Source organism: Trachypithecus francoisi, unplaced genomic scaffold, assembly GCF_009764315.1.
Source record: "Trachypithecus francoisi isolate TF-2019V2 unplaced genomic scaffold, Tfra_2.0 Contig01579, whole genome shotgun sequence".
NCBI lineage: Eukaryota > Metazoa > Chordata > Mammalia > Primates > Cercopithecidae > Trachypithecus > Trachypithecus francoisi.
Window position 1 is genome coordinate 12,662,391 of NW_022681442.1, and position 144,179 is coordinate 12,806,569.

The 144,179-nt window shown below is 41.6% G+C and overlaps 1 protein-coding gene across 1 annotated transcript; it reads left to right on the forward strand.

Moving 5' to 3' along the window:
• Positions 1-37,967: 37,967 nt before the first annotated feature.
• Positions 37,968-105,691, forward strand: CACUL1 (CDK2 associated cullin domain 1). The gene is made up of 9 exons (XM_033181528.1): positions 37,968-38,822; positions 58,018-58,144; positions 59,035-59,137; positions 80,271-80,366; positions 84,728-84,830; positions 90,121-90,210; positions 94,035-94,173; positions 100,118-100,161; positions 100,587-105,691. Exons 1-9 carry the CDS (start codon positions 38,456-38,458, stop codon positions 100,625-100,627), a joined length of 1,110 nt encoding a protein of 369 aa, XP_033037419.1. The 5' UTR covers positions 37,968-38,455; the 3' UTR covers positions 100,628-105,691.
• Positions 105,692-144,179: the final 38,488 nt, after the last annotated feature.

Consider the following 144,179-nt stretch of genomic DNA (forward strand, 5'->3'; position numbering starts at 1 on the left):
ATAACCTTTGCCTACTTTTTGATGGGGTTTGTTTTTTTCATGAAAATTTGTTTAAGTTATTTGTAGATTCTGGATATTAGCCCTTTGTGAGATGGATAGATTGCAAAAATTTTCTCCCATTCTGTAAGTTGCCTGTTCACTCTGATGATAGTTTATTTTGCTGTGCAGAAGCTCTGTAGTTTAATTAGATCCCATTTGTCAATTTTGCTTTTTGTTGCCATTGCTTTTGGTGTGTTAGTCATGAAGCCTTAGTCAATGCTTATGTCCTGATGGTATTGCCTAGGTTTTCTTCTAGGGTTTTTATGGTTTTAGGTCTAACATTTAAGTCTTTAATCAATCTTGAGTTAATTTTTGTATAAGGTGTAAGGAAGGGGTCCAGTTTCAGTTTTCTGCATATGGCTAGCCAGTTCTCCCAACACCATTTATTAAAAATAGGGAATCCTTTCCTCATTGCTAGTTTTTGTCAGGTTTGCCAAAGATCAGATGGTTGTAGATGTGTGGTGTTATTTCTGAGGCCTGTGTTCTATTCCATTGGTCTATCTCTCTGTTTTTGTACCAGTACCATGCTGTTTTAGTTACTGTAGCCTTGTAGTATAGTTTGAAGTCAGGTAGCATGATGCCTCCACCTTTGTTCTTTTTGCTTAGGATTGTCCTGGCTTTATGGGCTCTTTTTTGGTTCCATATGAAATTTAAAGTAGTTTTTTCTAATTCTGTGAAGAAAGTCAGTGGTAGCTTGATGGGGATAGCATTGAATCTATAAATTACTTTGGGCAGTATGACCATTTTCACAATATTGATTCTTCCTATCCATGAGCATGGAATGTTTTTCCATTTGTTTGTGTGCTCTCTTAATTCCTTGAGCAGTGGTTTGTAGTTCTCCCTGAAGAGGTCCTTCACATCCCTTGTAAGTTGTATTCCTGTGTATTTTATTCTTTTTTTAGCATTGTGAATGGGAGTTCTGAGTGAACATTCTTTAAGCCCATCTTTAAAGAGTTTGTCAGAGGTCCTCACTCAGGGATGAATCACTTGGATAGAAACGTGAGAGAGAAAAGAAAAGCAATACATCTTTCTCTGTAACTTGGATTTTCCTCTTCTGAGGAGGTATCTGAATCATCTAGGAAGAATTGAACTATAAGGAACAAAACCTGCAAAGAAAGGTGGCCTAAACTATGAGGATAGGTACCAAGTAGCCCTGAGTTAGGGCAGCTCCAAGGTTTGCCAATTGGGTGGATTTTCAATGACATTTTGAACTTGGACTCTTCCCAATCTGTCTTCAGCCTGTTAGTTTGTCCTCTTCCTGGCCCCCTCATGGTCCCAAGATGGCAGCAACAGTTCCAAAAGTCTACTGGCATGATGAAAGGAAGAATCATCTCATGGATCTCTTTCAAAGAGGAGGGAAGCCTTTCCAAAAAGCCCCTCAGCTGACTCCTCACATCTCATTGGCTGTGACTGTGTTATATGCTCTCTCTTCAACCAATTGCCAGCAAACTGCAATTGGCTTGGATTAGTTAAGATTTTTTTCCCTATGTTGAAGAGGGCACCTTCCCTGAATGCTTGTCCAGGCTAGGCAGAGGGTGAAATCCTGAAGAAAATCAAGGTTCTACCAGCAGCAAAGAATGGATTTGGGTAGGTAACCAATAAGAGCTGCTATTAACAATCACTTATTAAGGACTGGCGTGGTGGCTCACACCTGTAATCCTAAAACTTGGAGAGGCTGAGGTGGGTGGATTGCCTGAGCTCAAGAGTTCAAGACCAGCCTGGGCAACATGGTGAAACCCTGTCTCTACTAAAAATACGAAAAATTAGCTGGGCGTGGTGGCATGCCTATAGTCCCAGCTACTTGGGAGGCTGAGGCAGGAGAATCTCTTGAACCTGGGAAGCAGAGGTTGCAGTGAGCCAAGATTGCACCACTGCACTCCAGCCTGGGCAACACAGCGAGACTGTCTCAAAAACAAAACAAACAAAAAAACCAATCACGTTAAAAATAACAGAACATTTCTTCAACTTCTGAAATCAAGGGGTGTAATATTCAACTATTTTATGGAAATGCTGCATAACAAACAGCCACAACAATTTCAGAGGCATAAAACAATAATAGCCAATTGAGCTCATATCTCTGTGGGTCAGCTGGAGGTAGTCTAAAGTAGACTAGGCCTGGCTGGACGTGGCTCAGCTCCTCCTGACTCTTACCCTTCTCCTGCGACCGCAGACTGGCTTGGGCATTTTCTTCTCACCAAGACGGTCGAGGTACCAGAGCCCAGGCCCAGAGTGTAGGTCTGTTCCAAGCCTCTTCTTGCATCATGTCTGCCAACATCCCATTGGGCAAAGCAGGTCTCGTGGCCAACCATGGCACTGGTGGGGTGGAAAGCCAATGCCCACCTCATGGAAAGTACCAGAGTCAAATGACCGAAGGTGTAAATACAGGCAAGGGTGACAAACTGGAGTCAATGATGCAATCTCCCACCCAAGAGGAAAGAAAGAAAATATTACATTGAAAATAAAATTGGGCCAGGTATGGTGGCTCATGCCTGTAATCCCAGAACTTTGGGAGGCTGAGGCGGGTGGATCACCTGAGGTCAGGAGTTCAAGACCAGCCTGGCCAACATGGTGAAACCCTATCTCTTCTAAAAATACAAAAAATTGGCTGGGTAGGGTGGTGGGCACCTATAATCCCAGTTACTCGGGAGGCTGAGGCGGGAGAATCACTTGGACCCAGGAGGCGGAGATTGCAGTAAGCAGAGATCACGCCATTGCACACCAGCCTGGGCAACAAGAGGGAAACTCCATCTCCAAATAAATAAATAAATAAAAATAAAAATTAAAAATAAAATAAAATTAAGGGTAACTTTAAAAATCCTTTTTTTTTTAAATACACTTTAAAGATTTAAAATCTTTCTTTAGAGTATAAAAGAATCAGAGGATATTCAGATATATAAACATTAAAAAGTTGTATGTGGGTATGTGTGTATACATAGCAAAGGATCTCAAAAGCAGATTTTTCTAGCTCTGAGTGCCACCACTACCTATTGTTCTATTAGCACTATATATTAGGGTATCAGTTTCACAGAGCTAACTACTCCCATTGCTCCCTCTCCCCCTCTTCAAAAGCAATCTGTACAGTGTATATTGAGGAAATAAACGAAAACCACTGAAATGAGAACATACAAGGTTGTTTGTTTAGAACAGAAACTCAAAGGCAGGCAGGGGAGTAGGGGAAGCTTTATGGTGAAGAGAAAGGAAGATTTCGTGTGTACTTTGACTGGAGGTTGTTGGCACAGGGAAGCTGGAGACAGACTAATTAGAAACAGGGCATTTTATGTGATTGGTCCTGAGGTGGTTGGAAGCAGGGGCAAAAAATAGGGAAGCTCGCAGTTGTTGCCCAAGACCTGACTTTTCTGGCTGATTGCTGCAGAGGCTGTGGTTTGGCTTCTGGTCAAGTTACTGCTAAGTTTGTGGATCAGAGGTCCACAGTCATCTAAGGTCTGGCCACTGTCCATTTGTATATTCAGTCTCTCAAGACACATCAGAGAAAGCTCCAACTCCTCAGCATGGAATCAAGAGCCCTTCACACTTGACTCCAAGCAAGGTGGGGTTTCTGATCCCCTATCCTGACATCAGAACCACCCCATCCACAGACACATCCAGATCCCACCTCACCAAACCAGCCATGGCAGATCTTCCATGTCCCCTGTATAGAGCATCCAAGCAAGGTGGGGTTTCTGATCCTCTCTCCTGAAATCAGAGCCACCCCTATCCACAGACACATCCAGATCCCACCTCACCAAACCAGCCATGGCAGATCTTCCATGTCCCCTGTATAGAGCATCCAAGCAAGGTGGGGTTTCTGATCCTCTCTCCTGAAATCAGAGCCACCCCTATCCACAGACACATCCAGATCCCACCTCACCAAACCAGCCATGGCAGATCTGCCATGTCCCCCATATAGAGCATGTCCTTCTCATGCCATACCTTCGCCTGAACTTGCCTTTGGCCTGAATACCTTTCCATTGCTTTACACCTGTCCATCAAGAATGGGCCAAGAGCCTGCACCCTGCACCTTTTCTCAATTTCTTTTTCTCCGTCTTATCCGGTTCTACCCCAAACAGAATTAATTGCTTCTTTCTCTGTGGTCCCTGAACTATTTATATGTACATTTATTGGAGTAGGGGAACTGCATTGTGCTAAAGGCATTTGCTACTGCTTTTTCCCTTCCCCTATGCTGAGAATACCCTGAAAAGGAACATTATGCTTTATTTGTTTCTAGTATAGGACTCTGCAGACAGCAGTCTCACAGCAAAGGCTTTTTTGAAGAGGAGGAAAAGAAGGAAGCAAAGAAGAGGGAAGGAAAGGAAGGTCATACATAGGGTTGATAGATAAAATATGGGATACCCAGTTAAATTTGAATTTCAGATGAATAACAAATAATTTTTAGTATAAATATGTTCCAAATATTGCATTTGTAAATTTTTTTTTTTTTTTTTTTTGAGACGGAGTCTCGCTTTGTCGCCAGGCTGGAGTGCAGCGGTGCGATCTTGGCTCACTGCCAGCTCCTCCTCCTGGATTCACACCATTCTCCTCCCTCAGCCTCCTGAGTAGCTGGGCCTACAGGCGCCCACCACCATGCCTGGCTAATTTTTTTTTTTTTTTGTATTTTCAGTAGAGACGGGGTTTCACCGTGTTAGCCAGGATGGTCTTGATCTCCTGACCTCGTGATCTGCCCACCCTGGCCTCCCAAAGTGCTGGGAATACAGGCGTGAGCCACCGTGCCCGGCTGCATTTGTAAATTTTTAAATATTCCGTGGGACATACTCATACTAAAATACCACTTGTCCCCTGTACAAAACAAATTCATCTGGGCCTCCTATATTCTTCTTTGCTACATACAGCAACTCTGGTCAAAGGGCAAATACCTAATTAAACGTTATTATTATTATTATTTGGGGGGTTGTTTTCTTTTTTTAAATGTCAGTCATTTTGGGAAACAGGTGGTTTTCTGTTACATGGATAAATAATTTAGTGGTAGTTTCTGTCATACAAGCAATGTACACTGTACCCAATGTGTAGTCTTTTGTCTGTCACCTCCCCCCCCACCCTTCTTCCTGAGTCCCCAAAGTCCATTATATAATTTTTTTTTTTTTTTTTTTTTGAGATGTAGTCTTGCTCTGCTGCCCAGGCTGGAGTGCAGTGGCACAATCTTGACTCATGGCAAGCTCCGCCTCCTGGGTTCACGTGCCTGCCACCATGCCTGGCTAAGTTTTTGTATTTTTAGTAGAGACGGGATTTCACCATGTTATCCAGGATGGTCTTGAGCTCCTGACCTCGTGATCCGCCCGCCTTGGCCTCCCAAAGTGCTGGGATTACAGGTGCAAGCCACCGCACCCAGCCTCCCATTATGTCATTCTTATACCTTTACATCCTCATAGCTTAGCTCCCACTTGTAAGTGAGAACATATGATATTTGGTTTTCCATTCCTGAGTTACTTCACTTAGAATAATAGTCTCCAACTCCATCCAGGTTGCTATGAATGCTATTCACATGAGTAATATTCCATGGTGTACATATAACACATTTTCTTTATCCACTCATTGGTCAATGGGCATTTAGACTGGTTCCATATTTTTGCAATTGTGAATTGTGCTGCCATAAACATGTGTGTGCATGTGTCTTTTTCACATAATGACTTATTTTCCTCTGGGTAGATACCCAGTAGTGGGTTTACTAGATCAAATGGTAGATCTACTTTCAGTTCTTTAAGGAATCTCCATTCTGTTTTCCATAGTGGTTGTACAAGTTTACATTCCCACCAGCAGTGTAGAAGTGTTCTCTTGTCACCAAATCCATACCAACATCTATTATTTTTAAATTTTTGAATTAGGACCTTTCTTAAAGAGTAAGGTGGTATCTCATTGTGGTTTTAATTTGCATTTGCCTGGTAATTAGTGATGTTGAACATTTTTTCATGTTTCTTGGCCATTTGCATATCTTCTTTTGAAGAACTGTCTATCCATGTCCTTTACCCACTTTTTGATGAGGTTATTTGTTTTTTCTTGCTGATTTGTTTCGGTTCCTTATAGACTCTGGATATTAGTCTTTTGTCAGATGCATAGTTTGTGGATATTTCCTCCCATTCTGTGGGTTTTCTGTTTGCTCTGCTGGTTATTTGTTTTGCTCTGCAGAAGCTTTTTAGCTTAATTAGGCCCCATCTGTTTATTTTTGTTTTGTTGCATTTGCTTTTGAGTTATTGGTCATGAACTCTTTGCCTAAGCCAACGTCTAGAAGAGTTTTACCAAAGTTATCTTCTAGAATGTTTATGATTTCAGGTCTTAGATTTAGGTCTTTGATCCACCTTGAGTTGATTTTTGTATAAGGTGAGAGATGAGGATCCAGTTTCATTCTTCTACACGTGGCTTGTCAATTTTCCCAGCACCATTTGTTGAATAGGGTGTCCTTTCCCCACTTTATGTTTTTGTTTGCTTGGTCGAAGATCAGTTGGCTGTAAGTGTTTGGCTTTATTCTGGGTTCTCTATTCTGTTCCATTGGTCTACATGCCTATTTTTATGCCAGTACCATGCTGTTTTGGTGACTATGACCTTATAGTATAGCTTGAAGTCAGGTAATGTGATGCCTCTGGATTTGTTCTTCTTGCTGAGTCTTGCTTTGGCTATGTGGGCTCGTTTTTGGTTCCATATGAATTTTAGGATTGTTTTTTCTAGTTCTTTGAAGAATCATGGAGGTATTTTGATGAGAATTGCATTGAATTTGTAGATTGCTTTTGGCCCTATGGTCATTTTCACAATATTGATTCTATCCATCCATGAGCATGGGATATGTTTCCATTTGTTTGTGTTGTTGTGATTTCTTTCAGCAGTGTTTTGTAATTTTCCTTGTAGAAGTCTTTCACCTCCTTGGTTGAGTATATGTCTAAGTATTTTATTTTATTTTATTTTTTGCAGCTGTTGTAAAATGGATTGGGTTCTTGATTTATTTCTCGGCTTGGTTGCTGTTGGTGTATAGCAGTGCTACTGATTCGTGTACATTGATTTTGTCTCCTGAATTGATTTTGAAACTTGACCCAATTCATTTATCAGATCTAGGAGCTTTTTGGATGAGTCTTTAGGGTTTTGTAGGCATATGATCATATCATCGGCAAACAGCGACAGTTTGACTTCCTCTTTACCGATTTGGATGCCCTTTCTTTCTTTCTCTTGTCTGATTGTTCTGGCTAGGACTTCCAGTCTGTGTTGAATAGAAGTGGTGAAGGTGGGCATTCTTGTCTTGTTCCAGTTCTCAGGGGCAATGCTTTCAACTTTTCCCCGTTCAGTATGATGTTGGCTGAGGGTTTGTCATAGATGGCTTTTATTACCTTGAGGCATATCCCTTCTATGCCAGTTTTGCTGAGGGTTTTAATCATAAAGCGATGCTAGATGTTGCCAAATGCCTTTTCTGCATCTGTTGAGATAATCATATAACTTTTGTTTTTAATTGTTTATGTGAAGTATCACATTTATTGACTTCCATATGATAAACTATCCCTGCATCCCTGCTATGAAACCCACTTGATTATGGTGTGTTATCTTTTTGATATGCTGTTGGATTGAGTAAGCTAGTATTTTGTTGAAGATTTTTGCATCTGTGTTCATCAGGGATATTGGTCTGTAGTTTTCTTTTTTTATTATGTCTTTTCCCGGTTTTAGAATCAGGATGATACTGGCTCCATAGGATGATTTAGGGAGGATTCCCTCTTTATCTTTTGGAAGAGTTTCAATAAAATTGGTACCAATTCTTCTTTGAATGCCTGTGAATCCGTCTGGTCCTGGACTTTATTTTGTTCACAACTTTTTTTTTTTTTTTTTTTTTTTTACTGTTTTAATCTTGTTATTGGTCTATTTAGAGTTTCTATTTCTTCCTGATTTAATCTGGGAGGGTTGTATATTTCCAGGACTTTATCCATATCTAGATTTTCTAGTTTGTGTGCATAAAGGTGTCCACAGTAGCCTTTTGTATTTCAGTGGTATTGGTTGTAGTATCTCCCATTTCATTTTTAATTGAGCTTATTTGGATTTTCTCTCATCTTTTCTTGGTTAATTTCGCTAATGATCTATCAATTTTGTTTATCTTTTCAAAGAACCAACTTTTTGTTTCATTTATCTTTTGTATAGGTTTTGTTAGTTTGGTTGTTTCAATTCATTTAGTCCTGTTCTGGTCTTGATTGTTTCTTTTCTTCTGCTGGGTTTGGGTTTGGTTTGTTCTTGTTTCTCTAGTTCCTTGAAGTGTGACCTCAAGGCTGGGGCACGTTAGCCCTGCCACCACACCCAGCTATTTTTCTGTCTCCTTGTCTGATGTTTTCTCACCCCAAGCCAACACCATTGCCCTGCCAACTGCCAGGGTGTCCTCAGGTTCCAGGAGCACTACCTATTATTTTTTAAAATTATTATTAGTTTTTGAGACTGGGTCTCACTCTGTTGCCCAGACTGGAGTGCAGTGGTGTGATCTTGGCTCACTGCAATCTCTGCCTCCTCAAGCAATCCTCCTGCCTCTGCCTACTAAGTAGTTGGGACTACGGGTACACACCACAATCCCTAGCTCACTTCTGTATTTTTTTGTAGACATGGAGTTTTGCCATGTCGTCCAGGCTGGTCTCGAACTCTTGAACTCAAGCAATCCTTCTGCCTTGGCCTCTCGAAGTGCTTGGATTACAGGCATGAGCCACTACACCCAGCCCCTGATTCGATTTGAAAGTAGTCTGACTCCAAGGCCCAGATAAAGTCTCTCTGGTCCACTTTTCCCTTCCCCATTTGTAAGAACTCTGCCATGGGGCTAGTCAGGCTTTACTGCCATTGGGCTGACATGATAACCCACCAAAAGAGTGGCTCCTTTTCTGGAGATCAGAAACTAGGCTGGTGGTTGCCTGGAGAGTGCTTTGAAGCATCATAGAAGAGAGGAAATGCATGGAATGGTTGTGGGAAGACAGGGAGAAGGAAGCATAGGGCCCCTTTTCTAAGTCTCAGGCATTTCCTTCTCATGGAAGATGTGAGTTAACTGTGGAGTACAAGGAGGAAGCCTTCTGTGATAAAGCATGGTGTTCAGAGGAGTCCTGCATAGTCAGGAAGGAGGAAAAGACAAAGGCTACTCCACACGGTGCCCCACCTCTCATTCTGGACCCCAATTCATCCATTGACATTGCAGGGAGAACATGTGCAGTGGGTTGAATGATGACCCTAAAAACTTGCGAATGTGACCTTATTTGGAAACGGGGTCTTTGCAGACGTAATTCAATATTTTGAGATGAAGTGGTCATCCTGATTATCCAAGTGGTCCTGAAATCCAATGACACATGTCCTGATAAAGGTCACACAGAGGAAAAGACAGACACATAGAGGAAAAGGTAAAGTGAAGACAGAGCAAAGCCACCCAAGCCAAGGAATGCTGATGGCACTAGAAACTGGAAGAGGCAAGAAAGGAGCCTCTCCTGGAACCTTCAGAGGGAGCGTAGCCCTGCCGACACCTTGATTTCGACTTCCAGCCTCCAGAACTGTAAGAGAACAAATTTCTATTGTTTTAAGCCACTGAATTTGTAGTAATTTGTTATGACAGTTGTAGAAAACTAATGGGACATAGGACTAGAGTCCTAAAGCCCAGCCTGTGGTCAGGGAGGTGCAGAGGGAGCTGAGGATGTCCTCCCCAAGGGCCACAAGCTCATGTGAATATAAAGCCTTTTTTGGTTTCTTTTGAGTAAATCACTCACAATCCCATAGATTTCCTTTTTTTTTTTTTTGAGACAGAGTCTTGCTCTGTCACAGGCTGGAGTGTAATGGCCTGATCTCAGCTCTCTGCAACCTCTGCCCCCTGGGTTCAAGCAATTTGGGTTCAAGTGATTCTGATGCCTCAGCCTCCTGAGTAGCTGGGACTACAGGCATACACCACCATGCCTGGCTAATTTTTGTATTTTTAGTAGAGACGGGGTTTCACCATGTTGGCCAGGCTGGTCTTGAACTCCTGGCCACAAGTGACCCACCTGCCTCAACCTCCCAAAGTGTTGGGATTACAGGCATGAGTCACCACACCCAGCCAGATTTACAATTTTATAGAAGACCAAGCCCTACTTACCAGATACTTTTATATAAACTATTCAGTTGCTACTAACATTGGGCATAAGGCATTGTTTTACATTTTAATATCATGTATAAAACCACTTTTTTTTTTGATAAAGCAAATCAGTGGTTTCCAAGTGGGGTGCTCAGTATAATCTGCTGGGTTGTGTGAAAAATATTGGAACTTTGGGGCTAAAAAAAATAAGAAAGCAATTATATTTTCCTAATCTTTTAATATTCAGAAGATGATACTTTCAAGGATCATTTCTATCATTTGTTACTAGAAAAGTTTCTCTGAATGTGTAGAACACCAAAAAGTATTAAAAATTAAAAAAAACACAAAGCATAAAAAGGACTCAGCTTGATAGTCATAGCTTTCCTCAGAGGCTCCTTTGTCACCCATGGCACAGGTGCACCAATTGAAGGCTCTATGATGTCGGGGCCGGTGCTGGTAACCTCACCACCTGCACATCAACACTCAGGGGAATCTGAGATAGTTTGGTCTATTTGCAAGTGGGTAGACGGATTTACAAACTACACAACCTAGATCCTTTTTTGTTTTTGTTTTTAAAGAGACAGGATCTGGCCGTGTCCCCCACACTGGAGTGCAATGGTGTGATCTTAGCTCACTACAGCCTCGAACTCCTGGGCTCAGGTAATCCTCCTGTCTCAGCCTCCTGAGTAACTGAGACTACAGGTGCATGCCACCACACCCAGCCTTTTCTTTTTTTTGTAGAGATGAGGTCTCTCTGTGTTGCCCAGGCTGGTGTCAAACTCCTGGCCTCAAGAGATCCTCCTGCTTCAGCCTCCCAAATTGCTAGGATTTACAGATGTGAGGCACTGCACCCAACCCATGATCTAGTTTTACCTAAATTGGTCTTTACAAAATGAAAATATGGTTTTAACAGATTATTATAGATTGAAGATTAAAGATAATACTAATAGTACAAGTCTCAAAAAACCATAAGAAATTGGCAGAGCTTATGTGGCTAGTATCAGCTCTGTATCAGCACATTATGAGGTAAAATGAAATCTGCCAAGAAGTCAGCCTCTTTGCCCCCCAAACTAAAATGATCAAGAGGGTCCCTTGAAAGATGGATTTACGGCCACTGTCATTCATAATGAGCCTTAGTGTGTATTGTACCTAGGAATATTATTTATTAATAGTAAAATGCCATCAAAGCACCAAAATATTACATCTTTAACTCATCTTTTAAATTTTTAAATTTAATGAAATGTATATGTAATGTATACATAACTAAAATATTACCTCTTTAACTCATCTTTTAAAAATTTAATGAAATTTATATGTAATGTATACATAAATATGCGTGTATTAGAGCTGCAAGTTTTTTAAAAAATAGAGATTTCTATGGACCGAACTGTGTTCCAACAAATACATATGTTGAAGCCCAATGTGACTGTATTTGGACATGGGGCTTTTAGGAGGGAATTAAGGTTAAATGAGGTCATAAGGGTGGGGTCCTAATCAATTGAATTGGTGACCTTGTAAGAGAGGGGTGAGAGAGAGATTGTTCTCTCTCTCCACGTGCATGCACCCAGGAAAGGCCATGTAAGAATATAGCAAGAAGGCGGCCATCTGCAGGCCAGGAAGAGAGACCTCACCACAACCTAACCATGCCGGCACCCTGACCTTGGGTTTCCAGAACTATGAGAAATAAATTTCTGTTGTTTAAGCCATTCTGTCTGTGTTATTTTGTGATGGCAGCCTGAACAAACTAATACAGGGATATATGATCAAAAACATTTGGAGACCACTGAGGAATGGGTCATTGTGGTTGGTGGCAGTAACAGCTCCCACTTGTTCCTGGTTCCCTGGTTCCATGCCCTTGGGTGGTCCCCTCCCATGGACTCTGGCCTTGTGACTTGCTTTGGACAATGGAAAAATAGCTAGAGGAAAGTGCTTGTGAGTTGGAGTTTGCCTTCTTTCTTACTGTGGGACCTTCTGCCACCTATTGAAGAAGCCCATTGTACCCTTCTTGTAGGTTAAGAAACCATGGGGAAGGTGGCTGCAAACATCCCAGCTGAGGCCCAGGCCCCATGTATCAGGCCATCCTGGATGACCCATGTATCAGGCCATCCTGGACCACCCATCTCTGGCTAACCTGGTCCAGAACACAAGCATTGCTTGGATCACCCATAGAGTCATGAGTCTGTTGCTTGAAGCCACTAAGTTTCTGGGTGGTTATGGAGAAAGAGCCAAGTCCTACAGTGGGGTAGGTACATCACAAGCTCTTTTGCCCAGTTTAAATGCCTTGTAGCCTCACAAATGGATGTTCATCAGATGTGTGACATTTCCAGAGCCTCGAATAGGGCCTAGCACATATTAGATGCTCAAAAACATGTATCGAGTGAGTGAATGCAGAAGATAAATCATAGCAAATACACACTGAACAGTTCCTAAATATGTTTACATGGATTTTTGCACTTAATCCTTTGCCCAAAATATGAGGTAGGTACTATGATTTTCATGCCCATTTTAAGATGGGGCAACCAAAGCTTAGGGAAGTTAATTCCCTTGCCTGAGATTAGACCACTGGAAACAACTGGGTAGGGACTGGGTCTCTCCCATCCTGCCTGTCTGCCTGCATAGTAGCCGCTTAGGTGCTGTGCAATACCACCAATTCTAGACTGCCTGTCCCTCTGTATGGAATGAAATTCTGAGAATAAAAGCCAGTACCAGAATTTTCAGAGTCCCTCTGTTGCTTAAGTTGTCCTTAGTTCATTGGACCCCTCCATGCATACAGTGGTGGTTGGGGTCTGATCACTTAGCTCTGAGAACCAGGTTTCTCATCATGGTGGCAGCTGTGTGCCTGGTGGGCCCTGCTTGATTGGGAAGAGGTCACCAATGGAGGCCGTTAGGAGTAAAAGACGCAGACCAGGAACTGGCTGCTTCCAGCGCTAGTACCTAGAAGGAGAGCCAGGCTGTGCTCCAGCTTGGGCTCAATGAGAACTAATTGATGCCAGTTGCAGTCCCTGGGACCCAGGTGGTGCCCATTATGCAAAGGAACAAAGCCAGCTCAGTAGAGAGTCTGCGCTAGGCAGGGCTTCTGCAGCCAATAGCTTTTCTTGGTAGCAGTCTGTGTGCGGCCTTCTGTCTGTCCGTCCTGACCTGCATTCATCTTCAGATGGACAGAAGCAGCACAGATTGGATTGGCCTGGTAGGGTCTACACACAGGGTGCATGCTGGGCCACTTGGGCTTTGTTTACGGCAGGCTCCAGTCTGAAGGGAGCAGGTCTGGCAGCTTCTAGGAGAGGACTCTCATGTAACTGGCTAGTGTGCTCAGAGCTTTACATGAGGTTATTCTTTCAGTCTTTGAAGGGAATGAGCTCCCAGTTCCAAGTGTTCCCATGCTGTTATTCTCCATTACAGTATACTGTTTGCTGTGGTGATTTTGTGTATTTATTTGCTTTCTTTATCATCTCTTCCCCATTGGGCTTCAAGTTCCATGAAGGTCAAAGTCTTACCTGTCTTTTTCTCCATATCTTCAGCATAATATCATGCAAATAGCAGATGTATAATAAAAACTTGTTTTTTTTTTTTTTTTGAGATGGAGTCTCATTCTGTCACCCAGGCTGGAGTGCAGTGGTACAATCTCGGCTTACTATGAACTCCACCTCCCGGTTTCAAGCTATTCTCCCACCTCAGCTTCCAGAGTAGCTGGGATTACAGGCGCATGCCACCAAGCCCAGCTAATTTTTGTATTTTTAGTATAGACGGGGTATCACCATGTTGGCCAGGCTGGACTCGAACTCCTGACCTCAAGTGATCTGCCTGCCTTGGTCTCCCAAAGTGCTGGGATTATAGGCTTGAGCTATCATGCCTGGCCTTGTTTGATAAATTCTTGAAGAAAGACATTTTAATTTTGTATTTAATAAAGCAAAACTGAAGTTTAGGAATGTTGGGTAACTTACTCATAGTTACACAGCTAGTAAATCTTAGAAACTAAATTCTAACTTGGGTTCAACTGACTTTGAAACCTGTGAGGTTTTCTAAAGCGTGAGGTAGGTACCACCTGTGGTAGGAGAGAGAATTGAAGTCATGCACAAGCACATTTAAAAAAATATTAAATTATAATGCAAAAGTCATTTCCTTTCCATTTATCTTTTAGTTCTGATTATTTCAAGAACATAATTTTTCCAAAAAGGAGCAGGCCTCAAGCTCAGAGCCAGGCTAGCAGGATGAGGTTTGGCTGTGAGAGGCAGAAAGCTTAAAGAGTGGCATAACAAGATAAAGTATGTTTCTTTCTCATGTAAATGAGCCAGAGGCAGGCAGCCTAGGATTTTAAAATCTGTCCTATGATTGTCAGCAATGTACTCCATTGTTCTGGCATCCGTATTAGAATCTACTTTATAGCCCAAGATGGTTGCTGCAGCTCCTGCCATCATGTCTACCTTCTAGCCATCAGGAAGAAGGGGAAATTCCTGCCTTGTTCTTTCAGGACCACTTCCTGGAAGTCATATGCAACAATTCAGTTTATAGTCCTTTAGCCACTAGGAGAATTGAAAAAGGAAGGAATAGAGGGAGGAGGAAACAATAATTATGTTCCCATGGCTGTATTAGGAGCCTGACTTTCACAAGGCCCATGGGCTGGTTGCACTTGGCAGAGTCTGTAAGCTAGAAGCTTTGATCAGAAGATCAAGAAGTGCTTGGTTGTTGGACAGTCTGTACACTGGGACTTGCCCTGTGGTTCTGGGTCCAAGACTGATGAGGAGAGGAAGTCATTGTACTGGGCCTTGTGAGGGAGGGGCAAGTTCCTTTTCTCCCCAGGATGTATACGTGGGAGGAGGGGCTGTTCCCCTTATTATGCCTCTAAGCCCAGTGAAGGGGGAAGATTGCTAAAGAATCCCTATAGAGTTCAGGGGTACCCTCAGGGGGCACAGCCTGGTACTCCATCCCAGTCAGATAATGCCCAGGCCCTGGACTTGCTGATCTCTGAATGTGCCGATCTCTGGATGGGCCTCATTGAGCAGGGGAGAAGAGGGCAGACAGTAGGCTGGGGCAGACGCTTGTCCACCCATGTGTGGCCCTGAACACCCATATGTGTGAGTTTCCCAGGCGTCCAAGGTACATGGTGGAAGGTGGCTGCCTCCAGGCAAAAGACCCCCCAGCAGCAAGGGGTTGTGGGTGTAACTGCCAGTGAAGATAGCTCAGGTGTGTTGTGGAGTAGAGCTAGATTGCTCATGTTAGGGAATTAGGCAATGGAAGGCCCCCCTTGGATCTAGGTGAACTCATGTCTGCATCCTGTAAGGCACCAGCCTCTGGAAGCTGCCCCCAGTAAGTGTTAGCCCTGTAAGCAGCACCCACCAACCCCAAGAAGACTGCAATGTGACAGCTACACTAGGAGACTGCTGTCCTTTATCCTGAATTTTTGGCTCCCAGCTCCTACTCCTAAGAAGCTGGAGAAGAGAAGGGGAGGGTTGTCCCAGAGACAGACCAAGCTTCCCTCCACCCCTAGGTCATAGAGGAGGAAGACGGGAAGGCAGATTGCCTGACCTCATGCAAAACCCTGTGGCTGCGAGCCCATCTGTGGTGGGGAGGGGGGTCACCTTGGAGTCAGATAAGAGATTAGAGTTCTAAACCAGAGGGGGCTGAGCTTCAATAAGGAAAGGGATCCGAAAGTTCTGAAATCTGCCCAAGATCTTGTGAAGTGATGGGAAAGGAAGGGTTAACAGAGACTGGTTCATTCTTTGATTTGCCAAATGTACTTGCCACATACTATGTGCTAGGCACTGCCAGGGGCACAGGTCTCTGCCCTCATCGAGCAGCAGGAGAGACAGATGATGACAAACACACACTCCAGGGTCAAGGAGTGAAAAGTGCAATGAGGGAGTAGGAAGGGCATGGAGGGAGACAGCCACCTTCCCAGGAAGGGATACTGAACAAGGACTCGAGTGAGGGGGGAATTCCTGTGACTGCTTGCGGAAAGACCCAACTGAGGTGGACATCAGCACTTTCTCCCTATTTCCCACTGGAGGTGGCCCACCCAGCCTGGTAGAGTCTCCCTGAGTGTGTCAAAACTGGCTGCTAATAAGGATCCCAAACCCAATCCTGTGATTCTGACCCAGTTGCATAGGGGGAAGAGGCAGGGACCTTTCCCCAAACTGCTCATCTGAGTCTGATCATCTGAAAGTCAAAGAACCACTGATTGACTCAATCATCACATCTGCTACTCACTAAGCCCCTGCTAGACTGAGGAGGGAGTTGGAACCATTGGTACTGGGAGCTCTTACTGTGTATCAGGTACTCTATTAAGCACTTTATCTGCATTATCTTTAAAAAAAAAAAATCATTGTGAGAACAATGAGTACTATTCTACCCATTTTATTTTTATTTTTTAAAAACACAATTAGTACATTGATTATTCTATGCATTTTGTAGCTGAGGAAACTGAGGCTCAGAGACATTAAATAACTTGCTTGAGATCACAAGGTGACATGGTGGAGCCAGGTTCTGACCTGGGCATCAAACTGTGGCCCGGAGATGAGACAGATGCACTAAGGAAGGAACCAGCCACACAAGGCAATAAATTTCAGATGACAAATAGGAGTGGAGCATGCACAACTTAAGATTTCAGAGGACAGAAAGAAGCCGGTGAGGTCTGGATGTTCAGATGTGAGGGCTGGGCCATCTCCAGTGGAGTGGAGTGCAGGAAAGGAGAAGCAGGCAAAAGATGATGGTCTAGATCCAGAGTGTGTGGAACAGTTGCAGGAGAGAAGCAGAGACCAGAGACCACGTGGGCCCTGGATGGGGAGGTGGAGATAGTGAAACAACCCAGTGTCCCATGATCTTTTATTTTTTATTTTTATTTTTTAATACATAGAAATGGACCCTTTTGGTCTTAAAGCTTGAAACTTACATTTGTTTTATCTGAGTTCCTTCCTGAGGAAATGACCTTCAGGCCTCTCAAAAAAGGTATCAGGCCAGGCGCGGTGGCTCACACCTGTAATCCCAGCACTTTGGGAGGCCAAGGTAGGTGGATCACTTGAGGTCAGGAGTTCAAGACCAGCCTGGCCAACATGGTGAAACCCTGTCTCTACAAAAAATACAAAAAAATTAGCCAGGCTTGGTGGCGGGCACCTGTAACCCAAGCTACTCGGGAGGCTGAGGCAGGAGACTTGCTTAAATCCAGGAGGTGGAGGTTACAGCAAGCCGAGATTGTGCCACTGCACTCCAGCCTGTGCAAAAAGTTCAAAAAAAAAAAAAAAAAAGAAAGTAATCAAGAACTGAAACTCATCAGATCACCCTATCCAGACAAAAGACTCCAGGCCCTTCATTCATCATGATTGGTTCCTTCCCCACCTACTTCCTGTTTTCTTACACATTGTTACATTTATTCCTGGCTGTATAAACCTCTAGTTTTGGTTGGTCAGGGAGATGGATTTGAGTCTGAGTTCCTATCTCCTTGGCTGCAGCACCCGATTAAAGCCTTATTCTGTCATCCAAATGACTGACTTTCTGTGTGGCAAGCAGCAGGACCTAGACCGAGCCCCTGATGTTTCCGTAACAGTAGTACTTGCTTTGGCTCCCTATGGTAAGAGATAAGGATCCCCGTCCTAGGGTGGAGAGATAAATGGAGGCTGGGGACCAGAATTTTCCTGGAAACTAATAGGAAACACCTAACCAGAGGTTTCATGTTCAACATAGCTAAAGATAGGAACTCAATGCAAAAACCAAAATGGTGAAAGTTCTCTGCCTCTATCTTTGTGGCACCCCCATTGATTGGCACTCAGGGACATGCATCTTCTCTGTCCCCCACCTCCCTTTGCTATGCCTCTGATCATTTGCAGGAGGCTTGGAGGTATTTTGTTTTTCTACCTCCAGCATCCATGAGATCTCGGTAGTCTTATAATAAACCCTGCCTTCTGCTGCAGTTAGTTTAAATGGTTTCTGATCCTTGCAACCGACATATCCCTGTCTAGAATAGAAATAATGGGGAAAAAAAGAATAGAATAGAAATGACAAATATGGTTTCTGATATAGGCAAGTTGAGATGCAGGAATGGACCATATATGTGGAACTCTACCAGGAAGCTGGGGATTGAGCAATGGTTCTTGAGTGATGCATTAGTTAAGATAACACCAGGTGCTGTGGCAGAGAAAGCCTGAAAACCTCAGTGGCTTAACACAAGTTTATTTCTTGTTTGTACCACAGACGTGGCTATTTGTGTTCAGGCAGCCTTCACCCAGGAAGCACATCCTTCCTTTTTGTGGCTCCTCCCTCCTGTATATAACCTTGGAGTCCTCTGCAGTCAACTATGCCTAGGCCAGGCCTGTGGGAAGCATCCTGCCCAAATGTGACAAAGATCCCCTCCACTCACTTGCCATTGGCAAAAACAGGTTTTCAGTCACATGATCCCACCAAAATCCAAGGGAGCTGGTGCTATGGAAAATAATACGGCTATTCCTCAAAAAGTTCAATAGAATTGCCATCTTGACCCAGCAATTCTATTGCTGGAAAATTCTATTTCTAGGTTTCCATCCCCAAGAATTGAAGACAGGTGTTCAAACAAGTACTTGTACACAAGTGTGTGTAACATTATTCACAACAGCTCATAGGTGAAAAGAGCTCGTGTCCATCAGTGATGAATGGATAGACAAATTGTGGTCTACCTATGCAATGGAATATTATTTAGCCATAAAAAGGAATGAAGTGCTGATATATGCTACAACGTGGATAAACCTGGAAAATATATTAAATGAAAGAAATCAGGCACAAAAGACCACATATTGAATGATTCCTTTTATAAGAAATATCCAGAATAGGTCAATCCATACAGATAGCAGTTTGGTGGTTGTTAGGGGCTAGGAGGAAAGAGGAATAGGGAGTAATTACTTGGTAGGTACAGGCTTTTCAAATCTTGGAGTGATGAAAGTGTTTTGGAAGTTGATATAGGGAGTGGCTGCAGAACACTGTGAATATACTAAAAGGCACTGGATGGCTCACTTTAAAATGGCTAATTTCATGTTATGTGAATTTCATCAGAATTTTTTTATTTTTATTTTTATTTTTTATTTTTATTTTTATATTTTTTGAGATGGAGTCTCACTCTGTGCCGGGCAGTGGCACAATCTCAGCTCACTGCAACCTCTGCCTCCCAGGTTCAAGCGATTCTCCTGCCTCAGCCTCCCAGCTGGCCGGGATTACAGGTACCTGCCACCACGCTTGGCTAATTTTTTGTATTTTTTTTTTTCTTTTGAGACAGAGTTTCAATCTTGTTGCCCAGGCTGGAGTGCAACGGCGCAATCTCAGCTCACCACAACCTCCCCCTCCCAGGTTCAGGCGATTCTCCTGCCTCAGCCTCCTGAATAGCTGGTAATACAGGCATGCGCCACCATGCTTGGCTAATTTTGCATTTTTAGTAGAGACAGGGTTTCTCCATGTTGGTCAGGCTGATTTCGCACTCCTGACCTCAGGTGATCTGCCCTCCTTGGCCTCCCAAAGTGCTGGGATTACAGGCGTGAGTCACCATGCCCAGCAATTTTTTGTATTTTTAGTAGAGACGGGGTTTTGCCATGTTGACCAGGCTGGTCTCGAATTCCTGACCTCAGATGATCCACCTGCCTTGGCATCCCAAAATGCTGGGATTACAGGCGTGAGCCACTGCACCCGGCCCATCTGAATTTCTAAAAAGGTAGCAAGGGGGCTGGAAAATGTTGTCCCTGGCTGGACAGCTGCTGCTTCCTAATGATAACCCCACAATCCAGAAGGGGATCACTTATCTTTGGTGACCAGCTAAATATCTGTGTGCACATATCTAACTCACACTGTCCCCAGAATCAAAGGAAATATCTCAAAGACCTCTTAGGTCATATCCAACTCAAAGCTGAGGATGTGCAGTCCTCTGTTGAGTTTGGATGCAGCTTCTCTTGCTTTGGTGACACAAACTAAAAGCACAAGTTATCCAAATGACTCCCCACCGCCCCCACCTCCACACCCAGCATACAGAGGCAGAGTAGAAACAGCATGATGGCCCAGTGCAGTGACTCATGCCTGTAATCCCTGAGCTTTGGGAGGCAGAGGCAGGTGGATCACCTGAGGTCAGGAGTTGGAGACCAGCCTGGCCAACATGATGAAACCCTGTCTCTACTAAAAATTCCAAAAATTAGCTGGGCGTGGTGGTGGGCACCTGTAATCCCAGCTACTCGAGAGGCTGAGGCAGAAGAATTGCTTGAACCTGGGAGTCAGAGGTTGCAGTGAGCCGAAACCATGCCACTGCACTCCAGCCTAGGCAACATGAGCAAAACTCTGTCTCAAAAAAAAAAAAAAAAAAAAGAAGAAGAAGAAGAAGAAAGAAAGGAAGGGAGGAAGGAGAAAGGAACAGCCAGCATGACTACTGGCTGGGCACAGTGGCTCATGCCTGTAATCCCAACACTTTGGGAAGCTGAAGTGGACAGATCACTTGAAGTCAGGAGTTCAAGACCAGCCTGGCCACCATGAAGAAACCCTGTCTCTACTAAAAATACAAAAATTAGCTGGGTGTGGTGGTACACACCTGTAGTCCCAGCTACTCGGGAGGCTGAGGCACGAGAATTGCTTGAAAGGGAGACGGAGGTTGCAGTGAGCCAAGATCGCGTGACTGTACTCCACTCCAACTCCAGCCTAGGGGACAGAGTGAGACTCCATCTCAGAAACAAACAAACAAAAAGGAACAGTGCAACTACACTACACACTTGAATTCAGAAAGGAAAGAATGGCAGACAGCAGCCACTGGCTATGGCAATTGTGAGATCCTGCAAAGGCAGGCACTAGGGAGGTGAGACCACTGATGGAATCCCTCCATTAAACCCCATTCTGATTCCTAGAAGAAGCACCCCGATCCATTGTTCTTGGTGGCCCTGACCCCACCCTTTGGGAGATTCCTCCTTGATCATTATTTCTTGGGCCACATCTAAAGTTAGTACTGGGGAGTTTGCCCCTCTTAGAGAGTGCACAGTGTGTGTAAGTCAACTTCCAGCCTGTGCAATCCATGGGACCCAAGACTTGTTTAATGCTTGAACAGTCAAAACCTTTCCTAGTTTCGGCTTGTCTTTTCTTTGGCAATGAAATGCCCTAAAAAATGTAGTGGGCTTCTTACCACACACAAAATGTACATACTGTATTATTTTAGTTATGTTCAAGAATGAGCAAAATTAATCAATGGTGACATTTTGTGCAATGCCAAGCACTTTCCCAGAAAGAATCCCTTTGATTGGAATCTTATAGATAGAAGAGAGAGGCCAGGCACAGTGGCTCACGCCTGTAATCTCAGCACTTTGGGAGGCTTAGGCAGGTGGATCATGTGAGGTCAGGAGTTGGAGACCAGCCTCACCAAAATGATGAAATCCCATCTCTGCTAAAAATACCAAAAATTAGCCTGGTGTGGTGGTGGGTGCCTGTAATGCCAGCTACTCAGGAGGCTGAGGCAGGAGAATCGCTTGAACCCGGGAGGTGGACATTGCAGTGAGCTGAGGTTGCGCCATTCCACTCCAGCCTGGGCAATAAGAGTGAAACTCTTCCTCGAAAAAAAAAAAAAAAGAGAGAGAGAGAGATTCGGAGGGACTAAGTGACTTGCCTAAAGTCACAAAGCCAGTTTGAGCAGAGGCAGAACTGGAACCCACATCTCTATATTTACAGCCCAGGGAGTTCTTTCACTCTTGGCTGTAGCAGGGAGTGTACAGACACAGCTTTTTCTTTTGGTGCTTTTAATTAGCACATATGAAATACACTGCCAGTCTAATTTAATTATAATTAGGTAACCAGAAGGCTGATTATGTTGTAAATTTAGATTAAAGAGCTGTTGTTTTCAATTAGGCTTGATTGTAAAGTGCTTTGACACTACTCCCGGCCTCAAGGAAAGTTCATAATTTCCCACTTACTCACTTTGATTTTGCCCAGGTCTGGGGTGGTAATAACTGGACTCAAGTTCCCAGGGCGTACCTAGTCTGGTACAGATTTAGACCTGGTACATATCTTGGTGGCAAGGGCCCCCAGATGCTGCTGGGCTGTTTGGTCAGGTGTTCTCAGCTGCCTGTTATGGAGGATCCAACTGAAAATGGCTCAGTCCTCAAGAGGACTTAACATCTAACGTAAGAAGCATGGAGATCAGAGGGTTCCAGGGTTGGTTAATCTGCTTTCAAAATGTCCTTAAGGACCTAGACTCATTCCATCTTCCTGCTCTACCAACTTTGGCATGTTGGCTTCTATCCTCAGTCTAGTCCCTGACTGGTGGTATGATGGTTCTTGCAGCCCCAAACTTTCCCATCCCCCCAAGAAGAGAACATTCCTTCTTGTATCCCTTCAGCTTCTGGTAGACTTCTCATGACTCTGGCCACGATTGCAGCACAGACTTGTTCTTAAGTCAATCACTCTGCCTAAGGAATCACCATGATTGGCTTGCGCAAATCAAGATTCATCTTGTAGAGTCTTTCCTGGCGATCATGGTTGCCTGATGCCTGCTAGCACATCTGTAGAGGCCATAGGGACAGGGAGTGGCTGTTGCTAGGCTGCCAACTGTCTATACCTGGAACTAGTGTGGCCACAACCTCAGCAGGTCTGGGTGAGCCCAGCCCAAGTCTGCAATACAATCAGAGAAATCCAGCTGCAAATAATTGCTTCTTGACTCTGCATCAGGTATCTACCATCTCTGTGTTTCATAGGGCTGTTGGCAGAAAAGTCAAACTCTGTAAAATACTTGAAGAGATTTATTCTGAGCCAGGTGTAAGGACCATGACTCATAACACAGTCTTACAGGTCCTGAGAACATGTGTCCAAAGTAGTTGGGTTATAGCTTGGTTTTATACATTTTAGGGAGACATAAGACATCATCAATCCGTATATCTAAGGTATACATTGGTTCTGCCTGGAAAGGTGGGACAACTCAAAGTTGGGGGCTTACATGTCACAGGTGGATTCAAAGATGTTCTGATTGGCTTGAGAGAGCTATGCTATTATCTAAATACTTAGAATCAATAGAAAGTAGTGTCTGTGTTAAGATAAAGGGTTGTGAGACCAAGGTTCTTATTATGTAGATGAAGTCTCATAGGTGGCAGCCCTTAGACGGAATAAATGACAAGTGTTTTCTATTCAGACCCTTAAAAGGTGCGGGACTCTCAGCCAATCTCTTCAGGATCAGAAGAAGACCTGAAAAGGGAAGGGGATTCTCAATAGAAAGTAAATTTTTCCCACAAGAGAGATATTTGCAGGGCCATATCAGCTTATGTCAAATAAATATATTTTGGGGTAAAATATTTGGAATTTTTTCAGGGCCTGCTATCTGTCATGTGATGCTATAATAGAGTCAGGTTGGGATTCGGTATCTTACTGCTACCAAGAGTCTGTTCTGTCTTCAGAGTGCCAGTTTAATGTTAATGCTGGTCAGTTGTGCCTGATATGCCACGGGGAGGAGAGTATAATGAGGCACGTTCAACTCCCTCTTCCCATCACGGCCTGAACTAGTTTTTCAGGTTTCTTTGAAATCCCCTTGGCTGAGAGGAGGGGTTCATTCAATTTGGTTGTGGGGCTTAGAATTTTATTTTCGGCTTACAGGGCTAAGCTTTAGCATTGCTTTTAGGTAGTGTGGGCAGCATAAGCCATAGAGAGGTGGGGAAAAAGAATGGTAAAAAGAGGAGAAAGAGAGGACCTTCTAAAGATGAAGAAGGAGGTTAGCTGATGGGAAGAAAAGTACAAATGGCTAGGGAGTGGCCAAGCCCTCCCATCCACACCTCCATTGTCTCTGGGGAATATTGAGAGCGGTACCTCTTGGAAAGAGGATATCAGGAAGAAGGAGACAGGCCCTCAGGACCTCAGGGAACCCTCCCAGCAGTTCTCAGAGGTAAGTATTATCTGTCTGACCTAAATGCTATTGTCCTATTGCCCCAGGCTGCCTCCGGAACTGACCATCCTCCTGCTGGCCAGCCATCTGCATTTCTCCAGGGCATGTGTGTCCCTCTGGGCCATCTGTGGACACCTCCAGAATGGGGTGTGGGGGACACCTACTTACATTCCAGCTCCTAACCTCTGACCGTGGGACTTTCCTTATGCTCTCTTAACCTCGGCTTCCTCAGCTGTAAAAACTCTACCTCATAGGGTTCTAGTGAGGATTAAATAAGATAATCCATAGAAAATGCTTAGCACAGTGTCTGGCATGCGGTTGTTAGAAATAAATTTTCGGTGCCACCAAAGAAAGCGCTCGAACATAAATTTAATTTTCTTAGCAAGACAATTTTTACTTCTATAGAAGGGTGTGACTTGTGGATGGAGCAATGGTGAGAGCATGCCTGAACAAGGGAGGGGAAGGGGTTCTTATTCCTGATGCAGGTAGTCCCTGCTGCTGTGTCCTTCCCCTCTTGGCTAGGGTTGGACCACGGAGTCTAAGCTAATTCTGATTGGCTATTTTAAAGAGAGTAGGGGTACAGATCAGAGTGGAGGGGTGAGTAGCTTCGATGGGAAAGATGATTATGGAACAGGTAACTAAAGGTGACTTAGGTCAGAGCAGGTGACCAGGCCCAGCACGGTGGCTCATGCCTGTAATCCCAGCACTTTGGGAGGCTGAGGCAGGCAGATCACGAGGTCAGGAGATCGAGACCATCCTGGCTAACACGGTGAAACACTGTCTCTACTAAAAATACAAAAAATTAGCCGGGCCTAGTGGTGGGCCCCTGTAGTCCCAGCTACTCGGGAGGCTGAGGCAGGAGAATGGCGTGAACCGGGAGGCGGAGCCAAGATCGCACCACTGCGCTCCAGCCTGGGCGATAGAGCGAGACTCCGTCTCAAAAAGCAAACAAACAAAAAAAAACAGGTGACCAGTATGAGTCAGGACAGAGCAGGTGACCAGAAGAACAGATGTGAACTACTGATTAAAACTGGTGGAAAAGATTGTTTACTGAAACTATGAGGAAGTTAAACTTTAAAATGAAGGACAAAGAACAGGGGAGCTGAACATACTGATACATTGGTTCCTTGGAGAGGATCTCGGAACTCATTGTACTTAACAATCTACAGGCTAAAACCTTTGAAGAGGAATTTATTATATCCTACATAGTTAACATGCAGTGAATGTTTGCCATTGTTATTATCATTGTTAGTGGTAGCCTTAATATTACTAATATAGTCATGCACCACATAAAGGATGTTTTGGTCCACAACAGACCACATGCATAACGGGAGTCCCAAAAGATTATAATGGAGCTGAAAAATTCCTGTCACCTACTGATGTCTTAATGATTCTGACCCTGTGTAGGCCCAGCTAATGTGTGTTTCTGTCTTAGTTTTTAACAAAAAAGTTTAAAAAGTAAAAAATAATTTTCAAAATAGAAAAAAGCTTTCTTATAGGATATAAAGAAAATTTTTTTCGTTTTGTTTTGTTTTTTTTTTGTTTTTTTTTGAGACAGAGTCTCACTCTGTCGCCCAGGCTGGAGTGCAGTGGCGCAGTCTCAGCTCACTGCAAGCTCCGCCTCCCGGGATCACACCATTCTCCTGCCTCAGCCTCCCAAGTAGCTGGGACTACAGGCACCTGCCACCGCGCCCGGCTAGTTTTTTGTATTTTTTAGTACACACGGTGTTTCACCATGTTGGTCTCTTAGCCAGGATGGTCTCGATTTCCTGACCTCATGATCCACCCGCCTTGGCCTCCAACAGTGCTGGAATTACAGGCGTGAGCCACTGCACCCAGCTGAAAGAAAATATTTTTGTATAACTGGACAACATGTGTTTTAAGCTAAGTGTTACTACAAAAGAGTCAAAAAGTTAAAAAATTAAAAAGCTTAGAAAGTAGAAAAGTTAAAGTAAGCTAAGGTTAACTTATTGAAGAAAGAAATGTTTGAAAATAAATTTAGTGTAGTGTAAGTGTACTGTATAAAGTCTACAGTAGTGCACAGCAATGTCCTAAGTCTTCACAATCGCTCACCACGCACTCACCGACTCACCCAGAGCAACTTCCAGTCTTGTAAGCTCCATTCACGGTAAGTGCCCTATGCAAGTATACCATTTTTATCTTTGATACCATACTTTTTTGCTGTACCTTTTCAATGTTTAGGTATGTTTAGATTCACAACACGTTCCAATTGCCTACAGTACTCAGTACAGTCACATGCTGTACAGGTTTGTAGCCTGGGAGCAACAGGCTGTGCCACATAGCCTAGGTGTGTAGTAGGCTGTGCCATTGAGGTTTGTATAAATATGCTCTATGATGTTCCCACAACAACAAAATCGCCTAACAACCCCTTTCTCAGAATGCATTATCATCAGTAAGCAACGCATGACTGTATTATTAGGCATGGTGCTCTGGGCCACATGGAAAAGCTGTATAATGCTGTGGCCATCCTCACCCTCAGGCTCCTCAGTGTTGGTTTTAAGGGGAATTCTTGTCTAAAGGAAAGGCAGCCCAGGCTGGATGAAAAAGCCACTGGTATGGGCCAGGCACCCAGTAGCTTTACAGCAGCTATCGGATGCCTTCCCTGACTTAGAATTATACAACCAAGTCAATGACCTTCCCATTTTCAAACTTTAAGGATGATGCTTAAACTCTCACCTTGGAGATATTGTGCCCCAGGAAAGAATTTTCCGTTTTGAATCTCTGATGACTGCACAGGAAGGCCTCTGTTTCCTTACGAAACATGCCTCTCCAAATGTCGGGACAACTGAACAGTTCTCATCAAGCTAGAAATACTATAAAATCCTCAATTACAACTGTCCTTTCCAACAGTCCTTGACAGTACTTTGTTGCCTTTTGAACTTAATTTTGTTCTTTACTTTGCAATGAAACACATGAATGACTGGCTGCAGTCCCATGAATGGACGGATAGAGATTAGAATGCCTGCTTGCCTCCTCCTAATGGTTTCTATCTGTGTCTAGATCGGATTAACTTTATAGATTTTTTTCTTAATCACTGGTATCAGATCATCCAGTTTTCCATTTTCTACTCATTTTTATAAAGTAATGAGGCAAAGCATGCACTTTTTATAAACATATAATATTGACCAGATACATAGAGGGTTGCTGCCAAAACTGACCTGTAGGCTAGCAGGAGGCACCCCCATGCCAAAGCTGATGTTTGGGTTTAGAGTATGAAAAAGTCAATTTGAGGTATGGTGTATGAAAGAGCTGATTGTGTGTGAAACAAGTGAAGTAGAGACTCATTTGTATCTGCTGCCTTTTAAATATGACAAGATAGATACCAACTCCTCCTGGATAATTAGTGTGGCCTTCAAAAGACACATTGGCCTCTACCCAGGGTTAATCCGTTGAGAGTGTTGATGCCAAGATCGAAGAACCAGGTGTCTTGTTGCTCACAGTTGCCAACCTCAGATCTGCCCCTGGCACCTGGCAGTGATGGCTGACAGTGGAGATCCAGTCCTGCATTTCGGTGCCAGGAAGGGCTTCCCTTGCAGGCCACAGCTGAACTGTGTTAGGCCCAGGTACCTTCTTCCTCTAAGACTCCATTGGGATTGGACACCCTGGACCACTCAATGTTGTTTCATCACCCAAAGTACAAGCAATGACTTTTAATAAACTTCTGAGTTTCTTTTTTTTTTTTTCTGAGATGAACTTTCCCTCTTGTCACCCAGGCTGGAGTGCAATGGCGCGATCTCGGCTCACTGCAACCTCTGCCTCCCGGGTTCAAGTGATTCTCCTGCCTCAGCTTCCCAAGTAGCTGGGATTACAGGCATGTGCCACCACACCCGGTGGCTAATTTTTGTATTTTTGATAGAGACAGGGTTTCACCATGTTGGTCAGGCTGGTCTTGAACTCCTGACCTCAGGTGATCCACCTGCCTCGGCCTCCCAAAGTGCTGGAATTACAGGCATGAGCCACTGTGCCTGGCAGCACATTCTTTGATATATTTTTTGCTTGAAATAGTCCCTCCAGGTTCTTGCCTTAACCTGAGCTATTCTCTGAGCACTGCCTCCATTGTGACCTCTGAAGGGCACACTGTTTTCTCATGTCCTATATTCCTCTGATAGGGAGGTGGTGTTGGTGTCTTCCTTGTTCCCACACTGCTTCCATTTCAGTCCTTCCCTTCCTTCTTGTGAGCTCCGCTGAGGCTCTCACCATTTAAGTTTTCCACCTCACCTCCTCATACAAACGATTTCCTGCTCATTATCAAACCCCCCCCCCGCCTTTTTTTATACAGCTTTTCCATGTGGCCCAGAGCACCATGCCTTTTTTTCTTTCCAGATAGAGTCTCACTTGTTTCCTGGGCTAGAGTGCAGTGGTGCGATCTCAGCTCACTGCAACCTCTGCCTACAGAATTCAAGCGATTCTCCTGCCTCAGCCTCACGAGTAGCTGGGATGACAGGCGTGCGCCATCACCCCTAGCTAGTTTTGTATTTTTTGGTAGACACAGGGTTTTGCCATGTTGGCCAGGCTGGTCTTGAACTCCTGACCTCAAGTGATCTGCTCACCTTGGCCTCCCAAAGTGCTGGCATTACGGGTGTGAGCCACCGCGCCCAGCCAACCTCCTCTCTCTTGTTCCTGCGTGGACTTAATCTCTATGCCAACTCCTGCCATCATTCATTCTCTTGAGGGAAATGTCAACATCCCTACGGATGGCCCTTCCAGTCCTCTGGCCTCTTACCTCCCTGGCCTCCTCACCAGGCCTAATTCTAACTTTTGCATCACAAGTGCAAATTGACTTATTTGTATGTCTAAATATTTAAATGTTATACATACAGCTAACAAACTGCTAAGTAACACACTTCCTATCTTCCTTCCTTGACAAACATACCTTCAGATGATATCAAAATAAAAAATGCATGTAAAGTTATGGTAAAATAACAAGGATGACTGAATGGAACTATTATTGTGTATCTCTGGGTGTTCTTTTGATGGACTGGCAACATGTGGATGAGTAATAAAAAAATCATACATAATTCATAAATTATACGTATTTTATGAAAGTTAATTTTCTTGCCATCTTTTAAGTAAATTACCAATTATGTTGCTATAATCAAGACTTTTATGTAATTTGTATTCTATTGAGAGTAATGACAAATTAGGCAACCTTTCTGGGGATATTATGGTTCTTAGGGTGTTTTTAATTAATTTGAAAATGCAGAAACTATGTTCTGCTGAGGTCAGAGCGACTGGAATTATCAATTAAGTTCTTAAAGCCATACTTAGATGGGAAATGAACTATAAATTTAATATATCATGCTCAAACATTTTAATGGGGTTAGGCTGTATATAATCAATTACTGTCACAGAAAATAGTACCAAATATTTTAATTTCATTATATAAATTTCTTTCTTTTCTTTTTTTTTTTTTTGAGATGGACTCTCACTCTGTCCCCCAGGTTGGAGTGCATTGGCATGATCTTGGCTCACTGCAAGCTCCGCCTCCCGGGTTCACGCCATTCTCCTGCCTCAGCCTCCTGAGTAGCTGGGACTACAGGTGCTGACCACCACGCCTGGCTAATTTTTTATATTTTTAGTAAAGACAGAGTTTCACCATATTAGCCAGGATGGTCTCGACTCCTGACCTCGTGATCCACCTGCCTCGGCCTCCCAAAGTGCTGGGATTATAGGTGTGAGCCACCGTTCCTGGCCTTATTATGTAAATTTCTATCACTGATATGAGTTTCACTGTCTCCAAGCAACATCAAGATCAATACAGTACTTTTAAGTATTTTCCTTTCAAATTCTTTAATGCTGGGATGTAATAAGAAAATTGACAACAGCAGCATGTTATTCAATTTATTAAAATCTTTTTCCAGATTGTGTCATGATCTAAAATGGCCAAAAATATTCCCCAAAGAAATTAAAGGAAATTTTTGGAAAATCATACATTAATTTTCTTCATGGTCATACAAACATGTTTATTTCCTTTCAAATTTTCTTTAAAAATTAAAAAAAATTATTCAAGAAGTAAATTCAAGAAGTAAAATAGACAACTCTAGTTTTTTCTTGTAAGTGACAGTTCACACCAACTGTGGTTGTGCAACTGTGGATAGTGCAAATACAAAAGTAATTTCATTTTCCACTAAAGACCACAATTCACTCATATTTGAACATCATTTATTGTTTCACTGAACTCTTCCAGTGTGTCTATCTATCTTGTCTAACTTAAATTGCTTTAATGCAGCGAGTAGCTCCAGGACCCTGCATGAGAACACAAAAATGGTCACTTATGCAACTGAGAAATGAGATCTACTGCATCAATGCCAACTGAAAAGGATTTGAAGAGTTAGTTTTCTCTCTCAGTTAAGTGCTTCTGTTGTTCAGATCCTCTCTGCACTCTGAAGCAGTTTCTTTCATTCATATGACACTATCCAGAAACCTTCATGGCCTCCAGATGTGGTTGCTTTCTGATTTGACGACCAAGAGTGCAGAGAAGCACTTAATGGGAGCTGCGTGGTGTGAGGCATGAGAGTGAATGTGTGGGGTGTAGTTATGCTGCACCAGCTCTGAGCACTGAATACTAATGCTTGTATGCCCTTGGTAAATTTACTGTGTGTAGCATACAAAGGGCACATACAGAGCTCTTTAAAATGTGGGGCCCATGGCAGCGGCCCCTTTTGAGGTGAGGTCTCCTCCCACCCAGGGACTTTTGCTTCCACTCCATCTTGGCCAACCACTCCCATGGTCCCACTATACCTGTCTGTGTTTCTGGTTGCAAACAACAGAAACCAATGCCAGTTAACTAAAGTAGAAGAGGAATTTATTGGAAGGACATTGAGTTTGAGGAAACTGGCCTAGAACACAGACAGAAAGCAAGGAAAGCTGGGCAGTTGAGAATACAGCTGAGGTCATGCCAGAGGGGCAGCTTGGTTAACACATTGCCTCTAGTCCCACCCTTACTGTGAAACCTGAACTCTGCAGATGTCATGAATCATTTCCAGTGATTCCCGTGGTTTTGTATTACTCTCTTCAGACTCAGATACCTTGGCAGAGGGATCTGGTTGGCTGAGCACAGCATGTGTGCCCTTGCTCTTGATGGTAGCGTATGGGGAGAGGGAATGTCTGGCACCCTTTGGCTTCCTGCACCACAGTAGGTGGGGACTTGCCTAAGCAAACAAATGTGAATGTGTACAAATAGGAAGGAAATCAGGCACTTGACAGACAGACAAAAACAAAAGTCAATGTCTGCTATTCGCACAGTAGGTCTTGTCACCAGCAGCAACTGCAATACCTTTGAAATCATGAATTCAGCCTAACTTTGGGTTATGACCCAACCTGCTAGTTTCTTGCTTAAGGATAGATGTCCCTTGCAATAGCTCTTCAACCTCACGGACACCTCTCATCCATGAAAAACTCTACCTTCTCTCTACCCATCTGCTCCATCTATCTTCACTTTCTTATTCAGCTTGGAGTCCATGGCTGATTCATCATTTCCATTGCTCATTGAACTTTCCTTCCCTTGCATGCATCTGATAAATTCCCAGCTATGAATAGAACGTGATGATCTATCCTGGTGTATACTAGAACGAGCCATCCTTGAAACCTTTCCCTGGCCCTCAATGTTGAATCCACCATCAAAAACTGTCCATTCTAATGTCAAAATCTGTAGCCTCCTGGTTCTCTCTATATCCACTGCCATCCTAGTCCAAGCCACCATCATCTCTTGCCTGAAGTATTGCCACAATTCCCCAGTTAGTCTCTGTTTTCACTCTTTCCTTTCCTACAGGCCATTCCCCTCAAGGCAGTTAGATGTCCTTATCAAATGTAGGTCACTTCCTATGCCACTTCTCTAACTCTTTTCCATTCAAACAGAAGCACTAAATCCTCAACAGGCCTTATGAGGACCTGCATGACCCAGCCGTGTCCTTTCTGCCTACGCCATTCCTATCCACTCCCCTTCACGCTACTGCAGTCTCATTGCCTTTCTTTCAGTTCAGAGATGATGTCAAACATCTTCCTTGTGTTCTCCCTTCTGCCTGGAATATTCTCTTCCTAACTAATGGTCTGGCTCTCTTCTACCCATCCTTTCATCTTAGCAGAAATATTCTTTTTCAGAGAGGTTCTCTTTGATCCTCCAAAGTAAAAGAATTCTCTCTGTAATGCCCAGTCATGGCATTCTTTTGTAGTGCTTGTCATGCCTTGGCTCATATGGTTGTTTGGTGCTTGATACCCCCATGGAATGGAAACTCCATGAGGAGAAGAAGTGCTTTTTGTCTGTTTACTTTTTTTTTTTTGAGACAGGTCTCACTCTGTCACCCAGGTTGGAGTGCAGTGGTGTGATCTGGGCTCACTGCAGCCTCCACCTCTGAGCTCGAAGATCCTCCCACCTCAGCCTCCTGAGTAGCTGGGACTATAGGAGCACTCCACCATGCCCAGGTAATTTTTGTATTTTTCATAGAGACAGGGTTTCACCATGTTGCCCAAGCTGGTCTTGAACTCCTGGGCTCAAGTGATCCTTCTGCCTTGGGCTCTCAAAGTGTTGGGTTTACAGGCGTAAGCCATGCACCCAGCACCCAGCAATCCATTTACTCTTAGAGCCCCCACACAGTACCTGAACACAGAAATATTGGTGAATGACTGAGTGAAAGGGATAGGCCTGCAGTGAGGTGTCGACATAACGCCCCATCCCCTGCCTGCTTCTTTTCCCCCGACCTCCTTCAGCCTCAAGTAATTTCCTTCAGTTCCTAAACTCATCAGCTTTATGAGAGAATCTGCATCGTTTTCTCTGTTTCCCTGCTAGGATGGAATTTAGAATTCAGATGTTAAGACGTAAAAGGAAGGAATAAAATTGAACATGGAAAGAAATACTGAATACAGAATACTCCCCCGAGTGGCTACACGTCCTCACTGTAATCTGTAATCTCAGTGTGCAACTGTTGAGGCTTGAGTTATTTACACGGCTCTAATCCTCTTACCTTCTAATCAAGATCATTCCGATAGCTTTGCAGTTAGACTTCCAACTGCATTATGCATTCACAAATTATTTTTTTGTCAATGCTGTATTGGTACAATTCTAATCTCCTAGGGATTAAACACAAGTATTCATTCTTCTTTATCCTAATATAGTTTATCTCCATCAAAGTTGAGTTTTTCAGTTTTCCATGCTAATTCCTTTGTGTAATTAATAGTCAATTTAAAATGAATAGCAATTAAGAGAAATCATCTATATGTCTGTATGTTGTCTACTACAGTCTTTTCTGATTCAGTGAGTTCTTGACTGCTTAGAAGAGGCATGTATAATTTTTGGATTTTTCGCATATATTTTTTCTCCTCTTCTTTCCTCTTATTCACTTCTGAGCAATTTTATCTTTCACTAACAATGCCACAAATGCCAGGTTGGAAGGACAGATGAAAATAAATAAAAATTGCAATAATACTTTCTCTTAGGGACAAATGTATCACATAGTACATGCTGTGCTGTCAGAGTTGACTAAAGGACAGAAGTCTTTTCAGCCAGGCACCATGGGCCACACCTATAATCCCAGCACTTTCAGAGGACAAAGTGAGCCCAGGAGTTTGATACCAGCCTGGGCAACGTGATGAAACTTCATCTCTACAAAAATTAACTGGGCCTGGTGGTGCACACCTGTAGTCTCAGCACTTGAGAGGCTGAGGTGGGAGGACCGCTTGAGCCTGGGGGGTCAAAACTGCAGTGAGCCATGATGATGCAACTGCACTCCAGCCTGGGCAACAGAGCAAGATCTTATCTCAAAAAGAAAAACGTCTTTTGATATAAAATATGATTTCAAGTAGATTTAAGCTAGTCATACACTTATTCATTAAAAAGTATTGAACAATTACAAATAAATATTGTGTGGGAAAGTGACAATGTATTTAAAGTCATACAAAGACTAATCCTGAGTAATCAAGTCTCTGTAGCATCCTACCCCCATGTTTTAACTATTTTAGACAATTGGCCACATATGCATTTCATAATTAAAGAAACATGGATTATGTCTTTCTTTTTTATATTTATTTTTATTTTTTTTAAGATGGAGTCTCACTCTGTCTCCCAGGCTGGAGTGCAGTGGCACGATCTCAGCTCACTGCAACCTCTGTCTCCCAGGTTCAATTGATTCTTCTGCCTCAGCCTCCTGAGTAGCTGGGATTACAGGCATGTGCCACCACGTCCAGCTAATTTTTGTATTTTTAGTAGAGACAGGGTTTCACCATGTTGGCCAGGCTGGTCTTGAACTCCTGATTTCAGGTGATCCACCTGCCTTGGCCTCCCAAAGTGCTGGGATTACAGACATAAGCCACTGTGCCTGGCCGGCTATGTCTTTCTTGATTCTAATCAGTACATACATAATTTTGCATAGATATATTGATTAGGGAGGCATTTATGAAGGGCAGGTAGTGGAGAGGCTGGGGTAAGGTTAGGTAATAGAGTTCTAGGAGATTCCATACTTCAGCCTATAATGGACATTGTAGCCTACCCAGCACTTATTTAAACCTTCCAGATTGACTCCAATATTTGTTGTTCTATCCACTCCTTCCCCACTCAGCCAATATACTTAGGGAGAAGCTGATCCCATGCTGAGTTCCAGGAATGGGCCTTATTTTCCAGGAATGAATCCATACCCTTTCCAGTAAAGGGCTCTGGAATCCAGGTCTAAGTGCCATGTGATTGGTTTAGGAATGGACCAATGACACACTGTGAGGAAGTTTGCTGAGGGCTTCTGGGAATTTGCTCATAATAGAAAGCAACCAGAATTTACAGGCCCTTTTCATCTTGACTTTCTTGTACATGGACATGAGGCCAGGGGCTGTGGCAGGCATTTTGTAGGCAGCCTAAAGGTGAAGCCTGCACAAGAGATAACGGAACAAAGAACACCACAGAGAAGCAGAGCTCAGTAATCGCTGAGCCCTGCCTCACCTCTGCCATTCCTAGACCTTCTCAGTCTCTTAGCCAATGAACAACCTTGATTTTAAAGCAATTTTTATTTGAGTTTTCACTTCTGGAAGCCAAAACAAACATTTTAACCTATGGAATCCCAATTTATACTTCCTTAACGTTTTTATTTAAGTTTCAGAATTATTTTCTGATTATAAAAATAATACATACTTATTGTAGAGAACCAAGAAAACATTGAAAGATACAAAGAAGATTAAGACCATCCATAATCTCATTATCCCTAGATAACTATTGAGTTTTGAGTTAGTTTCCTCTTTATGTATCCAAACTGACACAGAAATTTTACGCATATATTTATCCTGCTTTAATGAAATTCACACCCTAGTAGGAAATAGAAACAAACAAACAAAAAACCAAACGAATAGATGAATATCTGTGACTATGGAAGGTCATAGTGGCTATTAACCTGTGTTCACTGTTTTTGGGTCAATGTTGCCAATAATGTTATACCCCATCTCCACAGCCCAGAACAAATCAAAGATTTTATGTTAATAACTATTAAAGTATAATATGCTCTTAAGTATAACAATGTCTTACAATGCCACAAAATCAACCAGTTACCAATATGTTCATTTGGTTTCCTTTCAGTAGGATTTCTTATAGAAAATTGTCTTGTCAGTGACTGGTTTCGCTCAACTGTCATTAGGTCTTGTCACAGTAGTTTAATTACAGCAAAAATGAGTGTCTTATATTGATCATTTTGACAGCACACATACAAAAGGTTTAGTATTCAGCAGTGTGCTGGGTAAAAACCCTTGGAGCAGGGCCCTCAAGAGGATAGAAGTTATATTGTTATGATAGTACCAAGCCCATCCGTTCTAAATGTTTTCTAATTTCTATTATGATTTTATGACTCATGAGTTAATTGGAATAGTGGAAATATGGGGCTTACCAGTTATCTTTTGGTTATTGATTTTTAACTTACCTATATAGTGACCAGAAAATGTGGTTACTATGATATAAATCCTTAGATATGTAGAGACTTGCTTTATGACACAGTATGTTCAATTTTTGTGAATGTTTAGCATATTCTTGAAAGGAGTGTGTATTCTACAGTCATTAAGGCAATATTCTACACATATATATTAGATTAAGCTTGGTAATTGTGTTATTCAACTCTTCCAGTCCCTTGAAGACTTTTTTGGTCCCCTTGATCTATGTATTAGTTTCCTGTAATCAGCTGCTTAACAAATTATCACAACAAGTGGCTTAAAAAAACCGACATCAATTCTCAGTTCTGGAATCTAGAAGTCTGAAATCAAGGTGTTGGCAGGATGACACGCCCTCCAGAGGCTCAAGAGGAGAATCTGTCTCTTCCAGCTTTGGGTGGCTGCCAGCATTCCTTGACTTGTGAATGCCATCACACCAATCTCTGCTTCTGTAGTTACATTACCTCCTCCTCTTCTCTGCATCTTCTCCTCTTCTACCTCTCTTTTATAAGGACACTGTCGTTGGATTGATGGCCCACTTGGATAATCCAGGATGATCTTCTCATCTCAAGAACTTTGATTACATCTGCAAATGCCGTTTTTCCAAATAAGGTCATACTCACAAGTTCTAGGGATTAGGATATGGATATACCTTGTGGGAGGCTGTATTCAACTCACTGCAATTAGAGAGGGAGTGAAAAATCACCTACTCTGATGGTAGACTTCTCTGTCTTCTTATACTTCTGTTCATTTTTGCTTCATATATTTTGTGGCTATATGGTAGCTATGATATAAATCCTTAGATATGTAAAGACCTGCTTTATGACACAGTATGTTAGAGACACTTTTTTGACTCTATCTTCCCTGTATAGTGGACTTTTTTTTTTAAATGTAAAGACCCTTTATCTCATCGCACGCACCCACCCATCTACCTAGAAAGTGTCTGTTGATGATAAATCATCAGTTGTCTGAAACAGAATTTGCCTTCCTTCTGCCTTTCTTTTGCCACACATGTAATTCTAAGGTTTTATGTTTTCCCCTTCAGCATACCACTTAATTCTCTTTTCCTCCCCCCCCCTTTTTTTTTTGGAGACAGTCTCACTCTGTCACCCAGGCTGGAGTGCAGCGGCGTGATCTCGGCTCACTGCAGCCTCGACCTCCAGGACTCAAGTGATTTACCTCAGCCTCCGGAGTAGCTGGGACCACAGGCACACGCCACCATGCCCTGCTAATATCTTTTTAGAGACGGGGTCTTGTTATGTTGGTCTGGCTGGTCTCGAATTCCTGGGCCCAAGCGGGCCTCCCGTCTAGGTCTCCTAAAGTAGTGGAATTACAGGCCTGACCCACTGCGCCCAGCCCGCATTTTTTTTTTTTTTTTTGAGTGGAGTCTCGCTCTGTCGCCCAGGCTGGAGTGCAGTGGCACGATCTCTGCTCACTGCAACCTCTGCCTCCCGGATTCAAGCAATTCTCTTGCCTTAGCCTCCTGAGTAGCTGGGACTACAGGCACATGCCACCATGCCCGGCTAATTTTTGTATTTTTAGTAGAAACGGGGTTTCACCGTGTTAGCCAGCAGAGTCTCCATCTCCTGACCTCGTGATCCACCCGCCTCAGCATCCCAAAGTGCTGGGATTACAGGCGTGAGCCACCGCGTCCGGCCGGAGCCGGCATTTTTAAAAGTTGGATTGCTGGCCTCAGTGCATACAAGCGTAAAGGAATTTTAAAAACACGCATGAGTAACTCAAACGCATTTATTTTTTGAGCCACCCTGCTATGTGTGATTCGGTTTTTGGTCTCGGTTTTGTGCGTTTGTGTCGCGACAGCTGGGGACCGACCCAAAGAGCAGTCGGACCACAGGCCGCCTAGGCCGGTCTCATCCGCTTATAACCTGCGACCCCGGGGTCTCTTGTGGCACCGTATCTCCGTCCCAAGCAAAAGCCGGGGCTCTGAGACACTCAGAGGTGCGAAGGCCCGGTAGATTTGGAGGACTCGAGAAAAACACTTCAGGTAAGTCTGGCCAATCCACAGCTACCGCCAAGATCGCTCCGCGCGTCCTCTGTAGCCGGCCGGCTCCTCGTGGTCATGGTAACCAGATTGCGACCGCGCGTGCGCAGGACAAACACCTTTGTCACGTGAGGCCGGGCCGGGGGCGGGGCCGGCGATTGCCCGTCCGGACCCGTTGCACCTCCCTTGTCAGTTCCCTGCCAGCCGAGGCGGGGCGAACCTCTGCCCTGTTGCGTGGGAGTGACTCACAGCTCCCGCCCCTTTTGGCTCCGCTTTCTTGCGGCCAGTCCCTCGCACCACGTGCCCTCCTGGCCGCGCCCCCCCGCTGCCCTTTCCAACTGCCTGTTGGAAGCCGCTGTAAAATGTCGTGAGGAGCGCCGCTGCTTTACGGCTGCCTCTCCCAGACTAGAGCCCCGGAGCGCCCACCGCCGTCAGCCGCGTCTCCAAACCAGTCGGCCCGGTGGAGAGCGAGAGACCCTGCGCACCGCAGCCCTCTCCGCTGCGCCCATTCCTGCCCCCGGCGATGTGAGCTCGGGGAGGCAGCGGTGCCCGCTGGCCCAGGGTTGAGACGGCTGGCAGGTGCCTGTGAGGCGGGCGGGTGCCGGGGGCCAGCAGGATGGAGGAAAGCATGGAAGAGGAGGAGGGGGGCAGCTACGAGGCGATGATGGACGACCAGAACCACAACAACTGGGAGGCTGCGGTGGACGGCTTCCGGCAGCCCCTGCCACCCCCACCGCCTCCCTCTTCGATCCCGGCCTCTGCACGAGAGCCTCCAGGGGGGCAGCTGCTGGCGGTGCCCGCGGTCTCCGTGGACAGGAAAGGCCCCAAGGAGGGGCTCCCGATGGGGCCGCCGCCACCGCCTGAGGCTAATGGGGTGATCATGATGTTGAAGAGCTGCGACGCGGCCGCCGCCGTGGCCAAGGCGGCCCCCGCCCCCACCGCCAGCTCCACCATCAACATCAACACCTCCACCTCCAAGTTCTGTGAGTCCAGCCTTTCCCAGCAGCCTTGGCTTTTCTCCACCTCACTCGGACGCCGAATCCACCCCCTCTTGGAGAAAGCCCCGCTTCCTTTGTTTCAGGCCTCGGTCTTTCCTCTTCTCCCGTCCCCCTTCGCCTCCGTGCCTCCCTCCCCCCCACCGTCCCCTCCCCCTCATTTGGTGTCTGCGGCCAGCGCCTGAGCGGCCCTGGCTTCTTGTATTACCTGGTCTAGAGAGGCAGCCTGGTACACACGGAGCCCCAAGTTCTACCAACGCGATCCCTATCACAACGGGCAGTCTCTCAACATTGGGAACCGCTTTTCGCACCCGTCTTCTCTTGAAGTTTCACCCTCAAAGTGAGGGGAAACTAAGGCTGCCTGAGTCTCGTTAGGGAAAGGCCTTCAGTCTTTTGCAGCCAGAGAGAAAAAAGAAATCTGGCAACTTGTGTGCTTGTGCTTTTGGCTAGGCCGTATTAAACAAGTCAGGACTTTGAAAGTTGACCTATATCTACACCTTGTTCCTCCTCTTCTGTGTTACACCTTTGCATCCTGCTAGGGTAATGTGTGAGTTGCTTTCCTACGCAGTGGCAGCTCCGACATTGTTTTGAAGCTAATAATGCATAAAATCACTCTTCAGAGCTTACACTCATAAGAATAAGCCTTTCAGGATGGGTTATGTCTTGTGTCCAAACCCAAGATTGGGTCGCATGTTGAACTTTATGTTAGTGATCTGTCTTAACGCTCAATTGCAAGCAGAAAGATTTAAGACCAAAATCTGTTTTTTGTAATCCGAAACTGCCTCTGACCAGGGTGTATGTATGCTTCCATAGCTAGGAAAAGAATGTGCTTTTACTTTGGGGGTGTGTGTGTGTGTGTGTGTGTGTGTGTGTGGTGGTGGTGGTGGTGGTGATAGGATGTTGAAAATGAGATGTGACCATCACAGCCAGGTTTTTCTCTCCTATTATTAACTGCACGTTTTGAATGGCATCTGGTAAAGCAACTAGAGTTCATTTCTAGCTACTAATTTTATCAAGCTGTACTTGTCCAGTTAGCGGTGCAGAGAAAATATTTGCCTTGATGCAGATAGTCGGACTCTTACACACTGTGTGTGGGAACAGCGTGTAATTTTATTTGCCTCAAGATACTGCCTTAGTCAAAGGCATTGATATGTAGGTTTGGTAAAATTTATATACCTCTGTCTCCTTATTCATGATAATCATGTTTGTATTGTATAGTTTGTGTGTTGAAGGCTGTGTTGTGGAACCAGACCTTCTGTAGAGTGGCAGAATGACTTCACCTGAGTCATGAAGGAAGCTTGCCTTAGTAAAGTTCATTTGAAGAGTTCAAAAAAAAAAAAAAAGCATAAAGTTAGGAACAGAAATCAGTAAAATTGAGAACAAAAGGATTTGTCACACCAAAAGATTATTTTTGTGAAAAGTTTAGTAAGCTAGGCAGACCTCTGATAAAATGAACAAGAAAAAAAGATGCCAATAAATGAAAAATGGAAAATAACTACAAATATCAGATAAAAAAAGAACGTTATGAACTTAGGCTGATAAATTTGAAAGCCTAAATGACAAATAGAATTCTTAGAAAACTATTAAATGTGAAATTGGTATCAGAAGAAATATCTTGAACTAATAAACTGAAATGGTAAAGATCTCCCTTTTTAGAAGCTCTGGATCCAGGATCCAGATACTCTGATGAGTTCCATCAGACTTTAACACTTAATTCTTTTTGCAGGTTGTCCTGGAAAATAGAAAAAATACCAAGTTCATTTTATGAGGCTTGTGAAATCTTGATTCTAAAACAGATAACGACGTGTAAGAAGAGAAAATTATAGGTCTGTTTTACTTAGATAGAAATGAAAATACTGCAAAAAAATACTAGCTCATCAAATCCAACAGTGTGTTAACAGTCATGATCCATAGAGTTAATCCTAGAGATGTAAGCATGGTTTAACGTCTACTTTGTCGCTCTGGAAGTAGAACTATTCCACTGAAATCAGGGAACCCCTTTTAATGGCAATATTGCTCATCTTTAACCCAGAATTACAAGGGACAACCACCACAGCATTTTTTTTCAGTAATTATATTTAATTATTTATATATTTCTCAGTTGGTGAAGGACCTTCTCAGAGCACAGTTTAGGGAGTAAGAGTGGGTTAGAACATGACACATTCATATTCCTTTCTTCATGTGTCTGGACTCATTTCTCTACCTACTAAGGCATTTCTATTCTGACCACCTCTTCCTGACTCTTCTTCCTTTTCCTCTCCTCTTTTTCCTGTGTCCATTTTCTTCCTCCACACCTCTTCTCCTTCTCTTCCGTTCAATAGAGCGTACCCATTTTAGGTGTGCAGTTTGATGCATTTTAACCCGTGTTACCATCTGGCGTGGAGTTTGATTTTACCCTACTAATAGCTAAAAGGTAGCCTATTACAATTAAAGGTTGACTATCCCTCATTCGAAATGCTTGGGACCACAAGTGTTTGGGATTTCAGATTTTTTTTGGATTTTGGAATATTTGCATTATACTAAATGATTGAGCATCCCAAATTCAAAATCCAAAATTTTCCGATGGACATTTCCTTTAAGCGTCATGTTGGTGCTCAAAAAGTTTCAGATTTTGGATTTTTGGATTTAGAATTCTCAACTTGTATTACTGGGTGCTGACATAAGCTGGGGGACTCCTGGCTGAGAGATGAAAGAATTTATTTTTCTTATCATAGCACACAGCATGAGAATTGCTATATTTGCATAGGTTCTCCCTTGCCCCAAGTCCCAAGAGGGTGACATGCTATGGCCAAGATGGATGCTCTCTCAGTGGTTTTGTGTTGCAGCTGAAGAACATCTAACTTGGGGAATCTACTACTTTTATAGAAAGCAGTAGCAAGCCTGCTCTTTGTCTAGGGGGAGATGTTATCTCGTCTTTCAAGGTTACCAGGTACAGAATAGCCCAGGTTCAAGAGTGATTGGTCATGGCCTTGCATTCCTGGCATACTCAGTAAGACATGTGGGAGTGCATGTGGCCCACGGAGGACTGTCCAGCGGTAACCACCACAACCACCAAGATAACAGTTCTGTCACCCTGAAATACTTCCCTATCTCTCTCTCTCTTTTTTTTTCTTCTTTTGAGACAGCATATCACTCTGTCGCCCAGGCTGGAGTGCTGTGGCACAATCTCGGCTCACTGCAATCTCCGGCTCCCGGGTTCAAGTGATTCTCCCACCTCCGCCTCCCAAGCAGCTGAGATTACAGGCACACACCACCACGCCTAGCTAATTTTTGTGTTTTTAGTAGGGATGCAGTTTCACCATGTTGACCAGGCTAGTCTCGAACTCCTGGCCTCAAGTGATCCACCTGACTCGGACTCCCAGAGTGCTGGGATTACAGTTGTAAACTACGATGCTCCGCCTTCGCTGTGTCTCTTTGCAGTCAGTTAACCCTGCCTGCTTCCCCCAGCCCCAAGCATTCCTACTGATCTGCTTTGTGTCACTGTAGGATTTCATATAAATGAAATCATACAGTGTGTATTGTTTTGTGCTTGACTTGTTCCTTCTTATTCTGTTCTTGAGATTCTTCCATGTTCTCACATATGTCAGTAACTTATTCTTTTTTCTGGCTGAGGAGTAGTATTTTATCTTATTTTTGGATATCCCAAAGTAGGTTTTTTTTTTATTTACCAAAAAATTATTAATTTGTTGGTCATTAGTTTGATCATTTAGGTGGTCTCTGGTTTTGGCTGTTATGAACACAGCTGCTGTAAACAACCATGTACAAGGTTTCATACAAGTGGAATTCCTTGCTTATATGTTATTGACATTAACTGTATGAGAAACTGCCAAACAATTCTTTAGGGTGGTAGCACCATTTTACACTCCCATCAGCTGTATATGACAGCTCCAGTTGCTCCACTTAATTGGCACTTATACTGGTTAGGTTCTGCATTCTTGGTATTGTCAGTCTTTTAAAGTTTAGCCTTTCTAGAGCATTGGTCCCCACCAGGGACCAGTTTCGTGGAAGACAAGATTTTTCTGTGGACTGGGGGATGGTTTTGGGATGAAACTGTTCCACCTCGGATCATCATATCTTAGAGTCTCATAAGGAGCATGCAACCTAGATCCCTTGCGTTATAGGGTTGGCGCTCCTTTGAGAATTTAATTCCTGCACTGATCTGACAGGAGGCGGAGCCCAGGTGGTAATGCTCACCAGCCCACAGCTCACCTCCTGCTGTGTGGCCTGGTTCCTCACAGGCCACCAACCGGTTCCCATGCCTTGGGGTTGGGGACCCCTGTTCTAGAGGATAAGTAGTAGTATCTCTTTGTGTGTTTACTTTGCATTTCTCTTTTACATGTGCCATTGGCTTTTTCATGTGATGCATTTGCTTGCCTTATAATTTTGTTTGTGAGCATCAGCTCACATCTTTTGCTCATTTATTTTGTTGTTTGTCTTAATGTGTGTAAAGAATTCACTGTAAGTTTTGCATACACGTTTTGTCAGGCATGTATTATTACTGTTTTCTCTCTCTGGCTTGTCTTTTTTTCCCCTTAATGGTGTCCTCTGAAGAGTAGTTGTTTTTTAATTTTGATGATGTCTAAACTGTCTGTTTTTTCTTTTCTGGCTGTTGCTTTTTGTATCCTAAGAAATATTTGTCTGCCCCAAAGTCAAGATATTTTCTGTATTTTTTCAAGCAGTTTTATGGTTTTAGCTTTTATGTTTAGGTCTGTAATCTGAATTATGAGTTGATATCTTTGTAGTGTGAGGTAAGGATTGAGGCTCCTTTTTTACATATGGATATCTAATTGAGTTGGCACTATTTGTTGAAAAGACTATCCTTTTCTTACTGAGGCAACTTTGTCAGAAATAACTGATCATGTATGTATGGGCGTCAGTTCTGTTTCATTAATCTTACTTAGTCCATCATATTTAGGATTGTTGCATATCTTCTTGATGAATTGACTGTTTATCATGATGGAATGTCTGTCTTTATCCTTGTTAATATTCCTTACCCTAAAGGCTACTTTTACTTGTAGGCATTCTAGGTTTTTTTTTAAAGGATTGTTGTTTGCATAGTGTATTTACCATCATTTTACTTTTATTTGTGTAAAGTACATTTCTTGTAGACAGCATATGGTTGGATCTTGCTTTTTTAAAATCCAGTCTGACAACCTCTGCTACCATTGTGTTTAATGTAGTTACCAATATGGTAGGGTTTAAATCATACTGTCTTGCCCTTTTGTTTACTCTTTGTCCATCTGTTATTTAAAAAAAATCTTCCTCTTTTCCCGTCTTTTTTTTTTTTTTTTTTTTTTTTAGAGATGGAGTCTTGCTCTGTGGCCAGGCTGGAGTGCAGTGGCACGATCTCGGTTCACTGCAACCTGTGCCTCCCTGGTTCAAGCGATTCTCCTGCCTCAGCCTCCCGAGTGGCTGGGATTACAGCCATGTGCCAACACACCCAGCTAATTTTTGTATTTTTAGTAGAGACGAGGTTTTGTCATGTTGGCCAGGCTGGTCTTGAATTCCTGACCTCAGGTGATCTGCCCACTTTGGCCTCCCAAAGTGCTAGGATTACAGGCGTGAGCCACTGTGCCCAGCCCTTTTCCTGTCTTCTTTTTTGTTATTTTTATGATGCAGTTTTGTCTCCAGTTTGGCTTATTAGGATGGTTGTTTTGCTCTTTGGAGGTTACTCTAGGATTTATGATTATGAAAGTTTTACTTATAATAGTCTACCTTTAAATAGTATTAGACTACTTATAATGTAAAAACCTAATAGCAGTATACTTCCATTTATCCACTCTTGTCCTTTATGCTATTGTTGTACATTTTACTTTAATATATGTTGTAATTCCCCAAATACACTGTCATTAATTTTGCTCAAAACAGTCATTTATCTTTTTTTAAAAGTTGGAATGAGCCAGGCGTGGTGGCTCTTGCCTGTAATCTCAGCACTGTGGGAGGCTGAGGTGGGTGAATCACAAGGTCAGGAGTTCAAGACCAGCCTGGCCAACATGGTAAAACCCCGTCTGTATTAAAAATACAAAAATTTGCTGGTTATAGTGGTGCGCGCCTATAATCCCAGCTACTCAGGAGGCTGAGGCAGGAGAATTGCTTGAACACAGGAAGTGATGGTTGCAGTGAGCTGAGATCGCACCATTGCATTCCAGCCTGGGCGACATGACGAGAATTTGTTCCCACCTCGGCCCCCCAAAGAAAGTTGGAATGAAATTTATGTAACACACAATTATTTTAAAGTGAATAATTCAGTGGCATTTAGTACATGCCCAGTGTTGTGCAACTACCTCTGTCTATCTAATTCCAAAACATTTTCATCAACCCGAAATAACATTCCATGCCCGTTAAGCAATTAGTCCCATTTCCTCACTTCTCCCTGCCCCTGGCATCCATCAATTTGCTTTCTGTCTGTATGGGTTTACCTATTCCAAATCATTGTGTCTGTGTGTTTTTGTTTTTGTTTTTGTTTTTGTTTTGAGACGGAATTTCGCTCTTGTTGCCCAGGGTGGAGTGCAGTGGTGTGATCTCGGCTCACCGCAACCTCCACCTCCTGGGCTCAAGTGATTCTCCTGCCCCAGCCTCCCGAGTAGCTGGGACTACAGGCATGCACCACCATGCCCGGCTAACTTTGTATTTTTAGTAGAGACGGGATTTCTGCCATTTTGGCAAGGCTGGTCTCGAACTCCTGACCTCAGGTAATCCGCCCACCTCAGCCTCCCAAAGTGCTAGGATTATAGGCGTGAGCCACCTTGCCCAGCCTCCAGATATTTCATATGAATGGAATCATACTGAGAGTTCTTTGAAATAACAATAAACTGGAATGTAAATCTTTTGTATTTACCCAGATAGTTGCCATTTCTGTCCCTCTTCTTTCCTTTGTGTAGATGGAAGTTTCCACCTCTTATTTTTCTTCCCTCTTTAGAACTTCCTTTAATATTTCTTATAATGTAGTTCTGTTGGCCTTCAATTTATTTAGCTTTTGTTTGCAGAAATCTTTATCTTCATTTTCTAAGGATATTTGCTGGATGTAGAATTCTAGCTATACAGCTTTTTTTTTTTTCTTCTATAAGCACTTTAAAGATGTCAAGATGTCTTTCCATTGTCTTCTGACCTGCATTGTTTCTTTTTTCTTTTCTTTTCTTTCTTTTTTTTTTTATTGAGACGGAGTGTAGCTCTTGTTGCCCAGGCTGGAGTGCAGTGGCGCGATCTCAGCTCCCTGCAACCTCCACCTCCCGGGTTCAAGCGATTCTCCTTCCTCAGCCTCCTGAGTAGCTAGGACTACAGGCGCCCGCCACCACGCCCAGCTAATTTTTTGTATTTTTAGTAGAGATGGGGTTTCACCGTGTTAGCCAGGATGGTCTCTATCTCCTGACCTCGTAATCTGCCCGCCTCAGCCTCCCAAAGTGCTGGGATTATAGGTGTGAGCCACAGTGCCTGGCCACTATCACAGTTTAAAAAAATTTTTTTATTTTGAGACAGAGACTCACTCTATCTCCCATGCTGGAGTGCAGTGGTGTGATCTTGGCTCACTGTAGCCTCTGCCTCCTGGGTTCAAGAAAATCTGGTGCCTCAGCTTCCTGAATAGCTGGGATTACAGTCATGTGCCACCATGCCCGGCTAATGTTTGTAGTTTTAGTAGAGACAGGGTTTCACCATGTTGGCCAGGCTGGTCTCAAACTTCTGATCTCAGGTGAGCCACTGCACCCGGCCTTATTGTTTCTTTAATAAATGTCTGTATAGTCTTATCTTTGTTTCTCTCTATTTATGTCTCTTTTTTCTCTGGATACTTTAAACATTTTTACTTTATCTTAAGTTTTCAGCAATTTTTTATGTTCTTTTTTGGTGTTTAGTTTTTGAATTTGTGGGGTTTTAGAATTTGTCAAATTTGGAAAATTATTCATTATTTTTTGTCAGAACCCCCCTGCCACTAGTTACACATATGTTATATCACTTGTTATTGCACCATGAGTCACTGAGGTTCTTTCTGTTCATTTTCTTAAAGATTTTTTTTTTTTTTTTTTAACTCTCTGTGCTTTAGTTTGGATAAATTTTAATGCTATGTCTTCACACTAACAAATGTTCTCTTTTTCAGTATCTAATCTGCTGTTAATCCTGCTGTTAATCAGTGAGAGTTCCAAGTGTTTTTAATGCAGGCTGACAGCCCAGGTTTCAGTTAACCAAACTGTTGGAACTGTACCCAGCTTCTTGAAGTAGTATAGTGAATAAAGAATCTTTAGTAAGTGCATTCCTTTTAATGACTTGCCTCATCTAAAGTTCTATCTTCATTATTCAGCACCTTCCGAATCCATTCCCACATGTATTCCCAGATTTCTGCTGTATAATGTATTAAAGTCTTATAGTTCTTTTGGAGTGTAAGCTGTCTCCTATTTATTTAGGTTTGGTACTTATTCCCTTAGGAAATCTGATTCTAGTTAGAGATCTAGAGACAGTGAGTTCTGCTTAGAGAGAGAATCTTTTTTGTGAGGTTTCAGGTAATATCATGACAAGGTCTTCAATCAAGTAAAGTTAGTCTCATGTTGGGAAGGAGGGGTGTGTAAGCAGAGTTTCATGAGGTCAGGGTTTTCAGATTGATCATACTCCACCAAACTGGCCCCATTTGTGCTGGGATTACAGGAGTGAGCCACTGTTCCCGGCCAAACTTCAGGATCTTATTGGGGATCTTGTCTTGCTATTTTTTGACCTGCATCATATAAAATGACATTGATGAAACTGTAAGAGAAAGCCATTTTAATGTTTACTTAAGGCCCAGTCCCAAATCTCTAAAGAAATTGAATATTGTTTATTTACTGTAAACTCTGTAAACCGTAGACCATATGTATTCACATTGTAAACTGTTAAGCACTATGTAAAAGTTGATTGTTGATATTCTTTTATGGTATGTCTTGACAGGGCAAACTGGCCTTTCATTTTTCTTCCTGCTTCTGTAGACATTTGGTTATTAACCTCTTTAGATAAAGTTGAATAGATGTGTAATATGTAGTTGCAGGTATGCTGATTCATCATCTGAATGGCATTTTATTAAGTGTTTATTGTATGCTAAAGTAATATTTTAGCCTCTGGTAATGAAGAGACACAGTTTAATGTGGGAGATGACAGAAAGATAATTATGATACATTATGATTAAATGCTATAAAAGAGTTATGTATTTGGTAGCATTCAGGAAAGAGAGTCTTTATAAAAATGAATAGAAGTTGGCCAGGAGGATGGGGGTGGGGATGGGGAAGCTGGACTGGAAGAGACTTCCTTGCAGAGGAGCAGCCTGTGCCAAAGACCCAGAATTGAAATTATTTTTGGAATACAGAGTATGAGGAGAGAGTGGCACAAATTAAACATGGATAGATAGAAAAGGCTAGATAGTGAAGGACAGTGTTAGAGGAAGGATTTTCTTCTGTAGTTATGGGAAGTTTCAAGGGAGAAATTTGTTTTAGTGTGTTAATTTAGAGCGGAGAGAGAATGAAGGCCTAGAAGCTAGTTAGGGGTGTTAGAATTTCTGTAGTCTAGACAAAAGATGAAGACTTGAACGAATAAAATTTTACAAGACGGGGTTTAGGTTTCAATTTGGAGATATTTAGGGACTAGAATCTATAAAATTTGGGGGGTGAGGGAAGGAAGATGAAGATTAAAGATTGCTGGTTTGGATGACGGGTAGCTGTCAGTGCCTTTGACCCAGATGTGAAGGAGTAAAGGTGTGAAGTGAGGGTTTGTGTGTGTGTGTGTGTGTGTGTCTGTCTGTTTTAAGGTGTCTGTGAAACAGTCAGGTAGAGAGGTCCAGAGGCAGTTGGTAAATTCTGAGTTTTCTCATTTCCTTTGCCTTAGAATATTGGAGATACTATGAAACAAAATTTATCCTGAAACAAAAATTTAATTTCAATAGATTTTGCTTTTTCATTTCTGAGGATTTGAGATTCACCAAACCCTTTGTACTTAAAAAACAAAAACAGTACTTTGCTCTTATTAAAATAATACAGGTTTATAATTTTAAAACTCAAATTATGCAAAAAGACACATAATGAAAATCAGTGGTTCCTTTCCCTACCCCTTCCCATTCCTGGACCTGTTACTCAAAGTCAGTCATTTAATTACGATTCATTTAGCTGTTTCTTCTGGTATTAGCCACACATTTCAATGTGGTGATATTGTTACTGCTTAATTTATCATTTTTATATTGTGTATTGACTTCCAGGATTTAATTCTTTTATACCTCTAACATACCTTACCTTTCTAGTCCTTTTACTATCACAGTTTTTTTTGTTTTGTTTTTTGTTTTGTTTTTTGAGATGGAGTCTTGCACTGTCGCCCAGGCTGGAGTGCAGTGGCGTGATCTTGTCTTACTGCAAGCTCTGCCTCCCAGGTTCACCCCATTTTCCTGCCTCAGCCTCCTGAGTAGCTGGGACTACAGGCGCCCACCACTACACCCAGCTAATTTTTTGTATTTTTAGTAGAGATGGAGTGCAGTGGTGTGATCTCGGCTCACTGTAGCCTCTGCCGCCTGGGTTCAAGAAAATCTGGTGCCTCAGCTTCCTGAGTAGCTGGGATTACAGTCATGTGCCACCATGCCCGGCTAGTTTTTGTATTTTTAGTAGAGATGGGGTTTTGCCATGTTGGCTAGGCTGGTCTTGAACTCCTGGTCTCAAGCCATCTGCCTGCGTTGGCTTCCCAAAGTGCTGGAATTACAGATGTGAGCCATTGCACCCGGCCACAATTTGTGGTTTAATCAGTAAGCCATATTTACATTATAGCTATGTAAATATTTACTGAAGGGCCTAAAGTATACTCAGTTTCCATTTTATTTTACATAGAATGTTGTTAGTTGCCTTATTTGTATTGGCATAATTATTGTTGAACTTAATCTTTTTTTTTTTTTTTTTGAGATGGAGTCTTGCTCTGTCGCCCAGGCTGGAGTGCAGTGGTGTGATCTCGGATCACTGCAATCTCCGCCTCCCAGGTTCAAGCGATCCTCCCACCTCAGTCTCCTCAGTAGCTGGGATTACAGGTGCACACCACCACACTCAGCTAATTTTTTTGTATTTTTAGTAAAGACGAGGTTTCACCAGGCTGATCTCGAACTCCTGACCTCAGGTGATCCACCTGCCTCAGCTTCCCAAAGCGCTGGGATTACAGGCATGAGCCACCGCACCCAACCGAACTTATTCTTAAAACTTCTCAATGGCTTCGTTTGATTCACCATGTACCTGGCACTGGTGTTTTTGAAATGCTCGAACAAATCAGCTTTTGTTTTTGTCTGTTTGTGAAGCTTAGTCCTCTTGTTTCTGTTTATTGCTTAGGGCCAGTGTATAGTTGCCACTCAGGGACTTCCCAGATACTTGGAATGATTGCTTCTTCTTCTTCATTTTTATTGATGAATTTCCGAGTATGTGTATAGAGCATATCTTCTAGTCATTTCCTGAGAGTGTGTGGATAAAGTTTCAGGTCTTGGCATATCTAAAAATGCTGTTTTCACACTTGATTGATAGTTTGGGTATAGAATTCTTAACGGAAAATAACTTTTCCTTGGCATTTTAAAAGTATTGCTTCATTAACTTTTAGCACGCATATTACAATGGAGAAGTCAGGTGCCATTCGTTTTTTCCCCTTGAGAAAATGTCTGAGATTTTAAAACATTAATGTGTTAATATTTCTCTCCCTTTACGTTTTCTCTATTTTGTTTTCTCTGGAATTATTGGTAGTCAAATGTTGAATTTCTGTTTTGATCTTCTAAGTCTGTTGACCACATTTTGCTACATCCCCTTTCTCATAAAGCTGTGGGAGATTTCCTTGATGTTGTATTTTTAACACTGACTTTTTCTTTTTTTTTTTTTGAGACGGGGTCTGGCTCTGTTGCCCCGGCTGGAGTGCAGTGGAGCAATCTCGGCTCACTGCAAGCTCCGCCTCCCGGGTTCACGCCGTTCTCCTGCCTCAGCCTCCCGAGGAGCTGGGACTACAGGCGCCTGCCACCGTATCCGGCTAATTTTTTTTTGTATTTTTAGTAGAGATGGGGTTTCACCGAGTTAGCCAGGATGGTCTCCATCTCCTGACCTCGTGATCCACCCGCCTTGGCCTCCCAAAGTGCTGGGATTACAGGCATGAGCCACCGCTCTCGGCCTTTTTTTTTTTTTTTTTTTTTTTTTTTAAGAGCACTTGGGGCCGGGCACGGTGGCTCAGGCCTCTAATCCCAGCACTTTGGGAGGCCGAGGTGGGTGGATCACGAGGTCAGGAGATGGAGACCATCCTGGCTAACTCGGTGAAACCCCGTCTCTACTAAAAATACAAAAAATTAGCCAGGCGTGGTGGCACATGCCTGTAGTCCCAGCTACTCGCGAGGCTGAGGCAGGATAATGGCGTGAACCTGGGAGGCGGAGCTTGCAGTGAGCCGAGATCGCGCCACTGCACTCCAGCTTGGGTGACAGAGCGAGACTCCGTCCCAAAAAAAAAAAAAAGAAAAAGAGCGCTTGGATTGCTTGTTTTTTATGACACGGTTTTTAATTTTTATCTTACCTTTCTGAATGTAGTAATTATAGTTTTTAAACAAGTTCTATTCTCTGGATTATTTTTGTTTTTAGCTTTTCAAATTTTGTTTTGATCTCTTGTCTGAGACTTTCTACAAATCTTTCCTGATTCTTAGTTGTCTATCCATATTTAAAAGTGAAAAAAGATAATTGCTAGCTCTGTGTTTATAATGGGCCTTGTCAGGTTTAAGTGTTGGGCTTCATGTTAGGCTGATTGAATGCAGAGTTGCTATTTTGTTGAGGAACTGCCAAATATTAGTATGTGAATGTCTTTTCTCTGGGACTGTTTAGTTTCTCTAGAGAAGGATCTTCCACTCTGAGAGAATGGCAGAGTGGATAGGTGGAGGGGGAAGTAAAGCATATTTTTCCTGACGCATAGCATTCTGGAATGAAAGGAGTGGGGCTAGATGTTTGAGCATTTCTCATGCTGACTCCTGCTTAATCTGCCAGTTCTGTGCTTCTCCCTCCCTCACAGTCCTGACCCGCATGTTTCTAGGTCTCAGAGTGCTAACCCTTTGTCTCTCAGTTTCTCCACAGAATAATCCTTCTCTTTTCTTTTTACTGTTTAGTTTGCAAACTTTTCTACTGCATCTCCCACCCATTTCCAAAAATGCCTTTTCGTAGTATTCTGTCCTCAAGTCCTGACCTTTTCAGGAGCCTACAGGGCAAGGTTTGTTTATCCACCATTGATACCCACCTCAGCACCTGCCTCAGGCTACTGCTTCAAGATTCAGACTCTACTGGGCTTTTAATGCCAAAGAGAGCTTGGCTTACTTAAATCTTGGAAGACACCATTAAATTTTAAAACTGTGGTAAACCTGCAATTAGCATAGTTTACACCTATGTAATCTCAGTTGGGCAAATACTTTTCTGTTTTGAATTTTGAGTACTTTGAATTTTATGAGATTTTGGATTAGGTGGAGTTGGAGCCAAATTGGATGTCTTGATAGCTCTTGAACTTTTTGTATATGTATGTATGTCGTAACATGTCCATTTTAGGAACTGTGTCACAGGCTCCTGTGTGATGTTGTAATGGTAGAACCAGTGTTGTACAGTAACTATTCTACAGGAACATAGATCTCAATCTGCTGGTAGGCTACAACAGCTAGGCTTTTTTTTTTTTTTTTTAGATAGTAGTGATGAAGGAAGTTTCTAGTATTTTATTACATTTCCTCTAACTGAAAATCGTGTAGATTTCTAAGCAGTAAAACGATAACCGTGTGTTTGCTCTACAAGTTTTACAGTGTTTTGGGGGACGAGGCACTTCATTTGAAGCAAGGCAAAGAAGGTTTTATACAGCTTGTATGTTACAAGGCTTATCTGGACCAAAATGTTGTCTTGTTATGGGGTGGGGAGCACAGAACCCTTAAAGAGTATGTTAATGGGAACTTAGATGAAATGAAAATAAGACATCTTTGTCATCTGGCTGTTTACGTGAATGTAACGATACATTGAGGAATGACTAACTCTTGATCACAGTAGACATTTTAAATTGTCCATAGTGTTTAAACTGAATTATATAAACCATAAACCCTAAAGCTTAGAAACTTCCCAAACAAATACCTAAAGCACACAACTTTTAAAAGGCTTTAACTTACTTTAGAAACAATTGCTGCCCTCTTGTACTGGCAAATCAAAATATACCTGAGTAGATGGTACAGGTTTTTTTTCCTCCCCTAATAAGGAAAAGGATAAAGTACAGTTATGCTTTGCTTAACAACAGGGATACATTCTGAGAATTGTTTTGTTAGACGATTTTGCATACTGTGGGAACATCATGGGGTATACTTACACAAACCTAGGTAGTATAGCCCACTACACCTTTAGGCTATATAGGATATAGCCTATTGCTTTTAGGCTACAAACCTGTATGATATGTACAGCATGCTACTGTACTGAGTACTGTATGCAACTAACATAATGGTATTTGTATATTTAAACATAGAAAAGGTACAGTAAAAGCATGGTATAAAAGATAAAAAAATGGTACACTTGTATATGGCACCTATCATGATTGGAGCTTGCAAGACTGGAAGTTGTGTGGGTGAGTGGCATGAGTGAATGTGAAGCCCTTTCTGTATATTGCTCTAGACTTTTAAAAAGCACTGTACACTTAGGTTTTACCAAATTTATTTAAAAATTGCTCTGGCCAAATGCTATGGCTCACGTCTGTCATCCCAGCACTTTGGGAGGCCGAGGCAGGCAGATCACTTGAGCCTAGGAGTTTGAGACCACCCTGGGGAACATGGCAAAACCTCATCTCTACCAAAAAAAAAAAAAAAAAAAAAAAACCAGAAATTAGCTGGGTGTGGTGGCATTTGCCTGTAGTCTCAGCTACTCTGGAGGTTGAGATGGGAGGATCACTTGAGCCCCAGAGGCAGAGGTTGCAGTGAGCTGAGATTGCACCACTGTACTCCAGCCTGGGCGACAGAGTGAGAGACGCTGTCTCAAAAAAAAAAAAAAAAAGAAATTAAATAATAAATCAACCTTAGCTTCCTGTAACTTTTTTACTTTATAAACCTTTTAAGTTTTAAACTTTTTGGCTCCTCTGTAATAACACTTAGCTTAAAACATAAACAGTACAACTATACAAAAATATTTTCTTATCCTGATAAAGTTTTTTCTGTTTAAAAATATTTCTGTATGATTTTTACTTCTTACACTTTTTATGACCATTCCTCTCCTTTATCTACAAGGGCTTCCCTTCCATTCCTCAGGTTATGTTCTTGGCCTTCAGCTGCTGTGAGTCCAACACTTGGAAGAGTTCAGTCGTCCCTCTGTGCTGGAGGGAGCAGAACATTTTACTGGAACATTCAGCCAGATTTATTGGATTGTTATTGACAGATAAGCATAATCTAGTGACAAAAAGTCATATTTTTCTTTTAGATAGCATACATTAACTAGCTGGAGTTAAATAGGTAACAAAGGGCTCTTTTCTCCTTGTCCGTTCTGATTATCTAGTTGCAGTTAATTATAATTAATCTAAAAAGTCATTCATAATTTAGCCTTTTAAATTTGGCTAATTTATTTTATAATTGCAATTACTACATTCTTAGAGTCTATTCTAAATGAAGGTGACTTTTGATGGGGAGAAAGGATATGGAAGAGAAGAGTTTTAGTGAATCTTTGGTAGGAAGACAGTTCCTAGCTACCTTTTTAACATTTTGTTTGATATATTCACACCTTTATTTGACTCTTCAAGTTTTGAGAACAGACAAACCATATATTAGCAATTGAGGAAAGAGGAACACCTAAGTGAACCCTGGCTGTCCTGAGCTGCTGAAGCATTAGAGTGTTTTTCAGACTTTAACAGGCGTTAAGAATTATCTGGAGGGCTTGTTAAACAACTTCCTGGGTTCCACCCACCCCTAGAATTTCTGATTCAGCAGATCTGTGTTGGGGCCTGACCATCTGCATTTGCAGCAAGTTTCCAGGTGATGCTGCTGCTGCTGCTCTGGATCTCACACTTTGGAAGCACTGATAGAAAGTAATGATCAGTCTCTGCAGTAGACCAAGTATGAATTCATAATACTTACTATAATTTCTGAATTTATTCTTCCCTTATAAAACAAACAAAAAAACCTTAACAGGATTGTATAGTAGGGCTAATCTGGTTTGCTTTAGCCTGTGTGAAATCACATGTGATTTAAGCTTTAATTCCAAAACAGCTAATAAGCAGTATATCTAGCACCGTTTTTCTGTTCGGCATTTATTTTGACTCACTAAGTTAATTAGCTTTACAGATGTTATTGAGTACCTACCAGGTGTCATATCCTGTTTAGAGTTAGGGTTCTAGCAGTGAATTCCTTCTCCATGGGGCTTACGCCTAGTTTGAGGGAGATTGACAATAAATAATATGTCAACTTATTTGGATTAAAAAAGTATAAGAGTTGAACATACTTATTCCTGCCTGGTATGAATTATAGACCTCTAATGGTTTCCTGTTTATCAGCAACCCGATAATATTTCCTGAATGAAGATTCCAGCTGTTCCATGTGTTTTAGACTTTGTTTCATTTTATCTTAGTAAAGGTCAGTTAAACTACTTTCTCAGTGGAATTTAGACTGTGTGAGCTTGTTATCTTATAAATATGTGTTTCTAGGTTTAAGCCTTGTGGCATGATGGTTTTATATTTTTTTAAATAAGTGTTTTAAAATTTCTTGAACTTCATTGCCTCTAGAGGGCAACACACATTCTGCAGTTCAATAGAGCCCTCACCACTTTTGTTACTCTTGCACCAGGCCTGCTTTACTTGTTTATGTTATTAGCATGGCTCTTGTAGGTATTTGTACCTGTAGTGCCTTCTTTAAATAGCTTAAAAAGTAATTCATTATTTTCAAGCTGAAAATCTAACCTAGATGAAATTTAGTAATTTAGTGGTAACTTAAGTTTGTTTAGGTTTCATACTTTTTTTTTTTTTTTTTGAGACGGAGTCTTGCTCTGTCGCGGCCCAGGCTGGAGTGCAGTGGCCGGATCTCAGCTCACTGCAAGCTCCGCCTCCCGGGTTTCCGCCATTCTCCTGCCTCAGCCTCCCGAGTAGCTGGGACTACAGGCGCCCGGCACCTCGCCCGGCTAGCTTTTTGTATTTTTTTTAGTAGAGACAGGGTTTCACCGTGTTAGCCAGGATGGTCTCGATCTCTTGACCTCGTGATCCGCCCGTCTCGGCCTTCCAAAGTGCTGGGATTACAGGCTTGAGCCACCGCGCCCGACCGGTTTCATACTTTCATTTTGGCTCTTACTTGCTGATAATGCTCGTTACATACAGAAAAGGAATTTAGTTAATTATCTAAAAAGTAAAATTCAAGGAATTCTTTAGCTAATTAGATGTCTGTATATACTCTTTAGCCACATATAATATACATTGAAAAGACTGGCACAATACACTGGCACAGCCACAATATACTGGTGGTGAGATTATGAGTGATTTTTTATTTCCTCCTTTTGCTTATGTATTTTCTAATACAGGCTTAATACTGAACTATAGAAATCAAGAAATAAAAAGTTGAAAAGTATTGTCTAAATAGGCAGCCCTGCAGATGTCCTAAGATCTCGTCATGCTGCTCTGATCTTAGCATTCCCATTTTAAAGTAGTAAATCAGCCGTCTTCTACACATAGCATGAATTTTGGCTACTCTTTTGTGTTTTGTTTCATTTTTGAGACAGTCTTGCTTTGTTGCCCAGACTGGAGTACAGGGGTGTGAACATGGCTTGCTGCAACCTTGATCTTTGGGCTTGTTGGTTTTTTAAAAATTTACATGGTCATTTGATATACAGTTCTGTTGGTGTTGACAAATGCATGAAGTGGTGTATCCCCCACCACAGTTCCATGCAAAACAGTTAATTGCCATAAAAATTCCTTCATGCTACTACTTTATAGATAATCCTTCTCCCCACCTTCCAGCCGCTGTCAACCACTGATCTGTTTTCCTCCCTGTGGTTTTGCCTTTATTAGTATCATGTAAGTGGTACTCTTAGAATATGTAGCCCTTTGGGTCTGGCTTCTTTGACTTAGCAAAATGCATTTAAGATTATACCATGTTGTTTTGTGAACATTCCTCAGTAGTTCATTCCTCAGATGTCCTGTGAAATAAAATTAAATAACAGAAGTGAATTGATTTAAAGAAAGTATTGAACAAAAGTGATATAGATGGTACATAGAAAAAAATCTGGAACCTGGATGATGAAGGTGTGGAAATCGATAATGTGATAAAAAGACGCTGGGAAGGCTTTGTTTTACCTGGTATCTCTGACAGTAATGAGTCTTGTGTTCTTGAGTCACTTAACCACTCTGCTTCCTAGTCTGGCAAAATAGTGAAATACCTGGTCTCGTTGTTGTTACTCCTGAGGTAACTGTGGTTCATGACACAGAATATTGGTAGGTTCTTCTGGTAGCTTTTTTTAAAATATTAACATTTCAGTGCCGTGAAGCAACTGTTACCTGGATTTCAAAGCTGTTAGGATCTACTGTACAAACGCTTTGTGAAACCTGTAGTGTGGGAGTAAAAGCCTGTCTGTAGAAATGAAGTAAGCCTCAGTGCAGGGTGCCAGTTCACTGACTTCTTTTCTGTTGGGCTTATCCAGTTTAAGATAGTAGCAGCCTGAGTTGGAGCTGTAGTAATGATGAAGAGGTGCTGGTGGTATCGTAAATCTCAGCAAGTTTTCCAGCAACCTCTTTGTGACTGCAGCATTTGGACCTTAATCCTCATAGTCCTGTCCTTAGGTACATTTCCTCAAGGATGTCTACAAAGATTGATTGTTGGTGTTCACAGTTTCTTTGAATTTTCCTGTGGTTCATTGATAGATCATTTTGTCACATAATTGACTGTGTATTTGAGGGTCAGAGCATGTTTGAGACTGCTCCGCTGATGACAGAGGCTTACAGGAAACTCAGAAGGAAACCAGTGATGATTGCTTGTTGGGTTGTTATTTTTAAAGATGGACAGGTTCATACTAACTCCTCTTAAACTCATGATTAATGGCTGCTTAACATCCTTGACCAGGTTGCCTTTTTTGTTTTTAATTGAAATAGGATAGTCAGATGATAGAGTGTCAGTGTAAAATCAGAAAAGTGAGAGGAATTTGAGAGTGCAAAATGGCTGTGATTTGTGTTTGCTGCACATATGGCACGTAGTAATATTTATTTTACTTTTTACTTTTAGTAATGAATGTTATAACTATTGAAGATTATAAGAGCACATACTGGCCAAAATTGGATGGTGCCATAGATCAACTTTTAACTCAGAGTCCTGGTGACTATATCCCCATATCCTATGAACAGATATACAGGTAAGTCCAGATTCAATTTGCTTGGGTTTGAAAGGGTATACCGAGGTTCAGGGCACTTGAATTATTCTGCACACAAATATATAATGTAGAAAACAAAAGATGAGGCTTTGTAAGTGTTTTATGTTTTCCACACTTACGGATTGGAGGGTTTGGTTTATACTTTTGATTGAAAAGTGGTTTTCAAATTACGACAGAGTAAGTCTGCCACCTCCACCATACATAATGCAGACACTGTGGAAGTCAGCAATAAAAGCAAGAATGACCGAAGTATCTGGCGTAAAAATCGTAGTTTTAGTCTCAGAGGGAGACCTTAGTTTAATCTGTTGGTGTTTATTGACACACGGTTCTAACTCTCTTCGGTTATTTTGTTTCCCAGCTCCTGGTAAATGGAAGCAGCAAATTAGGAAGTGGGGTGGGATATGAGATCAGCACAGTGAAAGGAGGAAGTGGCAAGTATGTTGTTCCACACAGCTGATGTACAAAGAGGTTGTATTGCAAACACTTCCGTGAGTTAGAAACCTCTCTTTACTGATTATCAATCACTCTCTCTTCCTTATTTTGACATTCATTTAAAGAGAGCGAGAACTTGGTTTATAAATAGTTATCATATTCAGACCTTAGATTCTCACCTAATATTAGATTATCTGGTACTGATTAAATGTGTAATACACGACTTAGAAGAGCATATTTACAGCAGATGGTACTATCTTTTTCCATCCGAACACTGATGGGGGAGGATAAATTTTTTATTTAAAAGTTGTGATTGGTTACTTTTTGAAGGTGCAAATTATTGGATCTGTGACTGTATATCAAAAGTGGGGTTTAACCTTGGTCTGAGTTAAGTGCTTTATGATTAACTTGGTTTGTGGGGGTTTTTGTTTGTTTTACAGTTGTGTGTATAAATGTGTATGCCAGCAGCACTCGGAACAGATGTATAGTGATCTGATTAAAAAGATAACTAATCACTTAGAGAGAGTCTCGAAGGAGCTGCAGGTAAAGAACTGATTGTATTGATTTTTGCTTCCTTGGGTTTTCCTGACTGGTTGCAGTTAGCTTGTCTAATACACATTTGGAAGCTTGTTACTTTGATTATGATATAAATTTATAAATGTTTTCTAGATGAATGTTGATCAAATCACATAATTTTTGGAATAGATTATTTGAAAATTTGGTATAAATTGTGGAAATTTTTGGATTAAATATATTTCAGAACTTAACTGATTCCATTGATTACCATGTCAACATTTCTTTTATTTAAAACCTTATTTTTTTCAGTTAATGTCAATATTTGGTGACTTTTATGATACAAAATATGTGTATGTTTTAACTTTTTTTGGAACTCCTACTATCATCTTCGAAGAGTGGTTTGCCTACTAATTTATAATGCCTTTCAATATGAACAACTGAAGTAAACACTTTATTGATAAACCTCCTGTAAATAGGCATCATCTCAGCTCTAAAGTCTGGGGCAGGTTGCAGAAAATCTTCTGTTTAAGGGAGCACTTAGCTTGATCCTCCCCCTCCCCACTTCAGTAAACCTTCAGTGTCAGAAGATCAGGTATTATTAAGTTGGTGCAAAAGTAATTGCGGTTTTTGCCATTGAAAATAATGACAGAAACCTCCGTTACTTTTGCACCAACCAAATAATCTTTATACCAGGGCTTGATCCCACTTTGTTTTTGGTATAGAAGTAGAACAATGTCTAGAAAAATCGCTCAGCAATCCCAGCACTTTGGGAGGCCGAGATGGGCGGATCACAAAGTCAGGAGATGGAGACCATCCTGGCCAACATGGTGAAACCCCATCTCTACTAAAATACAAAAAATTAGCCGGGCATGGTTGCACACTCCTGTAGTCCCAGCTACTCAGGAGGCTGAGGCAGGGGAATCACTTGAACCCAGGAGGCGGAGGTCGCAGTTAGCCGAGATTGCATCACTGCACTCCAGCCTGGTGACAGAGTGAGACTCCGTCTCAAAAAAAAAAAAAAAAAAGGAAAAATCACTCAGCAATAGATTACCAGGGTCTACACCACAATTAGGAAGCACCCCAGCAGTTCTGAAATAACCACAGTTTATAGCATATGCTGGGTTGTGCTTTGGGCTTTGGATATTGTTCTTCACAACTTGTGGTCTGAGATAGTTTAGTCTTTTTTGTCTTTTCTCCCCCAAACAGTTGTTGTACTAAGTAGCATTTTGTTTTCTTTTTCAAATGATAGAGCTGTGTTTTGTCATAGTCAAATGTACACTTTTCTCGTTGTTAGTATAAATTTCTTTCTTCATATTTTTGCCGCCAACTATAAAATCTTTATTCATTTAACACATATATTTAGTGCCTAGGCATTGTGTATAAATTGTTGATGAAACCCTAGATCTATATGCTTTATAGCTTTTGAGTGATTTGCTTTCTAATTCTTCACTCCACCATCTACCTGAATTCCTACCTGAATCCAATTTATGAAATTCTGGTCTCGTTGTGGACTCTGTCCACTTCTGTTCACTTGCCAGTACCCTAGTCAGGTTCATCATCATTTCTCAAGTGTTTTACTGAAGTAAATGTTTATCTCAACTGCCTTACTTTATTGATATACCTTAATTTAACTAGTTTTTGATTGATGAATATTTAGGTTACTTCCAGTCTTTGGCTATTACTAACAGTGCTGAAGTGAATAGTCAGTCTTGTAAGTAATGTCGTTTACTAAGTCTATATTGTGGTTCACAGAAGATGTATCAAGTTGCATTCCCATCAGTTCTGTGTATATCACAGTGTCTATTTTCCCTCACCCTACTAATACAGCCTATTATGAAATCAAATAATTTTTAGTTTTATATTTTAATATAGGGATGATTCTTATTAATGATTAAAACATAAGTCAGGGTGATATTTCTTTTGATGTTAGTGTTTTTTTAGTTTTTTTGAGATGGGGTCTCACTATGTCTCCCGGGCTGGAGTGCAGTGGCACAGTCATGGCTTACTGCAGCTTTGACCTCCCTGGGCTCAGGTGATCAGCTTCCCCCGTAGCTGACAATACAGGTGTGTGCCAGCATGCCTGGCAAATTCTTGGTGTTTCTTGCTTTAGAGATGGGGTTTTGCCATACTGCTCATGCTGGTCTCAAACTCCGGGACCCAAGCGATCTGCCAACCTCGGCCTCCCATAGGATTACAGGTGTGAACCACTGTGCCCAGCCTGATGTTAATGTTTTTAAAAGGGGTAATATATGATGTAAAACCAGGGAATTTAGTTTGTTTTTAGAATCAATACATGTCCCACTTTGAGTTCAGCAATATGGTCTTATGAAAAGTCTAGCTTCAAAATGATTCCTTTTATGAGATTATAAAGTTTGTAACCATTATTAAATAGCAGTGGGGAGTAGTTTAAAACATGGGGATCCGGGGCTCTGTTTTCAGCTCTGTCACTCAGTATTTGTGTGTTTGCCTCTTTATTAAACATGCTAATATATATTTCATCTTATACATTTTCTTGACACTGAAATGAAGTAGATTTACTAAAATAATCTCGTTCCTTCACACTAAGGTGTAAGGTATTTTCTCGACATTAAAAGGAAGTAGATTTACTACAATATCTAGTTCTTTACACTAAGGTGTAAGGTATTTTTTTCTTCTGCTTCCTGCCTGGCAAATGCTGCTTCATTCTTTTCTCAGGCTTAAACTCATTTGTGTCCATCTGTGTAAAGCCTTCCTGGAACTCCTGCACTCCTCTTTAAACAAACAGACTATTGGCAATTCTTCTGTGGATCCATAGCATCTCAGCAATAAGAACTCTATTAGGGCAGTGATTGTGTTATTGTTTCTGCTTCCCTATCTGACTACTTCACAGGCCCTCCCTTGATGGGGAGGGACTCTGTCTTGTTTGTCTTTTTATCCTTAGTGTCTGCCACAATTACAACTCAGCAAATGTGTTTTGGCTGAATGCTGAGTAACTGAATATGAGCTGTGCTAATGGAAAGAGTAGCATAATTAGCTTCAGATGACCGCTACTCCTATGCTCTTTAGATTTGTAGGCATTTTATTTATTTGTTCAGTGTGGTGTGTGTGGACTGATGTAATCTTTATTTTATAGAGACCTTAAGGCAGTTTTCATGGGGGACAGATCAAGAGACTGTGCCAGGCTTTATGAGCCAGAAACATTTTATTTGGATGGAGCGTTTTGTTTGCAACTCTGGTTTTCATAATGAAATATTGTTGTTATGAGCCAAAACAAGTGTGTGGGAGGAGTTGCATTTGACAGATAATCAGAAATTTAGTGCTGGAGTTGATAAATCAATGATTTGGACCTAGAGGGTGCCAGCCTCAGTCAAGGGCATCTTAAAATAGCTGTGGGTTTGTATAGTTTATATGTCAGAGGGATTTATTTATTTTTATCCCAAGGCATATCCTGTTGGGGAGATTGAAGAGTATATAAAATAATGTTCCCATATTCTCCAGTTATTTTTAGTGATGACTTAAAAACTAGAGAACATGGTTTTTAGAGATTTTAGAATAATTTGTTGAATGTAAATTTACGTGACAGCATAATCTAACTTGCCTCTTTTTTTTTTTTTTTAAACACATTTCTTTCATTTTGGAAATAATGACATTTCTACTTCAGGCACTTTAAAAAGTTTTTTTTTGTTGTTGTTGCTGTTAAACTAATAAATAGCTAAGTCCCCTTAGTATTCTCCTTACTATTATATTTCACTGTGTGTATATCTATACATTTTAACTTACTGCTGGATTATTTGAAATTGTGACAGTATATTTTGCCTTAATGTTTTTAAACCATGCTCTTGTCCTTACTAACTCCCCTCTACTTAGTTATTTATTTAATTATGAGACAGTGTCTCAGTCTGTTACCTAGACTGGAGTGCAGTGGTGTGATCCTGACTCACTGCAGCCCCTTGACCTCCTGGGCTCAAATGATCCTCTGGCCTCAGCACTCCCAAGTAGCTGGGACTACAGGCGTACACCTCCATGCCTGGCTAATTTTTGTGTTTCTTGTAGAGGTGGGGTTTTACCATGTTGCCCAGGCTGGTGTTGAACTTCTGGACTCAAGTGATCATCCTGCCTTGGCCTCCCAAAGTGCTGTGATTACAGGCATGGGCCACCACTCCGGCTGTTCTTTCTTTAAATGTGATAACGAAATTTTATTTTTATTTTTATTTTTCTGTATCTCCAGAATGTCAAAATGTAAATTTCCAATTCTGGTATCTTCCTGTATCAATGAATGGAAATAGGTGACTATAGAGAGTAAATTGGTTTACCAATTCAGTAAACAATATTCTGAATAGTTTTGGAAAATTGTATGGAAACGTTTAGAAATTACCATATTTTTGGTGAAAGACCCGGACCAGGACCCTCAGACTAGGACCTACACTTGCCTGTTGGATTTGAATTTCATCTTATAGATACCTCATACTGAGGTCCAAATCTAAATTCCTCTTCATTCAAATTAGTTTCTTTCTGAGACTTGATATTTCATATTCCTCTTAGCTTTTTCTCTCGTATTTCTGGGTGCTTAAGGTGGATGGAATACTATAATATCTCTTGCTCTGTCCTCTTTCATTCCCGTTGTTGTCTTCCTCTTCCACGTCATCATTGGAGTATTCTTTTAATTGATTGTCTTCCTGCAGTCTCTTCTTTTGGCTGAACAATCTAAAAACCCTAATTTGATGGACATACTTTCTTGTTCAAAAATCTAAAATACTATTTACTACTTTCCTTAATTAAGTAAGCACAGCTGATTTTTTGGTCAGTGTAAAAAAGCTGAGTGGTTTTATTGGTTGCAGGGGTTCCTAGTGGTAACCCTAATGTATCATATTTAAGTATGACTTTATTGGGTCCGGTAGTGGACATAAAATTGCTAAGACTAGATAGTGTGGACCGTCCCCCCGCTGAGAGCAATTACAGAAATTAGACCACAGAACTAACAAAAAAAGTGAATTATAGCGCCAGGATCTGAGAGAAGGAAACTCAGAGAGAGGAACCTAACATTTGAGCCATTTATCTACTTTCTTTTAGACTATGATAAGGCAAGGATGCAGTCTGTAGTAAAAAAAAACATAGTTAACAAGACATAGAGGGGAAAAAAATGGAATAATTTTAAAATAAAGAAATCAAGAAAGGATTTTTTAAAAGTACAGAGAACATATGAGATAAATAGAAAAATAGTAGGATAATAAAACTTCAACATGTCTATTATATGAAATGTTAAAGACTAAATGCTGCATTAAAAAGAGGAAGACAGTTTCAGACTGGTACTGTTCCTTGTGGAGCAGGGATACCCCGTGGACAGTGTGTCTAGAGTAGCAGCTCAGAGGCAGTTCTGCACTCATACCCACTTTTAACTATTGCAAAATAAGGGCAGTATGTAGAAATTTCTAAAACGAAGGGGAGGGTGGTAACTTCTGGGTTGGGTTGTTGCCATGGAAAGGGGCGGTAACTTCTGGGTGTTGCCATGGCAGTGTTCAACTGACATGGCACATTGGTGGGCATGTCTTATGGGGAGGTGCTTCTGCCCTGACCTGGTTTTAGCTTGTCCTCCGTTTGGTCCTGATATCCAAGCCCTACCTCTGGAGTAGAGTTCTTCCTCCTATTGTGAAGTTGAGAACTTTCACCTTTTCATTTAAAGAAAGCACTTAACGGCTTCTCTTTGGCATATCTGAATTGCCAACATCATTTTTCTTGCTCTTTGGAGTCATTATTGAGTAAAGTAAGGGTTGTTTGAGCATGTGCTGTGATAATCGTGACAGTTGAACTAATAACTGAGATGGCTAAGGGACTGACAGATGGATAGTGTCAACAGTGTGGATATGCTGGACCAAGTGCTGATAGATATTTCAGGTGGGATAGAGCTGGATGGTGTAAGATTTCATCATGTTACTCAGAAGACCATGCAGTTTAAAACTTAAGAATTGTGGCTAGGTGCAGTGGCTCACACCTGTAATCCCAACACTTTGGGAGGCCAAGGCGGGCAGATTACCTGAGGTCGGGAGATCGAGACCAGCCTGAGGAACATGGAGAAACCCCATCTCTACTAAAAAAAAAATACAAAATTAGCTGGGTGTGGTGGCAGGCGCCTGTAGTCCCAGCTACTTAGGAGGCTGAGACAGGAGAATCGCTTGAAACTGGGAGGCGGAGGTTGCACAGAGTCGAGATCACACCATTGCACTCTAGCCTGGGCGACAAGAGCGAAACTCTGCCTCAAGGAAAAAAAAAAGAATTGTTTGTTTTTGGAGTTTTCTGTTTAATATTTTCAGACTGTGGTTGACTGGGTAACTTAAATCTCAGAAAGGGAAACTGGGTAAGATGGGGGACTACTGTAATGGATAGATGGATATATAATCTTTTAAAACTGTCTTAAATGACACTTCCTCATTTCATTTTTTTCTATGTGTATTTCTGAATCCAGAATCCATTGAAACAATTGTGAGGCATTTTCTCCCCAATTAATGTCGATACATTTATTGTATATGCTAATGTGTTACCATATTTTCACCAAATAAAAATATTCTGACATTTTGATATAGTACTTTTGTAGTCAGTGACCCATTAACAGTTCTTTTGTCAGTGCTTTGGAACTCACACTGTACGTTAGCCCCAGTAAACAGTGTTGACACAGAGATTTGGTTCCTAGGCCAGGATGGTAACATTCAAATGGGAGGATTAGCGCAGATATTACTAACCTGCATTCAGGGTCCTGTTGAGGAGAGACCACAGAGACAAAGGTGCTGGGAAATGTAGTTTTTATCTCAAATAAGGTTGAATTTATAGTAGTTTAAATATTTAACTTTTAATTAAAAGTAAGTTAACTGATTACATTTAAACCATTTTAATGAAATTAGAGTAATATTGATGTTATTATATATATAATATATAAAACTATATATAATATATAATATATATAAAACTATATATAATATATAATATATAAAACTATATCTTGGTTTTAAGCAAAATAAGTTGTCAAATTAATAATGGAAATTAATAGAAACTAAACCGTAATCAGCCAACAGTACTTAACTTTGATTCACTATTTATAGACTCCAATTTGCATACAAAATCTTTACTGCCAGATTGCCAATAAACTGCCAGATTACCAATAAATCCCTTGGTGGTTAAAATGAGAGCAAGGATTGCTTTGCTATTTATTTTTTGTCCAGTGGGTGGCAGCATAACTCAACTAGTTATCTTGTGTATGGTCTTTTGAAATTTTTTATGCATTTTAAAGGTTTTAATTTCTAAATCTCTTGTACTACAAAGTGTATTCTAAGAAAACTTTCCTCCCCCACATACTCTCCTCCCCCACATACTCTATTTGTTCCTTGCTAAAGTAAGTAAGATTTTAGATAATAAGAAAATTGATACCTTTTCTTCATAGGTTTCAAATAAAATAAATATCATTTCAACTGGTAAATAGCCCTTTACACGTGTGTTCTACTGAAAATGTTTCTAAGTTATGTGGAAATTTGTTTTTTTCATCTCTGCTAGAACTTAAAGCAGTTGTTGTGGCAAACCCAAGAATTTGCCAGGGAGACGCCCTAACCCTCGATCATTTGATAGACTCTCATTCGGACCATGATTCTAATAAGTTTACTGTCTTCCTTTAAAAGCAAGGAGTTTGTTTGCATTTTCATGTGCCTTCATAGGACTTAACATAATACCAGGCCCAAAATAGAGATCCAGTAACAAGTACTTGGTATAAGTTGGTTACAAAAACATATGCTGGCTTTACCACTGCCATTACTAGAGGCAGGTATTTGTTCCAGGTGGAACATCATCCAGAACTTGGAAAATGAGCAGGAGAGTAAAATCACATAAATAATAGCTATTTGCATTTGTTTATTATGGTGTACAGAGTACAATTATGAATTGTATTCTTTTTAAAATATACTGTCTTTGAGACTGAACTGTGTAACTTAAGTTAGAAAAGATAAGGAAAAAGGTTTCCTTTCCAAAATAATAGCAAATAGGTGTAAGTAGTGTAAGTAAATTAGTGTTTGCTAAGTGTTACATAGAGATAAAGTGTGTGGGGAAGGGAGAAGTCAGCCTAGCCTTATCTGGCTTCTTTGAATATTTCTCCATTTAGTAATACTTGAACCTTTTATAGCTGCTCAGTGTCACCTAGCTAGTTACTTTAAAAGCTAGGATTAGAATACAGATTGTTTCATGTAGATAAGCTAAATGAACCCAGGATCACAGAAGCCAGATTTAATTCAGTTTATTAAGTCCAAATAGTATTTGGAAAATGAAGGAAGTCTTATTTTAGAAATAAATAATGAAAAAAATTTCATATAATGATAGTAGCAGTTAACTTTGAGAAGTAAAAGATCTAAGTGAAAAGAGAAGTATCTTCTTAGACTCAGTTGACTTTATTGTAGCTTTCAATTGAAAACCATGCTTATAGTTTATATGAGAAGTGTCTGATATGTAATAGCTCTTAAATAGCTCCTGAAGATCATTACCTTCTGTATCACTATTTTTTGGATATTATTCTAATATGGAAATATCTGCACAGCAAGAATGAGAATGGAGTGTCAGATGTATTTGTATATTTGGAAAGAAATTCCTTTTTTTTTTTTTTTGAGACGGAGTTTCGCTCTTGTTGCCCAGGCTGGAGTGCAATGGTGCCGTCTTGGCTCACCGCAACCTCCGCCTCCCAGATTCAAGCGATTCTCCTGCCTCGGCCCCCCAAGTAGCTGGTATTACAGGCATGTGCCACCACTCCCGGCTAATTTTGTAGTTTTGGTAGAGATGGGGTTTCTCTGTGTTGGTCAGGCTGGTCTTGAACTCCTGACCTCAGGTGATCTGTCTGCCTTGGCTTCCCAAATTGCTGGGATTACAGGTGTGAGCCACCGTGCTCGGCCAAGAAATTCAGTTTTTATGAAGCGTCTTTGTCAGCTTCCAGTATGTAACGGCTGTTGCTTCTAGAGCCTTGACACAGCTGTCCGTAGTAGTATATGGTATTGCTCTGGAAAGTCATGGAATAAGCTGGACTGAAAGCATATTACCCATTAGTAGTTTTTGCTATAGTCATCTAAAGGCAGATTTTTAGAAAAATTCCCAATTTGATTGAGAAAATAGTATTAAGGATCCTTGAGATGGCATCCAGGTGCATTTGTATGGGATACAAAACTGCCAAAATTGTACTTATTATAGGAATAAATGTTAAAGGACTTTGAATAAACTATTTGAGAATTTAACATTTCCATTTGACTCTTTTAAAAATAGTTTCCATTTCCCTGCTGAAATTCTCCCATCTTTTTGTGCGTGTTATCTGCCTTTTCTACTAGGTCATTGCATGTATTAATCATAGTTATTTTAAAGTGTCTGTATGATAGCTCCTTCATGTGGGCCATCTCTGTGTCTGTGCATGTTGAATGTTTAGTTCTTGACAGTGGGCTGTGTTTTTGCTCTTTTGGTCTTAGTTTTTTATTGAATGTTGGACATTGTATATAAAAAGAACAGTTTAGCTTAGAACGATTAGAATAAAAAGAACCAGTTTAGCTTAAAGAGAACAGTTTCTGTTTGGAAATGGGTATGCCTTGGCTGGGCGCGGTGGCTCACGCCTGTAATCTCAGCACTTTGGGAGGCCGAGGCGGGCGGATCATGAGGTCAGGAGATTGAGACCATCCTGGCTAACACAGTGAAACCCCGTCTCTACTGAAAAAAAAATAGAAAAAATTAGCCGGGCGTGGTGGCAGGCACCTTAGTCCCAGCTACTCAAGGAGGTTGAGGCAGGAGAATGGCATGAACCTGGGAGGCGGAGCTTGCAGTGAGCAGAGATCGCGCCACTGCACTCTAGGCTGGGTGACAGTGGACAGTGCGAGACTCTGACTCAAAAAAAAACAAACAAATAAACAAAAAAAACGAAATGGGCATGCCTCTCTTCTGTCAGTATGAGGAGTTGAGTTAATCTTGTCAGTAGTTGATAGTTTGAGTTTTCTTGTTGCTTTAGGCTTCATGTTCCTCTAGTGGTGGACTGTGGCTACCCCGTTCTTTATGTGATTCAGGAGTGTTTTCAGTGCTTTGCTCCTGCCCTCGGCTCCTACCAGGCCCTGTCTCACTGGGAGGGGTAGGGGGATGTCTGTCTTTGCTCTGTTGTCCCTCTCCCAGCTTCCCGTAGCTGTTGTTACTTGATATGCGGCTTGGGGTGGGAGTGCAGGGCAGGTTTGCGTGTGTGGGTTTTTGTCTGGGAATTTGTTGTTTTGTTTTCTTGCTCCTGCCTCAGTCATAGGTAGTCCCTGTGCCCCTAAGTCTCGGAGGTGGGGCTTTCTCAGTGTTCCCATACACCTTCTCCCCACCCCAGTTGTGGATAGCCCTTACGTCTTGTCAGGTGAGGGGTTGTCAGCTTGTTCAGTTAAGGGTCAGATAGTAAATATCTTCATGGGCTGTGTGGTCTTTGTCCAGCTCCTGCGTCCAGCTCTGCTGGTGCAAATGAAAGCAGCCACACAGATTACATAATGAAGGGGCATTGCTGTGTTCCAGAACGTACTTAATAAAAACGGGGGGTAGACAAGATTTGGCCCACAGGCTCTAGTTTGTTGATCTCTGGTCTAGTGTGCAGGTGAGTTCCCTCCCCCACTCTCCCCTCCCTTGTCCTGCCTGGCACACACCCTGTGGCAACCAAATTTTACCTTGTGTCTTTGGGGAACCTTGGGAGTAAGCAAGTTACCTGCACTTCCATCAGCAGCAGTGTATTTTTGCTTCGTAATAGTGTGGAAACCTGGGCATGAGTGGATTTTCTACCATCCTGAAAATGGTTGCTGACCTTTGTCAGCAGGGCTGGAGGATCACCTGCCTGTCTTCCAGTGGTAGATAGTTTTTGCCTAAGGTCAAAGAAGGGTCAGCAGGTTGCAGGGTTTCTTACCCCTTCCCTTCAGCAAATGGCTTTTCCTTTGAATCTGGGTAGGTTCTAGGGCGCAGGCAGTTTTTGTTCATGTCTTCCATTGGCAGTTAATCACCATCTTTTTTGTCATGGAGGACTCCATGATGTGTTCATCGACTTCTTTAGGTATTCCTGCTTCATCCTCAAGTCTTGCTAAGCCCGGCACGTCCTGTCATGGAGGATGGCCTCTCTGATTTCTTTCACTGCCCACAGTCCCTCTCTTGATGACCCAGTGGAAACCCATGGAAAAGAGTTGGGGAGGAAGTGCTGACTGCCCTTGTGTTGAAGCTCCCAGGGATTCTGCACTGTTAGTTCACACTTGGCCATTACCGTTTCTGTTGTTTGCTTACATGCTTTTATGACTACCATCACCAACAGAGAAATAGTCCATCTGTCCTTTATTTTCTTTAGAGGAGCTTGTGGCTCTGAAATTCTTCTCACCTAGTTGGACATTGCAAGTGTAAGTTAAAGACACCTTAGGTGTCTGATGAGCTCAAAAATTGTGATTATTTTGGTTAACCAGCTTTTTCTTATCATAAGAATGGGAGTGATGTTCTTTCACAGCTTTCTGCTTTCTAAGCTGAGGTGGAACTTGAGTTATATTTTAATAACTTTATACTCCCTGAATTTGATACTAGTCAAGAAGCCATTAACTTTTAAGAGAAAAATTTACCTATAGTCTAACAATAATGTTAAAATGTTAGTGTATCCTATTTTTACTGATTTTACCTATAGTCTAACAATAATGTTAAAATGTTAGTGTATCCTATTTTTACTGATTTCAGTGCAGTTTGCAGCTAAATTGTCCTGCAGTAAATGCCTGTGTTACATGGGTGATTACTGCGCAGTTTTCTCTTGAATCCTGCAGACTTCCTTCCTGTAGAGTTCCTCTCATTTCTTGGAAGAGGCTTAAGATGTAGAGGTTCCTAAATGCTTAACAGGTGGGCCAGCTGTTTAGACTTCGTTGAAGTTCTCACTAAAAATACACACCTCTGGAAAGTTTCCGCATCAAGACTTTGGAGTGTGGCAAAGGAATCTGCATCATTACCAGTCCCTTCAGGTGATTCGGAGAGAAGCATTCTTTGAGGTCCATTGGCCTATGGAAATGTATCATTGTTCCTGAACCTAGTCTCTCTCTTAAGCAGGGAGTGCAGTGTATCTTATGTTTAAGACTGTGGGCCAGGCGCAGTGGCTCACGCATGTAATCCCAGCACTTTGGGAGGCCGAGGCGGGCGGATCATGAGGTCTGGGGATCGAGACCATCCTGGCCAACATGGTGAAACACCATCTCTACTAAAAATACAAAAAATTAGCCGGGTGTGATGGCGGACACCTGTAGTCCCACCTACCCAGGAGGCTGAGGCAGGAGAATGGTGAGAACCCAGGAGGCGGAGCTTGTGGTGAGCCGAGATCACCCCACTGCACCCCAGCCAAAAAAAAAAAGAATAAGATTGTGTTGTTGCTGATGCTGCTCATACATTTGCACAGCTAGAGTGCTGGTCTGGATTAGAAGTATCCATGCAGACCTGGACAACATAAACAGCAAAGCATTGCCTAAATATCCAGTGACAAGGAACTGATGAAATAGACAATGATGTGTCCAAATAGTTTTTAAAATTAGGTTATAGAAAGAAATTTGACTTGGGAGAGATGGTGATGATCTTTAGCTGGGCGATAAAATCAGGTTACAGGCCGTGTGCAGTGGCTCACGCCTGTAATCCCAGCACTTTGGGAGGCCGAGGCAGGTGGATCACCATCCTGGCTAACACAGTGAAACCCCGTCCCTACTAAAAAAAAAAACACACAAAAAAATTAGCCAGGCGTGGTGGTGGGTGCCTGTAGTCCCAGCTACTTGGGAGGCTGAGGCAGGAGAATGGTGTGAACCTGGGAGACGAAGCTTGCAGTGAGCCGAGATCGTGCCACTGCACTCCAGCCTGGGCGACAGAGCGAGACTCTGTCTCTAAAAAAAATAAAAAAATCAGGTTACAAAATAAGCCATAGTTGTTTAGAAACAGACACATGCACACAGGAAGAAAAAAAAGAACAAAGTTACCAAAATGGTAATAATTTTCTACCGATGTTGGTAGTGGTTATTTTTCTATAGTTGCATTTTAAAATTTTAAAAATTTCAACGAACGTATATTACTTCCACAAAGATACATGTTTTGTCATGTTTATTAGAGTCTTCCTCCCCTTATTCCTGTCTACTTCATTCCAGCATGCAAAAGTCACTTATTTATTTGAAGACAACCAGAATGCTTTTGTGAAGATAAAAGCACATATTCTTAATTTTTTTCATGTTTCATTTTGGTTGGATGGGGACGAGGATGGGAGTAGGCAGAGGAGGAAGGATATAAATATGAAATTGTAGAACTCGTTTGTATTTTACATCTGCATTGTCCAGTTATGTATGACTAGTACAATTAAAATGAAGTAAATATTTGGTTCCTTAGTTTAATTAAACACATTCCAAGGCTCAATAACCACACGTGGCCAGTGGTTACCATATTGAACAGTGCAGATATAGAACATTCCCATCATCAAAGAAAGTTCCTTTGGGCAGTACTGACCCGCATGATAGTATATTTAAGTCTGTTGACTAGTAAAATTGTTTAAACAAATCATCCTCTTCTAAAATTATTAATATACATCAGATTAGGGTGACTGACCAACCAACCTTTCTTGTTTAGCTTTGAAAATTAAAGACGACAAGCTTTCTTTCCCCTTCCCTTCTGTGGAGGTGTGGTATGTATATCAAATCTGTCTTTTCCTTTCTTGCTGTGAGGCATTTTTCACCTTAGGACCATGTATGTATATGTATATATTTTTAGTGGTATTTCACAGTGGTATTTGACTATTTAAACTAGACACTGAAATTATTTTTTATATAATTATGCATAAGACTTATCTATTTCTACCTTTTTTAATTTAAAAGTTGTTTTGAAATTATTGTCTGTAACATCTATATGAAGTTACTCAGTGCAACAATCTGGTAACAAAGGATTAGCACCAAGCTATCAGTATGACATCTGATTAAATAAATAGTACATTCTAGCATCTTACAGAAATAGATATTCTTAGTGTGTGTGTTTTGAGGCCCTCGGAGGGTCCCCAAAAGCCTTTCAGAGGGGTCTATGAATAATGATGGATAGATGCCGGTACCTTAGCATGAATCTTCATTTCCACATGCTTTTGGTGGGGAGGAAGCCGTTTTCATTAAGAATGTCCCAGATGAAACAGAGAAAATTATTAATTTTATTAAATTGTGACTTTATACTTTAAAAAATATTTTATGTAAAGAAATGGGATACTGCATACCAGAGTACAATGGCGGTTTTGAGAAAAAGTGCTTATGTGATTGTATGAATTTTGAACTAACCCTGCCTTTCCCCATAGAACACTATTTTCACTTGAAAAATGGCTGACAGACTATGGCTAGACTTTGGCATTTGACAGACATTTTCTCAGAAATTAGTGAACTAAGATTGTCACTTCAAGGAAAATGACTGACAGCATTTGTTGCCAATAATGAAATTTGAATTTTGAAGTGAAAATTAAAATTTTGGAAAATTTGTATCTACCACGGTGACCTTGATAGCTTCCCAATACTTAAAAAGACTTCTGATGAGATAAGTGTTGATACTGTCTCATCAGAGATGTATTTTTTTGATATTGTCTAATGAAATCAACATTGGGAAGATCTACATAATTCAGAGAATCAGTATTTTCCAAATGATCAATGTGTGATGTTATAAAGTGTATATGGAAAAGATCCATTCAAAGTAGAAGATAGACCAGTGGCTTTTAATGGAATAGAGTAAAACAAATTCATTGATTGTTTCAGAAAATAACACATCACAACTGATTCCATCGCAGAAGCAGATATGAGAATCCAGCTGTCTTCTATTAAGCTAGGCTCTAAAGAGACTTGCACAAATGCAAAAACAGTGACACTCCTCTTACTAAATTTTGTTTTGGTAGATAGTTATTTTTCATAAAAATAAGATGGTGATGAGTTTGTTATTGTCATTTTAGAATGAATTAATATGTATTTTTAGAACCTAGTTTTAATTTTTATTATGGTAAATACTCATAGATACAACCTGCATATAAACAAAAAGCTTTTTGGAATCTTGAGTTGTTTTTAGGAGTGTAAAGGTTTCCAGAGACCAAAATGTTAGCGAGAACTACTGGAATAAAACTGACTACAAGATCCATTGTTAGGGAAAGTACAGATGTGTGTGATTATACCTTAGCATTTGTGTATAAAGAGCTATAAATGGGACATTTATTTTCTAGTATAGGCATAAAGTTCTTCTGGAAGGATATAAAAAGTATTGGTTGGTTCAGGGAGGAAGGAATGAAAGGAAAACTTACTCTAAACCTATTTGAACTCATTTGAATTTTCAACCAGATGAATGCATTACTCATTGTTTTAAAAATATCCTCACACAGCTATATTACAAAACTCAGGGAATCTAGATCTGTTACGAAAAATTGGAGCAAGTTTGGAGTAATAGTGATGGCAGTGGTGGCCCATCTGGAGTGGCTACTGCCATCATGCCACTGTAGTAGGGAGGTGGCACGGGTGGGGCTGCACGCTCCATGGAGCCGGCAGGAGCCAGGGACAAGCAGGAGCCTTGCCTCTTCTAAGTTGGAGGGGAACACACTGGGTGCTGCTGCAGCCACCCAATCCACAGCTGTGGACTCAGACATCCCTGCATTCTTGGGGGCCCAGGAAGGACCCCCTGCCCTCAAACGCTCAGAAGAGTCTGCTCCCACTGCCTGGCTTCTCCCTGCTGTTGGCACCCACTCTGATCTTGGAGCAAAGTTGGGGGTGAGCCCAGGTGCTGTCGCAGCCTGGCCAGGTGTGCACATGCTCAGGGCAGTGTAAACACACTAGCCCCCTGCTACCTCAGTCCCCTTCGGACTTTGGGCACTGACAAGTATAGAAAAGAAGCCGAGGGGTGCCGAGCTCAGCTTGGCGCTGGCCTGCAGGCGCCCCTTGGCACCTACAGCGTGGGCTCCATGAACAGCAGCAGCAGGCAGACAGGTTCCTGGGGTGGAAGAGGGCAGGTCCCCAGTGAGGCCCCCCCTTCAAGCCAAGGAGGGCCTGAAGGCTGGGGCCAGGCTGCCAGTCTTACAGACTGGAGTGGGAACTTGTGGTGCCTTTTCCAGGCCTGCCTGTGGCTGGCCATGGACCAGTGGGCACGTACTTCCTCCCTTCTGAGCCCATAAAAGCCCTGGGCTTACCCAGAGCTGAACAGTTGTTGAGATGACCAGCTGCAGAGAGGAGCCACTCACTTAAGGGCATGTGTTCTGCTGAGAGCTGTGCAGACAGTGAGACGACCAGCTGCAGAGAGGAGCTACCCTTTCTGCTAGGAGCTGAACACTTGTCCAGACACCCAGGCTGTGGAAAGGAGCTGCTCCCTGCAAGTTTTCTCTGAGCTGTTCTGTTGCTCAGTGAAGCTCCTCTTTGTCTTGCTCCTCCACTTGTCTGCGGATCTTTTCTTCTGGTCGCAGGACAGGAACTCGGGGCCCACTGAATGGTGAAGCTAAAGAGCTGTAACACAAACAGGGCTGAGACATGCCCCTTGCTCGCCACATTGTGGGCGAAGAGAAGGAAAGAAGAGTTGTGACCCTTCGGGAAGCCCAGACCTGCGAGCTCCCTGAGCCAGGGCTGTCACTCCCTCTTTGGGGCCGTTTGGTTCTTGGAGTTTTCAAGCTTCCAGGCACCACCATATTTCCCAGTGCCATCTGTGGAAGCTGCTTGTGGTGTGCCTGGTCCGGCCACAGCTTCTCAGAGAGCCAGCACCTGTGCCAGCACCTGGAGCTGCTTGCCCTGCTGCAGCAGCCAGCATGTCTGACTGTGTGCAGTGGCCGGACCCCATGCTCACTCACACACCCCTTGCCATTCCACACCTGACTTGCCTTTGGCAGGCATGGGACCCAGGCCAGTAGCGTGAGCCGAGCGCAGCCTGCTAGGTCGAGTGGGCAAAATGAGCCCAGTGGGTCCCAGCAAAACTCAGGTAAAGACAGGGGTTTCTGGCCAGAAAAATGACACCCCAAAGATCCTGTAACAATGGTTATTATTTTTCTGGCAGTTTTTTCTTGTTTTCTTTGGGGAAAAAGCAAAGCTTGCTTGTTTAGGGGTAAAAACTTGAATGTCCAAGCCAAATACTGTCATGTTGAAATAAGGTAAATCAAATAGGTAACAGTTTCCCCAATGGGGCCTAGAGTGTAGGATAAAGTGATCTTTTGTAAAAAGAGAACATTATTTTGATGCAACAGCTTTTAAGATTTTTTTTCACATAATACTTCTAAAATGTATTTCTTTGCCGAAATAATCATTTTTAGAGTTCTTCGAAGCAGTTTAGAGGAAGATGTTACATATGATTCTGTTCACGAGTTATAGGTAAAAGTTTGCTTATAACATGGATCCATTTTCCCCAGGTTCTTTCGTTAACAAAGAATGCTTTTAAAAATATTATTAGGCCAGGTGCGGTGGCTCATGGCTGTAATCCCAGCACTTTGGGAGGCCGAAGTGGGCGGATCACTTGAGGTCAGGATTTCGAGACCAGCCTGGCCAACATGGTGAAACCCCATCTCTCCTAAAAATACAAAAAAATTAGCTGGGTGTGGTTGCCCACACCTGTAATCCCAGCTACTCAGGAGGCTGAGACAGAGGAATCACTTGAACCTGGGAGACGGAGGTTGCAGTGAGCCGAGATGATGCCATTGCACTCCAGCCTGGGTGACAGAGCAAGACTCCATCTCAAAAACAAAAATGTTGTTGGATTTTTTTTTGAAGCATTAGACAAATGGGTAGTTAATTCAGAAAGGAGTTTACTTCCTAGTTGCATATACATGTGGAATACTTGACATTTTCAAAACACCACTATTTTATTTGATTTTCATCACATCTTGGAAGTACCACAGCTAGTATTTTTCCTATTTTGAATGTATAGATATAGATATTGAGGGCAAAATGAATTTCTTAATGTCATACAGCCTTGTTAAGTAGGAATTTAGATTTAAATAATGCTAAATTAGATTGAGAGTCAAAGTTGAGATTTAAACAAGACACTTTCCTTGGAAAACAATGCATTCTGTATCTACTATGTTCCACGCACTGTGGTCAGCACTGGAGATACACAGATAAGACACAAATATTGCCCTCCAGGGGCTTGAAGGTAGTAACAGAGACTACCCAGTGAGGGAAGTGAATGTAGTGGTGCCCCACGGAAGGGCCATGTAGTCAGATATTTTTGAAGGAATGACTAGGAGAAGTTAGCCAGCTTAGTGGGTGTGGATGGAGATGGTCAGGTAGAAAGAACAGTCAGGGAGGCCTTATGTCTTTTGGGGAGTGCTAGTATTCCCATTGTCAGTCCTGTTCTTTGCTGTGCAACCAGAGGTAGACAGTTGTGCCCTATATTGAGAAGTTTATGAAAAGGTTTCAAGGTGCCGAAAGAGAATTTAAGTAGGTGTAGAAGACCTTGGATTGGTCATGGTTTGACTCGTAGTTCTTGGGTTTATTCACTGTAGAATTATAGGCAGGTGACTATTTCTGAGCCCCAGTCACCTCATCTGTAAAATGGAAATAACATTCAATTTATAGGCAGAAGGACTAAGAAAAAGAAATGGGCTGGGTGTGGTGGCTCACACCTGTAATCCCAGCCCTTTGGGAGGCTGAGGCTTGAACCCAGGAATTTAGGACCAGTCTGGGCGATATAGCAAGACCCCATCTCTACCAAAACAAACAGACAAACAAACAAATTAGGCAGGCCTAGTGCTGCATACCTGTTGTCCCAGCTACTTGGGAGGTGGCTGAGGTGGGAGGATCGATCAGTTGAGCCTGGGAGGTGGAGGCCGCAGTGAGCTGCACTCCAGCCTGGAAGACAGAGCAAGACCTGTCTCAAAATGTACAAGAAAAAAAGAAAATTAAAAAAGGAAATGTAAATAAAAATACCTAGCGTGCACCAAACCTGTAAGTACTCAGTAATGGAAGATGAATTAGGAGAAGTAAAGACAATTCTTTACATGTATATAAGCTTCTAAGTAGAACTGAAATATGAGTTGAATCTTCTTTGAAAATAGTATCAAAACATTTGAACATTTCTGAAACAGCTTAGCTGAAGTGGTCTTATAATTTCATGTTTTAAAATTTAATATTTAGGAATCCTTCCATATGACATTTCTTAATATCCTTATTTGAAAGCAAGACTTTTTGTGTAAGATGTGATTGATAGGCTGTGGGACTGCCACAAGTTAGTTCTTGTGTAGAATCAGTTTTGTTTGCATTCTGTGTTGTACCATGCTCATCCCCTAACACTCTGACCCAGAAATGAATTCTTCATTGGAAGACCCGGATCTATCGTTTGCTGATGGTCTCATCTTAGACAAATTAGTGGCCCTGTAGGTGTTTCTTTAGTGTTAAAATGGGACCTAATTAACTTAGCTTTACAGAATAGAATGACATCATGCATGGATGCACTTTTGTAAAACAGTGTCTTCGACTGGGCTACCACAACAAAATACAGCTGACCCTTGAACAACACGCGTTTGACCTGCGTAGGTCCACTTATGCATGGATTTTCTCCCACCCCTGTGACACAGCAAGGCCAACCCTTTTCCCACTGTGGAGATGAGGATGAAAATCTTTATGATGATATACTTCCACTTAATGAATAGATACATTTTTTCTTCTTGATGATTTTGTTAATATTTTTTCTCCAGCTTACTTTAAGACTACAGTATAAATGATACCTAGAATATACAAAATATGTGATAATTGACGGTTTATGTTACCAGTGAGACTTCTGGTCAACAGTAGTCTGGTAGTTAAATTTGGGGGGGATGTGAAAAGTAATACACAGATTTTTGACTGTGTTTGGGTGTTGGCTCCCCTAACTCTCCGGTTTTTCAAGGGTCAGCTGTACTATGAACTGGGTGGCTTAAACAAAGAAATTTGTTTCTCCTGGTTCTGGAGGCTAGGAAGTCGAAGACAAAGGTGCTTCCTATTTGGTTCCGGGTGAGGGCCCTCTTCCTGGCTTGTAAATGGCTGCCTTCTCACTGCAGTCCTTACATGGCCTTTTTTTCTGAGCCCTGTGGGAGGAGTGAGAACCTGAGTGTTCTAGTGTTTCCATCTAAGAACACTAATCCTGTAGGATCAGGGCTCTACCCTCATGACTTCATGTAGGCTTAATTAATTCCTTATTCCTAGTATGGCAGTACTAGGGGTTTAGGGCTTCAACATAGGAATTTTAGAGGAACACAGTCTATATTCTACTCAGTATATAACATATAAAAAAGTTGGAAGTGTTCTCTTTTGATGGTTTTATGATTTGGTATTTTGTAAAAGTGAGTTAATAGAGAAATGTATTTTACTACTCTACAGAGCTGAAGATGTGTGTCATTTGTGTCCATGCTTTCTAACTAATATTTATAATTAGCTACAGAAGTGGTTTACAACCAAGTTAGCATAGAAATCAGAATATTTCTGTGCTTAAGGTAATTGTAAATTTCATTAGCCATTCTAATAGTACATGAAGCCTATACCACTTAGTTGAATATCCTCCCAACTTATTCCAGCTTCAAATATATTTTGGTTTCTATATAGAATATCCATGTAATTCAGTAATAGTTTTAAAAAATCATGTTATTTATCTTTGAGTGCATCTTTTTTTTTTTTTTTTGAGACAAAGTTTTGCTCTGTCGCCTAGGCTGGAGTGCAGTGGTGTGATCTCGGCTCACTGCAACCTCCGCCTCCAGGTTCAAATGATTCTCCTGCCTGAGCCTCCCAAGTGGCTGGGATTACAGGCACCTGCCACCCCACCTGGCTAATTTTTGTAGTTTTAGTAGAGACGGGGGTATCACCGTGTTGGCCAGGCTGGTCTTGAATTCCTGACCTCAAGTGATCCACCCACCTTGGCCTCACAAAATGCTGGGATTACAGGTGTGAGCCACTATGCCCGGCCTGAGTGCACCTTTTTATTCAGTAAAAGAAAAAGCCTTTTAATTAGTATGTTGAGGTTACACAGCTTTTAAAGATGGCTAAACCTGTTTTACATAGATTTTGGAACAAAGGTAGAAGTCTTACCTTCAGAGTGTACGTGTCTTCCTCTTTTTTTTTTTTTTTTGGTGAATCTCTATGAATTTTGAATTCCTTCTATTTGTATTTCAGATTGTAGTGGAAGGTCTTTCCCAGGTTTCCCAGATTGATCACACTTCTGTTCTTTCTCACAGGCCAGCCCTCCAGATCTCTATATTGAAAGATTTAATATAGCTCTTGGACAATATATGGGAGCATTGCAGAGCATTGTGCCTCTTTTCATATATATGGTAAGTTAGAGCTCCTTCCTCCTTCCCAAATACCTAGGTGTATTGGTCAGAGCACAAATAGATGCAAAGAGTTAAGCATGTTGTTTTTCTTTTAGTACATTTGTGTTAGAAATGGAAATTTAATTATTTCAGTAATGTTTGATAGTTGTTGACATAGAAGAACTTTTCTGCTTTGAAATTCCGTAAGTAACAATTGCTGAATAGACAAGTAGGCATTAAGATAAGCAGTCACCCACATGAGTACTTATTTCTGCTATGTGGAAGGCACTGTGTTTGGTTCTAGAAATACAAAGATATGTAAGATTTCTTGTCCTCAGAAAGTAAAATGCCAAGTAAGTTCTTCCATAAAAAATAGAACAGTAAAACATTGCTGCCATTCTGATGATCTGTTTTATTTGGAGAGTTATGCTATGAGTATAAGCTGTAGACTGTGACTTTGTTGATCAGCTTCCTCCCTGTTTTAAATATCCAGTCATAGAGTCTTAATGTTAGTGCTCCTGTTGAATGGAGGAGCCCTTAGAAACCATGATCCCCATTCTTTATTAGACTAGGGAATGAGATGTTCAGGTTGATCCTACTTTTTGTAGCATGTAGGTTGCTGTATGTGGATGCAATCTTACGAATGACTTACTCTCCATAAAATGCACTTAAAAAAAACAAAAGTACCCCTACCTCTAATTTAGAAGGCACTTCCCAAAAGACGATGTAGTACTTCATGATTTTCATTTACACTTATTTCTTGGTTACTGACAACAATTTTAATAGTACTAGTTTTCAAGTCAATATAATGCCAGAGAAACTGGTTTTTGCCTTTTACCAAGAAAGAAATGTATAAAAAGGCTTTTCTTTTGGTTTAAGTGCCAGAACTCCTTTATGAATCATGAAACTAAGGAAAAATATTATTGATGACACTAGGAATAAGTGCCTCTGGGTTAGCAGAACTAACTCTTTGGGAAGAGTGTAAGCCTGGGAGGTAGCTACATTGTATCGTTTTGGTGAAATCCTATCATGGGCTATTCTCAGGAGTCTGTGTTAGGTAAATGTCCTGTACTGACAGAGCAAACATTTTATTTCCGTGCCAGCCGACTCCTTTTTCTTACAGTTTTAAAGTTTTCAGTGGAGACCAGGTATGGAAGCGGAGCTGAAAGACTATTTGTGGATAAAGGAGTTAAGGGTGGGTGAATAGATTTCTTGACTTGCATGTCTGCCATTTTAATGACATTTACCAGTAAGCATGTTGGCTAGGTAGCATTAGTAATAAAAACAAAAGTCTAATTTATAATTTTGAATCAAAAGGTAAATAGCTAGTTTATTAAAAGAATAGGTTAAAAAAGGTGATTTACGCTTTTCTGTATTGTCATTGTTGCTTTCTTAAACTTTATGGTGGGATCCTGGGGTGTAAGAAGTCTTGTGTCAATTAAGAGTAAATGAACTTCAAACTTACTCTTTCAGCTAGCAGAATTCAAATAAGGGATCCTAGATTGTAAAGTTTAACTACAACTTTTCTTATAGATTAAGAACTTGAATTTGCTTTGTAGTTACTTTTGAAAATTTATTTAAATTGTTTTTATTGTCCAGAAGATAGAAATTATTTGAACTTTGGTACTGCTTTGTTAGAAACGTATATTAAAGAAAATAGTTTGAAATGTTAACCTACTAGTGCCATAATAAGCAAAGTTTCTTTTGCTGACACAGAAACAAATTTTTTAAAACATTTGTCAAAATTAATGTCTTTGTTAGAAGTCTGTCTATATGAATATCAAGAAATTGTCATTACACTAGAAGATTAATTGTAACTAAGGTCTTGTTGAAAGGCACAGAGATCAAATAAAGACATTTATGTTTGCTTACGATTTTGGAATTTAACATTATTGTACCTGAGACAAAGTTAAAAAGAGGTGGACTAATTGGAGTTTCTAAGTTTTCATACTGTTTATTTTTAATGGTTTCTAGTTACTTACAAAGAGTAGAAAGGGTACATTAAAATGCTGTGCATTCAGATCTTAAATGTCAATAGGACAACATACCAGGAGAGAAAAGCATTATGAACATGTTACAGTGCTGCAGAGATTTTGTTTATGGCCAGTTGTGGGGGCCAGTTTATGGCCAGATTTTGGGGGACTTGCTCCCAACAGATTGTCATTGGTGGCAGGGATAGACAGATCAAGGGAACAGAGCCCAGAAATAAGCTGAAGTAAATGTAGAAGTTTAATAAGAAAGGTGACATTTCAGATCAGTAAGGAAGGAGTAGATTTTTCCATACCTAATGTTAGGAATTTTTTTTTTTTTTCCTGTAGAGATGGGATCTTAGTATGTTATCCAGGCTGGTCTCTAACATCCGTCCACCTATAAGAATTCCACATATAAGAATTACACAGGTTTTAAAAACAGCAGAACATTGAGGAACATTCGTATTGTCATCAGTAGGGACTATTATTTAAATAATTTATGGAAGACAGAAAAATATGCAATTATAAGTAACACAACTCTGTTTTTTTTAAGAGAAAAATCTTCCAATATATAACATTAAATGAAAAATAAAAAAGCAAGATACAATGCAGTGTTTAATATTTTCTCACTAGTATTTTTTTTTTTTAGGGGGAAAAAAGCATATCCACGTATATGCAAGGAACATCCTAGAAAGAATATACAGAAGTTTTCCCAGTGTAGAATGAATGGGACCTTTTGGGAATGGGTCAGAAGGTCTGCATTGAGAGACTTTTTATTGCATACTGTTTTGCATGCTTTCTATTTTTTAACCATGTGCATCTTATTTTTATATATTTTTTAAAAAGATGGAAAAAAACTTGTGTAAGAATTAAATGGCTAGATGTAGTGGCTCACATCTGTGATCCCAGCTACTCAGGTGGCTGAAGTGGGAGGCCAGGCATTTGAGACCAGCCTGGGCAATAGAGTGAAACCCTATCTCCAAAAAAAAATCTTTTTAAATTGAGAGAATCAGTGAGCAACGTAACATTCCTCTATGTGTTTTCTACTCTTCTGCATTAACACTTAAATATGAAAAACTTTTTTTGCTGGGCGTGGTAGCTCACGCCTGGAATCCCAGCACTTTGGGAGGCAGAGGTGGGCGGATCACCTGAGGTCAGGAGTTTGAGACCAGCCTGACCAATATGATTACATTCCAGCTTGGGCAACAAGAGCAAAAGTCTGTCTCAATAAAAACAAAAAACAAACAAAAAAACACAACTTTTTTTGGACTTGCCAGTAATTCTAGTCAAGATTTCAGCTGCAAGAAACAGAAAACATGATTCAAAGTGATTTAAATAATGAAGAGTATTATCTCTTGTAATAAAACTCCAGAAATAAGGCTGTGTCCAAGGTTGGTTGAATCTGTGGTTCAACAGTATTACTAAGGACTTGGTTTTTGGTCTCTCTGCTGTCCATAACATCTGTTTTATCCTCTTCCCTGTCATGGGTGTCTGTGTGAAGAGACCACCAAAAGGCTTTTTGTGTGAGCAATAAAGCTTTTTAATCAGCTGGGTGCAGGTGGGCTGAGTCAGCAAAGGGAGGTAGGGGCGGGGCAGTTTTATAGGATTTGTGTAGGTAGTGGAAAATTTTAGTCAAAGAGGTGGTTTTCTGGTGGGCAGGGGTCACAAGGTGCTCAGACTAGGAGGTCGGAGGGAGCTTCTGAGACTCATTGTCCAGGAGAAGGAATTTCACAAGATAATGTCCTCAGTTAAGGCAGGAACCGGCCATTTTCACTTCTTCTGTGATTCTTCAGTTGCTTCAGGCCATCTGGATGTATAGGTGCAGGCTTGGGCTCAGAGGCCTGACATTCCCCTCATGGTTATAAGACGACTGCAAGAGATTTTTCCCTCATGCCAAGGTTTCTCTAAGGCTGCTTGGGCTGCCTTGAGTGTCTACCTCTGAATCAAAGGTGGTCCCCAGGGAATAACAGAAGCTGACTGACTTTCATCAGTGAAATTGAGTATGTGCTGGGGAGTCAACCAGTGCATGTTCACAGCCTGCTTTCAACCCAGATCGTTGATAAATGGGGTACTTTTCATTAGTGTTTCTCCATGTTGTCTTTTGATGATGTATTTTAAAGGGTGTTCCACACAGTGTGGTTCTACAATGTTTGTGCATCCCTGTCTAGTTAATGTTGGATATCTCCCAGTGTTCTTTCAGAGATGTATGATTCAAAACTTTTTTTCATGTTTTCAACCCGTGCCAGAAAGACAAGTAACTAACAGCTGCAGGGCTTTTGTTGTTGGATGTTGAGTTTTTCTGTTTTAATTGATGCCTTTATGCATTGTGTTCTAAAATATTTAGCGCTCGAGTTCATTAGACTAACCATTTCCCCAATTAATACACAAAAAATATTTCATTTTATTTTTCAGAATAAGTTTTACATCGAAACCAAGCTTAACAGAGACTTAAAAGATGACCTTATAAAGCTGTTTACGGAACATGTTGCAGAAAAGCACATTTACAGCCTAATGCGTAAGTAATTCAGCTTATGGGGTGAGATAACACTAGCAATGATCTTTCCTTTTTCTTTTTGGTCTGAGAGCACTGTCATGTCATAAATCCCAATGTTAACATCTTCTGAACCAGATAGGAAGTGTTGAGGCCCACCTGAGACGCTGCGGAATTAAAAATGGGACTTGAAGGTCACCTGGTGAGCTGTGAGCACCTTTACCAGGTCATTGGACAGTGCCCTTGTGTCTGCCCTGATAACTTGTTGCCCGCCCCTTTTTTTCCCTGACAGTGGGGAAAGTATTATTAGGAAGTTCACTTCTAACTTTACTACCCGTAACTCTATAAGGAATACAGTGTTGTTTCTCTGAAATGGTAGTACAGAATCCACTGATTTTTACTCTTTAGTGCAGAAACCCTTCTCTAGTCTGGTTCTGTCATTTATTCTCTATTTTAGGCAAACTTCTTTGCCTCTTGTGGCCCTGAGTTTTCTCTCCTGTGAATTAGGATTTGTAAAATATTTCATGTGCCTGTGTAGATTATTAAGAATATTAAGCTCAGTTAGTTTCTCCTCTCCCCATTCTTGAGTCCTCTTTCCCTCACAGTGGGTAGCATCTCATCCTACCTTTCCTGAAAGAATATACTTCTCCAGGTGGAGTTAGGAAGTCCCTGTAACCTAATGTCTCAGCATCCTTTTAAAGCTCATATCTTATGTGACACATCGTCATTTTTTCGAATATGGCACATATTTGGGTTGGCAGGATGTATTTTTGCTTTCCTGTGAACCATAATTAGTGTCTACCACAATGAACTTTTACTAGAATTTACAAAAGAATTGTTCCGAGCTTGACCATAAACTTTTTTTTCCCCCGTTTTTAATGTTAAGTGAAAGAATTATCGAGCATGGGGCTAGTTTAGAAAGATAGGGTTTTTTCAAAGAATAGTGTAGTTGAAGATAGTATGCATTTCATTATTATGTTCCCAAGAGATTCCAGAATCAGAAAAGAGGCCGAGAGTCTTGGGAATATGACATGCATTTTTTTTTTGTAAGGCTGGGAGATGTTTATAAACATCTTTAAACATTGTCTCATGAGGTATTCCAGGTATTATAACCACTTAAGTATTTCCTGATACTGACATTGTCTTTTTGCTTTCGTGATAAGATAGAGCATTTTGAAATCTTGTTAAAATTCTTAGAGAAATGCTACTATTTGGTAGAAAAAGCCTGTCTACTTTGTAAATATATTTTTATATTTGCTAGTAATTTGGAAACTAATTTTATTGGATGTATGCAAAGAGAATTTTCAAGAAAGAATATAGTAGTCCAGATCTGGTGAGAGAAAACATAATCATATTGTCTGGTTTTCAATAAAAATTACACTTAAAGGTGGATATATCTTTTTATTTCCAAGTAAACAGAAAAGTCCTTAAGCTTTTGTAAATTGGACAAAACTGAGTTTGTCAGATATTTATTGCACAATTATCAGGCATCGTACTTAGAGAAATGACTGGCCTCATTGGTTTGAGCTTCAGAACAACAAGGGACAGTGTTTAACTGTATTATGTGGATGATCATCAAAGGTTTTTAAACACACACAGGCACTGCTTGTATTTGGTGGGACCTATACTTTAAAAATATTTCTCCTAACCCTATAGGATAGGTGTAATCATTACTCTCATTTTAGAAATGGAGAAACAGAAACAGAGGTTAAAGTTTCGAACAGAAAAGCACAGCTATTAATGTCGTTTCCACTTATACATTTTTATATTACCCCTTTACTGCAGCAGAACAAATAACTACATTCAATTTCTGTAATTTTTCTACAATCTGATCAATAATTTCCTTCCCGTGGCTTCAGATCTGGAAAGCTAGTGTTCCCATTTATTATTGTTGTGTAACAAATCATCCAAAAACACAGTGGCTTGAAACACCAACAGTCTTTTATTTTGCTCTGCAATTTGGGAGGGCTTGGTGGGGTAGCTTATGTCTGCTCTGCTCAGCATTGTCTGTTGTGGCTTAACTGGGTGCTGGGGCTTTCAGTGTGACTCATTCACATGGCTGGTAAGTTGGTGCTAGCTTTTGGTTCCTCTGTTTCCTTCATGAGTGAGTATCTCAAGATACAGGAAATGGAAACTGCTGGTTTCTTAGGTCCTGGGCTCAGAAGCTGGCCCAGTGCCACTTTTGCTGTATTCTGCTGGGCAAGTGGTCACAGAGCCGAAATTCCAGGAGAGAGGAATGTATCCCACCTCTTGATAAAAGGCATGTCAGAAGAATTTGGGAGCCATGTCTTAAAACCAATACAAAAATGTAAAACGAATACTGTCTGTTAATAAAGAATCAATTATTGAATGCCCATATCATTCATTATTGGTATGTTTCATGAATGAAAACAGTAACTTCTTACTGGGGATAAAACTAGTTTTCTATCGGCTCCATGGTATAATCATTTTTATACATATTTGCTTGTAAAATAAAGTGGCTTCTATTTTTGGCTGATAGTAAAATTGTTTTCCTTTGAAATTATTCGAATTAAACTCTGAAAGCTGCAGAACTACTAGGATCTATTGTTAATCAAGGTTATTTACATAGTGTGTTAGTGATTCTGAGCAAATGTAACAATAAATGTGTAGCATGGGGTTAATGGTAGAAATTTCGTGGGAAAATATAGTATGTTGACTTTTACAGCAGATTTCTAGTTCAGTTTGCATAGTGTTCTAAATAGTTACGTTTTAGTTAATTTTCTTAGTAGGCAATTCTGCCTTTTAGTTCAAACCATTGTAGTTTGAAATTTTTTTGAAGCCAAGAGTATTTTCAGTTTTGATTTTAAGAATTGCTTTTCAAATTAATAAAGAGAATCTCCTGAGCAAGTGTGTAGCACTGAGGAATACTTGAAAGAGCAGAGGAGCTTCGTTCTGGTCCCAATTCAGGTATCAAAAGATGTGTGACTTTCTCAGCGAGGCACTTAACCTGTCTAGACTTTCAGATTAGAACTTATCTATTCTCGTGTTTAAACTAAATGGCTTATTGATATGTGTGATGATTGTTGCATATAAGCAGGCATTTCAGTGTTGATATGGTGAGGTAGCGTACAGAATTTAGAGTGAAACACAAGTTCTTGAACCTCTTTTGCCTCTAGCTAACTCTGTGACTTTAGATGAACTATTCAGTGAGGGGTTTTTGTTTTGGCCTTAGTTTTCTTACCTGTCAAAAATAAAAAGGTAGATGATCGAACTTGTGAGAATTAAATATATGTAAAGTACCTAGCACTTGCTAAATACTCAGTACTCTTTCCTCTCTCAAGTTACCACCCCCAAACTCCCATTTCTTTTTCCTTAAAAGGGGAGATTAACTAGAAAAGCTTTTAAACACTTTTCCTAAAAAGAGTTTAAGTGGAGATTTGAGTGAAATATTACACCTTCTCAACTCTAATAATCTTTTGTTATTAAATGTAATCATTTTAAAATTTCAAATTTATGTACATTTTGTGTGTATATCTTTGTATTTATCATGTCTTCATAGCTAACAAATTTGACATAGGTGATTACAGTTAAGGTAAGAATGGTTTGCAAATGTGTATACTTGACCACATAATCAATATGTTGTTGAATATGAAGAGTTAGTAAGATCATGCCTAATTGGAGGCCAAAATGGTGAAAAGGTTAGGAAGATGGATTAATAAAAAGAGAGAGCGCTTGGATTTTGGATACATGTTGAAATTAGAATCTCACGAGTAGAAAAACTCTGAAAACCTAACACTTAGAATTTAAATTTTTAAACATTGCGTTTTAAAGCAACATGACTTTCTGAAATGCTTAGCATTTGCCTACGCCAAGCTTGTCCAGCCCATGGCCTGCGGGCCCTACGCGGCCCAGTAAGGCTTTGAATGCTGCCCAACACAAATTTGTAAACCCTTTTTTTTTGTTTGAGATGACATCTTGCTCTATCACCCAGGATGGAGTGCAGTGGCGTGATCTCGGCTCACTGCTGCCCCCGCCTCCGGGGTTCAAGCAGTTCTCTGCCTCAGCCTCCTGAGTAGCTGGGATACAGGCGCCCACTGCCATGCCTGGCTAATTTTTTTGTATTTTTAGTAGAGATGGGGTTTCGCCAGCCTGATCTTGAACTCCTGACCTCGTGATCCACCCTCCTCAGCCTCCCAAAGTGTAAGGGATTACAGGCGTGAGCCACCACACCCAGCCCGTAAATTTTCTTAATATGAGTTTTTTTGCAATTTTTTTTTAAGCTCATCAGCTGTTGTTAGTGTATTTTATGTGTGGCCCAAGACAGTTCTTCCATTGTGGGCCAGGGGAGCCAAAAGATTGGACACCCCTGGTGGTCTATGCCATTCAAACTTGTAACTGTCTACTGATGATACAATCAGAAGGATAAACTTAACAGTCCATCTCTGATGGCCTTCATCATATATATTCAAACGTAACTCAAATTGTATGTTTGAGACTATAAAATCCTCATTGGCCTAGTAAGATGGCATTTCTCCTTTTAGAAAGGCATGAACAGAACAAAATCAGTTTATATGTGATGTTACAAGCCTGGCTTAGGGTAAAATCATACCAAGTTGTTTGTTGTTACTAGCAAATGTAGGTCTTTGAGATAAAATTAAAAATGAATCATTTTAGGTCAGTAGTATCTATTGTGTTCACTAATCAATGGAATTTGTATTTGTTAGTGATCTAATCTAGAGGAATTGTTAGTTGTATTTGTTAGTGATCTAATCTAGAGGAATTATTCCTCCTCGTTAAAAACTTTTTAAAAATGTTTGTGTGGCAGTAGATAACCTAAAAGAAAACTGTCTCTGTTGTCATGTTCAGAGTCAGGGTCACCAAAGACATGAAAATGAGAAAGATGAGCCATCATCATCCCTTGCCCTTAGCTCTTGTAAGAAAATAGTAGATGTAGCATTTGGGGAAATGAATTTCTGTCTCTGATCACAGTTACCAAATAATTACTAATGGTGATTTGGGGGAAGGAGAAATGATTGAGGGAGGTTATTGTATGATACTTTATTTTCCAAAAGTAATGGAAGCATTTTCAACTCAGCTCAGTTATAATGTATCATTCATTTCAGAACCTCCATGAATTGATTCATTTCCATTAGTGTGTCAGCAGACCTTCACGTATTTTGGCTACTGCACTGGATTGAAAAAATCCTTAGTATATAAACGTTTGATTGGTTTATTTGACTGTTCGTTTCTTACAATTGTTTATGTTTTGGGAGTCTTTGGGAGAACAATAATAGAGAAATCTTGACAATCAATACGTGTTACATTCTTTTTAACCTGTTTTCTCTTATTTCAGCTTTACTTTTAGAAGCCCAGTCAACACCATTTCAGGTCACACCTTCAACTATGGCAAATATTGTGAAAGGCCTGTATACCCTCAGACCAGGTAAACATTTCTCTTTCTGTTGTAGTTGGAACTGTTTGTTACAGCCTTTTCCAAGATGGCAGTGGTTCTGTATGTGTTTTGTGAGGCCTAATGGTACTTGCATTTGCTGGAGCAAAAAAATTGAATAGATATTCATCATTGTAAAATGTAAACTCAGAGCTCAGTTGGAATGTTCTCTGCTAGTGGAAACCAACTAGTTTGTTTTTTTGCAGAACCTATTAGGGAAATACAAGAAATAAATTGTAGAATACAATTTATTTTATGGATAAAATTGAATCTCATATTTGGTCTTAATTTCTCCCTTACTTCCTACCTCACGCTGCACATACTCACAGACATCCACATTCACAAGTCCATCTTCTTTGGCCTGTTAAGTAACTTGCAAAGAATCTATAAGTGTTGGTAAAGTTACAGTCATTTTGTAAAGATGTTCTGGGGAGAGAAATAGAAATAATCACAAGAACTAAAGGAAATACCAAAGATAACTATAGTCAAAAGCATGGTGTTTAAATTATCTTAATGTGTCTGTCTTAGAATAAAACACTATAAATTTAAAGGAATCCCAAGGAGCTTTTGTATATATCTTTCTATAAGCGAGAACCTCAAACTTGTCATAGAGTTGTCTAGCAACTTATAAATGTCCATGGGAGAGAGATTACAGAAGTTATCAAGATAGAACATTGTTCTACAATCTATAAACACAAGGGATGCTTTTTAGACATTACCTTTTTGTGAAATTCTTTTGAGGATTAAATGAAATAAAACATGATATAAAGAGCTTAACGCACAGTACCTGATAACGTAATAAGCATGCAAACATTCACTGCTGTTATTACTATCCATTTGAGTTTAATGGTTATTTTAGTTAATTGATGGCTTGTTTGCTTCATTAATTTAAACGACCTGTCAGAATTTAGCAAGCTAAAATGGAAACCAAGTGAAAACTGGTACTGGTAGACTGATTTTAGAAATACCTTCTTAGGCCGAGTGCGGTGGCTCACACCTGTAAACCCAGCACTTTGGGGGACTGAGGCGGGCAGATCACGAGGTCAGGAGATCCAGACCGTCCTGGCTAACATAGTGAAACCCTGTCTCTACTAAAAATACAAAAAAATTAGCCTGGCATAGTAGTGGGCACGTTTAGTCCCAGCTACTCGGAAGGCAGGAAAATGGTGTGATCCCAGGAGGTGAAGCTTGCAGTGAGCCGATCGCACCACTGCACTCCAGACTGGGCAACAGAGCGAGTCCCTGTCTTCTTAAAAAAAAAAAAAAAACCTTCTTAGGCTACTTTAAATGATTAATGACTTCTAGAGTATTCAAATTTATTGTTAAATTTGGATCTAGGTTTTGAGCTCTACTCTCTGATTTTTGACAGAAATTACTTGTATAAAGTAGTAAAGATATTTTATTGCATGTGTCCAATAAACTGATATTTTTCTGTATCTAGTTTCTCAGAATTTTACAGCAGTGTGATGAAGATGGCTCCTGAAATAGTGTGTGTGTGTACTAGGTTATGAATGATTTTTTTTCTTTTGAAAGCATCTAAGTGCAGTATGACAAATTCTGCCTCCCAACTAGGCAGCTTTATAAGCTCTGGCTTTTATAAGTAACAAAATTGCAAAATAAAGTTAATCACTAAAGGTAGAAAAGTATTGTGGGTACATGTTTATCTAAATGCTATTTTATCCAGGTTCAAACTCTTGTAATAGGGTTTATACTACTTGTAAGGAGAATTCTATATTTGAGAATTGTCCTTTTGAAAAGGTGAATTTTATCACATACTAACCTTTTGCTGCCCTGCACATTTTCTGAGATATACTTGAAAACATATTTTGACATTTACATGTTTTGCCAGTACCCATTATGTTGCTGCTTTATTAAAGCCATTTTATTCACCTGACAGATTAAGATTAGAATATTTTACAAGTTGAATTTTGAAAGGAAAAGTTTATTCCACTGCAGTAGTTCTTAAGTGCTGATCTTTGTATGACTGCATCTGAGTCTCTTATGAAGGCTTTTTAAAGTCTAGATTCCTGGGCTGTAATCCTTGGAGATTCTGATGACTTACCATTTTTGGCATCCAGTCTTTAGAAATAGTTGCAACAATCCTATTCTGCCCTTTTTCAGTTAATACTCACACTTTGTTTCTTCATCTTTATTTTGTAGCAGATGGGTTTGACTTTGCCAGCTCTGACTGATTAGTGGTTCCCCGTAGCACTGTATTGAGACTCTTAGTGAAGCCCTATTTGAGCTGGAGTGGAAGGAGGGAAACATTTTGCCATGAGTTTCTCCCAAGGGGTGACTGAATGAATTGGTCCTTGTATCATTTGCAGTGTTTATTTGCCAATTTTAATTAGCTATTCAACAAGACATTTTGTTAACTTCCACTTTTTTACTTAACACAGACCAAATGTTCCACAGCATCAAACGTGGCTTTTTCTAATTTATAATCATTTACTCAGATTATTGTTTTTAAAATGGGTTTACTGGATTCAAGATACTGATATTTTTATAGTTTTTGAGATGTATAGCCAAAATGTTTTCCAAGAGGAAAAATGTGAACAGGCTAGATTAAAACAATTCAAAATGAATAATAGCATTGAGGACCACCACCAAGGAAGGGAAACAATGGTTTCCCTGTGCCCTTGATACAGGTGGGTGTTAATTCTCTTTAATGTTCACTGAATCAAAGGGAGAGAGCATGTTTATTTTAGCTTGAATTTTTTTTTTTTAATATTAACAGGGCTATTTATTCTGTTTATATTACTCTTATAGGTTCTTTCACTCATTTACCTGGTCTCACTGATTTGTACATAGTTGTTATAATAAAGATACTAATTCATCTTTGTCATATCTGGTACAGGTGTTTTCCTGTAACTTCTTTGCCTTATTTTCTATAGTCTCCTGATCTTTTAAAAAATGATTTGATAACCACTTCTTTTTTTTTTATTTTTTTATTTACTGTTGTTTATATATATTTGCTGCAATTTAACAGGGGTCAAAAAATATTTTCAGAGTACTAACCAGTTACCTCCAGCCCACTTTAAACGTTCAGTCCCCCCTACCTTTTGAGCTGCCTCTTTTTTTAAATATGTCTACTTATTATTTGTACTGTTCTATTCTTGGGCTATATATTATATATTGTTTTAATTAATGGCTAATAAGGCTGATATTTCCACCAAGCCCCCTCCCTCGAAGTCCCCTCCCACTCAGAATTGTGTGGTAATCACATTCATATTTTCTTCCATACTTAAGATTTGTTCAAAAATTCCCTAGGGATTTTCACTAAATTCTGTTAAATCAGTAAAATATAAAAATGGCTTTCTTCATACTGTAAAATTCTTTTTTTTTTTTTTTTTGAGACGGAGTCTTGCTCTGTGGGCCAGGCTGGAGTACAGTGGTGCCACCTCCGCTCACTGCAAGCTCCGCCTCCCGGATTCACGCCATTCTCCTGCCTCAGCCTCCCGAGTAGCTGGGACTACAGGTGCCGCCCACCACGCCCGGCTAAGTTTTTGTACTTTTAGTAGACACGGGGTTTCACCGTGTTAGCCAGGATAGTCTTGATCTCCTGACCTTATGATCCGCTTGCCTTGGCCTCCCAAAGTGCTGGGATTATAGGCCTGAGCCACCGCTCCCAGCCTGTAAAATTCCTTTTAGAAGGGAAATTTTACTGTTATATGTTTTTTACTAGAATGGGATTGCACTAATTTTTTCCCCTGCTTTAAATTTGGCTTACTATGTATTTTAAAATAAAACTTTACGTTTTCCATTTAATTTGATGTGTTTATATGCTTTCCTTAATGAATTGTTTCCTTTCCTCACAGAGTGGGTTCAGATGGCTCCAACTCTATTTTCTAAATTTATTCCAAACATTCTCCCTCCTGCGGTGGAATCTGAACTTTCTGAATATGCTGCTCAAGATCAGAAATTTCAAAGAGAACTTATACAGAATGGCTTTACAAGGCAAGTTGTTTTTTTTTCTTTAGTAGTCAAATATGTCCATTTCCCTAGGCCAGTTTGGCTTGACATGGGATAAATGGTAAGGTTCTGAGAATGGGAGGTAACTGGCCAAGAGTCTTGCTGCTGCAAGAAGACATTAATTAGTTCCTTGTCTGTAGAAATGTTGAAGCCGGGTTTTGATTTTGTGGAAGCTGCTCTTCATTACATACATTTTGTTTTGTTTTGTTTTTGTGACGGAGTCTTGCTCTGTTGTCCAGGCTGGAGTGCAGTGGCACAATCTCGGCTTACCACAGCTCCACTCCTGGGTTCAAGCAGTTCTCCTGCCTCAGCTTCTCAAGTAGCTGGGATTACAGGCGTGCACCACCACGCCTGGCTAATTGCTTTGTATTTTTAGTAGAGATGGGGTTTCACCATGTTGGCCAGGCTGGTTTCGAACTCCTGACCTCAAGTGATCTGCCCACCTCGGCCTCTCAAAGTGCTGGGATTATAGGCATGAGCCGCCAGGCCCAGCCCATACCTTTTGAAGAAGGGATTTCTCACTGGGTGAGCAGTTAGGTGGGCAAGCTCCAGGAGCTCTTTTAACTTTGATTCTCTTGTATTAGTCTTGTGCATATGGAAAAACATTATAGAACTTTTATGATCTGTTATAATGTACTTTTATGGCTAACCTAGCAAAGAGGCTTTAAATTCTGTATTTCATACTTCCCCTTTTGCCCTAAATTCTAGTGGTTTCTTCTTAAAAAGTAGGGCATCTCTTTATTTGCCTGTCTTGGTTTTCATAATTTTCCTAAAGTTTTTGCACTTCATTATCGTGGTCATATCCCAGAAAATCTTGCAGAGTGCATTTTTCAACTAAAATACATTATTATAAAATTTTTGTGATTCCCTATGAGAAAACAGCCTATATCAGCAAGTCATTGAAGGGCACAGTCATATCTTGCATTTTTATAATCCTTACTCTTAGCACTGCTATGTGTCTTCTCTCATCTGGCTTCCTGATAGGAAGAAAGTTGTGGAAAGGAACACGCTTGAGGTATCTTAGGCATAGTCATGTCTACAAATAGTAGGTTGAGCGTTGACTCACTTATCTGGCTAGAGCTGGGGCTGGGCATTTTTCAAAGGGTCTGAGGCCAAACTGAATTTCAGAAAAACAAGCCTTGACTAGGGTCACTGTTATGAAGTCTCAGATTAGGGACAAAAGCAGGTAATTTGTTGGTCCCTGGACTGGTATTTCCTTTTTCTGTCCTGGTGACATCTGTGAGTAATCCACTGATCATTTACCCCATCACTGACAGCTTAACACTAGAAGGGATCAGTGAAGTTGTGGAGATGGGCCTGGGAGACCTGGGGCTTTCTGTGGCTAGGGGAAGGAAGGGCCAGTGGGAAATGCTGGAATGTAAAGAGTTTTTCTCTTTAGTGTCAAGGGATTAGGTATTTCCTCACATTAATTGTAGTTAAGTTCCAGCAGAGAGTGGTATTATTTTCATACACAGAATGAGGCCATTTGTAAAAAGTATACATTGAGAAGTTTTGTTCCCACCTGTCTCCCTATGCATCCCACCCCATCAAGTAACCATTTTTATGTGATTCCTTCATTTTTTAAAATATAAATATAAGCAAACACAATATATGCTCATATTTCTGTTTCTTACACATTCCATCATATGTATAGAGTGAAACTTAACCAGTCCCCAGTAGATGGCCACATGAGTTATTTCTAGTCTTTTGTTATAATGGACAGTGCTGCAGTGAATCACCTTGTATATGTATTATTTTGTACTTGTTACAGGTATATCTGGAGGGTGAATTCTCAGAAGTGGGATGGCTGGGTTAATGATAAATGCAGTTGTAATTTTGATTAATATTGCCAGATTGCCCTTCACAGGGGATTTATGCCATTTTGCATATCCACCAGCAAAGGTGGAAAGTCCCTATTCTTTATGGCCTTGTGTGTACAGTATGTTGTTACACGTTTGTATTTTTGCCAACCTAGTAGGTGAAAAATAATTACTCAGAAGTGGTTTAATTTGCATTTCTTATATGAGTAAGGTTGAGCATATTTTCATATGTTTGCATTTGTTTTTCTGCAAACTACCTGTTTAAAGTTCTTCGCTTGTTTTTCTCTTTCTTAGTCTTGATTTCTAGGAAATCTCTATAGTGAAGACATTGATTCTCTGTCCAAGATATGACATGTTTTTCTCAATTTGTTTTTGCTTATGGTGGTTTTGTTGTTTTGCTTTGCAGAAGTATCTGATTTTCAGGTTTTTTTGGCCATATCTGTATTTTGAATTATAGTTAATAGTTTTTCCTTAAATTTTTTTGAGTAGCTAGCCCTACAGGCACTCCACCCCCCTTGGCTAACTTTTAATTTTTTTTTTTTTTTTTTTTGAGGCGGAGTCTTGCTCTGCTGCCTAGGCTGGAGTGCAGTGGCGCGATCTCGGCTCACTGCAAGCTCCGCCTCCCGGGTTCACGCCATTCTCCTGCCTCAGCCTCCTGAGTAGCTGGGACTACTTTTAATTTTTTGTAGAGACAGGGTCTTCCTATGTTGCCCAGGCTGATCTTGAATTCCTGGGCTCAAGAGTTCCTCTCGCCTCAGCCTCCGAAAGCACTGAGATTACAGGCATGAGCCACCGTGCCCGGCCAATTTTTTTTTTTTAGTTTGTTTTGAGGTGTAGTCGCACTCTGTTGCCCAGGCTGGAGTGCAGTGGCGTGATCTCGGCTCACTGCAACATCTGCTTCCTGGGTTCAAGTGATTCTCCTGCCTCAGCCTCCTGAGTAGCTGGGATTACAGGTTTGCACCACCACACCCAGCTAATTTTTGTATTTTTAGTAGAGACGGGGTTTCACCATATTGGCCAGGCTAGTCTCAAACTCCTGACCTCAAGTGATACACTTGGCCTCCCAAAGTGCTGGGCTTACAGGTATGAGCCACTGCACCCAGCCCAACATTCTTAAATGTATGATGTTTAGGGTTTTTTCTAGGCTTACCATAATTTTGAAGTCTTTCTACTTTCATACGTTCATGTTTTATTTAAACATTTGCTCTTAATTTAGGATGAGTTTCTACCTTTAAAAAAAAGACAACCTTCTGAAAACTTTTTGGTGAAGCAGTATAGGAATATAACTCTTGTGAATTTTAAGCATATTGAGTTTGCCTTCCAGAGCAATGTGTGGAATTGCTTAAACATGCCCATTTTTCTAATCCTAATTTTGGTACTGGAATAAGAGAACAGGGTGCAGGACTGCTTGGTTTATGGTAGCTCTTATGTCAGATTTGCTTGGGATGAGATGAGTAACTCCTCTGTAAATAACCTCAGGCTGCATTGCCTCTGCACATGAAGGACTAACGTGGCACTAGTCAGCCAATGGCCAGTTTGGTTATATTCAGGGAAATGTCTTGGATTTTTGGTATAAATAGGAATTTTTGTTTCTCAGTAGAATTATTTTATAAAACTTCTGGCTGGATTTAAGTATTAGGTGATATACCAAGGGGTGATAAAATGTTTTTACAAACTTAATGGGACCATTTTTATAATTAACACTTTATTATACATGTACTATGAGGATTAAACTCTGCCTCATAAATTATTCTGACAGGTGCTTTGCACAGAGTAAGCCTGCCAAAGTGGACATTCTTGTATCTAATTCCGAGCTTACTCATGCTGGCCAGGAAGGACGTGCACATGCCACCTTTGGCAGCTCTGATGGAGAGCCTGCCTCTGCTCTTGTGCATGAACCTTCATGCCTTCTTTGATTAGGAATAATATTTTGGAAGAAGTGGTGTACGCTGATGCCCCCCAAAAAGGAGAATATAGTACAGCCTGTCTTAAGAATTCTGTTTCTGCCTCTTCTTATCTGAGAAGTCATTTTATGGTTTATGCCTAACCAACCACGATTCCTGTTCAGTGTTATGGGTACTTTTTCATGTAAGATGAACTTAAGTGATGTAGTGATCCTGAGTAGGTAACAAACAGCTTTAATGTGGATAGCACAGAGTAAGTCTTTGAATAAGTTTTAAAATAATGTGAATGTTGTCAAATACATCCTTTTTTGCAGTTAGTGAACAGATTCTCATTTGAGCTGGAATTTTTGTGAATTGTAATCGTTAAGGTGCGTGGAAATATAGAGTAGGCTAGAATTAACATACAAGCTAAAAGCAACAGCTTTTTATCTGTTACCTACATAATTGAATTGATTGGTGAGGGGTGGAAGTTTGGTATCTGTTGTCAGAGGTAACACTACAGAAGAAGTAACCAAGGTAAGAACAAAGGTCTTTTAGCTGAGCAGTTGATGCTGAAATTCGGGCTTTTTCGTTTTGTAGTAAGGGTCTGGTTTATGAGAGAGCATTCTGGACTTAATCTCTTCAGCAGCCTCTTGCATAAATCACATTGATATTCCTTTTCCTGCCTCCAGTTGTTTTCACATCTGTATTTTTCTCCTGTTATATTTACATGTTCAGTTATTTAACCTTTGAGGAATGGAAATGAAGGTTGTGTCTGAAAGTCAAGGTTCCAGATATAAAATTCTGTCTTCCTTTTTGATCATTAACTTGTTTCAGAATATTTGGTGAATGCAACGGTGATGATATTAGTGTAAATAACAATGGAAGACACTCACTTGGCTTTGGCTAGGTGTAGTGTTAACAACAGGTGTTTAAAAAGTGGCCTGAGGGCCTGACTGTAGTGGGAAGCCACTGAAGGGCTTTCATGAGAGGCGTGAACTAATCTGTCTTCTACATGAGATCACTGGCTCTTGTCTGGGTTGATGAATAAGGCTCGTGTACTTGTGTAGGGAAGAGAAGACTGTGGCTTGGCTTGGGATCATCGCAGTGGAGTTGATGAGGAATGATTGGTTTTGGGACAGAATGCCCCAGAGTGAGGGAAAGAGAGGATGACCAAGGATTTTGGGCTGAGTGATTGAGCTGGAAGATTGAGGGAGGAATGGAGATGGATTGGAGTCGGCATTGTATTCTGGTGGTGGTAAACTTGCCAGTGTATGTAAATCATCCAAATGGACATGGTGATGAGGCAGTTGGACCTGCAGATCTCAAGGGTAGAGAGGAAGGCAGAGCTGGAGATGTAGATATGGGAGCCTCTGGCCTGTGAAGAGAGTGTATGATCACCATCCTAGACCAAGAATGCACGTGGAGAAGAAAAGATGACCAGCGACAGAGCGCTGGGTAGAGCCAGCAAAGGAGACCTGAAAAGGATGGCAGACAGGGTGAAATAAGGTCTGGAACATGTGCTGTGGCATTACTGAAGCCTAAAAACAAAAAATTCGTGTTTCAGGAAGAAATCAACTTAAAATGCTGAGAAAGAAAGGCTAGTAGTGATTATTATTACTCATTACCTAAGCATTTGAGTCATTTCTGTTATTGTCTGAGAAGCTGGAGAGACAAAAAATAGGTTTTGTAGGTAGCTTAGGGCCTAGTCAGAACCTCTATTTTCTTAACTCTAAAGTGGAACTAGAACTTCCATAGGTGTTTGAGGATGAGCTGGTTGATACAGGTAAAGGCTCATATTCTTCCATCTGCAGAAAGCATAGTGAGGTACGTCAGGATTCTAAGATGTTTAATATGTATTTTTAAATAGGTTATTTGGTTAGAACTGAAATGTCTGCTATACTTTTATTATCAAATATGTTGATCCATTCTTCCTGTTTTTTTTGTTGAGAACCTCTATTTACTTAACTCCAAAGTGAAACTAGAACTTCCATAGGTGTTCGACAAGGAGCTGGTTGATACAGGTAAAGGCTCATGTTCTTCCATCTCCAGAAAGCATAGTGAGGTACATCAAGATTCTAAGATGTTTAATATGTATTTTTAAATAGGTTGTTTGGTTAGAACTGAAATGTCTGCTGTACTTTTATTTTCAAATATGTTGATCCATTCCTCTTGTTTTGATGTGAAGTCAGTTTTGTTGACTGCCTCTTCTTTTCTTATCCCCAGAGGTGACCAGTCCCGGAAGAGAGCTGGGGATGAGTTGGCTTATAGTAAGTAATGATATTCCTTCCCATCTTGATGGTTTTGTGATGTAAAGCAGCCATATTAATGCACTGTGATAACAGTGCATTGAATTTGATGATACCCATGTTCTCATAAAGCACTGCTTGTAATCAGGGTGCTTTGCATGCTGTGGCAGCTCCAGCTGGTAGTGATGGTTCTCAGGGAGTTGGCAAGAGGCCACCAAGTTCTTTAGTTTCTACTGGGATGACATTGTAGCCCAGTCTCAGTGCCTTAGGATCTCAGTCCCCTTTTACTTCCCTCCACACCACATGGTTTTGAGGATTTTTTTTTTTTTTAAAGCCTTTTTTGGGAAGTTGGGAGAGGAGTAAGAAATGTGTTGAATAAACAGATTCCTGCTACTATCAAATGCTGTCTGCTCTTCATACTTTTTCCTGTTCTGATGTTTTTTCAGACAGTTCGTCAGCGTGTGCAAGTTCCAGGGGGTACAGATAGTGAATGTGCTTTCGTTCCTGAAAAGAGGACACACTGGAGCTGCAGAGACTGTATTCAGAGCACAGTGGGGGCTGCAGACACTCAGGAGCTCTGTCACAAAGCTGTTCGTGGAAGAGGATGTTGGACTTCTTACTTGGTTTGTAATTTTAAAACAAAAACTAAAAAACAAAAAAAACAAAAAAAGTTGCTGCTAGACTTGGGGGTGATTTTGAAATGGGACAATCTTTTAATTAAGAGTTTATCTTCAGATTCTGTGAGGAAAAAGCATCTCAGAAAGTGACCATTTCTAAGTGAAATCTGACAGCCAAAATCAGCAGCTTCCTCCAAAAATAGAAGAGCAGAAGAATTTTTTTTAAAGCACTTGTTTTGTTCATTTGTGGACTTGGCATTTTGGTGTATTGGTTTCACATGTCAGGATCTCTTTTGCTTTAAAACTAAGCAGATCATTACAATACAGTATTTTTTACCCATAACCAAAACAACCCCTTTTAAAAGAGTTGGTCTTTGTTTAGCATTAGAAAGTCTTAGTAAAGGATAAATGCTAACTCTGCTTTTGCTAGAACTTTCCCCCATCAGTTCACAACTTTTTTCTACTCTGTGCCTTGAGCTTTGTGCACTTTGCAACTGTGTGACCATGTTGTCAAACTCCTCCTGGAGAAGTGTATGGTATCTAAACTCACCCACCAAGATGGCAGGTGTGGCCCTGTAGCAGGATGCTAATTAAGTGGGAAAATAGACACCTGTTGCACATTGGTTAGATTTTCCCCTGGTTCACCAGAGCATATTCATGTTAATGTTGGGGACCAACTTTCACAGAGCATTTCCATTCCCTATGCCACTTAACACGATGTCACCAGCTGCTGTAGTATTGGCAGTACTCTAGTTTAGGGATGGGCGGTACTTTAGCTCTGAAGTTCCCCTTAGTATTATTGAGAGCTACTTCCTGTAATGCTCTAGGAAGCAGATAGTTATTAAGTCCAAATACACCCAGTGGTGTGGGGTTCCCCATCACTTCATTTTAAATGAGATAATTACTTAAAACAAGTCTGTTATTTGAACATTATATTTGAGTGTGATAGGGAAGAAGTAGCACTGCTGTCTTAAGGCTCCCTTCTAGCTGTGGCAAAGCTATATTTCTGTTTCTCTGCATCCACAGTGCTTTTTAGTCCTTCATAAAAGGCTGTTGTTGTAAGCCCAAGAAAATAGATGCAGCAAGAGAAAAATACTTTTCTTCTCAATTTTGCTTGAATCTTAATTGAGCATAGGCTTCTCTACTAGGTAACATCAGACTAAGAGTATTTACCTCTTCAGAGAACTTGAGAGGAAAAGAAACATCCCAGGGATACTGTTGCATGTCTGCTCTGCAGGTTGTTCATAAAGCTGCCTCTGTCAATTCAGTTTGTTGTTTTTCGGGGGGAGTGGTGTGGATGGGAGAGTTAGAAGTGGGATATTGGAAGCAAGTAAGTCACCCAATAATAGAAGTCCTTGATTTGCAAAACTGTTATGCAGAGAAGTAAAGATAAAGGTTGTCAGATTTTTTAAAGTACTTAACCAGAGTTGGTGGATTTTGTGGACTTTAATTTGACTCAGTTCACTCTGTGAGCATCCTGGATTGCATCGATGAACACTGAAGAACGTAGACAGGCTCTCACTATGACCTGGACAGTTTAAGTTGCTACACCGGTAACATTCTAGTGTCAAGGAGAATTCCATTCATCATGACATTCACATTTTACTTTTCTCAGTGGAATGCTTGCTGCAGGCTTACAATTCACACCTAGAACTGAAGTCTGAGTGGTGGTAATTTTTCTGAAAGAAATAAAATTGGAATGTTTCTTTAAATGTGGACAATTTCTTCAGTATCCTAATAATATACCCAAATGCTTTTTCTGGGAGAGAGCATTTTTTTACAAAAGAACTTTCCCTATAAAAGCATCACAGTATAATGTGAATTGGCATTAAAATCTTTGGATGCTTTTGCATTATTAAGTTCATGGAGAAATATCTTATATTTTACTATGTATGTATTAATAAAAAGTGGGCAAAGTGAAGTCTGCAAAATTTAGTTTCTCTAAATTTTTGCTCAGTGACTGCAGCTGGCTATGGGTCAGGGCTTAGTACAACAAAACCTTGCCTGGAAGGCACTCTAGAAAGGTTGTACATAGTCTCCCAGTCTGCATGTCCTGGCTGTTAATCATCTTGGCCCCTTGAGGCACATCGCAGTATGAAGGACCTGTTTAAGTTGAAATAGACTTTGCTTATTTATTGGGATTCTTAAAAATTCTGAGTTTGCAATATGAGAGGAAGTAAGATTTCCTACCCCTTCCCCTCATTTTATATTGACTGTTTGCCAGAAAGTATTTTCTTCTGTTTTCTTGTATTTTGCTTTTGAGATGGAGTCTCACTCTGTCACCTAGGCTGGAGTGCAGTGGTGTGATCTTGGCTCACTGCAACCTCTGCCTCCTGGGTTCAAGTGATTCTCCTGCCTCGGCCTCCTCAGTAGCTGGGATTACAGGCACGTGCCACCACGCCCAGCTACTTTTTGTATTTTGTTTTCAGTAGAGACGGGGTTTCACCATGTTAGTCAGGCTGGTCTCGACCTCCTGACCTCAAGTGATCCACCCGCCTCGGCCTCCCAAAGGGCTGGGGTTACAGGTGTGAGCCACCGTGCCTGGCCTTTTGTTTTGTATTCTTGCCAGTATGGTATATGGTTTTTCTACCCCAATTACATACTGGCTTTTGTACCAACATCACTAAAGGCCCAAATCATTGAAGATAGAAAACCGTACATGCAGGCTGATTGTGTGGTTAGTCAATGACCGATTTGCTTAAACTGTCTAGTATGTTTGTGCAGCCTGAAACTAGCTCCTTGAAAGGGAAGCCAGGTCAGTCATCTTGAAAAAATGACATGTAAAAGTAAATAGATAATTGTTTTGAGAGACGGTACATATTTTAAAGGTTGGCCTTAAGCTTCAGTAACATTGTCATTTTGTGACCTTTTGTTGTCACAGCTGTACCCTAACCTGACAGGAATTACTAGTGTTTTTTTGTGGGGCAGAAAGCAAAACCTGGTGTTGTGACTATTATCCTAATAGTTCTTAGGCAAGGTTAGTAAGAAGCACCACAAACCCAGATGCATGCATTGTGCATTATTTTGTAGACAAGTTACTTTCCTTCTGTCCCTTTAACAAATTTGTAGCAACTACCCTCCCTTTCTTTGGGGTCTAGAGTGAAAGCTAATTTGTGGGTAGATGAGATTGCAGAAGAATGGATGTCCATGGCTGTGAACACTGCACATCCATCTCCAGTGCTCACACCTGTGCAGCTACCACTCCCTGGCTGCATGCCATACTGTTGGGTTGCAGATTTGCACACATAAATTCCTCAGGAAGAGTTTGCATGAGCATCACCTCGCAATATTCTGTACTGACCAAACAAGGGATTTGAACGCTTTTCAGCACAAAAGGATAACTTCCGAGTGGTGGTCTGTACACATACTAGCAAAGGTAATGGTGATCTAGCAAACAAAATTGGTTTCTGCAGTTGGAAGTGAGCAGGAGCACTTGTATTATAGTATTTAAATAATCCTGGTTAATCTCTTTTTAAGCAGAGTAACCCTTCCAGATTTTGTCTTTTTATTATTGAGGCTGGCTTTATTTTCTTCTTTTTCCCCGTTTTATAGCAGTTAATTCTTTTTGTGATTATTATGCAGGAAGGATTGCCCTTGAGTTAAAATGTTATTGTTTCATAAGCAGCTATTAAAATAACTGAGCATTGTTTTATGAAATACACTAATCTGAGATACTGAAAAGCTTTGCAACTAAAAAGCAAAACAACCTACATTAGTCATCTAGCTATTGTTTGGATGTTTTGAGTTGATTTTTTTATGGTGCCTCTTTTAGCTTGGAATATTATGTTTACTTTAATCCAAGTCTAGACCTTTTAAAGGGTCCTTAAAATTAAAGTTTGGAATGTCAATCCCTTTGACACCTATTACAGGTTTATAGCACCTTTTTGGTTGTGATTACTGTTTTCAATACGGTTGTGTAAATGAAGTTCACTTTTGTCAGAAGTTAAAATGGAGGTCATAGGAGTTCATGGAGAAATAGCTCTCCTATTTCCCCATTGAAATTCACCCCAGTTTCTGGCCACAAGAATATGAGAAAGGAACCCTGTTCTTTTCCAAGGGAAAGTATCCTTCTCTGTCCCCACTGTTGATTAACTGAAGTCCCAGACACTTTCCTTCCTCCACTGGCCAAGACCCACCTTGAACCTCTTTTCAGAGCCGAGTGGCATGAATACGTGTACTGTTTCTGCTTCTGTTGACGGAGTGGCTATGGGAGTATTAAAGGAAATGCTAATTCGAGCTTCATTCTTAGGGGAACCTACTATATATTGCATCCCTGCTGGTTGGAAATTATCTTCATCTCTGGACTGCATTGTTTAGAAAAATGTTAATGGCTTATGATTCTGAGAACTTTATAGTGTGGCTCTGGGGTTAAGAATTCTGTGGTTTGAAAAAAATAAATATTTTGTATTAATTCTTACATGTCATTTCAATGTTGTGACTATGTACTAAATGCAGTAAGACTGTGGGTGTTCTCTTAGAAGAGTGTGTTTTGTTAAACAGATGGCAGTTCTCTCATTAGTCCTGTTTGTCAATATTACAGCCACGCACTTCAGGATAACTTACTCAAATGTGAAGTCATGGGAAGCTATGGCTAGTAACAGGAATGCTTAAGAAAAATTTGAATGGCAAGCACAGGCAAGAGGCTTTTGCCACTCACTAGCACAGCCAGAGCAAGGATAAAGCAATGAAGTCTTGTGCCTAGTGGTGCTTGTTTGTCAGAAGCCATAGTGAGCTCAGCACAGGGCGTTCTGTACATCATCTCATTAATCCAAGAAAAACAAAATGGCGGAGGAAACTCCTACTGACCTGGGATACAAAGCCACTGACTTTGGCTCTTGATCTTTTGGTGGGTCCTGAATCACTCCTTCTGTATTAGGGCGTATACTATCCCTCTAAAACATTGTGGTGAATGAAATAAATCTTGTACAGATGTCCTTGGCCTTGTTATGTTATGTTATAAATCCTGTACAGATGTCCTTGGCCTTAATACCTGGTTCACTGGAACTTTGTTATAATACAGAACGTTTGATTTTGCTTATAGCATATTAATATTGCCTCCTAAGTGACAGCCACACTGAGCACGAGTCTTGTTACCATGGTTACTTAGCCTGCAGGGTGAGTGTTGATCTTGACCTCTGTAACCAATGCTAAAAAACAGTGTGTAACAAAATACATATGGTCATATCTATTCTATATTCATATATAGTATGGATACAGATATCAGTATATTTGTAGTTTTTGTTTTTTAAACCCTAGTTTCTTCTGTGGCCCTTTAATCAACTTTTGGACTTAGGTTGTTTTTTTGTTTGCATTTATTGGTACTATGCTTTTTTATAACCCTTTGTGTTTTCTTGCTGTGAAATTAGTGTCATCCCCTAGGTTATTTGTAACCTTATCTACCGTTTGGTTATCACATATGGCAGAATTCAGCGACTCTGACAATTTCCATTTTCACTCCCCTGCCCCACAGTTAAATAGGGTGCCATTTAACCTCCCTCCCCTTTAGCAGGTTTGTTTTTTACTAAGTACAAACCTTTTCTATTAGAACCAGCTGTGTGTGTGTGTGTGTGTGTGTGTGTGTGAATTTTATTTCTTCTTTTGGTCTGTTTCTCAATAATCCAAAATTCTAAAATACCTTGAATATCAAAAAGCATGATAGTAGAATGAATATCACACATAATAGAACCTGAGAGCAACTAGCTTAACTGGTTGTAATCTTGAGTAGTTTTTTTTTTTTTTAATCTATTTTCCTTTATTAAGCCTTCTCCCTCCCTAAATTGTTAAGCCAGAAGGGCATAATAATTCAAAACTTTCTAATAATGTACCTACATGTCTAATAGTGTACCTCAAAATATATAAAGAAAAAGTGGTTCACACCTGTAATCCCACCACTTTGAGAGGCTGAGGTGGGAAGATTGCTTGAATCCAGGATTTGAGACCAGGCTGGGCAACAAAGACCCCATCTCTAAAAAAGAATTTTTTAAATTAGGGCCAGACATGGTGGCTCATGCCCGTAATTCCAGCACTTTAGGAGCCTGAGGTGGGCATATCATTTGAGGTCGGGAGTTCAAGACCAGCCCTGCCAACATGGTGAAACTCCATCTCTACTGAAAATACAAAAATTAGTGGGGCGTGGTGGTGCACGCCTGTAATCGCATCTACTTGGGAGGCTGAGGCAGGAAAATCTCCTGAACCCGGGAGGCAGAGGTTTCAGTGAGCCGAGATCGCGCCATTGCACTCCAGCCTGAGCGACAAGAGTGAAACTATCTGAAGCAAAAAAATAAATAAATAAATAAAGTTGGGCCTGGTACAGTGGCCCTCGCCCGTAATCTCAATTCTTTGGGAGGCTGAGGCAGGTGGATCACTTGAGGCCAGGAGCTCGAGACCAGCCTGGCTAACATGGAGAAACTCTGTCTCTACTAAAAATAAAAAATAAAAAATAAACTAGCTGGGCATGGTGGCACACACCAATAATCCCAGCTGCTCAGGTGACTGAGGCACGAGAATCACTTGAACCCAGGAGGTGAAGGTTGCAGTGGGCTAAGATTGCACCACTGGACTCCAGGCCTGGGCAACAGAGTGAGACTGTCTCAAAAAAAAAAAAAAAAAAATGTTGGGCATGGTGGTACCTGTTTTTAGTCCTAGCTACTTAGGGAGGCTAAGGCGTGAGGCAGGAGGATTGCTTGTGCCCAGGAGTTTGAGGCTGCATTGAGCTATGATGATACCACTGCATTTCAGCTAGGATAACAGAGTGAGACCCTGTCTAGAAAAAAATGTAAAAGGTTAAAAGAAAAAAAGACTACAAAAAGGAAAAATGAACACAACTACAAGGAGAAATAGATTAATCTACCAGCATAAGGGACATTTTCAACAGACCCCTCTCAGTAATTAATAGATCTTGCAAAGACCAAATCAGGAAGACTATTAAGGACATACAAGATTTAAATAGTATAGCTAATGAGTTTGATCTGACAGATAAATACACACACATGTGTAAAACACGTTGTACCTTTCAGTAGGAAAATAAACATTTTTTGCAAACCAAATCTAACAGTGTATTCAAAATGTAACAAATCATGACTGAAATGGATTGGTCTCAGCGATACAAGGTTGGTTTTTTAATGTACTTAAGAAATGCTGTTTATAATAGGAACAAAAAAAGTACCTAAGAAATTTTAAAATGAGAAAATGATGAAAAAAACTTAATGGACCTAAATAAATGTAGAGAATGTAAGGGATAACACTCAATATTATCTAAATCTCAACTTTTTCTCCAAATTGCAATTCCAAAAAAGTTCCCAGTAGTTTTCACTGTGGAACCCGACAAGTTGATTCTTCGATATAAATGGAAGAGCAAAGGGCCAAGGATATCCAAGACCTTTCTGAATGGATTGTGAGGGGAACGAACACGACAAGATTCTAACACTTACTGCCAAAGATAGTGATTAAAACAATGACTTTGGAGTAGGGAAGAATTTCATCAAGATAGAAAATGCAAACTGTCAATTAAAAGATAAGTATTCTGGCTACATTGATCATACGTACTTAATACCAAACATGCTGTAGAGTGAAAAGAGAAGCCAAATCTGGAATAAGATATGAATATTCATAATATATACTTAACTGCTAAAGAGCACCTGAATGCAAATCAGCAGTGAAAACAACTCAAAGAGAGACAGACCCCAAACACTAGCAGGCATTTCACAGAAGAAACAGAAATGGCCCATAAATGTAAAAAGATGTTTAGCCTCATTAGACATCAGGAAATGCACATTCAAACCACAGATACCATTTCCTTGCTGACAGCTTGGCAGAAATCATGAGAAGTCTGAAAATAACAGTCTGAGAGATTATGACAACCATCTGTTGTTGGCATGTAAATCTGTACTTGGGAGAACAGTATTGTCTAATGAAATTGAACATAGGCATCTCTTACAGCCCACTATTTATACTTAGAAAAACTCATGTGCATGTGTACCAGGAAACATATACAGGGATGTTTAATAACAGCATTATGTGTAATAATTACAAGGAATGAAGGAGGGAGCCAAATGCCCATCTAGCATACAGTGAATAAATGAAGTGTATGCAGTGGAATTCTCTAGAGTAGTCAAGGCATCATACCACTGTGGGCTTCAACATGGATGCATCTCAGAAATCATGTTGAGTGAGGTCAGAATAGAGCCAGCATGGGTACCTTTACGTAAAGTTCAAAATCAGGAAAAACTGTATTGTTTAGGGACTCATACACAAGTAGTAAAGCTATAAAGGAAAGACAGTTATGAACATTCAGGAACATAGTTTCCTCAGGAGGGTGGTGGAGGGGAATGAGAACGGAGGGGAGAACGGGGGCTTGTAAGCACTCGATAATACGAACGTTTGGACCATTCTAAACATGCCAGTTCTCTGAGTTAATGTATATTCAGTGCAAAGCCAATTCAGATAACCAACGGTATTTATTTATACAATCTGAAAAACTCATGGAAGTATAAACAGATGAAAATAGGAAAATCCCCACTGAACGTGAAAAAAATGGAAGGAACTTGCTGTACCAAAAAATACATCCTATTCTAAGTGCAATTAAGTTAAAACAGTTATGCCAGTGTCAACAAGTCAATGGAAGAGTAGTTTAGAAAACAGAAAAGAACTCAAATTTAGAATTTAGAGTACACTAAAGGCGGCTTTTCGAAATCATGCTGTCTGTGGTCAATTATTTAATGAAAGGTGCTGGTATAATTAGAGAACATTAAACTGATTCCTGTCATACCATTCACCAAGAGAAATTCCAGATTGTGAACTTAAAAAAAATATTGTAAAAACTAGAAACTAACATTTTTTTCTTGGGATTGGAGAAGTTTTTTCTAAGGATACAAGCAATGAAACAGAAAACCCTATGTAAACTCACTCACCTGCCTTTAATGCCGAAGTGTGCACACCCCAGCGTGTGTGTGTGTATACATAGACATACATATTTTAAAATGTTTAAATTTGAACATAGGTTACTAATACATATAAAACAAAAGTAGAAAATCAAAAAGATGAGGTAAAAATGTTTTGAAATATTGTTTGTGGTATTTGTGGTTAATAAACCTTTACTCTTTCTAAAAAAAAAAAAAATTAAGAGAGAGTCATGATTAAAAATGCTTGTCATTTTCGAAACTCCTAGTTTTAACACTTTATAAAAACGACTTAATGTTCTTAAGGTAAGTTTATTTTGATGCTTGGTTTTAATGATTGTTGTAGCTGAATAAGTCACTTCATTAATTAAGATCTGTGGATCCAAATATGGCTGTGCTTACTGAAAATATTTTTGAGTTCCATCCACCAATTTTGCAAAAGTGTTTGTTGAAATTTTTATAATAAATTTTCATCTTTTCCAATGTCAGTAACTTGTTTATGCTGAATAATTAGGAGCGCTGCGTTTTTATTTTTGCTAAAAATGGGTTCAAAACCTGCTGCAACTTATTTTTGAATTTCATTTCCCAAGTTTAAATGTACACTTTGAAGAGTTTTTATAGGTGACAATTTTTGGCAACACATTTTCATGAATTCTTGCTTGGTCATCGTTAGTATTATGTTATCTTTACCTAGAAGGGTCAGGTTAGATCTGTCCATTTAAAAAAATACCTTCTAGATTGCATATTGCTTAGAGACACTTGTCACCACAGGAAAGACTGGCACATTCAAGCCTTTTTATCAATTAAAAAATATATACCATATTTAAGTTAAGAATTTTGCTATGAGATAACCAGCAAATTTGAGGGTTTAATTTCCTCATCTCATTATAAACTGTTGTCAAGATGCTCTTGTGTAAGATAATAAAACTCTTAAGTCCAGTTGGCTGATGGTGCACACAGACAACAATATTCTGGAAGAGACTGGTGCCCCTGTTCTCCCTCTGCGATATGGAGCTCTCAGCACTTCTTTGAGGATTCCTCACTGACTGGCATGTGCTGCCTGGCCACTACCATGCAGCCTGTGTGTCTGTTATGTACTGGTAAGGCTTCTTTACTCTTAAAAACATAACTTAGGTTTTCTTCCTGTACCTCAGTGGATCACCTGGTTCACTTTGGAGATCATTGACTTAAACAATGAGAGAGACTTACATCACCTCACAGAAGTCCCAAGGTTGGGCAGTTCCAGGGCTGATAAATACAATTAATTGATATCCAGGACTTGGATTTCTTCCCGCTTTCTGCTCTGCCAGCCTCATTATGTTCACTTTGTCTTCAGTGTTGCTTCCTTCAAGATCTTTACTTGACTGCTGCAGTTGTCAGAATGACAACAAACAGTTGAAGCAGAGAGCCTCGGTTCCCCAGCATGTCTCTTTTAAGAGCAGTGAAACTTCCCTGAAGCACACCAGCCCAGTTCCCTTCAGTTTTCATTGAGGGGAATTGGGATAACTCAGGAGGAGAATGGGACCACCGTGGTAGACTTACACTAAACAGATCTACCCTCCTGGGGCTGGGGCTGGGACCTGGCTCTAGCTCGCATTGGGTTAAGGAGGTGGGGCTGTCTGGATAAAGCCAGGTCTCAGGACGGTGAAGGGGAAGGATGGCTGCTAGTGACTCTTGGTTGCATGAGTCCACTCCATGGGTCTATGACAGCTGCCCATTGGGAGCCTTTGGGAGATGGGAAAACCAAACTCTGACTCCACATCAACTTTGTTTTTACACAACACCAGTCTTTCTGTCTGCTCTTCAGGATGAACCAGTGTGCTTTGGTTTGACAGTCATGGTAGATCATTGATCCTAGAATCTATAAACAGCACAGAATCCAGTCACCCTCCTGACTAGAATAGCCAGGGAGCTCTGATTAAAGAAGACAAAGAGCTTATGCTAGCATAGGCGAAAGAAAACGTCCCTGTCTGCAAAGGATAATTTTTTCTTGGGTATGTCCAGATTCACCCGTAACAAAGCTAAGCAGGATGGTGGTCTGTAACAAGGTGTTGGGAACCAAAAATAGGGCCTTGCCTGTTGAGATAGTGTTTGGTGAAAAATCTTGTCCCTAAGACAGCTCAGACAGCATTGGGGAAAGGAAATAGATGTCATCTGAGCACATGTGACACAGTGACAGCTGCTTTTCACTGGATACCTGTCTGCATGGGAGGTGCTTCACTTACATCTTAGGAACAATCCAGTGAGGCAGTGACCAGCACCACTCAACAGATGTATGGTTAGCAGTTCTGACACGACCCCAGTGACTGCCACTCCCGCATTCACACCCTTATGTTCACTTTGGAGATCACTTTGGAGTCCCCTCACCTTGAGTGTGGGCTGGACCCAACAACTTGCTTCTAATGAAAAGAATGTGGCCCAAGTGATGGACTGTCACTTCTGTGATTAGGTTACAGAAGACTCGTCATTTTGCTGATGTTCTCTCCTCAGCCTTCACTTGACAGGGCCACTGGGCAAGGAACTGAGGGTGGCATCCAGCCAACAGCTACCAAGGAACTGAGGCCTTCAGTCTGACAGCCCGAGAAGATCTAAATCCTGCTGACAGCCTGAGTGAACTTGGAATAGATGTTGGTCTGGTTGAATCTCGAGATGATTGTGACCCTTGCTGACGCCTTGATCACAGCCTTGCCACAAACCCTGAAACAGAATTTAGCTAAGCTGTGCCCAGATTCCTGACCCAGGGAAACTCAAATAATTGTGTGGTGTTTTAAGCTACTAAATTTTGGGGGTAATTTGTTACACAGCAATACAATTATTACAAGATGAGACAGCCCAGATGTCAGACTTAAATTTAACCTGCCCCAAATCACACAATGGAAGATTTGAACCCCCATCTACAAGGTGATTTGTTTTACTGCTCAGTCCTCCCTCCTGGCATCCTCCAGTACAGGTGAACACTGGGCTGTGGGCCTCTGTTAGACCTAGCAGGGCTGTTCTTAAGACCCTACTAATCATACCTTCCCTGGCAGTGGTGGTGAAGCCATCCATGATCATCATAGCCTCAGAGGAGAAGCCTTTTCAGCCGGGGCTCCATGAATAAAGCTCTGCAGAAAAAGGTGTTTGAATAATTTTTGTCGCTTTTCCCAAGGATGGTAAACAGCTTCTAGATGCATAGGAGTGAAATTACATATAATGGATGCCTTAGGGCACCAGGGCTATTTAACTGGGCAGGCCACCTCAGGCCAGGGCCCAGGAGAGCCCTCGTGGGTAGGAGACATGAAGGTACCTGGAGACTGAGAGGTGAAGGGAACAAGCAAATGGCAGAGCTGGGATATTGGTCAGGACTTCGGAGAGGCAGCACAGTGCAGTTGAAAGGACATGCTTCAGACCTGATACCTCTGGGGCCAGCTGGTTCCAGGCCCTGTTGAGTTGTGTCTCCCTGAGCAGGTCACTCAGCTCTCTGAGCTTCAGTTCACTCCCCTGTGAAACCATAGTACTCACACTTTGACTGGCGCTTTCAGTTTTTCCCTGGCTAGATGTTTCCCAGCCTTCAGATCTCAGAACAACAGCAGCTACCACTACTGTAACTACTCCCACTTAGTTCCCAAGGGCTTACTGTGCGCCTGGCACCGTACAGAGCACTCGATGCCTCTTTCGTCTCAACTCACAACAACGTCATTTTCCACCGAGAAAGCTGGAACTCAAAGACATCAACAATCGCTGGTCCTGGACAGTGGCTGTCAGTGGTCGACGTAAAGGCCTCAAGATGTAACCATAGCACACGGCCTGGCACGGAGCATGTACCCAGTGAGTGCCCATTCCTCCCTATGGAAGCAGATCGCAGTGTGCTGCAATGTGGCTCAGCTGTCTGGATGGCAGAAGAGTCCAAGGGCTGTAATAACTCGGCCTCCTTATGCCCAGTGTCATCCTCAGCACAGACTCTGGACTGTTGGAGGATCTCTGCTGAGAGTGTCTGTGGGCTGTTAGCAGCATTCTCTGTTGGGCAGGGCTCCCTACGCTCTGGGTAGCCTCTGGGCCTGCGGACAGCCCGGTCTAGTGCCCCAGCATTTGGAAAGTGCAAGGTCAGATTTTTGGGACACATTGTGGGGAGTGGGACCCAACAGGGCTATTAAGAGCATGATCTTTCAGCAGGACCATTGACTCCCTAAGCTAAAATAATGATCCAGAAAACACAGTTGAGTGGTGTATTAGTCTGTTTTCACTGCTGCCCGATACTGGGCAATTTACAAAAGAAGCTTCATTGGACTTACAGTTCACATGGATGGGGAAGTCTCACAATCATGGTAGAAGGCAAGGAGGAGCAAGTCACATCTTACATGGATGGCAGCAGGCAAAGAGTTTGTGCAGGGAAACTCCCATTTTTAAAACCATCAGATCTCAGGAGACACATTCACTATCAGCAGAACAGCACAGGAGAGACCCCCTTCCCTAATTAAATCACCTTCCACTGGGTCCCTCCCACAACATGGGGAAATTCAAGATTAGATTTGGGTGGGGACACAGCCAGACCATATCAAGTGGCTAATCATCATATGCTGTTCAGAGAGGAGACTTAGGCCAAGGTCAAATTTACTAGAGGAGGCTGAATGCTATTGCAGGGAGAGCTCATCCTGGAATCCCGATCAGACAGAATTTTGGCTCCACCATTATTAAGTCACTGAACCACTCTGACTTCCAGTCTCATCTATAAAACAAACTGGCCCATGGTAGTGAACACTTTTTGGCCTGCTCAGCTGCGATTTGCACTTCTTTATATAATTTTCTTGGGTGAACTGCTTTTCTCTGTTCAACATAGTTCTGGGCAGGGGTGGGTGGGGGGACATCTGATGAAGGCATCCTGCCTTCCTCAGCCAGCAGATGGGAATGTACCTGAGCCAATCGGGCCCCTCTCCTGGAGCTGAAATTATGTATGGGGCAATTTGAAATGCAAAAGGCAGGAGCCCGCCCTTCCCAAGAACAGAGACACCTGGAGCCGGTGCTGGGGCTATCTGATCCTTGCCCTCCCAAAGGCTACAGCGTCTCAGTGGCCTTTCCTTTTCACTGTAAGGGGTGAGGGTCAGTGTTTGCTGCTTGCAGCCCACATGCCCTAAGACCCCCAGAGGATCCCGTGTGTGTTCTTGCTTTCCATGTAATCGCTTCCTCATAAGTGAAGTCTTTGTTAGCTGCTTTGAGCATTTCTAAAACAGTGGTAAACAAATACATTTATGAGATGGTGGCTTGCTGGTTTCTTCCCTCTGCATTTTCTCTTTGGAAAAAACGGGGGAGATTATCTAGGCTGATCCCCAATCTAGAGTTCCTGGGGTGGAGTGCTGAGGGACAGTCCCTAAGAGCCTGTGATATTATTGGCTAATATTGTCAACTTGATTGAAGATTGAAAGTATTGCCCTGGGTGTGTCTGTGAGGGTGCTGCCAAAGGAGATTAACATTTGAGTCAGTGGACTGGGAGAGGCAGACCCACCCTCAGTCTGGGTGGGCAGCATCTAATCAGCTGACAGCATGGCTAGAATAAAGCAAGCAGAAAATGTTGGAGGACTAGACTGGCAGAGTCTTCTGGCCTTCATCTTTCTCCCATGCTGAATGCTGCCTTCCCTCGAACATCAGACTCCAAGTTCTTCAGTTTTTGGACTCTTGAATTTACACCAGTGGTTTGCCAGGGGCTCTCAGGCCTTCAGCCACTGACTGAAGGCTGCACTGTCGGCTTCCCTACTTGTGAGGTTTTGGAACTCGGACTAGCTTTCTTGCTCCTCAGGTTGCAGATGGCCTATTGTGGGACTTCACCTTGTGATGGTGTGAGTCGATACTCCTTAAACTCCATTTCATATATACATTTATCCTTTTAGTCCTGTCTCTCTAGAGAACCCTAACTAATACAGAGTCCTTGATCCCTGATGAGCCACCAGCAGAGAAACCCAAGTGTCCTCTTACACTGACTGGACTCCCGGGAGTCCTTGCCCAGCTCCAAAGTGAGCTGCATGAGCAGGCTCTGGTGAATGAATGCCTTTGCACGGTTGCTGGCACATCTCTCAAAGCCCTGGTCCAAACCTTTTAATGGACTGCAAAACACTGCTGGCCGCGTCTCTCCCCCAACTGACCGTTTGTAAATTGCTTTCGCCCTGATGCCTGATGGGGTGAAAAATGCATTTCCCATATCCAGGCTGCAGCAGGTAGATTTCTGCCACCACCGCAGCAGGAGCTCACAGCGGCAGCCTGGCAGCTTTGGCCCTGGCCTCAGCCTGTGAGAGGACCGGTGTCATTCTAGGAGGGGGTGGGCAGGTGACGGGCCCTGTTTGGGGACCCTTGCCCAAGCACCATAGGTTCTAATGGCTGGAATGGGCAGGGGTGAGGGTGGTCCTCTGATCACTGGTCACAGGATCTGCTGGAAGGAACCCTCCACTCCTACCCTGCTTCGCTGGGTCCTGAGCAGGACACCGAATCTCAGGCCTAAGTTTTTGTTCTCTAAATGAGGCCCCCAGTGAGCGGGTCCTTGCTTTGTGCCTGGCATCTTATTTCTCATGTCCCTGGGGGCATCTTATTTCTCATGTCCCTGCCAGGTTTGTTGCTGTGTCCTACCAGGGCTGACTCCAGGGGGACATCGGGTACACTGGTGGCACTGCTAGGCCAGTCTCCCTATTGTCCTCAGGACCATCCCCTCTGACATTGCTGCTCTGCCAGCCTGAACCCAGCCAGCAGCTGTTGGAGCAGCACCATGGCATCTGCCTTCTTGGAGGGCTGCCGCCTCTCTGTCCCCTTCCTCTGAGTGAGAGGAGTGAGAGCTGAATATTGTCACGTCATCTTCCCGGGGTTTAGCATGGGTGCTGGTTAGGAGCACAGGCCTCTAAAACTCTGCCTGTGCCTACAGAAGTCTCCATCCCCCACCCATAAGCTAGGGATACTCTCTACTAGAAATGGGTTAGCACTAACATTACGGAGAATGATAGTAGCTACGATTATTTAGATGACTTTTCTCTTTAAAGGAAAACAGTTATCACTTAGTAAGTATTGAAAAAAACAGCAGTAATTATTATCATACTGTCTAGCCAAAGCATGTTCAAGTTCCCTTTTAACTTTCTCTTCTTTGGGCCAAAATTAGATTTGTGTTTTCTTTTAACTCAATAAACAGTCCCTGAGCAGCCTCCACGTATTAGATTAGATGATCTCCATGGTAATCCGGAGCGCCTGCATCTGATTAAATCTGTACCCAGGCCTCCGTCCAAGGCTGCAATCCCTGAAAGGAAGTCCTTGTGGAAAAACAGTAGCTTTCAATTACCAAGTGTTTCTGTCGTCAGGCTTGCGCTAAGCGCTTTATATACAAATTGGCATTTAATGACCAAAACAGTCCCATGGCGGGGCTGCTAACATTTGCAATCCTGTTTTACAAATGGGATAAGTGGAGTTCAGAGAAATCCAGTAATTTATCCAGAGTCCCTCAGGTACCAAGGGACAGAGCTGGGTCCAACTCAGGTCAGACCCCGAGGCTGTGCCTTTTTCTCCCGGGCCACACTGCAGACCCCAGGGAGTGGCACAGTGGGAATGAAACTCTGAGCCACCTCTGCATTTTAGCCTGTTAACGGGAAGTGAATATTTACCCCCAAAATGCTGCTCAGACTGGCTCATTTGGCAGCTTCCTCTGATGAGCTGAAATGCTGTTGCTCTGCGGCCACCCTGGGAGTCTCATTCTGGTCTAATGGGCTCTGATGGGCAGTTAAAGATGTGACAGATAAAGCAGAGAATGAGTTAGCACCTAACCATGATAGGGGCAGGCAGCCTCTTCCTAATCAGAGTCTTGTAGGGACTGGGAGCTACACGATGGAACTGCTCTGTCCCCAGCCTGGGAGCAGTTGGGATGCTTAGGTCAGGGAGCAGAGTTGGAGCTAGAGTTCTACCCTCCTCTTCCTCATCTGCTCAGAAACGGAGTAATAAGAACATAAATTCAGCCCCAAGGAGTCAAGAAGGACCTGAGAGGCAAACACCGAAGAGCTTGTGCCATCTCATGCCCCACCCCACAGCTACCCCAAAAAGTAGGTACCCTCATTATTCTGTTTTCAGACGAGGAGTTGAGGCTCAGAGAGGTACCCAGGGTTACACAGCCAGTAGGTGGCAGAACCAAGATGGCCAGACCCTAATCACAGCCCCACCTGAAACTAGACTTCAGCCCAGGAGCCTTGCTTCCTCCTGAAGACCCCACTGGACTGAGACCCCACCACCTGGTGTGCCTCTACTGTGCTGGCTAAAAGGGCTGCCTGCTGGAAGTCCAGGTTCCCTGATGGGTAGCTGATCTCATCTTGCTGCAGAAGTCTAGAGCCTCATGTAAGCCGCCTCCCACAAATCCAGGTCTGGCCAGTGCCCCTCACCCCCACTCTCAGCAACAGCAGCGTTTCTTAGAGCTGTGCCTCAGGTCCTGACGTTCCCTGGCTGGGGGCCCTTGGCCAACAGACTGCCCTTCTGTTTTCTCATTGGCAAGAAGAGGGCATCCCTGAACACCAGCGTGCTGAATTGTCACTAAGGGAGCTAGTTAGTAATGCAGCTTTTACCCTCCCCATCCCTCCCTACCTCCTGAGATTCTGAGTCTGCAGGTCTGGAGCAGAGCCCAGAAACCTGCATTTCAGCCTCATGCTCCAGGGGACTCGGCTGTGCATGGTGGGTCCACCAAACGTGGGGACCTGTTGGCTAGATTAGGTCTTAGGTTCTAATTTCTATATTGTATGAAAGTTGTCAATCAAAATGGAATCTCTTGTGTTAAAAACACGAGAGCCAGGGAAGTTCATGAAGAAAGGGTTCTCACACTTGGATGCCTTGGAGACAGAAAGTATCAGAAAAGCCTGCAAACCCTTAACCTTGCACAAAGGCCATTGCAACCTTACACAACAAATACTTCTGCCCAGCAACCTTGGACTGGCGTCACCCGTTACTGATCTTAGTAGCCAAGGATAATTATTTCAAAACAATTATATAATCCTTCTCATTTTACCTTTGAAAACCTTTGTCTTCCAGCCGGGCGCGGTGGCTCACACCTGTAACCCCAGCACTTTGGGAGGCCCAGGTGGGTGGATCACGAGGTCAGGAGATCGAGACCATCCTGGCTAACACGGTGAAATCCCATTTCTACTAAAAATACAAAAAATTAGTTGGGCGTGGTGGCAGATGCCTGTAGTCCCGGCTACAATGGCACAATCTTGGCTCACCACAACCTCCGTCTCCTGGGTTCAAGCGATTCTCCTGCCTCAGCCTCAGGAGCAGCTGGGATTACAGGCATGCACCACCACACCATCTAATTTTGTATTTTTAGTACAGACAGGGTTTCTCCATGTTGGTCAGGCTGGTCTTGAACTCCCGACCTCAGGTGATCTGCCTGCCTCAGCCTCCCAAAGTGCTGGGATTACAGGCGTGAGCCACTGCACCTGGCCCAAATAACCATTTTCTTTTGGAGAGGCTTTCTTTTTTATTTAGGTTGACAGTTGTCTAATTGGGGATAATTCTAAAGTCATCTTTCAACTTGTCTCATCTTAGGGCTAAAATTAAAATTCCAATTTAGCGGGGCCTTGTGTTTTATTCTGCTGCTACTCTCTGAGCTCCTGTGATGGCAACGGGACCTGGAGTGGGAGCTGCTGGGACACACAGGCAGTGGTCCTTGTCCTCCTGGAGGTTCACATAAGAGAGTACTTGGTGGCAGCTCGGAGGAATGGAGCCCTCCACGTAGGTCCAGAGGTCGGGGACATGGGTCTTTTTTTTTTTTTTGAGATGGAGTCTCGCTCTGTCACCCAGGCTGGAGTGCAGTGGCCGGATCTCAGCTCACTGCAAGCTCCGCCTCCCGGGTTTATGCCATTCTCCTGCCTCAGCCTCCCGAGTAGCTGGGACTACAGGCCCCGCCACCTCGCCCGGCTAGTTTTTTTTTTTTTTTTTTGTATTTTTAGTAGAGACGGGGTTTCACCGTGTTAGCCAGGATGGTCTCGATCTCCTGACCTCGTGATCCACCCGTCTCAGCCTCCCAAAGTGCTGGGATTACAGGCTTGAGCCACCACACCCGGCTAAGAACATGGGTCTTTTCTGGAATTCACACTGCCTTTCCCCATGAGTGCTCTCAGCCTCCCGGACGGATCCTGTCCAGGGCACCCTCCTCTCTGGCTGCAGCTCAGACAGGGACGTCACATCCCAGTGGCTGATTAGTCCTGGGAAACCTGCCGTCCGCTGGCCCAGTCAGGGTGGAGAGATTACCTGGCTAGCTGGCCATGTGGTAGGGGGCTTTGGAGTGGAGCCCCTAGAACCTTCTGCAATCAAGGTCTCAGATTAATGGACATAAACAAGATCACCGATTTCCTCAAATAAGTGGATTTTGAATGGCTCCTCTGGTAAACAGGCCTGGTCCCATTCATCGTCAAGGGAGGAAGATTCAGCTTGGTGGGATCAGGGTCCTGCCCGGATCTTTTACAATCTGTGAGAATAGGGTGTGGCATGAGGAGGGGTGTCATTTACAGGGCTCCACTGACCCCTTGTATGAGATCCTAGGCCCTAAGCAGAAATAAGGTAGATCTGGGGTAGATACTTAGGCTATGAGTGGGTAATGCAGGCCCCTAAGTTCCAGGGCAGTGGGCTGAACAGGAGGGCAGGGCTCATCACCAGGGGACTTGAATGCCAGAAGCAGTGACTCTCAGTCATTTGAGGACAACATGAAGATTGCCCACAGACCATTGCCCAGAAGTGTCCTGCTAAGGTGGTTTGAGGGCCTGGTGTGGAGGAGGGCCCTGGCTGGAAGTCAGGAGACTTTGGGCCGGGCTCGGGACCTTTCTGGGTGAGTACCCCACGTGCTACGCGATACACAGCCTACTCCTGGGCAAGAATGCTGTTGGGCTTGACAGCCTGTCTCTCATTGTCATCTACCTTTGACAAATGGTTCAGTCTCCTGGAGTGTAGGACACTCCAGATGTCAGCTTTATTTTTATTTTTACTTATTTATTTTTTTGAGATGGAGTCTCGCTCTGCTGCCCAGGCTGGAGTGCAGTGGCGCGATCTCAGCTCACTGCAACCTCCGCCTCTGGGGTTCAAGCGATTCTCCTTCCTCAGCCTCCTGAGTGGCTGGGACTACAGGTGCCCACCACCATGCCTGGCGAATTTTTGTATATTTAGTAGAGACGGGATTTCAACCATGTTGTTCAGGCTGGTCTTGAACTCCTGACCTCATGATCTGCCCGCCTCGGCCTCCCAACGTGCTGGGATTACAGGCATGAGCCCCCGCGCCCAGTCGCCCAGGCTGGAGTCCAATGGCACGATCTTGGCTCACTGCAACCTTCGCCTCCCAGGTTCAAGCAATTCTCCTGCCTCAGCCTCCCGAGTAGGATTACAGGTGCCCGCCACCATGCCTGGCTACTTTTTAAATTTTTAGTAGAGATGAGGTTTCACTATGTTGGCCAGGCTGGTCTCGAACTCCTGACCTCGTGATCCACCCGCCTTGGCATCCCAAGTATGAGCCACCACGCCTGGCCAGCTTTATTGCCTCTAGAGCTGTGCTATCAAAATACAGTAGCCACATGTAGCTGTTGACAATTCAAGAAAATTAAATAAAATTTAAAATTCAGTTCCTCAGTTGCATTAACCCCATTTCAAGATAATAGCCGTGTGTGGTCAGTGGCTACCATACTGGACAGTACAGCTCTAGAACATTCCCATTTCCACATCAATTTCTATTAGCACAGCTCTAGAGCCTTGATCCAATGATTCTACTTTTCTGTATTAAGTTTTTCCATATTAGAAGAAAAAGAGCTTTGATCCATTATCAGGCAGAAGGCAAGACAAATGCAGTGAACATAACATCTCCTAAAAATGTCAAAAGGTGCTCAGCCTCCATCAATATTAGAGAAATGCAAATTAACCATCCCAAGATGCTATAGTTCACCTATATGATTGGGAAAAAACAAAGTTTGATGCACACTCTGTTGGAGGAGCTGTGGGTAGCCCACACCACCAGCTGCTCTGAGGTCTCTCCAGAGACACACCGCTGACCTAGTACACAGAATGAGGGCAGACCGATGCCAAAGCAGTCGGGTGGGAACCAGTCTTCCCAAGTCAAGTGGAATCCTCCTCCTCATCCTCATGACAACAGCTACCCTCTCTTGAGCATGATCTGAAGCTCTCTTTGCAGGCATGATCTCATTTCACCCTCCCAGTGGCTCTGTGAGGCTCAGTAAGGTTAGGCCCTGGTCCAGTGTCACACAGCCAGCAAGCAGTGTGTTTAGATACCAACCCATGTGCTCCCACTCTAGAGCTCACAGCCACTGAGTGAGTTGTTCATGCAACAATTATTTTTTCAGTGTCTATTTTGTGCCAGGTACCATCCTTGCAACCGGGGTGGGGGTGGGGTCTCTAAAGCTTCCAAATGGAGATCCAGGGCTCCAGCATCAGTTGTACCCACCCTTCTGGTGCCAGTCCCCTGGGAAGCTGACAGTGTTGGCAGAGAGGTAAATGTCCCCAACTTCAGCTTGTGGAACACGAGGGATGAACGAACGATCTTCCAAACCCTCCTGTGAGGCCCAGGCATGTGAAATTGCAAGGGAAGAGCTCATCACCACCTGCAGTTGCCCTGCGAGAAAGGCTGCCAGAGTCAGGAAAACCAGCAGGGGGGCGGTGGTCTGGCTCCTGCAGAGAGGGCGTGGTTTCTCAGTCCTGCCTGGTGAGGATTCTAGTTCTCCCTGGCATGATTCAGGCTCTTGCTCGTGGGGCTACCTAGGACTACACAGAAGCCTAATCTGACGCTTCCATCCTCCCCCGCAAACCCCAGAATCTGCTCCCTCTTGCCCAACTCAAACAGAGATGCAGGACACCCTCCCTGGGGTGCCGGGAGACAGGTGTTCCCCAGAGCGGGTTTTTCCAACTCAGGCTCCTCCTGTCCCTCCCTTTCCATTGAAGGATTCTTAGCTGCCATTCAGAACAGAGACTTATCATGAAGTCTGTAGCCACCAGGCACATGGAAATATTTAATTAAAATTACATTTGACTTCATCAACCCCCACCCCATGCTCAGGACAAGTGAGCACAGGCAGTGTCTGGTCATTTCCATTTCCCCATCTCTTTTCCGGGAGACCTGTAGTCCAGAGAACAGGATCTCAAAGTGAGGTCTTTTCACATACTAATGGAGAAACTGAAGCTCAGAGCAGAAAAGTGACTAGCCCAGGATTACACAGCAGCCCAGTAAGAGAATCAGGCTTCCTGATTCCTTGTCTAGAACGATTCTCTGGAACTCAAGGTAGAGATGATCTGGGGTTTGAGTTACTATCTGGACCAGGGAGAATTAGAGGTCTGCTGAGAAGTCTGCAGAACCTTGACATAGGAGAAAGTGGAGGAAATTGATCAATAGCCATCAGTTTCTACTGCTCAGTAATCAAAGGATAAGAGAGATCTCATCAACTGTTAGAAGATGAGGCCCCTACCTGCAAATCTGTAGGTAGTTGAACACCGCATCTCCAGTGCGGTTTGCTACATTATTTTTTTATTTAATCTTTTGTACAGAAATTATTCACATAGTTTCAAATTTTAGAAGTATAAAAAAGTGTATAGGGAAAATTCTCATCCTACCTCTTGTCTCTCATCCGCCCAGAATTTTTACCTTTCTTTTGCCCACAGGTAACCAATCATGTTAAAGTTTCTTGTATCTTTCTAGATTATACTTATGTAAATACAATGTGCAAATACAAATGTAAATTCTAATTTATCCCCCTCTATAGACTTTCTCTATACCCTTCACTTTGCTTGGACATTTCTTCCCTCCAGTGCAGAGAGCATGTCATTCTTTTTCTCAGTTTCATAGTAGTCCATGGCACTGATGTATTCAACTAGTGCCCCATTAATGACCATTTAGGTGGTTTCTAATCTTTGGCCAGTCTAGGTATCCTGTAATAAAAATTCTGTGTATATGCCATGTGGAACATGAGCCAGTTGATCTCTAGGATTAATTCCCAAAAGTGCAATCTTAGAGTAAAATAACATATGGATCTAAGATTTGGCTTGTGATTGCCAAATTGCCCTCCTTAGAAGCAATATCAGTCAATTTAGACTCCCACTGCTATGTACAGTCTGCCCAAAACCCCACCAAGAGTGTGTGTTATTAAGCTTTCAGGTTGGAGTAAGGTGGGAGGGGGAAATGGCAGATAGGAGGCAGGATTAACTGGCAGCTCCCACCCAGACAGACTGAGCCGTGTATGGGGACTCACACCATGAACCTTTGCTCCAAGAACTACCACAGGAACATACCAGGAAAGCTGAGAGAATCCACAGTCTGCTTGCTTTCTCAGCTGAGAGGTTTGTGGCCTGGGGCAAGTTCCCAGCCCTGCTCATTGGCTTCCTGGAAATACAGTGCTGGTTGGGGGACAGAGTGGGAGTGAGACCAGCCTTTCAGGCTGCGGGCTGCGTGGGAGCTGGATGAGGCATGTGGCTGCTGGCTTTCCCCTGCTTCCCTGGCAACCTGTGTGATGCAGCAGAGGCAGCCATAATCACCTTGGGAACATCATTCCATTGGCCTAGAAACCACACTCCATCTACCACAGCAGCCACAGCAAGCCCTGCCCAAAGAGGATCTGAGCTCAGACACACCTAATCTTGCCCCAACCTGATGGTCTTTCTCTACCTGCCCTGGTAGCCAAAGATAAAGGACATAAACTCTTGGGAGCTCTGTGGCCTCCTGCCTGAGAAACATGAATACTTATCCAAAGGTGACCCTAGGGCAAGCTTGTATCCTCCCCATAAACCACGGCTGATGAGCTCTTGAATGCACCACCTCCTGGCTGGAGGCCAACCAACATAAAACCAGCACACTAAACAAAAAGAAAGGCAAGGATCTAAACAGAGTCTACTTCACTACCTGGCTACCTCCACTGGAGCAAGTGTTGGTATATCCATGGCTGAGAGACCTGAAAATGGATCACATCACAGGACTCTTTGCAGACACTCCCCAGTACTGGCCTAGAACCCAGTAGCTCTGCTGGGTGGCTAGACCCAGAAGAGAAATAACAATCACTGCAGTTTGGCTCTCAGGAAGCCCCGTCCCTAGGGGAAGGGGGAGAACACCACATCAAGTGAGCACCCTGTGGGACGAAAGAATCTGAACAGCAGCCCTTGAGTTCCAGATTTTCCCTCTGACATAGTCTTACCCAAATGAGAAGGAACCAGAAAAACAATTCTGGTAATATGAGAAAACTGTTCTTTTACACCCCAGAAGATCACACTAGCTCACCAGCAACGGATCCAAACCAAGAAAAAAATCTCTGAATTGCCAGAAAAATAATTCAGAAGGTCAATTATTAAGCTAAACAAGGAAGCACCAGAGAAGGGTGAAGTCCAACTTAAATTTTAAAAAAAATTATACAGACTATGAATGGAAAAATCTCCAGTGAAATAGATATTATAAACAAACAATCACAACTTCTGGAAATGAAGGGCACCACTTAAAGAAATGCAAAATGCACTGGAAAGTCTCAGCAATAGAATCCAACAAGTAGAAGAAAGAACTTCAGAGCTCAAAGAAGACTTTCAAATTAACCCAATCAGACAAAAAGAAAAAAGAATAATAATTAAAAAAATGAACAAGGCCTCCAGGAAATTTGGGATTATGTTAAACAGCTAAACCTAAGAATATGTGGTGTTCCTGAGGAAGAAGAGAAATCTGAAAGTTTGGAAATCATATTTGAGGGAATAATTGAGGAAAACTTCCCTGGCCTTGTTAGAGATCTAGACATCCAAATAAAGGAAGCTTAAAGTACACCTAGGAAATTCATTGCAAAAAGATCATTACCTAGGCACACAGTCATCAAGTCGAGACAATGGAAAGAATCTTAAGGCAAAAAGAATCTTAAGGCAAAAGCATCAGGTAGTTTATAAAGGAAAACCTATCAGATTACAGCAGACTTCACAGCAAAAACCCTACAAGCTAGAAGGGATTGGGGTCCTATCTTTAGCCTCCTGAAACAAAACAATTATCAGCCAAGAATTTTGTATCCAGTGAAACTAAGCTTCATAAAGGAAGGAAAGATACAAATGCTGACAGAATTTGCCACTACCAACCCAGCACTACAAGAACTGCTAAAAGGAGCTCTAAATCTTGAAAGAAATCCTCAAAATACACCAAAATAGAATCTCCTTAAAACATAAATCTTACAGGCCCTATAAAACATAACAACAGGCCGGGCGCGGTGGCTCAAGCCTGTAATCCCAGCACTTTGGGAGGCCGAGACAGGCGGATCATGAGGTCAAGAGATCGAGACCATCCTGGCTAACACGGTGAAACCCTGTCTCTACTAAAAATACAAAAAACTAGCCGGGCAAGGTGGCGGGCGCCTGTAGTCCCAGTTACTCGGGAGAATGGCGTAAACCCGGGAGGCGGAGCTTGCAGTGAGCTGAGATCCAGCCACTGCACTCCAGCCCGGGCGACAGAGCAAGACTCTGTCTCAAAAAAACAAAACACCCCCCCCCCAAAAAAACACATAACAACAACAAAAAAATCCAAGGTATTCAGGCAACAAATAGCATGATGAATAGAAAAGTACCTCACATCTCAATACTAACATTGAATGTAAATGGTGTAAATGCTCCACTTAAAAGTTACAGAATGGCTGAATAGATGAGAATTCACCAAGTATCTGCTGTCTTCAAGAGACTCGCCTGACACACAAGGACTCACGTAAACTTAAGATAAAGGGGTGGAAAAAGATACTCCATGCAAATGAACACCAAAAGTGAGCATAGCTATTCTTGTATCAGACAAAACAAACTTTAAAGCAACAGCAGTTAAAAAAAACAAAGAACATTATATAATAATAAAAGGACTAGTCCAACAGGAAAATATCATAGTCCTAAGTATTTATGCACCTAACCCTGGAGCTCCCAAAATTTTAAAACAGTTACTAATAGACCTAAGAAATGACATAGAAAGCAACATAGTAATAGTGGAGAACTTCAGTACCACACTGACAGCACCAGACAGGTCATTAAGACAGAAAGTCAGCAAAGAAATAATGGACTTAAACTATACCCTAGAACAAATGGACTTAACAGATACTTACAGAACATTCTACCCAACAACTGCAGTATATACATTCTCTTCTGCAGCACATGCAACATTCTCCAAGACAGACCATACGATAGGCCACAAAACAAGTCTCAACATGTTTAAGAAAACTGAAATTATATCAAGTACTCTCTCACACCACAGTGGAATTGGGAATCAATTCCAAAAGGAACCCTCAAAACCACGCAAATACATGGAAATTAAATAACCTGCACCTGAATGATCATTGTAGCAACAATGAAATGAAGATGGAAATTTAAAAATTATTTGAACTGAACAGTAATAGTGACAAAATCTATCAAAACTCTGGGATACGGCAAAAGCAGTGCTAAGAGGAAAGTTTATAGCATTAAATGCCCACATCAAAAAGTTTGAAAGAACACAAATAGATAATCTAAGGTCACACTTCAGGGAACTAGAGAAACAAAAACCAAACCCAAACCCAGCAGAAGAAAAGAAATAACTAAGAGCAGAACTAAATGAAATTAAAACAAACAGATTTCGGGATCATGGCAGATGGGAGGCAGGACTAGATTGCAGCTCTGGACAGAGCAGCATGCGGAGGCTCGCACTGTGAATTTTCACTCTAGATTGAATGCAAGAACAAGCCAGCAATCCTGAGAGGACCCACAGACCCTCTGAAGGAAGCAGACTGCTCCCGCAGGACCTATGGAGGCACCCCAAATACTAAGAGTGCCCCAACTGCGTAAGCGGGAAAGGGAGACCCTCCTCTCCCAAACAGAACCCCTCCACTGGAGAAGCCAAAGATCTGTTGGCAGGAGACGTTTCCGACTTTACCTGGAGCTGAATGGAGTTAGAGAACTAAGCCAAGTGAACTACAGGGGTAGAGGAAGCCACAGAAGGGCCCTGGGAGCTGGCTGGGTCCCCAAGCAGCTCATTCCTGCTGGCACCACAGGGATCCATCAGGAGGGTGGCCAGAGGAGCAGGGGTTAAAACTCCACAGGGAGAAGGAATTCTTTGGCTGAACTTTGTAACCATTTCAACAGGGCAAGAAGTCTCCTGGTCAGAAGTCGGGGGAGGGTGTGAATCCTGCTTGCAGACTTCACAGGCAGGGGCAGAACTAACCTCCTTTTCTTTCTCAGCTGGGAGGCAGAAAGCCTTGGGCAAGTTTTCAAGCCCGTCTTGCCCTCTGACTCAGGGCTATTGCGGGCGGGGTGGGGTGGGGTGGGGCGGGGAGGCCACGGTGGGAGTGAGATGATCAGCCCTTCAGTGTGCCTCGGAGCTGGGTAAGGCCTGTGACTACTGACTTTCCCCCACTTCCCTGACAACCTACATCACTCAGCAGAGGCAGCCATAATCCTGAGGTACACAGCTCCAGTGACCTGGGAATCTCACTCCCATCTCCCCCAACAGCTGCATCAAGACCTGCCCAAGGAGAGTCTGAACTTAGACAAGCCTATCCCCACCCCACCTGATGGTCCTTCCCTATCCATCTTGTTAGGGAAAGACAAAGGGCATATAATCTTGGGAGTTCTAAGGCCTCACCCAGTGCCGGTCCCTCTCCACACTACAACAGCTGATGCTTTCTGGAAAGCTTCACCTCCTGGCAGGAGGCCAACCAGCCCAAAAATAGAGCATTAAACCACCAAAGCTAAGGACCCTCATGGAGTCCTTTGCACTCTCTGCCACCTCCACCAGAACAGGCACTGGTGGCTGAGAGACCCATAGACAGTTCACATCACAGGACTCTGTGCAGACAACCCCCAGTACCAGCCCAGAGCCCAGTAGACTCGCTGGGTGGCTAGACCCAGAAGAGAGACAACAATCACTGCAGTTCAGCTCACAGGAAGCCACATCCACAGGGAAAGGGGGAGAGTCTACAGCAAAGGAACACTCCGTGGTACAAAAAATTCTGAACAGCAGCCTTCAGCCCTAGACCTTCCCTCTGACAGAGGCTACCCAAATAAGAAGGAACCAGAAAACCAACCCTGATAACTTGACAAAACAAGGCTCGTCAATGCCCCCTAAAAATCACATTAGTTCACCAGCGATGGATCCAAACCAAGAAGAAATCCCTGATTTACCTGAAAAAGAATTCTGGAGGTTAGTTATTAAGCTAATTAGGGAGGGACCAGAGAAAGGTGAAGCCCAATGCAAGGAAATCCAAAAAAGGATATAGGAAGTGAAGGGAGAAATAGTCAAGGAAATAGATAGCTTAAAGAAAAAACAATAAAAAATTAAGGAAACTTGGGACACATTTTTTAGAAATGCAAAATGCTCTGGAAAGTCTCAGCAATAGAATTGAACAAGTAGAAGAAAGAAATTCAGAGCTCAAAGACAAGGTCTTCAAATTAACCCAGCCCAACAAAGACAAAGAAAAAAGAATAAGAAAATATGAACAAAGTCTCCAAGAAGTCTGAAATTATGTTAAATAACCAAACCTAAGAATAATCAACATCCCTGAGGAAAAAGACAATTCTAAAAGCTTGGAAAACATATTTGGGAGAATAATCGAAGAAAACTTCCCTGGCCTTGCTAGAGATCTAGACGTGCAATACAAGAAGCACAAAGAACACCTGGGAAATTCATTGCAAAAAGATCTTTGCCTAAGCACATTGTCATCAGGTTATCCAAAGTTAAGACAAAGGAAATAATCTTAAGAGCTGTGAGGCAGAAGCACCAGGTAACCTATAAAGGAAAATCTATCAGATTAACAGCATATTTCTCAGCAGAAACCCAACAAGCTAAAAGGGATTGGGGCCCTATCTTTAGACTCTTCAAACAAAACAATTATCAGTCAAGAATTTTGTATCCAGCGAAACTAACATCATATATGAAGGAAATATACAGTCATTTTCAGACAAACAAATGCTGAGAGAATCTGCCATTATCAAGCCACCACTACAAGAACTGCTAAAAGGAACTCTAAATCTTGAAGCAAATCCTGGAAACACATCAAAACAGAGCCTCTTTAAAGCATAAATTGCACAGGACCTATAAAACAAAAATACAAATTAAAAAGCAAAAACAAAAAAAACCAAAGTACACAGGCAATAAAGAGCATGATGAATGCAACAGTACGTCACATTTCAATATGAACATTGAATGTAAATGGCCTAAATACAGAACCTCAGAATGGATAAGAACTCGCCAACAAACTATCTGCTGCCTTCAGGAGACTCACCTAACACATAAGGACTCACATAAACTTAAAGTAAAGGGGTAGAAAAAGGCAATTCATGCATATAGACAGCAAAAGCAAGCAGGGGTAGCTATTCTTATATCAGACAAAACAAACTTTAAAGCAACAGCAGTTAAAAGAGACAAAGAGGGACATTACGTAATGGTAAAAGGCCTTGTTCAACAGAAAAATTTCACAATCCTAAACATACATGCACCTAACACTGGAGCTCCCAAATTTATAAAACAATTACTAATAGACCTAAGAAATGAGATAGACATCAACACAATAGTAGTGGGGGATTTCAATACTCCACTGACAGCACTAGACAGGTCATCAAGAGAGAAAGTCAATAGAGAAAAAATGGATTTAAAGTATACCTTGGAACAAATGAACTTAACAGATATATCCAGAACATTTCACCCAACAACTGCAGAATGCACATTCTATTCAACAACACATGAAACTTTCTCCAAGATAGACCATATGATAGGCCATAAAATGAGCTCTAATAAATTTAAGAAAATTGAAATTATATCAAGCACTCTTTCAGACCACAGTGGAATAAAACCAGAAATCAACTCCAAAAGGAACCTTCAAAACCATGCAAATATATGGAAATTAAATAACCTGTTCCTGAATGAGCACTGGGTCAAAAATGAAATCAAGATGGAAATTAATTCTTCAACCTGAATGACAATAAAATACTAGCTAACTGAATCCAACAACATATCAAAAAGATAATCCACCATGATCAAGTGGGTTTCATACCAGGAATGCAGGGATGGTTTAACATATGCAAGTCAATAAATGTGATGCACCACATAAACAGAATTAAAAACAAAAATCACATTATCATCTCAGTAGATGTAGAAAGAGCATTTGACAAAATCCAGCATCTCTTTGTGACTAAAACCCTCAGCAAAATTGGCATACAAGGGACATACCTTAAGGTAATAAAAGCCATCTATGACAAACCCACAACCAACATAATACTGAATGGGGAAAAGTGGAAAGAATTCCCTCTGAGAACGGGAACAAGACAAGGATGCCCACTCTCACCACTCCTCTTCAACACAGTACTGGAAGTCCTAGCCACAGCAATCAGACAAGAGAAAGAAAGGGCATCCAAACTGGTAAAGGGGAAGTCAAACTGTTCCTCTTTGTTGACAATATGCTTGTTTACCTTGAAAACCCTAAGGACTCCTCCAGAAAGCTCCTAGAACTGATAAAAGAATTCAGCAAAGTTCTGGATACAAGATTAATGTACACAAATCAGTAGCTCTTCTATACACCAACAGTGACCATGCAAAGAATCAAATCAAGAACTCAACCCCTTTTACAATAGCTGCAAAATAACAACAATAACAACAAACCCACCAAAACCAAAACAAAAAAACAAAAAACCTTAGGAATATACCTAACAAAGGAGTTGAAAGACCTCTACAAGGAAAACTATAAAACACGACTGAAAGAAATCATAGATGACACTAACAAATGGAAACACGTCCCATGCTTATGGATGGATGGAATCAATATTGTGAAAATGACCATATTGCCAAAAGCAATATATAAATTCAACGCAATCCCCATCAAAATACCACCATCATTCTTTCTAAAAGAGTTAGAAAAAGCAATTCAAAATTCATATGGAACTAAAAAAGAGCCCACATAGCCAAAGCAAGACTAAGCAAAACAAACAAATCTGGAGACATAATACTATCTGATTTAAAACTATAAGGCCATAGTCACCAAAACAGCATGGTACTGGTATAAAAATACACACATAGACCAATGGAACAGAATAGAGAACCCAGAAATAAACCCAAATACTTACAGCCAACTGATCTTCACAAAGCAAACAAAAACATAAAGTGGAGAAAGAACACCCTTTTCAATAAATGTTGCTGGGATAATTGGCTGGCCACATGTAGAAGAATGAAACTGGATCCTCATCTCTCACCTTATACAAAAATCAACTCGAGATAGATTAAGGACTTAAACCTAAGACCTGAAACTATAAAAACTTTAGACGATAACATTGGAAAAACCTTTCTAGACATTGGCTTAAACAAGGATTTCATGACCAAGAACCCAAAAGCAAATGTAATAAAAACAAATAGGAGCTAATTAAACTAACAAGTTTTTGCACAGCAAAAGGAACAGTCAGCAGAGTAAACACAACCCACAGAATGGGAGCAAATCTTTACAATCTATACATCTGACAAAGGACTAATATCCAGAATCTACAACGAACTCAAATCAGCAAGAAAAAAACAATCCCATAAAAAAGTGGGCTAAGGACATGAATAGACAATTCTCAAAAGAAGATATACAATGGCCGACAAACATGAAAAAATGCTCAACATCACTAATGATCAGGGAAATGCAAATCAAAACCACAATGCGATACCAAGTTATTCCTGCAAGAATAGGCTGGGCACGGTCGCTCAAGCCTGTAATCCCAGCACTCTGGGAGGCCAAGACGGGCAGATCACGAGGTCAGGAGATGGAGACCATCCTGGCTAACACAGTTAAACCCTGTCTCTACTAAAAATACAAAAAGCTAGCTGGGTGTGGTGGTGGGCACCTGTAGTCCCAGCTACTCGGGAGGCTGAGGCCGGAGAATGGCATAAAACCTGGGAGGCGGAGCTTGCAGTGAGCTGAGATCCGGCCACTGCACTCCAGCCTGGGCGACAGAGTGAGACTCAGTCTCAAAAAAAAAAAAAAAAAAAAAAAAAAATGGCCATAAGCTATCAAAAAACAGTAGATGTTGGCATGGATGTGGTGATCAGAGAACACTTCTACACTGCTGGTGGGAATGTAAACTAGTACAACTGCTATGAAAAACAGTGTGGAGATTCCTTAAAGAACTAAAAGTAGAACTACCATTTGATCCAGCAATCCCACTACTGGGTATCTACCCAGAGGAAAAGAAGTTATTATTCGAAAAAGATACTTGCACACACGTGTTTATAACAGCACAATTCACAACTGTAAAGTCGTGGAACCAACCCAAATGCCCATCCATCAACGAGTGGATAAAAACTTTGGTGTATATATACATGATGGAATACTACTCAGTCATAAAAAGGAATGAATTAACAGCATTTGCAGTTGACCTGGATGAGATTGGAGACTATTATTCTAAGTGAAATAACTGAGGAATAGAAAATCAAACAATGCATGTTCTCACTGATATGTGGGAGTTAAGCTATGAGGACACAAAGGAATAAGAATGATACAATTGACTTTGGGGACTTGAGGGGAAGAGTGGGAGGGGGACAAGGGATAAAAGACTACAAATTTGGTGCAGTGCATACAGCTCAGGTGATGGGTGCACCAACGTCTCACAAATCAACACTAAAGAACTTACTCATGTAAACAAATACCACCTGTACCCCAATAACTTAAGGCAAAATAAAAATATAAAATGTTTTTAAAAAGAAAAGAATGTAGATACCTAGAACTCATCCTGCAAAATCTGATTTGTAGATCTAGTATGGGACAGGAATCTGCATTTTGTCAAACAAAAAATCATTTATTTGCAAAAAGAGAAAAAAATAAAAATACAAAAGATAAATGAAACAAAAAGCTGGTTGTTTGAAAAGATCAATACAATTGATAGATCATTAGCAAGATCAACCAAGAAAAGACAGAAGATCCAAATAAGCTCAATTAGAAACAAAATGGGCTCTTGGTGTGCATCCCACCTTCCAAGTGAAGATATGCCAGATGATTTGGTGGCTGGCAAGATGACCAAATAGGGACAGCTCTGGTCTGCAGCTCCCAGTGAGATCAACAAAGAAGGTGGGTGATTTCTGCATTTCCAACTGAGGTACCTGGCTCATCTCATTGGGACTGGTTAGACAGTGGGTGCAGCCCATGGAAGGTGAGCCAAAGCAGGGTGGGGTGTTGCCTCACCCAGGAAGTGCACGGTCAGGAAACTCCCTCTCCTAACCAAGGGAAGCCATGAGGGACTGTGCCTTGAGAAATGGTGTGTTCCAGCCCAGATACTATGCTTTTCCCACTGTCTTCATAACCTGCAGACTAGGAGATTCTCTTGGGTGCCTATACCACCAGGGCCCCGGGTTTCAAGCATAAAACTGGGTGGCTGTTTGGGCAGACAATGAGCTAGCTGCAGGAGTTTTTTTTTTTCCATACCCCAGTGGCACCTGGAATGCCAGTGAGATAGAGCCATTCACTCCCCTGGAAATGGGGCTAAAGCCAGGAGAGCCACATGGTCTAGTTCAGTGGATTCCACCCCCATGGAGCCTAGCAAGCTAAGATCCACTGGCTTGAAATTCTCACTGCCAGCACAGCAGTCTGAAGTCAACCTGGGACGCTCAAGCTTGGAAGAGGGGAGGGATGCCCACCACTACTGAGGCTTGAGTTGGTGGTTTTCCCCTCACAGTGTAAACAGAACTGCTGGGAAGTTCAAACTGGGCAGAGCCCACCACAGTGCTGCAAAGCTGCTGCAGCCAGACTGCCTCACTAGATGCCTCCTCTCTGAGCAGGGCATCTGTGAAAGAAAGGCAGCAGCCCCAGTCAGGGACCTATAGATAAAACTCTCATCTCCCTGGGATAAAGCATCTGGGGGAACTGGCAGCTGTGGGCACAGCTTCAGCAGGCTTAACCATTCCTGCCTGCCAGCTCTGAAGAGAGCAGTGGATCTCCCAGCACAGCGCTCAAGCTCTGCTAAGGGACAGACTGCCTCCTCATGTGGGTCCCTAACCCCTGTGCCTTCTGACGGGGAGACACCTCCCAGCTGGGGTCGACAGACATCTCATACAGGAGAGCTCCAGCTGGTATCTGGTGGGTGCCCCTCTGGGATGAAGCTTCCAGAGGAAAGAGCAGGCAGCAATCTTTGCTGTTCTGCAGCCTCCGCTAGTGATACCCAGGCAAACAGGGTCTGGAGTGGACATCCAGCAAACTCCAGCAGACCTGGAGCAGAGGGGCCTATTAGAAGGAAAACTAACAAACAGAAAGGAATAGTATCAACATCAACAAAAAGGACATCCACACAAAAACCCCATCTGAAGGTCACCAACATCAAAGACTAAAGTTAGATAAATCCATGAAGATGAGGAAAAACCAGCACCAAAAACTAAAAATTCCAAAAACCAGAACACCTCTTCTGCAAAGGATCACAACTCCTCACCAGCAAGGGAACAAAACTGGATGGAGGATGAATTTGGTGAATTGACAGAAGTAGGCTTCAGAAGGCTGGTAATAAACTCCTGTGAGCCAAAGGAGCATGTTCTAACCCAATGCAAGGAAGCTAAGAACCTTGAAAAAAGGTTAGAGGAATTGCTAACTAGAATAGCCAGTTTAGAGAAGAACATAAATGACCTGATAGAGCAGAAAAACACAGCACAAGAACTTCGTGAAGCATACACAAGTATCAATAGCCAAATCGATAAAGTGGAAGACAGGATATCAGAGATTGAAGATCAACATAATGAAATAAAATGTGAAGACAAGATTAGAGAAAAAAGAATGACAAGGAATGAACAAAGCCTTTAAGAAATATTGGACTATGTGAAAAGACCAACATTTGATTGGTGTACCTGAAAGTGACAGGGAGAATGGAACCAAGATGGAAAACACTCTTCAGGACATTATCCAGGAGAACTTCCCCAACCTAGCAATTCAGGCCAACATTGAAATTCAGGAAATAAAGAGACCACCACAAAGATAGTTCTCGAGAAGAGCAACTGCAAGACACATAATTGTCAGATTCACCAAGGTTGAAATGAAGGAAAAAATGTTAAGGGCAGCCAGAGAGAAAGGTCGGGTTACCCACAAAGGGAGGCCCATCAGACCAACAGCGAATCTCTCTGCTGAAACCCTACAGAAGAGAGTGGGGGCAATATTCAACATTCTTAAAGAAAAGAATTTTCAACCTAGAAGTTCATATCCAGCCAAACTAAGCTCATAAACAAAGGAGAAATAAAATCCTTTACAGACAGGCAAGTGCTGATTTTGTCACCACCAGGCCTTTCTTACAAGAGCTCCTGAAGGAAGCACTAAATATGGAAAGGAAAAACTGCCACTACAAAAACATACCAAATTGTAAAGACCATCAGCACTATGAAGAAATTGCATAAACTAATGGGCAAAATAACCAGCTAGCATCATAATGTCAGGATCAAATTCACACATAACAATATTAACTTTAAATGTAAATGGGCTAAATGCCCCAATTAAAAGACATAGACTGGCAAATCCCATGAAGAGTCAAGACTCATCAGTGTGCTGTATTCAGGAGACCCATCTCACATGCAAACACACACACAGGCTCAAAATAAAGAGATGGAGGAACATTTACCAAGCAAATGGAAAGAAAAAAAAGCAGGAGTTGCAATCCTAGTCTCTAATAAAACAGACTTTAAACCAATAAAGATTAAAAAAAGACAAAGAAGGGCATTACATAATGGTAAAGGGATCAATGCAACAAGAAGAGCTAACTATCCTAAATACATATGCACCCAGTACAGGAGCACCCAGATTTATAAAGCAAGTTATTAGAGACCTATAAAGAGACTTAAACTCCCACACAATAGTAGTGGGAGACTTTAACACCCCACTGTCAATATTAGACAGATCAATAAGACAGAAAATTAACAAGAATATTCAGGACTTGAACTCAGCTCTGGACCAAGCAAACCTAATAGACATCTACAGAACTCTCCACCCCAAATCAACAGAATATACATTCTTTTCAGCACCATATCACACTTATTCTAAAATTGACCACATAATTGGAAGTAAAACACTCCTCAGCAAATGCAAAAGAACGCAATCATAACAATCTCTCAGACCACAGTGCGATCAAATTAGAACTCAGGATTAAGAAACCCACTCAAAACCACACAATTACATGGAAACTGAACAATCTGCTCCTGAATGACTACTGGATTAATAACGAAATTAAGACAGAAATAAGTTCTTTGAAACCAATGAGAACAAAGACACAACATACCAGAATTTCTGGGACACATTTAAACAGTATGTAGAGGGAAATTTATAGCACTAAATGCCCACGAGAGAGAGCAGGAAAGATCTAAAATTGACACCCTAACATCACAATTAAAACAACTACAGATACAAGAGCAAATAAATTAAAAAGCTAGCAGAAGACAAGAAATAACTAAGATCAGAGCAGAACTGAAGAAGATAGAGATACAAAAAAAACCTGCAAAAATAATCAATGAATCCAGGAGCTTTTTTGAAAAGATCAGTAAAATAGACCGCTAGCAAGACTAATAAAGAAGAAAAGAGAAGAATCAAATAGACACAATAAAAAATTATAAAGGAGATATCACCACTGATCCCACAGAAATACCAACTACCATCAGAGAATACTATAAACACCTCTATGCAAATAAACTAGAAAATCTAGAAGAAATTGATAAATTCCTGGACACATACACCCTCCCAAGACTAAACCAGGAAGAAGTCGAATCCCTGAATAGACCAGCAAGAAGTTCTGAAATTGAGGCAGTAATTAATAGCCTACCAAACAAAAACAGCCCAGGACCAGATGGATTCATAGCTGAATTCTACTAGAGATACAAAGAGGAGCTGGCACCATTCCTTCTGAAACTATTCCAAGCAATCAAAAAACAGGGACTCTTCCCTAACTCATTTTATGAGGCCAGCATCATCCTGATACCAAAACCTGGCAGAGAAACAACAAAAAAAATTTCAGGCCAATATCCCTGATGAACATCAATGCAAAAATCCTCAATAAAATACTGGCAAACCGAATCCAGCAATACATCAAACACACAACTTTATCCACCACGATCAAGCTGGCTTCATCCCTGGGATGCAAGGGTGGTTCAACATATACAAATCAATAAACATAATCCATCACATAAATAGAACCAATGACAAAAACCACCTGATTATCTCAATAGATACAGAAAAGTTCTTTTATAAAATTCAACACTCCTTCAAGCTAAAAACTCTCAATAAACTAGGTATTGATGGAACATATCTCAAAATAATAAGGGCTATTTATGACAAACCCACAGCCAATATGACACTGAATGAGCAAAAGCTGGAAGCATTCCCTTTGAAAATTGGCACAAGACAAGGATGCCTCTCTCACCACTTCTATTCAACATGGTATTGGAAGTTCTGGCCAGGGCAATCAGGCAAAAGAAAGAAATAAAGGATAGGAAGAGGAAGTCAGACTGTCTCTATTTGCAGATGACATGATTGTATATTTAGAAAATTCATCTCTCAGCCCAGAATCTCCTTAAGCTGACAAGCAACTTCAGCAAAGTCTCAGGATACAAACCAATGTGCAAAAATCACAAGCATTCCTATACACCAATAATAGCCAAATCATGAGAGAACTCCCATTTACAATTGCTACAAAGAGAATAAAATACCTAGGAATCCAACTTGGAAGGGATGTGAAGGACCACTTCAAGGAGAACTACAAACCACTGGTCAAGGAAATAAGAGAGGACACAAACAAATGGGAAAACATTCCATGCTCATGGATAGGAAGAATCAATATTGTGAAAATGGCCATACTGCCCAAAGTAATTTGTACATTCAATGCTATCCCCATCAAGCTACCATTGACTTTCTGCACAGAATTAGAAAAAACTACTTTAAATTTCATATGGAACCAAAAAAGAGCCCATAAAGCCAAGACAATCCTAAGCAGAAAGAACAAAGCTCACACTACCTGACTTCAAACTATACTAAAAGGTTACAGTAACTAAAACAGCATGGTACTGGTACCAAAACAGATATATAACCAATGCAACAGAACAGAGGCCTCAGAAATAATGCCACACATCTACAACCATCTGATCTTTGACAAACCTGACAAAAACTAGCAATGGGGAAAGGATTCCCTATTTAATAAATGGTGTTGGGAAAACTGGCTAGCTATATGCAGAAAACAGAAACTGGACCCATTCCTTACACCTTATACAAAAATTAACTCAAGATGGATTAAAGACTTAAAGATAAGACCTAAAACCATAAAAACCCTAAAAGAAAACCTCTGCAATACCATTCAGGACATAAGGCATGGGCAAAAACTTCATGACTAAAACACCAAAAGCAATTGCAACAAAAGCCAATGGGATCTAATTAAACTAAAGTGCTTCTATATAGCAAAAGAAACTATCATCAGAGTGAACAGGCAACCTATAGAATGGGAGGAAATTTTTGCAATCTATCCATCTGACAAAGGGCTAATATCCAGAATCTACAAAGAATTTAAACAAATTTACAAGAAAAAAACAAACCCATCAAAAAGTGGGCAAAGGATATGAACAGACACTTTTCAAAAGAAGACATTTATGCAGCCAACAAACATTTGAAAAAAGGCTCATGACTGGTCAATAGAGAAATGCAAATCAAAACCACAATGAGATCTCACACCACTTAGAATGGCGATCATTAAAAAGTCAGGAAACATCAGATGCTGGAGAGGATGTGGAGAAATAGGAACGCTTTTACACTGTTGGTGGGAGTGTAAATTACTTCAACCATTGTGGAAGACAGTATGGCAATTCCTCAAGGATCTAGAACCAGAAATGCCATTTGACCCAGCACTGACATTACTGGGTATAGACCCAAAGGATTATAAATCATTTTACTATAAAGACATGCACACATATGTTTATTGTGGCACTATTCACAATAGCAAAGACTTGAAACCAATATAAATGCCCATGATAGACTGGATAAAGAAAATATGGCACATATACATCATGGAATACCATGCAGCCATAAAAAGGGATACATTCATGTCCTTTGCAGGGATATGAAGCTGGAAACCATCATTCTCAGCAAAATAACACAGGAACAGAAAACCAAACACTGCTTGTTCTCACTCATAAGTGGAAGTTGAACAATGAGAACACATGGACACAGGGAGGGAAACATCACACACCAGGGCCTGTTGCAGGGTGGGGGGTAGGGGAGGGATAGCATTAGGAGAAATAAGTAATGCAGATGACGAGTTGATGGGTGCAGGAAACCACCATGGCACATGCATACCTACGTAACAAACCTGCACATTCTGCACATATATCTCAGAACTTAAAGTATAATTTAAAAAAAGAAACAAAAGGGGAGATATTACAACCAATACCACAGAAATACAAAAGATCAGTCAAGGCTGCTATGAACACCTTTACAGGCATTAACTAGAAAACCTAGAGGAGATGGATAAATTCCTGGAAATATACAACCTTTGTAGATTAAACAGAAAGAAATAGAAACTCTGAACAGACCAATAACAAGCAGTGAGATTGAAATAATTAAAATGTTACCAACAAAAAATGCCCAGGGCCAGATGGATTCACAGCTGAATTCTATCAGACATTCAAAGAAGAATCGTTACCAATCCTATTGACACTATTCCATGAGATAGAGAAAGAGAGAATCCTCCTTAAATCATTCCATGAAGCCAATATCACCCTAATACCAAAACCAGGAAAGGATATAACAACAACAACAAAAAAAAACCACAGACTAATACCTGTATCACAGATGCAAAAATCATCAACAAAATACTAGCTAACTAACTTCAACAGCATATCAAAAGGATAATCCACCATGATCAAGTGGGTTTCATACCAGGGGTACAGGGATGATTTAACATCTGTACGTCAATAAATGTGATACACCATATAAACAGAATTAAAAAGAAAAATCACATGATCTCAATAGATGCAGAAAAAGCATTTGACAAAATCCAGCATCCCTTTATGATTGAAACTCTTAGCAAAATTAGCATAAAAAGGACATAGCTTAAGGTAATAAAAGCCATCTATGACAAACCCACAACCAACATTATACTGAAGAAAAGTTGAAAGCATTCCCACTGAGAACTGGAACAAGACAAGGATGTCCACTTTCACCACTTCTATTCAACATAGTACTGAAAGTCCTAGCCAGAACAAACAGACAAGAGAAAGAAAGGGCATCCAAGCGGGTAAAGACAAAGTCAAACTGTTGCTGTTTGCTGATGACATGATTGTATACCTAGAAAATCTAAAGACTCATCCAGAAAGCTCCTAAAACTGGTAAATGAATTCTGCAAAGTTTCAGAATACAAAATTAATATACACAAATCAGTAGCTGTGCTTTATACCAACATGACTGAGCTGAGAATCAAATCAAGAACTCAATCCTTTTTACAATAGCTGCAAGAAAATAAAATATCTAGAAATATACTTAATCAAGGAGGTAAAAGACCTCTATAGGGAAAACTACAAAACATTGCTGAAAGAAATTGACACATGATGTTGTTCCATTGACACAAACAAATGGAAACACATCCTATGCTCATGAATGGTTAGAATTAATATTGTGAAAATGACCATACTGCCAAAAAACATTCTATAAGTTCAATGCAAATTCTCCTCAAAATAGCACCGTCGTTCTTCACAGAACTAGAAAAAACAATCCTAAAATGCATATACAACCAAAAAAGAGTCCACATAGTCAAAGCAAGACTAAGCAAAAAGAACACATCTGGAGGTATCACGTTACCCGACTTCAAACTATACTATAAGGCCATAATCACCAAAACAGCATGGTACTGGTATAAAAATGGGCATAGAGGTCAATGGAACAGAATAGAGAACCTGGTTATAAAGCTAAATACTTACAGTCAACTAATCTTCAACCAAGCAAACAAAATGGGGGAAAGCACACCCTATTCCACAAATGGTGCTGAGGTAATTGGCATGCCACGTGTAGAAGAATGAAACTGGATCCTCATCTCTCACCTTATGCAAAAAGCAACTGAAGATGGATCAAAGACTTAAATCTAAGAGCTGAAACCATAAAAATTCTAAAACATCAGAAAAACCCTTCTAGACATTGACTTAGGCAAAGACTTCATGACCAAGAACCCAAAAGCAAATACAACAAAACCAAAGATAAATAGATGGGACTTAAACTAAAAACTTCTGCACAGCAAAAGAAACAATCAACAGAGTAAACAGACAACCCACAGAGTGGGAGAAAATCTTCACAATGTATACTTCCAACAAAGGACTAATATTCAGAATCTACAAGGAACTCAAATCAGCAAGAAAAAAAAAGTCCCATCAAAAAGTGGGCTAAGGACATGAATAGACAGTTCTCAAAAGAAGATATACAAATGGCCAACAAACATGAAAAAATGCTCAACATCACTAATGATCAGGGAAATGCAAATTAAAACCACAATGTGCTACTACCTTACTCCTGCAAGAATGGCAATTAAAAAACAAACAAAAAAAGGAGATGTTGACATAGATGTGGTGAAAAGGAACACTTTTACACTGTTGGTGGGAATGTAAACTAGTGTAACCACTATGGAAAACAGTGTGGAGTTTCCTTAAAGAACTGAACGTAGGGCCGGGCGCGGTGGCTCAAGCCTGTAATCCCAGCACTTTGGGAGGCCGAGACAGGTGGATCACAAGGTCAGGAGATCGAGACCATCCTGGTGAACACGGTGAAACCCCATCTCTACTAAAAAAATACAAAAAAACTAGCCGGGCGAGGTGGCGGGCGCCTGTAGTCCCACCTACTCAGGAGGCTAAGGCAGGAGAATGGCGTAAACCCGGGAGGCGGAGCTTGCAGTGAGCTGAGATCCGGCCACTGCACTCCAGCCTGGGCAACAGAGCAAGACTCCGTCTCAAAAGAAAAAAAAAAAAAAAAAAAACTGAATGTAGATCTATCATTTGATCCAGTAATCCCACTCCTGGGTATCTACACAGAGGAAAAGTCATTATATGAAAAAAGATACTTGCATATGCATGTTTATAGCAGCATAATTCACACTTGCAAAAATATGGAACCAGTCCAAACGCCCATCAATCAATGAGTGGATAAAATGTGAGATGTATATAGATCTACTCAGCCATAAATACTACTCATGAAATACTACTCAGCCATAAAAAGGAATGAAATGACCAGGCGCTATGGCTCATGCCTATAATCCCAGCACTTTGGGAGGCCGAGGTGGGTGGATCACGAGATCAGGAGATCGAGACCATCCTGACTAACACTGTGAAACCCCATCTCTACTAAAAAAATACAAAAAATTAGCCAGGCATGGTGGCGTGCGCCTGTAGTTCCAGCTACTGGGAGGCTGAGGTAGGAGAATGGCGTGAATGTGGGAGGTGGAGCTTGCAGTGAGCCAAGATTGTGCCACTGCGCTCCAGCCTGGGTGACAGAGCGAGGCTCCATCCAAAAAAACAAAAAAAACCAAAAAAACAAAAAAAAAATGAAGTGACATTTGCAGCAACCTGATTGGAACTAGAGACCATTATTCTAAGTGAAATAACTCAGGAATGGAAAACGAAATACTGTATGTTCTCACTCATAAGTGGGAGCTAAGCTATGAGGACTCAAAGGCATAAGAATGACACCGTGGACTTTGGCAACTCAGGGGAAAGAGTGGGAGGGGGTGAAGGATAAAAGACTGCGGTTGCTCCGTTTGCAACTTCTCAGTCTCAAAGACAACAGGGAGAACCAGGATCATAAAGGAAGTGGTCCCAGTCCACAAGGCTACCCTCGAAAACCTGTACATGTTTTGAGCCACAAAAGAGATCAAAATTGGTTCCAGCCACGGACCTGACCCTCTCTGGAAACGTCTCCATCAGGCCCCATAGTCTCTCCGACTGGGACTCCTCTAGCCCCTTGTCATCATCCTCCTCCAGCTCCTCTTCAGTCTTCACTGCTTTGCCTTTCGGGAGCAATTCATCCGGGGAAGTTCGGAGATGGGGTTTCCCCTGCACCGACAGCAGCAACCATGTAGTCTGTATTTTAAAAAGCCCCCAGGTAATTCTGATATAGGCTGGAGCTTGAGAAGCAGATCTTGAAGGGCATTCAGAGTCTTGGCTTTGAGTCCCAGCTGGTGGGGTGGAGGCTCTAAGCTCCTACTCTTTCCCCTGGTCCTCATCACAGCCCCTTCTTCTAGCCCCAACAGCCTCCCTCTTGCCCCGGCTGCCCTGTGATCTCTGTTTGGACAGGGCTGTCCTGCCCAGACCAGTTGCCCTGAGATGGTCCAAGACGTAAGTGGTCAGTGAAGGGTGGCCCTGCCTCTGTCCCCCCGGGTCGCTTCTGCAACTGTTACCCTCCCAGCAGTTAGCCCCATGCAAAGTGTGAACTGACACACCACTCAGTTGCTTTGAAAGGGGTGCATCTCCTTGGTTGTCTGCTTGTTGTGACTGTCAGCTTTAGGTGACAGAAATCAGGCTCCAGTGAGAGCATCTGCCAGAGCTTAGAGATTCAAGGTCCCCAAGGGAACGAAAGAAGAGGGAGAAGATGAAGAC

Excerpts from the sequence above, each read along its gene's own strand:
- CACUL1 (XM_033181528.1), top strand. The coding sequence starts at position 38,456 with ATGGAGGAAAGCATGGAAGAGGAGGAGGGGGGCAGCTACGAGGCGATG. Across the intron at positions 84,831-90,120 it reads GCACATTTACAGCCTAATGC|CTTTACTTTTAGAAGCCCAG; the intron begins GTAAGTAATTCA and ends CTCTTATTTCAG. Across the intron at positions 94,174-100,117 it reads ATACAGAATGGCTTTACAAG|AGGTGACCAGTCCCGGAAGA; the intron begins GCAAGTTGTTTT and ends TCTTATCCCCAG.